Genomic DNA, 144,179 nt, shown 5'->3' on the forward strand with positions numbered 1-144,179 from the left:
GTTTTTTGGCCCCTGTCCTGGGCTCACCCCCCCTGGTGTTTTTCCGTTCCCTCGGTTGATTTAAAGCTTTTATTTTTGTGCGCGAGCCGGGCTCGCACGGTGCGGCTGCCGGCAGGCACGGGTTTTCGCCGGCCAGCCAGTTTCGGTTTCGCCGCGTGCGCCGGCATTTTGCAGAGGCGGTCGGGCGCGTGAAACATCAGTTTTAAAAAGCGCGCGGTGGCGGGTTTTTTTTCGTTGCGTCTTTCTTTTGCTGGCTCCAGAAATTACCCAGGCAGAATGGGTGCTTCTCTGTCTGCTTCCCAGAAAGGAGTGTTTTACAGTTGTGTTGCATTGATAGAAGCTAATAAAGTTAAGTTCTCTAAGGATTGTTTAAAAAAGCTGGTCCGATGGCTTTTCCTGCACTACCCGACGGTGTCCCCGCCGATGGTCCACAGCTCCCGATTTTGGGAGCTGGCGGAAAAGAAACTGTTACAATTAGGTAACGCCGGGGAAAAAAACACACAGAAATTAGCCTTTTTAATTTTGCAATTAAAGATGGCAGCGACGAAAAAGGGAGTGCAGAAAAGCTCTCAGGAACCCCAGCTAGCCCCGGTTTCCCTTCAACCCAATCCCAGCCCCTCTGCCCCGAGAAAGGGAATTTTGAGGAAAGCAGCAACTCAGAGAGTTGTCAGCCCAGACTCTCCGAAAAATTCCCAGCCCCCGAGCCCCAGTAGCCTGGGACAGACTGCTGGGGACCCCTTGGAAAGCTCTGGCCAAGCTGACCGAGGACCTTTCCTTCCCCCTGCTTCCCCGAATTGCAAACCCAAGGTTCAGTTTAATTTAAATGCGTCACACTGGCCACAAAATGGCGGCAGTGACCCACCTAATGGTGTCCACTCCTCCACATGGCCGCCACCCTTCCCCCATGCCCTGAACCCCTTTCTTCCCTCCAACCCCTTCCTTCCCTCAGCTCCTCCCTCCGCCCCTCCCATAGCCCCTCCCCGGACCCCTCCCTCCTCCCCAAAGGTCCCGCCCACTCACCCTGCCCCTCGACACGCCCCTGAGGTGGGGCCAAGTCCCTCTCCCCGCCCTGGAAGGACGCCATCTTGCCAGCAATTTTCCCACGCCCTCTCTTCTGGTTCCCACGGTTGGGAACCAGAAGAAATGAGCGAGGGTGAACCGGAGGTCACTCTTTCTGCTGTGCCTGTCACCTACCGCAGAACACGTGGTGGTGACACACCAAAACCCAATTGGCATGCTTTTTCCAAAAGCATCATTCGGGATTTATGCAAGGCGCACAAGGAATATGGCAGGGAGAGTCCCTACTTCCGTGGCCTCCTCACTGCTGATCTCACAGGTGTCCATGTTGTTCCAGCAGACCTCCGGCAGCTTTTCTCTTGCCTGATGAATGGCACAGAGTTTAAGCTCTGGGACGCAGCATTTAAACAGGCCCTGCGAGAAGAAATGCCTCAGTTGCCCTTTCCAGCCATCGATGAAGAGGGCAATCCCCTCTCTCTTGAGTTGCTTGCTGGTGAAGGTTCCTATGTTTCCCCTGAGTCCCAGGCAGCTCTAATACCCTCGGCAGTCCTTTCAATTATAAAAAATATAGCCTGCAAGGCTTTCTTTTGTTTGCAGCCAGACGCACCATCACCACCCTATACCACCATTAGGCAAGGATCTTCTGAATCTTTTGTTGCCTTTGTAGAGCGGCTCACCAGAGCAGTGGAAGTTCAAGTTCAAACAGAAAGTGCACGGGAAGGTATTATAGGGGAGCTTGTTTTCGTTAATGCTAACGACCTGTGTAAACAGGCAATTTTGAGTCTTCCCCTAGATCCGCCCCGCACTCTCCAGTCAATGCTCCAGGTGTGCCAGATGAAGGTGCCCTTCCTTGCCCAGAGGAACCCACCAACACCCTCCCAGGCAACCTTTCCACCCAAGGCTGTGCGTGCTGCAGAATCATCCCAACAGCCTCGACATCGTCCGCCTCAGCGGCGACCCTCCTTCGGCAATTGCCCTGGTCGCTGCTTCTTCTGTAAGGACGAAGGACACTGGACTGCCAACTGCCCTAAGAAACCTTCACTACAGCGGACTCAAAATACACCCCCAGGAACACCGGTGCCTTCCCAGGCACAGCAAAAAAACTGAAAGGGGAGCACGAGTCCACCCAGCGCGACGACCCCAATCGGGTGGACCGGGCAGGGAACTGCAAAGGGGGTCAATTGGATGGACATTCTACACCAGACTCAAGAACACCTGAACATGATATAGCAAAACCTATTCTCACTACCTCTTCCTTTTTTGAACCCTACAGGTTGCATCTCACCAGACCATTGTACCTGACGGATAGGGACTTCCATTTTGTGACCATAGACCCAAAGAAGTTACATCAGTGGCCAATGACCGGCGAAGGTAAGTTCATCGTCGTCGGTGATTGCAAATACACTCCGCAGGAGATTGAGGTAGTCCCGGGGACACTTCACAACAACCCCAGGGCCCTCATTCTCTGGCTGCGCTGCACTCATCCGCCCACATTTTTACCCGAGGGCCAGGTCATCGCACAAGCAATTCCTTACGGTGACCCAGAACATCTTACATTTACTGTAAATGCTGTACATCACATTTCCACCCGTAAACCCTTAGTGCGATGTACGCTCACTGTGGGAGATGAGTCAATAGATAAAGATCTGCTTTTTCACACAGAGGCAGATGTGACGATTATTCCGACCGCGGAATGGCCGTCACATTGGGCTCTAGAGGACGTGGACGGACAGATCCAAGGTGTAGGAGGGTTCCAATCCGCAAAACAGTCAAAAAACGTGGTAAAAATTACGGGGCCAAAAGGACAATTGGCTGCCATCCGTCCTTTTGTTTTAGATTACAAGGAACCCCTGCTTGGAAGAGACCTCATGGCTCAGTGGGGGGTCACAATTGAAATTCCCGACCCCTCGCAAAATTTTCAGGCAGCGGCTGCTGAGAAGCGCCCGACCCTCAAACTGAATTGAACGACAGATAAACCAGTCTGGGTTGAGCAGTGGCCGCTAACAAAAGAGAAATTACAGGCGCTTGAGGAGCTCGTGGAGGAGCAATTAACTAAAGGTCACATCGTGGAGACCAATTCTCCCTGGAACTCGCCCGTTTTTGTCATTCGAAAGAGTGACAAAAAACGATGGCGCCTCCTCCACGACCTCCGCCAAATTAACGAAGTAATTGAAGATATGGGGTCTCTCCAACCTGGTATGCCTTCCCCAACCGTGCTGCCACAAAATTGGAATCTGGCTGTAATTGAAATAAAAGATTGCTTTTTCCAAATTCCTCTACACCCGGATGATGCCCCGCGTTTCGCCTTCTCGGTTCCTTCCATCAACCGAGTGGCCCCAAGGAAGAGGTACCACTGGAGAGTTCTCCCGCAAGGGTTGAAAGCCTCCCCAGTGATGTCTCAGCAGTACGTCTCTTCCTTGCTGTCCCCTGTGCGCGCAGCCACGGAGGGGGTTGTCATCCACCACTATATGGATGACATCCTCGTTTGCGCGCCGACCGAAGATGAACTTACGCAAGCGCTTGACCTTGTAACCAATTCGTTAGTTGCTGCAGGGTTCAAGCTGCAAAAAGATAAGATCCAAAGGATGCCACCCTGGAAGTACCTGGGCCTGGAGATTGGTAAGAGGACCATTGTGCCTCAAAAATTGGAAATTCGGACAAATGTCCGTACCCTTGCGGACGCCCATCAACTTTGCGGTGCCTTGAATTGGGTAAGGCCCTGGCTAGGTCTGACCACCGAGGATCTAGCCCCTCTTTTCAATTTATTGAAAGGGGGAGGGGAGCTCAGTTCTCCTAGGGTGCTTACCGCAGAGGCAAAAGCAGCTTTGGAGAAGGTCCAGCAGGCAATGACATCGCGACAGGCACACAGATGCGATCCCGAGCTTCCCTTTCGGTTCATCATTCTGGGTAAGCTGCCACATCTACATGGGATCATTTTTCAATGGGACACGGGTGCAAAAACATCAGCACACAACACCAAGGGCCAAGGTAGAAAGGACCCTCTTCTTATTATAGAGTGGGTCTTTCTCAGCCACCATTGGCCCAAAAGAATGACACAGCCACAAGAGCTTATGGCTGAGCTCGTCCGCAAAGCAAGAATGCGGATGAAAGATTTGGCAGGATGTGACTTTGAATGTATTCACATGCCAATTAGATTGTCAACAGGCCAAATGACCAAACCCATGTTGGAACACCTGCTTCAGGAAAATGAAGCACTTCAATTCGCTCTAGATTCCTTTACGGGCCAAATTTCAATTCATCGGCCGGCCCACAAACTATTTAATTCGGACGTAACATTTAAATTGTCTTTAAAGAGTGTCCAGAGCAGGAGACCTCTCGATGCGATGACAGTTTTTACTGACGCGTCCGGGAGTTCTCACAAGTCAGTGATGACTTGGGAGGACCCTGAAACTCGGCAGTGGGAGGCAGATATTAAAGTAGTTGAGGGTTCACCTCAAATAGCCGAGTTGGCCGCTGTCGTCAGAGCACTTGAGAGATTCTCTGGACCTCTCAATATTGTAACCGACTCCGCATACGTAGCGGGGGTGGTATCTAGAGCAGATCAGGCAATTTTACAAGAGGTGTCCAACACAGCTCTGTATGAGCAGCTCTCGAAATTGGTCAAACTTGTCTCCCACCGAGAGCAACCGTTTTATGTGATGCATACCAGGTCGCACACGGAATTGCCTGGGTTTATTGCTGAGGGTAACAGGAGGGCTGACGCTCTTGCTGCCCCTGTAGCGATAGCCCCATTGCCTGACGTTTTTGAGCAGGCCAAGCTCAGTCATCAGCTGTTCCATCAGAACGCGCCTAGCTTAGCTAGACGTTTTAACCTCACACGTCAACAAGCTAAGGTGATTGTTGGCTCGTGTCCTTCATGCCAGTCCCGCGCTGTGCCTACCCTGCATGCCGGAGTCAACCCTCACGGGTTGGAGAGCTGTGAACTCTGGCAGACAGATGTCACCCACATTCCATCATTTGGGAGACTGAAGTACGTTCACGTCTCTGTCGATACCTTCTCTGGCGCTGTCTATGCTTCTGCGCACGCAGGTGAGAGGGCCCAACATGTTATCCAACACTTTGTTCAGGCCTTCTCATTCATGGGCATCCCTAAGGGGATCAAAACAGACAACGGCCCTGCGTACAAATCCAAGGAATTTGCTGGCTTCCTGCAGCAATGGGGAGTGGAGCACAAGACAGGCATCCCCCACTCCCCCACAGGCCAAGCAATCGTAGAGAGGACCCACCAAGAGATCAAGAGGGTCCTTAAACAACAGCAACAGGTATTAAAGGTGGAACCGCCGGCAATCAGATTGGCCCGAGCCCTTTATGTCATCAATTTTCTAAATTGTTCCTTTGAAAATCCCAATCCGCCCATTACCATACACTTTGGGTGCAACAAGGAGTGGCAGTTCGATCCTAAGCCCGGTGCTGGTGAGATGGCCTGAGTCAGGGAAGGTGGAGGGTCCATTTGACCTGGTGACGTGGGGGCGTGGGTACGCCTGTGTCCTCACGCCTACCGGGATCAAATGGATACCTGCCAAATGGGTAAAACCATTCATTAAAAGGAAGAGGGAGCGTGACGACAGCGTCCCGCAGGTGGCTTCGGCGGCATTCCGCCGTCGAAGGCGAGTCTCCTCCAGACCCTCTCTTCCCATCCTGTGGGAATGGGACCATGACCTGTCCTTTACCTATTTCTGTGACCCAAATTAATAATTTTTGGCCCCCCAGTTTTGTTTTTCAGACCCGGACCCAAGATGCTAAGCCTCCCGACCGTGCTCTTTCTGACCAAGCTGCTAACATTCACCCAAGCTTGGACCGTCCCACAGTCGCGAGCCAACGTGTGGGCTCTGCTCGCAGAATCTATGGGACAGGATCACATCTGTCTCAATCAAGCATCAGCCTCAGACCCGATGTCCACATGCCTCATGGGGATTCCCTTTAGACAGTGGGAAATGCCTGAAAGACTTCTCCATTGTGCCCACTGCATCAGTAAGACCTCCCAATTTAATCCTTTTATTGGCTGGAAGAATTTTGTGCTTTCCCTGCCAGATATGCAGGAGGAACCCCGAGAGCTGCGGCTCCTCGGAGCAACTACAGCTCCCGCCTGCATTCGTATTACCAATTCAGCCGACACTTTAGACAACCGCACCAAGCACGCTTTTAAATCTAAAGTGCTAGACAGAGCCCACTCGTGGTGCAAGAAGTTGGCCAAGGGAGTTCTTCCCCCTCAAATTCACAACCACCCCAAAAAGTTACCCGAGGGAGTCTTTCTGATCTGCAGAGATCGGGCTTGGGCAGGTATCCCCTCTCGTCTTTCTGGAGGTCCGTGCACCCTAGGAAAGGTAGGGCTGTTCACACCCAACAAGATGCAAATTACGGATTGGAAAGAAAAACAAAAGAAACAAAGTGGTGCACATGGATTGGCAGTTTCCAAAAGAGACCTTAGAAAATTAGACCCGGATTGCGATTCGGAAATTATTCATTGGAACAAAACTAAAGAGGTCGCAATCACAAATTTTGCCCCATGGGTCTCCTTTGCTAAGGCCGTGGGGGAATTGGGACATTTAAAATGTTGGGTGGCGAAACAAGCAAATTTAACCTCCAGCACCCTATTCAACCTCCTGGAGGACGAAGAAATAATGAGGCAAGCTTCCCTCCAAAATCTGGCAGCCATAGACTACATCATACTTCTCCACGATCACACGTATGAGGAGTTTGAGGGTCTATGTTGTTTTAATCTGTCGACTCGGGCTGAGAGCACTCGAAAAATCATTGTACAGATGCAAAATATGATCAGTGACATCAAAAGAGAGACAGGTGATTGGATGAGCAACATTTTTAAAGGTTGGGGTTTATCTGGATGGGCCGGGTCCATTTTAAAAACATGTCTGTTGATTTTGTTTATTATTTTAATTGTTTGTCTTGCTTTCGGACTAATCAGGAGATCGTTAATTAAGTTAGTTTTAAGTTCCACATCTACCCCCTCTCCGGCTGCTGCTAGGGTCACCAAGGCCACGGCTCCTTAAGACGAGTTGAAGGAGCTTGAAAAGGAGCTTGAAGAAGAAAGTGACGGTGAAAGTCTCGCAGACGATTAGTGGCCAGCTCAACAACCTCGATTCGCCAAATGTTACCTGGACTCTGAGCATCTGCCGGACCCCCCTCACTTCTGTTCTTTTAGTAAAAAGAAAACGGGGAGATGTGGCAGTGTGTTAATTTAATCGGTGATGCTTTGTATACTTTTGTACTTGTTGGGTTCCCTGTACCCCACCCCTCGATTGTTCCTTTGTTTAACTCACATGACTCCTGCACCTGTCATGCGGCACACGGTTAGCTGCCTGTCATTTCTCCCGCCTTTGTAAATTCCTCCTATTTTTCCCCTGATTAGTCCAAGTGATGTTCTATTACATCTGTATCCCCTGGCAACCTGCCCCGGTTGGCTGGCAGTGGCTGGCCACCCCCTTTGTCCCCCCTCCGAATCCTTCGGACAAAAACCCCCCGCACCCCTCTCCCCCCGAGCAGTTTCGGGCTGAGGAGGTGTTTGCAATAAACCCTCTGTTCGTCTGAAATTGTTTCCTCCTTTCTTTCCACTGCCTGTTGAATCTCCATCGCTCGCATAAGCCTCTACCAGGCAAAAAACCCACAGGAGTCAGTACTGCTTGCGTTGCTCGCAGACTGACCCCCTACCACTCTGTCGCTGTGTCTGGGCCAGCGGCGACAGAGCCCGTTGGCTCTCTGTGAGCACACCGACGGATGTGACGATAGTGCCCACCAAGGACTGGCCGTCACATTGGGCCTTGGAAAACGTGGCTGGACACATCAGACGTGTAGGGGGACTCCAATTGGCGAAACAATCCAAGACTGTGGTGCAAATTAAGGGGCCGAAAGGACAACTGGCAAGTCTGCGTCCTTTCGTTTTAGATTATGAGGAACCTTTGCTTGGAAGAGACCTCATGGCCCAATGGGGGGTCACAATTGACATTCCTGACCCCTCGCAAAATTTTTGGGCTGCGGCCACTGAGAAGCGCCCTACCCAAAGGCTGAATTGGAAGACTGATACACCAGTCTGGGTAGAACAGTGGCCACTCACCACCGAAAAATTAAAGGCGCTTCAGGAACTCATAGAGGAGCAGTTGAAAAAAGGACACATAGAGGAGACTATCTCTCCTTGGAATTCCCCAGTCTTCATCATCCGCAAGGCTGACAAGACTCGGTGGCGGCTCCTCCACGACCTCCGCCAAATTAACAATGTCATAGAAGATATGGGGTCTCTCCAGCCTGGGATGCCTTCCCCAACCATGCTCCCTCGAAATTGGCAATTGGCTGTAATAGACATTAAGGATTGCTTTTTTCAAATTCCTTTGCACCCTGATGATGCCCCTTGTTTTGCTTTCTCGGTACCTTCCATCAACCGAGAGGCCCCAAGGAAGCGATATCACTGGAAGGTGCTTCCCCAGGGAATGAAAAACTTGCCAGTGATTTGTCAACAATACATCGCTTCTTTGCTGTCCCCTGTCCACGCAGCCACGGAGGGAGTGATCGTCCATCATTATATTGATGACATACTCATTTGCACCCCAACTGATGATCTGCTGGCCTACGTGCCTGACCTCACAACGAATTTGTTGGTTGCTGCAGGTTTTGAGTTGCAGGACAGCAAGATTCAGAAGATGCCACCTTAGAAGTACCTGGGCCTGGAAATCAGTAGGCAGTCCATTGTACCCCAAAAATTGGACATCAAAACCAAAGTCAGGACTCTTGCAGATGTCCATCAATTGTGTGGTGCACTGAACTGGGTAAGGCCTTGGTTAGGTCTGACTACCGAGGACCTAGCTCCTCTTTTCAATTTATTGAAAGGGAGAGAGGAGCTTAGTTCGCCTAGGACACTTACCCTGGAGGCAAAGGCAGCCCTGGTGAAGGTACAGGAGGCAATGTCAACACGACAGGCAAGCAGGTGTGACCCTGGTCTCCCATTCAATTTTATCATCATGGGAAAGCTGCCACACCTGCATGGTGTGATTTTCCAGTGGGACTCATCACACAAGTCACCGAGACAAGGTAGGAAGAGCCAAGGCAGAGGAGACCCTCTTTTTATCATAGAGTGGGTCTTTCTCAGTCACCACCGGCTCAAGAGAATGACACGGCCACAAGAATTGATGGCTGAGGTAATCCGCAAAGCGAGAACAGGGATCAAAGAATTGGCCGGATGCGATTTCGCATGCATTCACATGCCAATTGGCTTGCAAACAGGCCAAATCACGAAACCAATGTTGGAGCACCTGCTTCAGGAGAATGAAGTGCTTCAATTCGCCCTGGACTCCTTTACGGGCCAAATTTCAGTTCATCGGCCAGCCCACAAATTGTTTAATTTGAATGTAGAGTTTACATCTGCCTTGAAAGGTGTCCGCAGTAAAAAACCTCTAGAGGCTCTGAGAGTTTTTACAGACACGTCCGGGTAGTCTCACAAGTCAGTCTTGACTTGGGAAGATCCCCAAACTCAGCAGTGGGAGACAGATATAGAAGAGGTGATGGGATCGCCTCAAATTGCTGAGTTGACCGCAGTCGTCAGAGCTTTCGAAAGGTTCCCCGGACCATTCAGTTTAGTCACCGACTCTGTGTATGTTGCGGGGGTGGTTTCTAGGGCAGATCAGGCTGTTCTACAAGAGGTGTCCAACACAGCTCTTTTTGAGTTGCTCTCCAAGCTAGGGAAGCTTGTCTCCCACTGAGAGCATCCATTTTATGTGATGCATACACGATCGCACACCGATTTGCTAGGGTATATTGCTGAAGGGAACAGGAGGGCAGATGCTGTCGCTGCTCCTGCAGCAATTGCCCCACTGCCGAAGATTTTCGAGCAGGCGAAGCTCAGCCACCAATTGTTTCATTAAAATGCGCCAGGCCTTGTTCGGCGTTTTCACCTCACGCACCAGCAGGCAAGGGCCATTGTGGCTTCGTGCCCATCTTGCCAATCACACACAGTTCCCACACTGCACGCAGGAGTCAATCCTCGAGGCCTAAAGAGCCGCAAGGTTTGGCAAATGGACGTCACACATATCCCACAGTTTGGCAGACAAAAGTACGTGCATGTTTCTGTCCATACCTTCTCAGGTGCAGTCTTTGCCTCCGCCCACACAGGAGAGAAAGCACAAGATGTAACCAAACACCTCATACAGGCGTTCTCTTTCATGGGCATCCCCAAGAGCCTGAAAACGGATAATGGCCCAGCATACAAATCCAAGGAATTCTGTGACTTTCCGCAGCAATGGGGAGTGGAACATTAACCTGGCATCCCCCACTCCCCCACTGGCCAAGCAATCGTAGAAAGGACCCACCAGGAGATCAAAAGGGTCCTTGCTCAGCAGCAACAGTTTCTAAAGATCGAACCTCCTTCAATTAGACTGGCCAGGGCTTTATATACCATCAATTTCTTAAATTGCACCTTTGAAGTTTTGAACCCACCAATCGTGAAACACTTTGGATCAAACTCCGATTTCGACCTCAAGGAAAAGCTGCCAGTTTTGCTAAGGTCACCAGAGTCAGGCCAGGTGGAGGGCCCATACGACCTTGTGACGTGGGGGCGTGGGTACGCCTGTGTCTCTACGCCCACAGGTTTGAGGTGGGTGCCTGCAAAATGGGCGAGACCATTTGTTAAGAAACAGTCAGAAAGAAATAATGTGCCACAGGTTGCATTAGCAGCACTTCACCGCAAGAAAAAGAAATTGAACTGGTTGACTCTCCCAATTCTGTGGAAATGGGAGGACCCCCTGCCCTTCTCATATTATTTGTATTAAAGCTAATCGTATTTCATTTTAAGTCTGTTTTTCAGTTTGTGAGGATCCAGTCCAGCTCCTGACCTTCACCATCATAGCCAGCTCCCTAGTCCTGTTGACTGGTTCAGTGGACTTTTGCAGAGCTGGGGACATTCGGGCTGGGTTGGGTCAATTATAAAAACTTGTCTGTTAATTTTATTCATTATTATAGTTGCCTTAATTATCTTAGGTTTAGTTAGATACATGTTAAGCAGATTGATTTTGAGTGCTACATCTACCCCCCATCCGTCTGTGAATCAAGTCAGCCTCCCTGAAGATCCAGAGGAGATCAAAATGATGGACCTCCGAGATGTTGATGGGCAAGAATATCCACCCTACGAGCAGTGGCTGACCACAGAGAGAGGATTCGATGAACTGTACCCAGAGTCGGAATATCTGCCGCCTCCGCACCAATTCTCATTATTTTAATAAAAACAAAAGGGGGAGATGTGGTGGTGTGGAATTAAGTTCATAATAAGTTTATTGGGTTTGTGCAGGTTGATTGTACAATGGTATGTTCCTTGTACCCCATTTTTCCCCTGTTGGTATTATCCTGCAATTCCCCAGAGTCATGTAGCTATTCAGTTATTTGTCAATCTTTTCTCATAGTCTGTGTAAACCCCTCCCTGTTGTCCCGGATTGGTTTTGGTTATGTCACCCCATGTTCGTACCACCTCTTTATTGAAACCCATCGGTTGCAACCTCCTTACCACACCCCATTTCACTGCTGTATAAAACGGCAGGTCAGAAGAGCCTCGGGGGCAGTTTGAGCATCCAACAGGTGGTAAGGAGGTCCCGTGGGACCCCCAAATAAATCTGTCATTTTTACCGGACTGGCTCCTCCCTTCTTCTTCTCCATCGTTGTCAGCATTCTCCACCGCCTCACACAGCCTCTCAGGACAAGAACTCACAGGGACCAGCAGGCTTGCGTGACTTGCCTAGCTGTACCCTTTAGCCTGCTGGGGTGTCTGAGCTAGCCAGGGCAGGCAGAGAGACTGGGTTCTCTTAAAGGCACCGCGACAGACATTCCTAGCTATTGTTTTAATTTCTCTAAGTTACCTATATACTTGTTGAAGGCTGAACTATGGAACATTATTCCTCAGGGTTTTCCAATTCCTGTCCTGTATTGAATAACATTATCTTCTCAAAAAGAAATTCCCCTCGAATCTCTATTTTCCTGAATAACATAACTTTCATTTTCTGAGGAACCTCTAGTTTTTTGTCTTCCTCCTCATTTTCCTTTATTGTCCAAACAGCTCCTTTAACACTTTGATCACTTGGATCACTCTAATACTTAATGACTGATCACCTAAAGGGTAAGAATTTACAATGCAACACTAAAAAGACTATTTACTGCTTTTACAACTTTGCAGGATGGACTGACTCTTACCTTGGATATTGCATAGAACACTTTTTGTGTGTGCACATCTGGATTCTTTCTCCTGTCTGAATCCTTTAACACTTATTTTGTTCCAAATTTTCTTGCACAGTTGTGTGTTTTAAGTGCATCCCAATTTTGCAACCTCTTGAAAAAGTGTATTTACATATCCAGAAACAATTCTACTTCTCTTAGAACTACACCAAATAAAGGGACTTACCTTGAATAACATGAGAGTTATCCTTCAGAAATAAGTTATACAAATACTTTGGAATAAAAGCAGATATACAGGCATATGCCAGAGCTGAAAGAATTAGAAAAACAGATGCAATGACAGAGGCAGAATTTAATTACACCTAAAAAAGTTCATTATTAACCAGATAATAAGCATAAATGCTTAAATTAATCTATACATAAAAATGATTGCAGGCACAGTAGGTATAATAGGAGTCATTGTTCTAAGAAACTAATTTTCCCACACAGAGACCTTTGTCTAAGGTTTGGAAAGACAGGTATCTGTCAGGGAAAAATGGAGTTTCCCTTGGAATGAAGAATGTAAAACCCCCTCCCTCCAAATTATTACAACTTTGCAATTAGGAGCTTTCAGGCAAAAATATGGGAATAGGAATAACAGTTCTTTACTAGGAATATTAAAAATGCAAATGCAGTAATATATAAAAAAAACCCAAAACAAACAAACAAACAAAAAAAACCCAAAAAAACAAAACCTAAAAACTAAAAGCTAAAAACAGAAAAAAAAAAAAAAAAAAAAAAACCAAGGAAAAATACAAAAGTCCCAGAGAACCCTGATGGAGTCAGCAATACGACCTGACACCCTGTTGGCCAGGGTGTTGGAAGCAGTCCAAATAAGTCCTCCTGGAGTGACAGATGTGGTTCTGTTGGAGTAGAGATGATCCTGTAGTGGCGGTGAGATGAATCTGGTCTTCCTCTGAGAATCCAGTGGAAAAGAGGATGCTCTGCTGTTCTGAACTTCAGGTTTTATCCTGATGGAAAGGCTTTGGCTCCTCCCACTGGGTTGAGCATCTCACAATGGAATGATTCAATTTTATCAGTCATATGGTGAGCCTTAATAGCTCATTAACAGCAGATATCCCCCTGGAGGGAGGGTGGGTAGTGGAAGAGATAAGGAACATTGCTCCCCTGGTTTTAACAGCTGGCCCATTAACAGAAGGCATCCACCCTCCTCCCCCCTGGAGTTACAAGAGATAAAGGAAAAAAAAAATCTCCCCAACTGGTTTCAACAGATGAAATGGAATACACATTTTTTGGTTACATAACCCAAGACAACCTTATATAAAGAAAGCCAAGTACGAGACAATAAAATCTTGGACTACACCTGTTATGAACAAATCACATTCTAAGAAGATAAAGTTCATATATCTAAAGGAGATCTGAAACTTTCAGGCATTTAAAACTACCATCAGCTTTTCTGAACAAAGCTGGTCTGACAGTTTAACACTTAGGTTACCAAATAATACATTTACCTCAAGCAAGGCTGAACCACAGCTTCACTGAATAATACAAGTGCCACAGCAGCATTTCTTCCTTTTTCTTTTCAAGATTATTTGTGCTTTTTATATATCATTATTGCATTTTGCAATAAGCAGTACTTGAACCACTGCTTGAAGAGCAGTACACCACATGCAGTTTTCAAAACCCCAACCATTTCTTTTGACCTGCGGCAACAAGAGCTTTAAAATTTCTTTGTAGATATAGAAACTTTCCATCTCTAAGTGGTTTCACACGTGTCTGCACATAGATACAGATGAGAGACTGTGCTTTTCTTCACTCACTGCAGAAAAAGGTGCTCACTTTCATTGTTAAAATTCAAGTACAGAAACAGTGCACAGAGTCAAGACCTAAAGAGAGAATAGACATGAAGAAACAGCACAAAGAGCTCATTTATTTTAATGCACAAGATAAAGACATTAATTTATAATGAAAATTTGCACACCACACTAGATACTGGTTCTGCATTATCAGGCCTTCACATGTAATGGTGAGAACAACTGTGAAATCTATGCATGAAAACAACAAGGATTTCAAACTGTTCAGCTATAATGCCAAATTGATTATTCTCCCAAGGCATCCAAGAAATGCCAATTACCATCCTAAGAACTCTAACTTTTGCAGTATTATCTTGGAGCTTAGTAGCAAGCAACAGACTTTTCTTTTTAAAATAAAGTGAGTGAAACTTATGAAGACTGAATATATAACAAAGAGTGGAGCAATTTTTTATTACAAATTAAATACGTTACTAGGATTTAAATTTGCAATAAGCCCCAGATTCATTCTTCAAAGGAAACAGAGAGGAAAGCACCCCAAAAAAGGCTTATATTGTGGGGGTGAAAAGCAGGACGTATTTTTAAGTCAATCAAAGCTTTCCATTCAATTATCTGCCCTTGCCAACTAGACAAACTCACCTTGCCAGTACACCAAATTAGGATGGGAAACAACCCAGGCCTTCAATACATGTCTGAACTTCGCATAACCCTCTGGTGATGACAGCAGGTCATCATACTGATGGCAATGAGGAATATCAACTTCAATCTGCACCACAGCCAAGCATATAAAGAGAAATTGGGATGAGTGGGGCAGCACTACAGCAATCTTGCAACACTAGAGGTGGAAGTCAGCCAAAATATGTAGGTCAGACCACCATCATACTTGATCTGCTTCCTCCATCACTCTCACAACCAAAACTGACAGGGAACCTAACAGACCTGTCAAAGTTTAAAAATAGAGATTTTTTTTCTCCTCTTCTGCACTCAAGGGTTCTAGCCCTTGAAAAAGGCAGAAAACAGATGAGTTACAGCTTTTTTACTTCTGGATGCCTTTTGGGTGGTAATATTGCTTTGCTCTAAAAGGTAACCAAATCAGAATTCTTGATGTTGCAACCAATTTGATGGAAAATATTTCTTCACCCAGCTGAAAGGAACAGCTGTTTGTAATGTCTTTTTATGTCTGGTAAGGGAACATTTGAGAACATTCTCTTCTTGGAGAACCAAATTGCTCAAACCCCCATTTCTGTGAAGTATAGCTCACATTACAGGACCTCAAGGTACTCAGCATTATCTGCTACAAGGTCCAACAGGCACAACAAGCATTTGGTAAACCCAGGATTTTTAAACAATAAATCATTAATATTGTTCACTGCACTGCTGCTGCTACAGAAACAGTGATTATAAAGTAAAAAAAAGGATTTCAGCTTCCCCATGTTGTAAGTTGAGTTAAAGTACTTGTGTCGATCTGTTTTGCAAGATTCTTGCTACAGTGTAAGGCTAGAGGGCAAGGGGAACCATGTTGTTATCCACCACATGTGCTGCAACAGGCAAGCAATGGGTGGGAAAGATCTTCAAGTGAATATTTGGTAACACCCTAAGTCTTACTTGTCTGTCTGTAGGAATCGGTCTGTCTTTATCAATGGCATAATATTTTGCTTCTATGGCACCCTAAATGTGGAAGAAAAATATTTGAATTTAGAAAGCCCTCGCCAACGTAAGTGCATATGACAATGTTCATGGTGATATGCAGAAGTTGACTTTTTGTTAAGAACTTTAATTAGCAGAAGAAGATTCTGACAGCTTAATTTTAACAAAACCATCTTTATTCTGTTATTAACTCAAGACATAAAGACCTTTCTATAGATCTCTTCAGCATGATCTTCAGTGATTTTCAGTTGTTTACGCAGAAAGCTATGTACTTTGTAGCTTCCTATTTTCAAGTCAAGAGATGCTATCGGTTTAAATACAGTGCTTACCTCAGGCCATGGCAAGTGGCTTGCAGCACCACCTCTAAAAGCACTGAATACAGCTGCCTGTTAATTGATACTGCCGATACAGATGACTTAAGTAGCCTGTCCTTGCATAAATCTCAAGGCAGGAATATTAAAAAGTCCATGTTAATGTTACAGGACAGAAAAACACCCATATTGTACAGATGGCAAGTTGCTGAAGCATGAGAATTGACTCATTTCCTAAGACTCAGGCTACAAGCCTGACCAGCAGTTTTTCTTCACCTTTACATCTTTTTTGTTGATTATATTATATAGCACTCAGAAGATCACATCTTAAGCTGAATCTCCTGAATAACTTAGGATGTGTGATGTGTTATCTCTAAGAATCTTTATGGTCTGCTACTGCAGGATTGCAAGTAAGGTAAATCGAAAAGCTGGGTAGTCCAGCAACTTTGTGAGGAGCCCTCATTTCTGGGACATTCCATTGTCCAGTAGGACTGTATTTGATTGATTGATTCTCCATTCTTTCTGAGAAGTGTATTGATTGGTAGGTGAGAAAAATACATTTCATGTGTTTTCTCCTGTTTTTGTCCAACTACTGTTAACTGGAGCAGAAGGATTGTCAACTGCATTTGCCAAAATGTTAAAAATCAAAACAAAAAACCCCTGTTAACTACCAAATGTCTTGGTATTATTTTCCACTGAAAATAATAATTGAAATTAAAGTCAGTCAAATTTACACATGCTTTCTGAACTCAAATAGCCTCACAGAAAAGAAGCAAGTTTGTTAGAACATCTTCTTTATTTGCACAATTTCATGACTCATTTTCTTTGAAATTCCATTAACCTACCTGCCAAATCTTTAAACCCATATAAGCTTTCTTGTCAAGCCCATTCCTAACCCACTCCATCCCCAGTCAGTACTGGAACTTCTTGCCCTTACCTCAACACCCAACAAGGCAGCCCAGGTTATGCCTCTCAGAAGGGGAGGGATGTCAACCCTGTCTTCTTTCCAAATTTGTTTTTTCTTGTGTAGGTAAGCCTTCAAAGAGAAGAGATTAACTGCAAAAAAATGTTATCATGTAACTGAAACAATTCAAACCCCAAACCTGGGCCAGTCTTTCCCCAAATGAAAAAGCCTAAATAGTGAATACAAGTTTCAAAAAAAGTGAATTTAATTCCTAACTAGAAGGCCTGGATGAAGGACTACTGTTTGATGTTAAAATATCCGCTCTTTTTCATAAATGCATTCATGTGCTTTGGAATATACTGGATAGATCTACTAATCCAAAATTTTACTATGATTTTTTTCTTCATTATGTCTTTCTTTTCATACTATGTATTCATCTTGGTTTTATTAAACATTTCTAGTTTATCCTTGATAATGTGCATCAGCTCTCTCATTCTTAAACAAGAATCCATCTCTCTGCATATATGGAAATTAGGGGCTGCTATTCGTTTACCCAGTATAAACCTCACATTTATAACATGGCACTGCCATGTTTTCAAATACTTTACTTCTTGGAAATGCAGAAATGTTACAGGCATATTTATACCTATAATAGCTTAGTCTGTTATGAAATAAAAGATGTAAAATTATTTTCATCAGTAAATAACCAGTATTAGCAGCAGCTCTATTTCCATGTATATACTTTAAAATCTACTTCTATATTCATCAGTGCTGAGAATAAATTGTTCTATTTTTATTTTCAATCTTCTTAAACTTATGAAGGGTTTTTATCTTCCCCCTTTACTGCTGTGGTCTCTTGTATCTCTGCTTCCTTTTACAATTACTTGGTCTTTCAAAGTCTTCCAATTAACACACCAAATCCAATTATTCAGCATCCCAAGGACTCCATACCTTCAACAGCCTGTCAAACAGGACAATTCTATTTAGCTGGTACTCTGCGTCCCTCTCCCGGATGATCAGAGGAAGAGTAGCAGCTGCAGAGAGTTCATTGCTACTGTTGGAATGAGGTAAAGCTGGCTGGCTGGAAAACAAAAAAAGGATAGTAATAGTGAACAGCAAATCACTAATCACTAAGAAAAACAAATCACTGAAAATAATTAATACCACATAAAGCATTTCTAAGTCAGAAACAAGAATAAATGGATAATTTTGAATATTCAGCACAAACATATGATTCCAGGACAGAGGCTAAGATCCTCAGTTTGGTGTCAGGGCCTTAAGTGCAGCATGCTTATCAGCTCTTGACTTTCAGAGCCAAAGACATGTTAGTTTTGCTTTTGGGAGGCAGTTGTGTCTAGCTGTGCAGTGTGCCATTCAAATAAAAATAATAACTCAAAATTCAGGGCATTACAGATGTACAAATTTACACACATACTCATCTTCAAGCAATGGATAAAATGCTTCTCCACTGTCGCTGTTTGTTTACCACACTGATATGACCACATAGACACTTGGAAACTTGAGAGAAAGATGAGCAGGGGCAGAAAGCCCTGATTTGTTTATTTCATCCTATTATATACTTTTAGAAAGGTGACCATGGATTGGAGGGTGGAATTCCCACCTCTCAACCACATTGGTCAAAAGGACTGTCAACCAACACTCTCCTCTCCTCAAGAAGAATGCAAAAACAATGACAGTATTTACAAAAGCAATCTTTTGTTTACATGAGCAGAGCATGAGAAGTGAGAACTTCTACTTTAATATGAACCCTCAGAAAACTCGGAAAACTCATGGTGACACTCCACCAACATCCTTCAGTCTCTGAAAGGAGGAAGAAAAATAATTTGTTATCAGAATGCTGCTCAGAATTCAAGTGGAAATCTTAGTGGAATACAAAAACTATTAAATAGCAATTAATTTGCCAAATTTAGTAACTTGCCTTGAGAACCCAGCATTAGCTCAGTCCCTCACCAGCAATGAAGCATACAGCCTTCAACACTACAACCTTTTGCTAAAAAAGGCTTTTGGAGCTGATGGAAGTTCTCCTGCTTAAAGATATCCATAAACCTATTTCCACACAAAAAGTAGTTTATATGCACCGTGAATTAATAGATCAACAGTATTACATAGTTCTTCTTTGTTTCCTCATTTTTCTACGCAGACTTCCTATCCAAGTAGCTGCAAAGCAACTGCACAACTTGCTTTTATGATTCTAATCAGTTCAAGAGTTATGCAAACCTGAATTCCTTTTAGGAAATACACTCAGCAAAGGTGACAGACAAACATGCCTGGATTTTTGACTGAAGTTTTCAGAGATCTTATGGTGCATGAAAAATGTTTAATGCCATGTTCCTTGCAGTGCCCTGTTTTGCAGTTCAGCCCTTAACTTGCAGGCACATGGCACACAGCCTGTTCCTCTTGGGGGTGACAGAAGAGTTCATTCTCAGTTTATTCAGTACTGCTCCTGTTTTGATTATAAGCACCATGTTTTGCTCTATAAAAGGCGTTTGAAAAATTGTGAAAGTTCAAAAACTTATTTCAACTTACACTGCAAGGTTCAGGCTTGTATGTTCCACAAAATGAAACTTCAGTATATAATTATTTCCTGCTGTATTTCTAGACGTAGGCAGCAATATCCAAAATTACAAATCAAAATGTTTAAAAAAAGCCTTAAAATACTGCCCTCTAATGCGAACAGTAGAAGCTGCAGCGTGCATTATGTTTAAAATAGATGCTGCATATTTTTAACCTCCCTCCTGCTTCACAAGCCCCCCAATCAACTGAAGAAAATAACCCAGTTCTTTGTCAGCCTTGATGCGTTTGTGTGAAGCAGTGCAAAGTTCTACTGAAGGAATGTGTTTACACAGTGTTTGAAACACTACCTCCAATATTAAGGTGGCAGTGAAACCAGGGCCTCTATTAATTACATGGAAGCTGGACAGAGCAACACAGAGCACAACCAATATGGGGAAATCATACGTTCTCCCCTTTATACCCTGAAATGGCTGGTTATATACAGTTTCAGATATTTTACAGTTACAGGTGTTTCCTAATTGGTATGCAGTGTGAAAAAGAATGCAAACAATCTCAGTTTAAGGTAGCTACCATAATTTCACTATAACTATCCTATCTAACATATACACACACCTTAATCTAAATTTTAACTGCGCCACAGGTTTATCTACTTCTACACAGGCCCGAACCTGGGGCCCAGTTTGGGATAGCTCAAATCTCATTCCAAAATACCTCATGTCCATGTTCTCTAAGAAATTCTGTTGCAATTCTCCCTTTTTCTTTTTGAGCTATCCAAACTGATTCTAAGGCACGGCTGGTTAATTTTTGCATACACTGTAACAAACAAGGCACAACAATTAAGATAACTATAATAACAATGAAAATCACAACACCAAAATGGATCAAATCTTTGATCTATCCACTGAGAGCCCATGATCGAAGCCATTTGTCAAGCGGAGTGTCAACAACTACAAGTTTTTTCATGTTGCTTTTCAGCTGTGACAGCTGTTTGTAAATTGATTGAGAATGGTCTGACAAATTCATGCAGCACATGCCTTCAAACTCTTCACATCCATGCCCTTGAGCCAAAAGGAGAAAGACAACTGCGGCTCTGTTTTGAAGAACTGCATGATGGATGTCATTAACATCCTTGGCAAGCTCACTTAGTATATTAGATGTTATATTAATTTGTTTTGTTTTCCAACAGGATAAGTTTTTCAACTGTGTGAGAGCTTGCACTGAAGCAACTCCTGGGGCAAGGAATGATGCCAATATTACAGCTGCAGGTTTCCACAACTCTACCCCATCTTTACAATTGGGGCTTAGTTGAGACACACTGCGTTTGGCTCGTCGAGTCTTCTGAGACAACCCCAAAACTTGATGAATGCTGGGAGCAAACAATGTCAATTTGCCAAAATAACATGGACCTGCTACAGCTTCTTGGGGAATTGCAGACTAGGCTCTATCTCCACAAATGAGAAAGATCCCTGGTGGCAATTTTCTTGCAGCACCTTTCAAAGGTGTCACAGACTCAGTCCAATTGTTACAGTACTCAATATAATTATAATACACTGGGGACCTGGGAGACAGCCAAGTGTTGCCATTTTTCAGTTGCCTTTTGTCCACAATCAGCAAACTTGAATTCATAACAAAGTGTCCAAAAATTAAACAGCAGTTTCCTGGCACAGAACCCAAAAGGTCGAGTTCTTGGGGCTCAGTATTAGCAACTCCAAGATTTTGTGCAATGGCGACAGTTTGGGTTTCCAAAACACTCTTTGGATCAGTTTTGACTTGAGACCAAGTTCTGAACTCTGTCATGGAGTCTACTGGGACTCCAATCAAACAAGTCTGAAAAGGATTTGAAGGTGTAGTTAAGGACAAACAAAATTAATCTTGTCTAGTTTGATTGGCCCAAGTGACCCATATATTTTGTCTTGGGTTGATCTCAAGCAGTCCTGATCCTATTTCTACTAAAACACTAGTTAAAACAAGCATTCCAATTCCCAACATTCTACTCATCTTTTTGGTTATCTCTTTCAGTTCTACTACTACAAAAAAAAAACCCAAAAAACCAATGACTGGTTATTACTTAACTCTAAATACTAAAACCAACTTTTCACTAAAATCAGTTTTATAACTATAACTATATAACTATTTTTCTGATTTAAAAAGTCAATTTTCAGTAGCCTCAGGGTTGTCACAAGGTGCTCCAGGTACATCGCTGCTGTCAACGCAGTTATCATTGTTAGCTGTTATCTGTGACTGAGGACATGCACGGGTAAATTGGCTCGGCACCCAAACAGGTCCTGCTTCTCCTGTAGAAACACACATATAACCACGACCATTAAACAGCACAGGACTCAGTCCCTGCCATTCACCCGTTTGCATGTTCTTGTGATAAACATAAAATCCTGGAATCGCCTGTGGTCTTCCCTCTTTCACTGCATGGTGATGTATCACAACTGCAGGCTCTTCTCTTCCTTCTGATAAACACAAATAGTTTAAAGTGAACAATACCTTAGATAATCGACTAGCTACAGCAGTGTCATGGGTTAGCACTGGCCAGATGTTAATGCACCCATGAATATGTTTTTTTTTCCCTAACAGCTACTGTGGGATGTGATCAGGAACAGAGCAGAGCAGGCTTAAATCTTGAAAACAAAAAAAAACCACCAAAACTTTATTACATTACATAAGAACAGGGACAGAAATACTCTTAAACACACACAGAGACAGAAATAAAAACTTCTTAGAACATTTCTTCTCCCAGTTTCTACCTCCCCACCCATCACTCTTCACAGACCAACCTTTGGGTTTTAAATCAAACAATCACCACTCAAAAACAAACTAATCTTCAATTCAGCAAGGGAGAGAGGAGTCTCTCTGGCACCACAGACTGTTCTCCAGAACACACAGGTCTACTCCTTATGTGTTCCCATGTCACCCGTGGCACCGCCCGGAGAAGTCTGCCAGGGTGACTCTCTCTTTTTCCTATGTCCAGCGCTCTCACCGCTGTCTCATAGGCTAAAACTACATACAGGGCTTTTTAAGGATACTTGCATGCTGAGCTCTCCCCCTTTTTACCCAGGGGCCGGGGTTCCAGGGGCAGGTCTGCCCTGAGGGCAGAGGGCGCCACCTCACCCTCCCCCTCTTTTCTCTGCTCGCTCTACTCTTCAAGTGCCAGTCACTGTAGCAAAAGCAGAGCAGCTGCATCCACCCAAAAATGCAGTTTATGTTCAAAAGAGACTTAAGTTCAGTCCATGGCTGACATTATGCAAGAGAAGTCTAGCTCAGAAGGCTACTCCTCTCATTCTTCCATCGGGTTCCTTCCAATCATGCTTTATCATCTCGGTCCCAGGCCGCTTCCCTCTCTCCGAAACCACCAGTCATGAGAATCAATGTCTAAGAAAAGTTTCTTTCTGCCAAGCAAGGGTTAACAGCTTCTATCTCCCAGCAGGGTGCAGACACAGACACTCCCAGGCTCGGCAACTCCCACGTGGCTCCGGCTTACCTGAGCCCGACCACGTGTTTTCCCCTCCCCCACCCAGCCTCATGGCTGGGCAGGGGAAGGAGACCTGAGACGTCTCTCTGCTGAAACCGGGATCCAAAAAAGAGGCCGAACCCCCTAGACTCCTGCTTTTAACTCTTTGTGTCCTCAGAGGCGTGTCCAAACCTCCGAGTGACCAATCCAGGTGCCAGCAGAAAAGCTGATTACTGATTGGACTGCCCACATCCCCCTGGAAAAAATTCACCTCCCCCGCAACCACGACAAGCAGTTTCATCATTCTCTTTTTGCTTTGCTAAATATTCTTTCAGGGTACAACTGGCTCTTCCTATAATAGCTTGACCCATGGGAGAGTGAGGGATTCTAGTGGTATGTTTGAGTCTCCACTTCTGCATAAATTTAGCAATTCGCTGACCGACATAGGCTGGACCATTGTCGGTCCTAATTTCCACTGGCACATCCATCACTGCAAAACAGACAGGTGTCTTTTAACATGCAAGGCCTTTTCTCCTGATTGTGCTGTGGCCCAAAAAAATTTAGAATAGGTATCAACAGTGACATGGACATATTTCAGTCTCCCAAATTCTGGAACATGAGTTACATCCATCTGCCACAATTCTAAAGCTTTCATCCCCTGTCACCATGAGATCTTCCTAGTTTGCTGAGCGTTCATACTAAAGTAGAAGGGTGCACCTTCTTATGCTCATTAATGCAAACAGATCATGTTTTGTAAATATTGCCATTATTATGAATTCCTTCTCCAAGAGAAGGGAGGGTTGAATGACAGTTTCCTTGACCAGTGTGGGTGAGAGGTGGGAATGCCCACTCTCCAATCCATGGTCACCTTGCAAGAAGTATAAAATATGAAGTAATAAACAAGGCGGGGATTTTCTGCCCTGCTGCTCTGATCAACCCAAACTCCGGCTCCGAGTGTGTCTTTCTGGCTAGGCTCACAGAGACAATTCCCCTTGGGTTTTTGCCCAGGCCAAGGCCAGGCCCATGATGACTACATTGAGGGCAGGCATGAACAATCCCTTGTGCATCATGCATGGAAATCTGAAATTGTCGATGCAGGGCCCTAGCACTTTATGGAATATTTCGTGACGGTTGCGAGCCCTTAAAAATTTGTTTTGTGGAGGGACATGGGCAACACAACTGACTGCTGTGTCTGCTTGTGCATTGCTTTCTCCTAAAGCACTGTTGCATTGATGGCTGCTAATGTACATGACACAAAAAGCATGCTGAGGCTGTTTCAGTACACTTTGAAATTGCAAAAACAGTTCTACAAGGCGTTGATTCTGGGTTTTCCTGATGAGTGCATCTTCAATTCTTTGCACAACTCCAACTACATATAAAGAGTCTGAAACTACATTGAGTGGTTCTTTGTTCCAGGTCTGCAAAGCCCAACACGCTGCTCTCAGTTCAAGGGTTTGCATACTGTCTCCTGCTTCATTCTTAATTAAATGTTGCATCCATTCTCCTTGCTGTTTCCAAACACACAGCTTTTTTTGTTTTTCGACCGGCATCAGTAAAAACTGTTCTTCCTTCAACTGGTTTCAAGGAGCACAAAGGTCTCTAGCCACTGGTAACGCGTGACTAGAGTCCACATCAGACCTTTTGGTTGCTGGTTGTGAACCACACCAGTGAAACCCAACAACACTTCTTGCATTGCAACAGAATGTCTCAGCTTCCACTCTAAATCTTCATTTTTCACAGGAACACTGATATCTGCTGGCTGCTTTCCATCTATCTCTACAATTCTGTCTCTGCCCTTTTTTATCAATGCAGCAAGGGCATCTGTTCTGGTCATGACACGGCTCTTTGGTTGCATAGGTAAAAACACCCATTCCAGTAAACTTGCTGTTGAACCAAACTTAGATCGGTGTTCCCCCTTTTTCCTTTGCCATTGAAAAACAATGGCAAGGTACAGGCATCGGCGTTGGAAAGGAAGAATGACAGTGGAAGATATTCCACATGGCGAGCCCTCCAACTATGATGAAGCTTTTCTGACACCTGAACCAAAGCTCTTTTCTGTTCAGGGGTGCAATCTCAGGGGCTGTTGGCATCACCACCATGAAGCCATGGCAAAAATGGTTGTAAGTCATCATTGGTGATTCCTACAATGGTACAAACCCATTGCAGGTCCCCAAAAAGTCATTGAGCATCATGCAAGGTGGAAATGTTGGTGTGTAGAGTGATTTTCTGTGGGCGAATCTGCGCATCTGTGATCAGCCAACCTAAATATTTCCAAGAGGCTGATAGTTGTATTTTTTCTGGAGCTACACTCAGTCCACGATGTTTCAATTGTGAAATCAACCAGCTTAAATCTGTTTCTGCCAATGGCTGTTTGGTGGCAATAAGAATGTCATCTACATAATGATAAATCATTGCATTGGAAAAATGCTGGCGAATTGCTTGCAAGGCCCAATCAACAAACAATTGACACATGGTGGGCGAGTTTCTGCCCCCCTGGGGCAATACGGTCCATTCATATAATTTTGCTGGGGCTGCTCTGTTGACAGATGGCACGGTGAAGGCAAAGCATTGAGTGTCTTGTGGATGAAGCGGGATGGCAAAGAAGCAGTCTTTCAAATCAATGACATTGATGTTCCACCCTCGAGGTATCATAGTTGGTGCTGGCAGGCCAGGCTGCAAAGCACCCATTGCCTGCATTTGTTCATTGACCTTTCGGAGATCTTGTAACAGTCTCCATTTTCCTGATCTCTTTGGGATAACAAAAATTGGCGTGTTCCACAGACTCACAGAGGGCCGAATGTGTCCAGCTTCAAGTTACTCTTGTACTAGTTGTTTAGTAATTTGCAGCCTTTCTTCTGTCATTGGCCACTGCTCAGCCCAAACAGGGGTTTCAGTCAACCAGGTAATCTTCAGAATGGGTGGCTGCTCTGCAGTGGCCATCAAAGAAAATGCTGGTCAGTGGGTAAAACTGTGCCATGTTGCGAAAGCACATCTCTGCCTAGCAGTCCTTCCAGCTCTGGGCAAAGGCATAATGTAGGGTTGAGTCATGATGACTTGATTGTTGTGGCAGTGTGTTAATTTAATCGGTTAGGCTTTCTATACTTTTGTACTTGTTGGGTTCCCTGTACCCCACCCCTCGATTGTTCCTTTGTTTAACTCACATGACTCCTGCACCTGTCATGCGGCACACGGTTAGCTGCCTGTCATTTCTCCCGCCTTTGTAAATCCCTCCTATTTTCCCCTGATTGGTCCAAGTGATGTTCTATTACACCCATATCCCCTGGCAACCTGCCCCGGTTGGCTGGCAGTGGCTGGCCACCCCCTTTGCCCCCCCTCCGAATCCTTCGGACAAAAACCCCCCTGCACCCCTCTCCCCCTGAACAGTTTCGGGCTGAGGAGGTGTTTGCAATAAACCCTCTGTTCGTCTGGAATTGTTTCCTCCTTTCTTTCCACTGCCTGTCGAATCTCCATCGCTCGCATAAGCCTCTGCCAGGCAAAGAACCCACAGGGTCAGTGCTGCCTGTGTTGCTCGCAGACTGACCCCCCTACGACGTCTGTCGCTGTGTCTGGGCCAGCAGCGACAGAACCCGTTGGCTCTCTGTGAGCACACCGACAGATTGTCTTCAAAGATGATGCTGAAAGGATCTTTGCTTATTGAAAGAACTCTCATTCCACTCCCTCCCACAATGTGGGTGCAAGGAGATTGCAGAGGCCAATCAGATGGCAAGTACATTTGATTGACAATGGAAATGTCTGCGCCAGTTTCAAGCAGTACCATCAGGGTGATGCTGTGGGAACTGTAATTGCACTGTTCAGCGTGGGTGATCTTTCAGGTCTATTGTGAAAAAGACATCATGGCCCGTTGACCGAAAGCTTCCATTGTTGTAATTTAGATTTTGGGGGGGGGGGGGGGTCCCCGGGGAGGGTTCCCCGGAGCCCCCTGGGTCCTAGGGTCGTGGGTGTCTGCAGGCAGGCAAGGAGACTCTTTACGGCTGGTGAGGTGCTGATGAGATGAGGATTTATTCAGAGTCCTACCCCGGGAAGGCAGCATGGTTACTGAGGGAGAGGGGGAAGGGAAGGGAAGGGTAGAAGGGGAAGGGGAGAGAGGGAAGGGGAGCCTCCGGAGACCTCCCGGGCAAAGAGAGCGAGCCCACCTCCCCCTGCACTCTTAACAGGGAGATTCAAAGTGGGTAAGATTCTTCAGCCAATGGGGTTACAGACACACGATACTGCAGGGAGGGTACAGACTTGGGATAAACCATACACTTTCTAGGGGTGAGCCAGAGCATACCATTTCCATAAAATGCAATTCCACATTCCGTCTTTTCTTTTCAGTTGGTTCTTTTGGTCGTTGACGATGTGGTAAAATGTTTTCAAATGCTATAATTCGAGTGATTCTGTTTCCTTTCAGAATTGTCACTGGTGGTTGTAAAGCATAAGCCATATTTTTCACTTGTGCAGTGTAATCTGTGTCAATGACTCCTGGAATCACAATTACACCTTGTCTGCTTGTAGAAGATCTTCCAAGCAACAAACCTCCAACTAAAGAAATTGTGCTGTACATAGGACCATACACATTGGTGGGAATCAGGGTCACTTCTTTATCTTGCAAGGTGACTTCCTCTGCAATTGTAACATCCACACCATGGCCTCCCCACGTGGTGGGCTTGTTTTTAACTAGGAAACCACTCTCGGTGTCTTCTGGGTCAAGGCACTGATTTGTATCCTGGTGTGCTGCCTTGGCGTGCTGCCTTTGAAGATTCCCTGCTTCCAACAAACTTCAGAGGCATGGGTGTCTAGGTTGCATTTGTGACACCATACAGTCTTTTGACAGGCCTGTCTGAATAGGCCTGTATCACCACACCGAAAACAAACAATGCTGGGTGTTGGTTTTCTGTTTTTTCTGGGATGGTTGATGTTGCCTCCTGTCAACGCAGCTGCAATGATGTGTTCCTGGTGCTGCATTGTGTTTTGCATGGCCACTGTGAACGCTGCTGTTTGTTCAGCTCTGGTAGCTCTTACTAGCATTTCATCAACTGCACAACCTTGAGGGAGAGAAGCTAAAAGGGTTCTGGTATGTGAGTTGGCATTTTCAAAGGCGAGGGTGATGCCTTAGGTGTTGGGTTTTTACAGATGTTCTTGTACTTCTGTAGGTAAATCTTGTGTATCCTTTAAAGCAGCTGACAGCCTGTCAATAACTTGCCCATATGGTTCCATGGCCCCTTGTTTAATGTTAGCATATGATGCAGGCTTTTTCTTGTCTGGAACTAAAAGTAAAGCTTTGTGGGCCAGTGCTTGAGACATCTGATGGATTTCAATTGGAAAAGTGAGCTGAACATTGGTTGTAGCATATGGTCCTTGTCCTGTCAGCATATCTGGCTGGAGCCCATAAAATGGATCTCCCAGCACTTGATGTTTATTTGCTTCTTCAGTTGCTAAATGTTTCCACTCTCTTTCAAAAATAAGAAACTGTGAGGGTGTTAACAGTAGAGATGCAATGCTGGAACAGTCTGCTGGGCAAAGTACATCAGCTGTGAAGATGTACAGGATTATGTTTCTGGCAGCTTCTGATCTGACCCCATAAGTAGTAACTGTTTGCTTAGCTGAACTTAACACTTTCCATTTGTGGGGCTCCTATGGAGCCTGATCCTGTTCTATAATGACTGGGCAGGAAAAAGTGTTGACTACTTTGAAATCTCCCTGTAACATTGCATCTTTTAGAAAGCCTGCCCAGCACCTCTGAATTGGATTTTGTTGGGCGGCTGGCAGGGCCATCTGCTGTGCAGCAGATGGAAATGATGGGTCAGAGTGAAAAGAAGACAAAGCTGCAAGATTTTGCAGTTTTTGTGGAGAAATTTGGGATGCCGCAGATGTTTGCCTTTTCAAGTTGACTTTGGCAAGTTGACAGCTCAGCAGGCTTGGCTATTATTTGTTGCAATTCATCTGAACGCTTTAATTTTCTCTGCGGCTGAGGCACGTGGTGAGAATCGGATTCAGAACCCTCACCGTCTGTGTCCGAGTCAGGGAGGGGGCACCAGGCTGCCGTGATTTTCTGTGGGTGGGCAGCTGGCTGCACCATTGCTGGCTGCGGCATGGCAGCTCTGGGCCGGACCGCATCAGGAGTTCCGGAAGCGGCGGTGGAAGTCGGCATGTTTGTTTTGGTGGTTTGAGTCATGTGCGCCTGTGCCATCTCTCTGCCTTCTGGTGAGGACTGAGACGGCTCTGCCCCGCTCACGTCACCGCCCTGAACACCACCCAGCTGTTTAGTCTCTTGTTCCGGCCCTGCTCTGCTGCCGGCCTCACCTGTCTCCTCATCTTTCACCATGCCCCCAGAGTCTGGTGACTGCTGCGCTTCCTGTTTGCTCTCAGTCTCTCCGATCACTGGCGGGGGAACTTTCGGTGTTTGGCCCGCGTGGTTCGTTACTGAGTCTACCACATCCTGCAGCGTGGAGCAAACTGGGGCTGCATTTCCCTTAACTGAATGTTTGGAACTAATACCGAATAACCTCGCAATCTGAGATGATCACTGCAGTTCATTTGGTTCAACAGCCACCCCTTCTAGGGCTTGGATTGCTGCCTGGGCTGCTTTTCACTTGGCCAAGAACACTTGCAAGGTATTTGCAACCTTCTTCCAAACTGCGCCTAGCTCTGTAGCTAGCTTACAATCTTTCCTCGCGAAATGGCTAGATCCCATAGCATTTCACCTATTTCTTTCCATTCTGCTTCACTAAAAAGAAGAGATGGTTGGCCTAATTTTCCTTTCTTTCTTGCCTATAGGGCTAATTGTTCTAAGTCAGTTTCTTTTATTTTTTCACCTCTTTTAGAGACAATACTTGCGAGAAGCTGCATTGCCGCGTGGAATTCCTTTTCCATTTTTTACCTTCATTTCCTTTGTTTCACACCACGGCCGCTTACCTCTCCTTTCCAGTGCGTGCCGCTGTTTCTCTCCAGATGAAAGCAGATAGGTCATGCTTCCACCTCCCAGCTCTGTGAGCTCGCCACAGCTCTGTGTCCGGTTAGGAGAACTCGATCCAAACTTTGTTCACTGTCCAGAAACAAGCACAGAGACTTCTCACCACATTTAAGCAAAAATTCAAAACCGTCTTGAAGCAAAAACTATTTAAACAAAAAAAAAAAAAATCAAAACCTAGCATTTATTCAAAAAAACCACTGCATTTAAGCAAAAAACCAAACCACATTTAAGCAAAAAAACCGCATTTAAACAAAAAAAAGAGTCTCCGTCGGGTGCTGTATTGACTGCATGGCATGAAACCTGCTATCAAGGGAATATACAATCACCTTAAGTTATTCAGACAGCTTTTTCTGTGAAATGGCACATTTCAGATTTTCTATGACTTTGCTTTGCACATAAAGAAAGAGTTATGAGCTATGGGATTAACATCCCCTTTTATTCTTTGATCTCGCAGAGACCAGGCCTTTCATTTACTGTGAAAAGCAAAAATAAAATATTATTATCATATGAAAGGCAGGTCCCATCATGACAAAAGACCTCAAACGAAAGTCTGACCTTTTCTTTTGCAGTCTAAGAATACAAATGTATCCAATATAGAGTGTACATGAATTTTCCATTATTATGTTATTTTTACAGTAGGCCACATGAAACTGATTTTCAGAATTTAACCTAGTATTCTCAGTATCACTTAGGGTTAGATTACATTTTTGAAATTAACTCCTCATCTTCAAGATAGACAGTATGGTGGAAAATATTTGTCTCTCATAATTGAAAAGCACCTGCATTCACCTATGGGCAAAGAAATAAGCAACTCCTCAAAAATCTCACACTAATTTTGATATCAAAACACTTAAAATCTATTTCCACCATTTTTCTTTTAAAAGACACTGCATTTTGGCTATACACATACTTCATCTGTTTTTTAAACACAGAAACAGTAAGTTGATATATATATACGGACTCATAATTATGCTATTAAGATCAGACCATAGGATTAAAACATAAAATTGCAACATGTGCAGCAGTAAGATAAAAGTAGCAATCACTAAAATGCTGTTACAGAGTTCTAAGTCATAAAACAAAGTATTTTGAAAAAAGTAATTAGCTGATCTGAGTAACTGCTGCTGCATTCACTACTGCTGCTCTGTGAAAGAGAATTCAGAATGTGAGAATTTGCTACGTAACATATGAAATTAAATTATAAATATCCCTCTGAAGCACAGTGAGAAATTATTACTAAAACTGAGTTCTATTGGAAAGTGTGCAGAATTTAGGGACTCCCATTTCAGTATTTTCCACTTCACCAGCATCTGTGCAATTTCAGAAAGCAATAGGTAGGTGACAGATACAAGGCATTCAAATAATGCCTTAAACTGGATAAGAGGGGAAGTGACAATTTCCTTGTGTTCAAGAATGCCATTTTCAGTGTTTTTCACATGTACAGGTCTTTAAACTATGTATGTTCTCTTGCAATCACTAGTGTTCTCCATCCATCCATCCTCCCTCCTTTTCCTTGAAGTGCTTCTCCATCCTACTTGGGAAGTGTGCAGACAGGTGGCTTGGAGCGAATGATTTCCTTGTTTACAAGTTCTTTCTCCAAGTCTCCTCCAGCCAAACACCAGAGATAATAAACTTCTTCAAGTGATCTTTCTGCTAGGTAATCATTATCTTCATCTGTTGGAAGAAATGACAAAAATAAATCACTACCTTTTAGGTAGTTTCTATTTCTTTCTACAACTCTAAACACATACTGTTGAAAAAAAAATATTCTGCTTGAAAGGTTATAACCTTAATGTGAAGTTAGAGGAAAAGTGACCTTTCCTTTGCAAGTGCTCTTTAAGGAGATTTAAGGAAAGAAGACATTAAAAAAGCAGCTATTTTGGCAGTTTGCCATGAACCCCTCACATGAATACACTGTGTGGACTTTTGCTTCCTGTGTGTTTTTAAACAAAACAAAACAGTGTTTTGTACATAGCACTAAGACATAAAATAAGAAGCGATTCCTACTGAGTAGTTATAATCTCTCTTCCCTTCAGATACCACACTCATTCTAACAAGGCAAAAAAATCTTTGTCTAGATGAGATTTTCTAACATCTCCATAAGACTAAAATTATTCGGGATTTAAGAGCAATAACATTTTCAACATACTGCAGTTTAAAACTTAGAAGTTTAATCTTTTAGTCCAGATGTGACCTCTTTCACAATGACTTTGTTTTCCAGTACTTCCAAAAATCATCTTAATTACCAATAAGTGGAAAAAAATGACCTCATAAATGCACATGTCCTGCTTTTGCAACATGGACTTGAATACTAATGTCATTTTTTCCCGAGGCTGAAGAATAAAATTAAGATTTGACTCCTTTGGCTTGCACACATCCCTCAAAACATTTTTGTCCATGTCTCCCTCTATTAAACAACTTATTGCATTAATCTAGTGTTGTAACATTCAACAGTCTCTGTGAATAATTTGTTGGAGAGAAAACGCAATAACACTATTTTCCTTCCCCCCCAAATGACATTTATCCTACTACCTGCTTTTACCTTTACATAATTGACTTATGTCTTCAGGTAGTGTTAAATTGGCACACCTTGGAGAAGATGAGAACAGACCAGCAGGTTTGTGGAAGGGAGGATATAGTGAGGATACTTCACTGAACAACCTGTCATGGAGCAATTCCTCTGGAGTTGGCCTTAAATTAAAAGAGGATAAAACAATTAGAGCAAAGTGCTCCCATAAATGTTGCATTTTGGCAAAAAAAAAGTCCCCAGTAACGAATATAAGCAAGTTATTTAAAATTATATTGGATTTCAGGAATTTTAATAGGAAAAAAGGTCTACCAACATTTTTCAATTCATGCAGCACAGTAAACTAGTCTGTTTACAGCCCAAATTCAGACATGTAATTCTTCTCTATTAAACGCTGAAAAGCACAAAAATGAGAATTTCTTATAGGTAGCCCAAATTCAAAAAAAAAAAGGTTCAGCAACAGTTCTTCTAATTTCATAGTAACCCACAGAGTTTACCAGGCCCTTGGACTGAATACTTGCCTCTTAGAAGGCTGCAACATAAGGCATTTCTTCAGTAGAGCTATGATATTTTCAGAAAGGTCCTGGAACATAAGAAAAATATGGAGGAGCTCTGTTTATTGCTGTCTTAATTCAGCAAGTCACTTGGCTCATACTTAACTTTTAACATACAGGCTATTCCTTTAAGGGCAATAAAATTTCACACCTACACTCATGAGGTTGGCTGTGTGAGACCAAAATTATGGGGAAGTAGTTCTTCTCACCTCCCAATCCTACATTTGATTTAGTGGAAAAAATCTGAAAAATTTGCAATGTATGTAGCCTTTTACATATTTTTTAATTTAGATATTCTGTACCCTGCCGGAAGCAATACTGTACCTGGCAACTTCATTCTGCTAACAATCAGAACTCTTTCATAAAATGACCCAAAATATACAGATGCTAAAATTCAGTGATCATTTTTGTGGGTAAGGAAAAGTTGAACTATATAAACCTACACTATCAGAATGTGTAAAGTGGACCAGATAGAAGGCCTAATTTCTGGAAGAAAAATACTTAATCACCAAAACTTTACAGAAAATTTATAGCTTATTAAACTACTCAGAAAGCATTAACATTTACTGAGACTAACAGCAGTTTTAAGAAAGAATATTATCAGTGCTGGCTATTTGAAAGGATCTTAGATATGTAGTCTGGACTTCAAAATTTTTCATCATACTGCAATACAGTACGTGATCAAATGAATTAAAAGATAAATATGCAAAATACCATGTGGCAATAATAAAATATTCTGGGTAAGACACCATGGAAGAGCAAATGAGTTTCACAAACCTTAATAATATCAAGGAAACCATGTTCTTCAGCCAATACAGTTACAATATCATCTACACAGCCTTTGAAAAACAAACAGAACAATAAAAAGTTAAAGATTATTAATAAAGTGATACCAATTAAACATGATATCAGATAAATGTCCACTCAGATAAAAAGCACTTAATTTTGGCTTTTTACTGACACTTGCCATATCACTTGAAAGTGAATTATCAAAATCAGATATGAAAATTATTGTAACCTATGCAGACAGAAGCCTAGGAAAGTTAAGTAGCATCTAAGGTAACAGTGAATATCTATTTACAGTCCTAGTCCAGAGTTTCAGTCTCTGCCATATAAAGTAAAACAGTCTTTCAACTTATAAATAAGGACATATAAATAAGTTTAGGACAAAATTCCACAACTCCCTCCCCCACCACCGGGTTCGGGAGGAATTTCCTCAGAGGAAAAGTGGAAAAAACTTGTTTATTGAGAAACAACGAAAAAAAACCACTCCCCAACACAAGGAAAACAGTCCGAGATGACAAGAAATGTTTTCACCAGTCCAAGAGAGGGTGAGCAGTCTCTGCTGGGGAGGGTGCCAAAGCTTCTTTCAGGTGCAGACTCCGGGGGGTGTTCCCTTGATGTTCCCGAAATCAGGGCCCGAAGCAGGTCCGATGTCTTCAGGGAAGGGAGGAAGGAAAGAAGGGGAAACACAAAAGCAGAAAAATGGCAAAAAAAATCAAGCAAAAAGCAGAAAGCAAAGAGCAAAGCCAGCAAAGCAGCCTAAAGCTAGCAGCAAGCAAGCCAAAAGCAAGCAGCCGGGGGAGGGGCTCAGCTATAGACAAAACAAACTGGGCACATGGGAACAGGAAAAAAAAAAACCCACGATTTGGGATACAAAGCATGAAAATGTCCTGTCACCCCAGGACATTCCACCCCTTATCCCATATCGTGAACATGTTACTGAACACAAAAAAACCAACTTTCTTCTCACTTGCTCAAACCTTCCACACTTACACATTTCCTTCCATCTTACTTGCTCAGACCTTTGACACTTTCATGTTTCCTTCTGTCTCATATCTGTATGATCTAACGTACAGACAATGGTGGTAATGCTCAGCGAACAATGATATCATCCCACAATCAGATCTCCCTGAGGTACACAACGGGTTGTCCCATCTTTCTGCATTATCCACCAGGTATAACCTGGTCCTTGAGCAAAGACAATCCCACGAATGGGTTTGCCTGTACTCAAGGCAGGATTAATCCATACTGTCTTCCCCAACAAACCTCTGACATGGGCCACTGGGACTTTATCTCCATCTACTATATTAAGGGGCTCAGACTGGGCAGGACCTGCTCGGTTGGTGGAAACTCGAGTGTTAACTAACCAGGTGGCTCTTGCTAAATGCTGCTCCCAGTTCTTGAAAGACCCCCCACCCAGTGCTTTCAAAGTGGTTTTTAACAATCCATTGTACCTCTCCACTTTACCTGCAGCTGGTGCATGGTAGGGGATGTGGTACACCCACTCGATGCCATGTGCCCTAGCCCAGTTGTTAATAAGATTATTTTTAAAATGAGTCCCATTGTCTGACTCAATCCTCTCAGGAGTACCATGCCTCCAAAGGACCTGCTTTTCAAGGCCCAGGATGGTGTTGCGGGCTGTAGCATGAGACACGGGGTAGGTTTCCAACCATCCCGTAGTGGCTTCTACCATGGTTAGTACATGGCGCTTGCCTTGGCGGGTTTGAGGCAGCGTGATGTAATCAATCTGCCAAGCCTCCCCATACTTGTACTTGGACCACCGCCCCCCATACCAGAGGGGCTTCACCCGCTTAGCCTGTTTAATGGCAGCACATGTCTCACAGTCATGAATAACCTGAGAAATGCTGTCCATGGTTAGATCCACCCCTCGGTCTCGTGCCCACTTATAGGTGGCATGTCTACCCTGGTGGCCTGAGGCATCATGGGCCCATCGTGCTAGGAACAGCTCTCCTTTGTGCTCCCAGTCAAGATCTATCTTCAACTCCCCTATCTTTGCAGCCTGATCTACCTGCTGATTGTTCTGCTGCTCCTCATTAGCTCTGCTTCTAGGGACATGGTGAGACTTCACAGGTAGTTTCTCTAACCGGGTAGCGATGTCTTTCCATTCTTCAGCAGCCCAAATTGGTTTTCCTCTGAGCTGCCAGTTCGCCTCCTTCCATCTCTTCAGCCATCCCCACAGAGCATTGGCTACCATCCAGGAATCAGTATAAAGGTAAAGTTTTGGCCACTTCTCTGCTTCAGCAATGTCCAGGGCCAACTGAACAGCTTTGAGCTCCGCGAGTTGACTCGATCCACCTTCTCCTTCGATAGCTTGTGCGACTTGTCGTGTGGGGCTCCATACGGCTGCTTTCCACTTCCGGTTCATCCCCACAAGGCGACAGGAACCATCAGTAAAAAGAGCGTAGCGTGTGTCTTCTGCCGGCAGTTGGTTATATGGTGGAGCTTCTTCAGCACGGGTCACTTGCTCTTCTCCCTCTTCACCAGTGAGACTGAAGCTTTCACCTTCAGGCCAATTGGTAATTACCTCCAGAATCCCAGGACGATTTAGTTTCCCAATTTGGGCGTGCTGTGTAATGAGGGCAATCCACTTGCTCTATGTAGCATTGGTAGCATGGTGGGTGGAGGGAACCTTTCCTCTAAACATCCACCCCAGCACGGGTAGTCGAGGTGCCAGGAAGAGTTGTGGCTCGGTACCAATCACTTCTGAAGCAGCTTGGACTCCTTCATATGCGGCCAACATTTCTTTCTCTGTTGGGGTGTAGTTGGCTTCAGACCCTCTGTAGCTCCGACTCCAGAATCCCAGTGGTCGGCCTCGGGTCTCACCAGGCACCTTCTGCCAAAGGCTCCAGGACAGGCCATGGTTCCCGGCTGCAGAGTAGAGCACGTTCTTCACCTCTGGTCCTGTCCTGACTGGGCCAAGGGATACCGCATGAGCAATCTCCTGCTTGATCTGGGCAAAGGCTTGCTGCTGTTCAGGGCCCCAATAGAAATCATTCTTCTTACGGGTAACCAAGTAAAGAGGGCTCACAATCTGACTGTATTCAGGAATGTGCATCCTCCAGAAACCTATAGCACCTAAGAAAGCTTGTGTTTCCTTCTTGTTGGTTGGTGGGGACATAGCTGTGATTTTGTTGATGACATCAGAAGGAATCTGGCGCCGTCCATCTTGCCACTTCACTCCCAGGAACTGGATCTCCCGAGCAGGTCCCTTTACTTTTCTTAATGGCAAAGCCAGCTTCCAGGAGAATCTGGATGATCTTCTCTCCTTTCTCAAACACTTCTGCTGCTGTGTTTCCCCACACAATGATATCATCAATGTATTGTAAATGTTCTGGAGCCTCACCCTTTTCTAGCGTAGTCTGGATCAGTCCATGACAGATGGTAGGACTGTGCTTCCACCCCTGGGGCAGTCGGTTCCAGGTGTACTGCACGCCCCTCCAGGTGAAAGCAAACTGAGGCCTGCATTCTGCAGCCAGAGGAATGGAGAAAAACGCATTAGCGATGTCGATTGTGGCGTACCACTTTGCTGCCTTGGACTCCAGCTCGTACTGGAGTTCCAGCATGTCCGGCACAGCGGCACTCAGCGGTGGAGTCACTTCATTCAAAGCACGGTAATCCACAGTCAATCTCCATTCTCCTTCAGATTTACGCACAGGCCAGATGGGACTGTTGAAGGGTGAGTGGGTTTTGCTGACCACCCCTTGGCTCTCCAGCTCTCGGATCATCTTGTGGATGGGGATCACAGCATCTCGATTTGTTTGATACTGCTGGCGATGCACTGTCGAGGTGGCAACAGGTACTCGTTGCTCTTCTACCTTCAGGAGTCCTACTGCAGATGGGTTCTCTGACAGTCCAGGCAAGGTGTTCAATTTCTTAATGCCCTCTGCCTCCACGGCAGCTATTCCAAAAGCCCATCTGAGCCCCTTAGGGTCTTTGTAATAGCCATTCCTGAGATAGTCTATGCCCAGAATACTCGGAGCCTCTGGGCCAGTCACAATCGGATGTTCGTGCCACTCCTTCCCGGTCAGGCTCACCTTGGCTTCCAACAGGGTCAATTCTTGTGATCCCCCTGTCACCCCGGCAATAGAAATAGGTTCTGTTCCCTCATGTTCTGATGGCATTAGGGTACACTGAGAACCGGTGTCAACCAAAGCTTTATATTTCTGTGGCTCTGATGTGCCAGGCCATAGAACCCATACTGTCCAAAAAACTAGGTTTTCCCTAACCTCTACCTGGCTAGAGGCAGGGCCCCTCTAAGCCTGGTTATCCTTCTTTCCTGAGACATATGTCTTGGAGGTTCCTTCAAGGGGATCGGACAAGTCATCGTCATCATTATGCCTGACAGTTCGAGTACGGGCAACTGGAGCTGCTTCCCTTTTCCTACCTTCCTTCAATTCACGCACCCGTTGTGCCAGAGCAGCAGTAGGCTTCCCATCCCATCTCCTCATGTTTTCTCCAGACTCACGTAGGAAGAACCACAACTCAGCTCGTGGGGTGTACCTTCTCTCCCCAAGAGAGGAATGTCTGCGTTGGATACTAGGGCCTCTAATTTGTACAGCTGAGATTTGGAGGAGGTCCTCCTTAATCTCTTCCCTGAGTTTCTTACGACTTTCCTCTATTTTATCTTCTAATTTCTGCAGTCGTGTTTCCACAGCTGCAATTCTGGCATGAGTCGGGCCATGTACAGCATCTGCATATGCCCGAAGCTTCTTTGCCATATCAAGCACAGTCTCATATATCTCATCCCGCTTCATTATTGCTAGAGCAGAAGCGTATTAAGGTGGCCCAAGGCGCACAACTTTCCTCCACATTACAGGTGTGCACGGTATGAAGTCTGGATTCCTAGTTGTTATATCATCTGAAAAAATGATCTCTACCACTGCCATCTCCCTCAGGCATTGGATCCCCTGTTCTATGGTCTTCCACCGTGTCTGCTGAATATAAAGGTCATCTGCACACAGGTATCTTTGTGCTACGCTGTCCAGGACCCGTTCCCAGAGGCTGTGAGGGCTAGCCCTCCTCATCATGCCTTGGTCGATGACAGGATCATGTGACAGGGATCCTAAATGCCTCGCTTCAGTGCCATCCAGAATGGTAGCCTCCCCTGCCGCATCCCAAAGGCGGACTAGCCAACTAACTATAGACTCATCGGGCTGTCGCCTATAATCCTTCCTTAGGCCTCGAAGGTCCTTCAGGGAGAAGGAATCAATATTGGCTCCGGAATCTATGCCACTTGCTGTGGTCTCTGATTTTGGTGATGGTCCTTCTCTTGGATCATCATCATCCTCCACCCTTCGGTCAGTCTTGCTTTTACACTTTCCACCTTTTGTATTTGCAGCAACAGCCATTGGTTGGGGCTTACTCTCTGGTTTAACTACTGGCCTGGAGCCTGGGATGTTTGCTGCAGCCTGAGTGACTGGGACAGTAACTAATTTATCTCCCTGCTCCCTTTCCTCTATCTGCTGCCCTACAGTATCTAGCAGGGTGCGATAAGCATGTGCCAGGGCCCAGCTCACTGCAATGATCCTTTCCTCCTTAGTGTTACCATGGCACCTCTCTTTCAGATACTTTACCACCTCAGCTGGGTTCTGAATTTGTTCAGATGGAAAGTCCCAGACTACAGGATCAGAAAACTCCTTTAAAATTTGGCCCATATCCTCCCATTTCCCACGCCACTCAGAATTCTTCACCCTTGGTTTTACTCCTAAATCAGGAGTCTCACCAGCCCCTCTAGAAATCTCAGCCTTCATCTTATATAAACTGCAGACAGTATAAAGAAAGCTTACTAAATTAAATGCCAGAAAGATGGTATCCTTGGCAGTCAGGGAGGACCAAACATTTTCTAATAGAGATGTAAACAATTCGGAGGAGAAGAAGGAGAGCAAAGGCTGAAAAGCTTCCTCCCCTGCTTCTCCCCTAACAAACTGAGTACACAACCACAACCATGAACCATCCATTCCTGGAAACGATAGCAACATTTTTATAAACCTCTTGCAAATCATCACAACCAAGCCCAGCCCGATAAATATTCTGGTTAGCGCCCCACGGTTACAAAAGCTACGCATTAGGGACAATACCGGAGCTATTGCTGGATAAGAGAATAAACCTAACGACCAAAAAGGTATTAAAACTTCAAAGAACCCTAATGACCAGAAATAAAGGCAGGCTTTCACTCCAAATGACATTATACCTTCAAAAAGAGACATACCAATATGCCCACAAAACAACAGAAACCAAAATATTATTAGAATAAAGTCTTTTCCACTTTGTATGATCGCCCCCCCCGTACGGGCCACCAAAAAATGTTTGTCCTAGTTTAGGACAAATTTAGGGGAAAATTCCCACAACTCCCTCCCCCACCACCGGGTTCGGGAGGAATTTCCTCAGAGGAAAAGTGGAAAAAACTTGTTTATTGAGAAACAATGAAAAAACACTCCCCAACACAAGAAAAACAGTCCGAGATGACAACAAATGTGTTCACCAGTCCAAGAGAGGGTGAGCAGTCTCTGCTGGGGAGGGTGCCAAAGCTTCTTTCAGGTGCAGACTCCAGGGGGTTTTCCCTTGATGTTCCCGAATCAGGGCCCGAAGCAGGTCCGATGTCTTCAGGGGAGGGAGGAAGGAAAGAAGGGGAAACAGAAAAGCAGAAAAATGGCAAAAAGCAAGCAAAAAGCAGAAAGCAAGAGAGCAAAGCCAGCAAAGCAGCCTAAAGCTAGCAGCAAGCCAAAAGCAAGCAGCCGGGGGAGGGGCTCAGCTATAGACAAAACAAACTGGGAACATGGGAACAGGAAAAAAAAACAAACAAACAAAAAAACAAACCCACGATTTGGGATACAAAGCATGAAAATGTCCTGTCACCCCAGGACACTCCCTGTCTATGGAAAATGTTGCCAGATCATTCTGTCTTCTGCCATTTCCATTGGTAGAGTTGTCCAAGAGACATCTAGTAATCCTGTTTTTGGTTTTCTGATTTTTTTTTAAACTTCTAATTATTTTGGTATCATGACTATCCCTAAGATGACTGTTTTTTTCCCATGGGATATTCCAGCCCTTCACCACACGTAATTGGCAGACTCACTAGCAAATTATTTGTTTGTGCAAATGTCACTAAATGAAGAGTCATCTCCAAGACTGAACTGTTCAGGAGTTACTCTGGTAACTTCTTTTTAGCCTTATAATTTCAGTACTTCCTAACAATCAGTAGTCAAGTCCGCTATCTCTTTTATAGTTCTGGTGTAAATTTCCACTTTCAGCAGCTGAATTAATAACTTCCCATATGGTAGCATATCGAATGCTTCAGTGAAGTCCAGTGGATTACATTTTCTGTGTTTTTTTTTTTTGTGTAGGAAAGGAATCACCTTATCAGATAAGATGAAATATGCTAGCTGTCTGAAACATGTTTATAAGTTTGGCTGAAGAGCTAAAGGGACTATACTACCATCTGTGAGATTATGACCTACTGATTTGGGAAAATTCTTTCTGATTTTTGGATAAGAACTGTGCTCAAGTAGAATATTTTGCATTTTCATTGTTGCTATTGCCTAAACATTACATGTAATCTGCTTTTACTACGTTGTTGAAATTTTACCCTTACTAATATTGGTTATCTCCTTGAGTTGATTTTCATGGAGTTTTAAAATTTGGATATCTACTGGCAATATGATAGTAACTATTAGCTGAATGGAGGAAAAATATGCAAAATTTTTAGAACGGCTTCCTTTAGTTTACTGTGCAGTGAGAAAAAGTCTTTATTATTATTACTTGAACTATAAAATAACTACTAAAAACCACTTGGCTCCAATCTCATGGTTTAGCTTCTCTGATACCCTTTCTAAAAATTAGATTTGCAGTGTAGCTTTTCATTCACCTGATTGAGTCATCATACCACACAATTTACTGCTTAAGTGTTTATTAAGGGGCACAGTCTTCGCTTTCAGCCTTTTAACAGAGCATTTTAACAGGGAATATCAGTCTGTTAAGTCTCAGTAACAGAGAAAACTTCCACTGAAAAATTAAAAGAACTTATTTCCACTATGTATCTGGAAATCTTATTAGCTGCCTGCAATTATCAGCTTAGCAATAAATCAAATATCATACTACCTATTCTTTGAAAAACAGGGGCTTTTTTATGAGTCTGAACAAATTTATGTCCATGTAATGTAATGCAAATAAAGGAAATACTGCAAGTATATTGATCCTTTCTTCAACAACAACAACAAATAAAAAAAACAGGGAACATCCTATCACACTTCAAATGAACAAAATAAAAATTCCTGTAAATTAATGGCCACCAGGTAAATTATCTCTTACAGCAACAAACTCACAAACTGAATTCAAACCTGTGACTAGAAACAATTTTCAGTCTGTCCTGGTTTAGGACAAATTAGGGGAAAATCCCCACAACTCCCTCCCCCACCACCGGGTTCGGGAGGAATTTCCTCAGAGGAAAAGTGGAAAAAACTTGTTTATTAAGAAACAACAAAAAACCACTCCCCAACACAAGAAAAACAGTCCGAGATGACAACAAATGTTTTCACCAGTCCTAGAGAGGGTGAGCAGTCTCTGCTGGGGAGGGTGCCAAAGCTTCTCTCAGGTGCAGACTCCAGGGGGTTTTCCCTTGACGTTCCTGAATCAGGGCCCGAAGCAGGTCCGATGTCTTCAAGGGAAGGGGAGGAAGGAAAGAAGGGGAAAAACAAAAGCAGAAAAATGGCAAAAAGCAAGCAAAAAAAGCAGAAAGCAAGAGAGCAAAGCCAGCAAAGCGAGCCTAAGTTAGCAGCAAGCAAGCCAAAAGCAAGCAGCTGGGGGAGGGGCTCGGCTATAGACAAAAACTGAGAACATGGGAACAGAAACATACGATTGGGATACAAAGCATGAAAATGTCCTGTCACCCCAGGACACAGTCACAAATAAAATAATGCTTTGCTAATGCCATTGTGATACTGCTAATGTGCAAAACCCAACAATGATTTTCTGAAGAAGAAGGGAATCGTTTGCTATATTGTTGAAAATTACTCTGGATAAATTAGATATCAGTGATTATGTCTCTTGTTTTGTTTTTTTTTTTATCCATGATGAAGTGATATAGTGTTTTTCAAGCTGCCAAATCCCTTGTCAGATTTTCCAAAAACTTTCCATTTCTTTTTGAGTTACATTCTCAGTTTCATGGGAAAACAGTAATGGTTTGCCCAGAGAACTAAAACTGGATGCAATAGATTTATTCATGCAAAAACAGCCCTTAACTCTGTGTGTGCATCAGCTTCAGCAAAGGGAACATTGAAACTCCTTGTACACATGTTAAGTGTGAAAACCTATTTGGCTTTTGCAGAAGGTTCTCCCTACACCCACCTCTTGAGATTCAGAAGCTGACAGCTGTTTTGGTTTCTTGACCAAGTGTTTGGTTGAGATACAATCAGTAAAGAATATTATTCTTTATCATTTATTCCTAGTGGTAGTTTGCTAAATACAAAAGCACATGCACTTGTCCATATGACTAAATGCTAAAATAGTTAAATATTGAACCACAGAGAATCATTAAACATAAGCAGATGTAATATTTAGTGGTAGACCTGCATATTTCAGGCTGGCAGGTATCTTCTTGTGCGTATGTGTATGTATGTATGTTATGGGGAGGCAAATTGTGCTTCTCTGGACAGGTTCCTTGCGTACATCTGGCTTATTAAAATATCTTTATATGGTTACATGATTTATTTGGAAAGCATGGTTGAAACTAGTAAGTTTACAACTATGTGAATAATTCTTACCAGTTTCTGGATGGAGACAGTAAGCTTTGGAACTTAAACTAGACAATATTGCTGATCTGTGCTTACTTACAGGATATGTTTGTTTATTTTTAAGATTATTACATTCAGACAGCCTTCTATTTACTTATGCTATTTTGGTATTTTTGATGAGAGTCAAGAGAAATAAACCCAGGGTCTCTATGGATTATAGTTATGTACTGTTTTATACATGCTGGAAAGCCATAAGCCTTTGGGCTGAGATAAGTGCATAATAAACATGTATTTTATGAAATAATACCTTTAACACATGTTGCATTAAAAAAAAGAGGGGGAAGACAGTTCATCTCTGTCTGCCATAAGAGACTTCTATCAAAAATAAATTTAAAAGACCTACAGTTGCTCTCCCAGGTTTTGAAAAGAGATTATTTTACTTGACATTTCCATAAGGTATCAAGGAGCACTTTTGAGTCTGTTCAGTGAGCCTAATGGAACTGTGAGATCCAAATGCTAACAATCTGGCACTCATAGGGGAAAAAAGGAGATGTCAATAGGAACATGGAAAGGATGCTTTGTGCTTAAGACTTCATTTTGCTGTCAGTGATTGCCATTGATAAAACATTAGTTATTGCTGTATTTTGTGTTTGCAAAGGAGTAATGAAATTCAGTATTCCTGTACTATTATTTGGCAAGCATTTGATCAGTAGCCATTACTTCTTAACAGAGTGGCTGAAAAGATGGCCCACAGTTTCTTCCACTTTGAAATACCCACTGCTTCAGGTGCCAGCTCTGGATTTGCAAGTCTAACTTTCTCAGCTTTCCTCAGTATGTTAGAAAGCAGAAAGCCATGCCATTGTCACTGAGCAATAATTGATTACTGTTCCCTTTCTGATATCTGGATACTATGAACAAAATATCCTGTAGTAGCAATGTAATTATATATGGCACATAATAGCTTGCATGGTCACATATATAACTGCATCATTACAGCTGTAAGGGTGTTATTTTGCCTGGCTCCAATAAGGGTTAAAAAATATGTTGAATTTTATGTTATCAGGCATCTTAGCTACAATTCTTAAAAAAAGGTAGCTCAATTTTGTTTTTTGGAGCTTAGTTCCCCCTACAGATTCAGGTAAACCTCAGCACAGCTGTTTAAATAGAGATTTTCCTTTAAAGTACTTCTTTAGAAACACAACTTCTCCTCAAGGTGCTGGCTTAAATATTGCAGGAAAAAAACCAAGTCTTTCTGACCTTATTTGCTTTTGATATTTTATTTAACCTTTGGCAATAATATTTGCTCTATTTCTCTCCTGTCCCTCCCCTTTTGTTTTGAAATACTTTTAAGAAATACTAAGTTTTCAGGCAGATTTCCTGCCCTGTGGATAGATTTCTAATGAGTAACTCAAAAGATGATCTTTTCCTGAAAGGAAGGTGAAATTTTACTCTTCTGAATAAAAGTTTTCTTCAGATCACATAGCATGCCCTCCAACACTGTCAAAATAGAACCATAAAAAGTCATCCAAACTGTCCAAAAAATGAAGTTTGACATTTTATTGCCAAAAGAGAAAATACCGTACCAAAGCTGAGGATATTTTGTCTTTTGACTAATAGGCTTTTCTGAAATAATTCCCAGTTCCAAGTAGATGAATGTACTTTTCCTGTCTCACTCTTCTTCTCCTCTATGGAATGAGTTTCTAGGTCATACTACAGTATTTACAACAAATTCGGAATTAACAATTTAGTACTACAGTATTTACAACAAATTTCTGCACCTTCTTGGTGAGGAGATTTGCCATGAGAGTGCAGAGCAGCCTGGATAGGAGTGCGGCTGGCAACTTCCACAGGGCACAGTTACATATACATGAGCAAAAGATAATATTTTACCTGTATAGTTTTACTTCTAGATTTTAATTTGATATGCTTTCTAGTGGCCTGTCAGTATTTTCCCAGGGAAAGATGATAGTTTTTGCAGATATGTGTCTATTATTTGGAAAAACATACTTCTGTCAGCAAGAGTTTTAAGGCTGAGTGAATATTTCTTCACTGACAATGTTAGTTTTTGTGTGTCAGTTTCCAAAGTAGGCAGCTACACAGGTAATCCTAATGCAAAGGAGTATCCACACAGATCCACCCTCAGCTATAGCTCACACAGCTCTCTCCTACCAACAGATTACATTTGATGTAATTCTTTCTTAATTTTAGTGAATGTCAAGATTTTCCTTATTTTTTCTTTCATATTTGAAGTGACTCTGTGGTCTTATTGTTTGGTTCATCTGGATGTACAATTTTTCTGTTCGTTTGGGTTAGCAATCAAAATGCATGTCTTAAAAAAACAGAATTTGAGATGTGTACAAAAGCTATGGCCAGATGGTGTTGAGAAATCCAGAACTGTACACATCACCACTGCAACTGCATTCTGTGGATTTTTGGCAAGGTGATTTCAGAGTGGAAGACACTTTGAGCTTCAATCTAGGTTTTACAATTTGTGTATTTCTTCTGAAAGTGCCCTTTGATTGATGCACAGAAAATAGACACCATAACCTCTTTGTTTCTATTTGTTTCTTTATAGACTCCCTTTTCTCTTAAAGTAATTTTCACTGTTTTTATTATTTACCTCAGTGTTCTCCTGTCATCTTGATTCCTGACACTGCAGTTCTGCATGATTGAGCTCTGGAGCTTTATGCATGAGAATAACTGGAAACCACATTTTCCCAGGATATTGTTCCTACAGAAATATACATACCTATTCCATCCTCCTTTACTGTCGATCATCTTGCACCTTTTTTCATTTTCTTCTCCCCCCCCAGTAATTGCCAATTTTGATTTGGTTCCTTTCATGGGAAGGGAAAGGAGGAGGATCTCACTGGCCTTATATAAACATCTGTGCAGGAAAGCAGCAAAAAACTCTCCACATTTGTGTAGCTATCTATACCCCATTTCCCCTGATGTCAGCACTCTATCTTAGAAAGTTATTTCAGCTATACTGGTGAAGAGCAACTTGATTGCTTGATTGCCAGTATAATTACCTGCTGGACTAATATGTGCCTAAACTCATTAACTCCAGTTGGAAAATGTTATATATATAGACTATAGGTGTCAGATGTTTCAACATTTGGTGGTTGTGTTTAAAGCAGAAAAACCCCCACAACGCTACAGATTAAGACATATTCAAATGGCTGCCAAAATGCTTCATATGAATGACTGCTAGGTAGTGGTAGAAAATGTTGACAATATTTAGGAGTCAGAATTCAGAGAAGCTGGTTTAGCTCCTCATGCACTGTTTACATCCATGCAAGATGGATACTTCCTCCAAAACTTTTGGTTTGTCTGGGCCAAGGAAGCAGCAGGCCAAGACTGAGTAGTGATAGCCCCAGCAAGTATTTGCACATCAGCCCTGCACTGATGGCTCTGCTAGGAAGACCTGGATGAGGACAGCTGACCCCTCTTCCCCAGCAGTACCCTACTAGAAGGACCCCAGCTTTCAGCATCCAACCATTGCCTTTGTGATTGCATCATTTTCTTCCTCACTGAGTTTTAATCCCTTAGGACTGGAGAAACTTCACACTGTGTGCAGGCACGGGCTCAGTTTAAAAAGTCCATTCATTCCACGTTGTAATAACCTGCTCATGCCCTTGATGCTTCCAGTGAATGGAGAATTGGGACATTCAGTGACTAGTGAGGATGAAAGGAAATACTTCGCCTCGGCTGTGGAAGTACCAGCATCTGTTATATTTTTTTTAGCTGTTATCTTTGGCTGGGGACCTATAACCGATCTCATGGCTGAGACAGGGAACCATATGCAGAGAGAAACAAATTTTAACCCTCTCCTTGCCCATAGCTCATGAGTGCTCACTGCATGTGTTAATATGAGAGACATTAACACTTCCTTATCAAGAAATGTCACCCAAGCAAAGGATTTATTACTAAATACAGTATTTCTGGTGATGACCAGGAAGAGATGTTTTCTTTGTGTCCACACACAGCAGCAGTATGACCAAAAGATCTTATCCAAATTATTTGAGTGTCTGACATAAGGTATGGGTAGCTACACCTGCTTCTTTCCAGCTCTGGCTGTGGTTTCACCCAATGTTTTATCTACTCTGAGGACATTTATATCAATAGTATCCAATGACTAAACCTAGTTAAAGGAAATTTGGGTGAAAGGGGGATTTGTTAGTTTTGATGCTACATTGGTGGTTTAGGAGGTGGCCGAACCATTCAAAGTTGCTAAATTGGTAGTCCAAATGTTCTAGAAATAATAAAGTAAATGGTTTCCCAGAAGCCACTAAATTATTATAGTATTATGTTGATGTTGCAAATAATTTCTGAAATATGTGACTGTCCAATGGACTACAGAATTCAAAAATGAAAGCAAACAGTCAGGATTCTTTCCAGTCAGAGAGATCCAGAAGAATGTTTTATGGTGTACTCCCCCATGTTTATCATAAATGTTTATCATTTTCCCACACTATGTAAGCAAAAAAATGAAATCTACTCACCTTCAAATCACTTCACAGTTGTCAGTCGAGGAGTTTTCTTTAGCTTTAGCTTCTTAATATATAGCTGAAGCTAACACCCAGCTGTACCATAAGAGCTTCAAGAACTGATTTGGAACAAAAATGACAGGAGGGGGCAAAACCCAGAACAAAAACAAACCCTAAAGCTCTTTACAAGGCAAACCTAATTATCATTGATAGGTTGTTGTTTTTTTTTTCTACTGTAGTTTAAGATGAGCATTGCATGCTATTTTGAGGTGACTCCATACCACTCTGTCTTAAATGGTCAGGGAAAAAAAACGCCAAAGGCAAGCCAAAGAAAATATTAGTTTTGAAACTATGAACTGATATCCACAGTGAAGTAACTCCTTTGGCAACCACCTGCAGTTGTGCGTATCTTGTTCATGCTTACAGTGAATAGGGTAAGAAAAGATTTTTGGTAATTTGAATGAGAAGCAATGATATGAAACACACTGTAAGGAGGTTCCATGTGCAGTGGATTAAAAAGTAAACTTGTTATATTTCCAGTATCATGACTGACACATTCTTTGCCTTGACAGTCTAATCTCTGTTTGTACAAATGCCAGATAACTGGTTCTTGAAGGTTTGTAGCCCTTTGCTACCACTCACAGCTTCAAAAAAACTTCTAATGCTGTTAGATAAAGTTGTTTTATTTGGAGGATAATACTAGAAGTTCTCAATACACTTTCCCTTCATGTAGCTCTGGAAAATATCAATAAAATATTAAACATTATACAGCCTATGAAACTACTGTTAAATAAAGCATTACCCTATGCATCATACTATTATTTTTTGTTAATTCTTATGGGAAAATGTGCTTTCCAGGTGTGTCCTTAATAAAGCAATTGAGCACACTATGTGGCATGCCAAATTGCTTTTTGATGATCAAGCAGCATTTAGGAAATAAATTAGGCAGTTTCAAGTGGTACAAAAGAATCTTTCTCTCGACACTCCTAGTGTAATGTTAGAGTAGTAAATAGATGTGCCTGCCTTTCACATAGGCTGTCCATAGCCAGTTTCTGCTCACAAGACACTAACCACAGGGGAAAATGTTTTTTTAAACTTACATTTCAGTATCAGCCATATATGAAATTTAGCATCTCAAAAAAAAGATTTCTTCAAATGCTATAGGTATTGAGGATTCAGGAGGAGGAAATATGCAGAATCTGAAGAAAAACAAAGTATCAACCATGAAAATAGGCTAAGTAGCTAGTTTCTGCTTCTCCATTTCATTTTGCACAGGCAGAGGAAATAAGGTGTTCTGCTTAATGTTGCCAAGGTTTCCTCTTTGAAGATCCTTTCAAAAGAGTTTGATTCTTTGCTGAACTTTTGAGTTGGAGTTTCCCAGCTTTTTCCTCATTTCTTGCCTTCCATCCTCCCTGCTCAAGAGAAGTTGAAGAAATTAAATCTGTTTTCTCCAAAACTTAATTCAAGGTTTTCAAGACTGATTTTTTTCAAGGATGCATTAAGGTAGGACACATTTAGCTTTGGCTAAAATGATTGATTCAGCTGCCAACCAAGCTCCTGAGGAGGGTGATCTTTTGAGAAGGTATTGTACATAAATAATGAAAGCAGAACTAGCAAACATTTTCTCTGCTGACACCCCAGCAGTCTGGTAGAGAAGACAAACGGCTGTATTGAAGCCCAGACAAGTCAGGGGCAAGATAGAGACAGAGTCTCTGGATAGAAAGAATATTGTCTAATTCCTCCTAATGGCTATTTTTAAATGGCAGGAAATTTTAATGTGCTTTTGTAATTCAGCAAGGGAAAGAGGCTGCTGTGTAGAGGTATCAGTGACAACATGTTATTGCAAATCCTTTCTGTCCTTTCCATTTTAAATGACTTTTATAAATGGGTCTATGTAATTAAAAAGATTCCCTGAGGAATTGAGAATGAAGGCTCAGGTTGAGCCTAAAAAGGTACTGAACACCATTTGAAATCAATCACAGTTAGGTATGTACATTTTCTTGAATTCTCAATGGTGCCCCATCCTGATTAGTCCAAAAATTGTGTCAAGGGAGCAGACAAGGGTTTAATTTCAGCTTATATTAAAGTTAAATGAATAACATAACTACTATTTTCAGCTATGTTTGTTCCCTTTGTTCTCTCTGCTAATACACAGCTCAGCTAAGCCTTAGGATTAAATAAGTGATCCATAGTAGTAATTAAGAGATTTATAAATCATTCTGTATGATCAAGCCATTCATAGCTTTCCTGACATATACAGGAAGGCAAGTGCAGTTGCCAGAAATGTATTACAAGTGTAATGAAAGCAAATAGCCCAAAATGCTGAGAAATCAAACAAAGGGTTATTAAAAAAAAACTTCATTCGTGTTTCCAAAAAAAGTAATTATTGGCACAGTTCCTTGTAGTGGTGTGTTAATGAGTTCTTTATATTTTCTAAATTTTTCTAAGTTCTTTGTTAGATGGTTTGTTCCTTGAATCCCCGTTTTGCCTTCCTGATAGCTGCCCCTGGAACCCCCGAGTAACTGTTAGGTGTCAATGCTTTCCCCTCTCCTTCCTGGAGCCTGCCTGTCATCTTGGAGCCCTGCCTCAGAGCTGGAAAGTTCTGAGGGCCTTCGAGTGATAGGTTAGGTTCAGGGAAAATGCCCTCCTCTCCCTTATGTGTTGTCCTGGTTTGTATCAGTCACCTTCCTAGCCTCTCCTGTATTGAACCCAACTGGTTGTACCCTTCTCACCACCCTCTGTACTGCCCCCCAATAAAGGGGGCTCCCCAAAAGCCAAAATTGGCTCTGTCTGAGCAGTCTTTGGATGGTAGGGAGGCTCCTCCTGACCCGCTCAATAAACCCCTTGGATTTACTCGACCAGCTCCTCCCTTCATTCTCTGCCACTGTCTGCCCGTCGCCACCTGTGCCCTCGACGTTTCATCGGTGCCAAGACCCACATAATTGGCTTGGCTTGCGCTGCTTGTCAGCTGTACCTGCTGCTTGCCGTGGTTACATTCTTTCAACCTCTCATTATTTTATAGCACTTCATCTTCACAGTAATTTTCTTTCTAAAATGTCAATAAACCCTTAACCCTTGAACCAAACCTCATTCCCCTCCACGAATCTTTTTCTGCAACTATTTTCTGTTCATGTTGTTGTTACTTTTGATCACTGAAGTCTTTTCAGTTCTGCATTGAGTTTTTGCTGGGTTTCCTTTTATCTTTCACAGGAAAGATGACCTGTGACACAAGGACATTTGATAACAGTACTGAAGTGCTGCGCCTCAGCTGCTGCAACTGACCTCTCTAGGACTTTCTGCCCTCTGGATCTCTCAGGGTTAGTGTTTCCCTGAGATTCTCCTTGGGGTTGCTGGCCCACAAGGTAATAAGGGTTCCCCCAAGGTTGCTGTTCCCTGGGAGTTTCCTCTGGGTTGCTGTTCCCAGAGGTAATAAGGTTTTCAGCCTTCTCTTTGCCCTAAGTGTTTCACACCAGAGGTAGAGACGACAAGCTGAGTCCGCCGGTGCACATTTCCAAGGTTGTTTATTCTTCATTATCTCAGTCCTTTTTCAACTCTGTTAGGCCTCCCTGGCAGGGTACCTTATCTTAGTTCTTTCTCAGCTTTGCAAGGCATCTCCGCAGAGCAGGACACGCGGCAGACTGGGCGGATCAGAGAGCCCCGTACCTTATGTACAGTACCCCTGACCCAACCACTGTCTGAGACGTATTTTTTATTTACAAAATTTTACCAATACCTACTACCTATACTAACATGTCAGTTCTACTCTAAGCCAATCTCTAAAACCCAACTCAGCACAAGATGGGGGACGAGAGCAAGAACTAGGAGGACAGGGGCCACTCCCCAATTCCTCCATCTTGTCTCTTCAGCCCCATATGCTAAGAATCCTAATTTCTATATTTATATTCTATAATAAACCATCCACTACTTATTTTAAATTCTTTGGATTTGTGATTCTTCCTGCATGTGAGTGTTCACTCCCATGGGCAGGAATCAGAGTCAGTGTCCTCCTGGGATCTGTGTGGGTCTAACTGACCCCACTGAACAGATCCCAGACCCCCCTGTCCGGTCTCCAAACCTTCCAGGGTGGCCAGAGGGATGTTCTAGACTCCAACATGGATCATTGTTAAATCAGTCTCTATATACTCAAAGTGTTTATATATCAGAGATGTATTTAAGGAAACACTTAGAATGCACTGAAATAAACAGGAATCCTAGCATTTATTTCAAGCTGTTGCAGGCTTCATCTCACATTTCCCTAACAGACTGTCTACTTGATTTTTTTTAGTGCTCAGTAGAAATGAGAAATGATCATTCAGTTCTGCTTACTTCTACATTCCATGCAGTTACTTTGATTTAAATTCTGAAGCTGGGTTAGATGTAGAATAAACCTGAAACAGTCTGAAAATTATAACAGTTTATCTTTTTTTTAAAATGCAGATATGTGAATTAATAACCAAAAATAAAACTAGATTTGAACTCATAGATTAAAACTAATTTCCTGTGTTGTTTTTAGAGTATGTGAAATTGCTCTGATAACACAGCTGAGAAGCTCATTAAATATGTTTGGTCATGTAAAAATGAACCTCTTTGTCCAGATGGGAAAGGCAACACCAGGGAAGTTGACCCTTATTATAGGTAAGTAATTCTACCTTTTGTTAAAATGAATGCATGCAAAGCAACATTTCTCCATATGAGTGTCTTCCTGTTTGCCTAATTAGAGAGATTGTCACTAATGATGGTAATGACTGTCAACACACAAATTGTATGGACAGGTTTATGGCACCATGATGGGAATTGCCTGTTTACAATCAAATATTTTCAATAAGTAATTTTTACATGGGTGAAATCCTGTTGCTATAAATGCTGACAGGTATATAGCAGTGCAAAAATTAGTTAGTGAGGGGGACATTATGATTTTATTATTTTTTACATTAGTTATGACATATATATTTATATTTTTATATTACATATAATATTACAATCTTAGTGTCACTCTAGCATTCAGGTGAGTTGTACTAACACACTTCTCTATTTTTGGTTTGAATTATTAATACAGTCCCTGTACAATACAAGCTGCGCGCTAAATAATTGCACTCTTTCATGGGTGACTTTCAGTTTTCAGCATCAAATTTGGAAAGAAAATTTCTTAATTTGATCTTTTCTGGGTTTTGAGTATGTACTTTGTGCATTGCACAATATGGCATTCAATTGCAATCACATAAGGATACATTTCTACAAGAGCTTTTAACATGGTAATCTCAGTATGTTTCAGAGTTGGTAATTGAATAAACATAAGGAATTCTTTATTCTGCTTCAAAGCTTCTGAACATTTTGGATCTATGTTTTGAGCTGCAAATATCATGGAAACAAGTTCTGCAATGGTACTTATTATTGTGAGATTCTAATTGTTGTCAGGCTGGAGACAGTATGAGAATTGTATTTTGGCATTTTTCCATCTGACTCTGCTAAAACGAAAAATCCAGAAATGCACAGAAATCAAAATTAATCTGACGAATTCACAGGTTTTGATATATTTTGAGTCCTCGCTGGAAGGTGTGGTAGAGGGAAGGCCTCTTGCTTCAGTTACTTACAGCCATCCTGATGAATTTCTAATGGAGACCAGCTATGACCTACAGAATATTCCCTCCATAACCACTGATCTCTACACAGGTTGGAAGGAAGCTCCAGGATAAAGAGCACTGGCTTTAAAGTAATTAAAAATTTTTATAACTTAATCCAATAGGTCTCCAAATTTACAGTATTACCAGCTAGCAGTGTGCTGCATTGGCAAAGACAGTTATCACCCTCTTCTGAACTTCACAGAACAGTTAAATGTTTTTTGAAACAAAAGAGTTAACTGTCCTTTGAGAGCACATACATTAGGATTTTCTTTTAAGCACTGTTGCAATATCCGAAACTGCTCAGATATTGAGAAAAGGACATTGCCCAAATAACATTGAGGTGAATTTTTCTAAAGCTTTGGGTGGTCTTTGGATTCATTAGTGTGCTGCATTCCAAAATTCCTGGCAAATTTCTTCCAGAACTCTTTGTGTCATTCAGTACTTTCAATGCATCTATATACTTTGATGGCTCCATTAAAAATTACTGTCACTGAGGAAAGAAACAATACTTGTGAGCCCTACAATTAAAATTGTACTAAATAATTGAATGTTTAATACTTGATTTAAAAAAAAAAAAAGTTTACAAGTTTGAGTGAATATTGCTGAATGAGATAGTCTCAGAAATAAATAGCTTATGAGGAATAGAAAATTGGAACAACCATACCATAGCAACCACACTGGTATACATTTCTGATTTGTTAACTACTCTTTGGCCAGCTTTGATAACAGCAGTGGAGAATTACAGTAAAAGCTTTGCCAAAGACCCTAAAACTACAATTTGTGTCAAGTAATTTTTGTGTGTTAATGGTGTTTTCTTATTTTTTTCCTAAATGTTTTTTTCCTAAAAAGGAAAGAAAAAAAAAGAAAACTCACCCCTGTGCTTATTAAAATCTTAGTTTCCTCTGCTTCAGGAAGGTGACAGGCAGCAAACCACTTCTAAATCAAGCTGCAAGCCAGTACTGCAAAAAACAGAGTTTATTGGTACCAGACATTTGTAAATAAGTAATTGACACTCATGCTATAACAATAAGCAATTCCAAAAAAACCCAGGGAGCTGCCAGAACAAACAAATTTGCAGTGAGCTCTATCCAGTGTTATATCCATCAGGGTGTCATGGGTTGGCACTGGCCAGATGTTAATGCACCCATGAATATATGTTTTTTCTCTAATAACTACTGTGGGATGTGATCAGGAACAGAGCAGAGCAGGCTTAAATCTTGAAAACAAAAAAACCCTAAAACTTTATTACATTACATAAGAACAGAGACAGAAAAACTCTTAAACACACACAGAGACAGAAATAAAAACTTCTCAGAACATCTCCCAGTTTCTACCCCACACACATTACTCTTTACAGACCAAACCTTTGGGTTTTAGATCAAACAATCACCACTCAAAAAAAAAAAAACAATCTTCAATTCAGCAAGGGAGAGAAGAGTCTCTCTCACACCACAGACTGTTCCTCAGAAAACACGGGTCCACCTCTTATGTGTTTCTATGTCACCCGTGGCACCGCCCGGAGAAGTCTGCCAGGGTGACTCTCTCTTTTTCCTATGTCCAGCGCTCTCACCGCTGTCCATAGTCTAAAGCTGCATACAAGGCTCTGTTAAGGATACTTGCATGCCGAGCTCTCCCCCTTTTTACCCAGGGGCCGAGGTTCTGAGAGCAGGTCTCCCCTGAGGGCAGAGGGCGCTACCACACCCTCCCCCTCTCTTCTCTGCTCGCTCCACTCTTCAAGTGCCAGTCACTGTAGCAAAAGCAGGGGCAGCTGTATCTACCCAAAATGCAGTTTATGTTCAAAAGAGACTTAAGTTCAGTCTATGGCTGACATTATGCAAGAAAAGTCTAGCTCAGAAGGCTACTCTTTTCATTCTTTGCCCATCAGGTTCCTTCTAATCGTGCTTTATCATCTCGGTCTCAGGCTGTTTTTCTTTCTCTTCTGAAACCACTAGCCATGAGAATCAATGTCTGGGAAAAAAGTTTCCTTCTGCCAAACAAAGGTTAACAGTTTCTAGCTCTCGGCAGGGTGCAGGCTCAGGCACTCCCAGGCTCGGCAACTCCCACGTGGCTGAGCACCTTCTCCCGGAGTTTGGGGGGGGAGGGAGGTGAGCACACACGGAAGGCACTTCTACAGTTTTCTACCCCTCCATCCTGGCTGGGGCAGCTCAGTTCCAGAGTCCTGTCTACTCTCTTCTCCCCCTTGGGGCTCCGGCTTACCTGAGCCCGACCACGTGTTTCCCCTCCCCCACCCAGCCTCGTGGCTGGGCAGGGGAAGGAGGCCTGAGACGTCTCTCCGCTTAAACTAGAATCTAAAAGAGGCCGAACCCCCCTGGAGTCCTGCTTTTAACTCTTTGTGTCCTCAGAAGCGTGTCTAAACTTCCGAGTGACCAATCTAGGTGCCAGCAGAAAAGCTGATCACTGATTGGCCTACTCACCTCCCCCTAGAAAAATTGACCTCCCCCCGCAACCACGACACAGGGTCAGTCCCATCAGTGGTGGTCAAAATAACAGCTCTGAGACCAGCTGGAGTTCTCTGTAAAGAGCAATCTCCTGCTTTTGCCTCTTCTGTCCTTTTGAACAGACTTTCAGTGGGATCCCTAGGCACAGGCAGGCTCTGAGCTATAGCAGCATTATCCAAACATTGTGCCTGAGTCCAAAGCCTCTAGAACTACTGGGATTTGGATACACAGAAGACCAAGGTGAGAGGCACACTATTTCCAGGGGAAATAGGCTCAACACGTCAGCTTTTGAGGGACCTGAGTCACTAAAACATGCCTCCTCTCTTTGGGTCAGTATTGTGGGGTTGTGGTTCAGGAGCAAAGACAGAGCATTTGCCCTTCCCCTGCTCTTAATTATTGTGTGGAATACCATTAATGTTCACAGTGTTTGCAATAGCATCTAACTACATTTTGAGGTAGCTTGTCCCCTGTACCCACCATTTCAAGCTTTGGGCTGGTTCCCACCCTTGCCACTCTCAGCTTTTTACGGTGCTTTCCCCTTACCGTCTTGCATTTTTTTTGCCACAAGAAGGGCTGTGTAAAGCTGGCAGAGCCATGAGAGGGCTGCAGCTGACATCTGAGGCTTCTCAGTAACTCATAGAAGCCATGTAAAGTTGAACCTAAACAAATGGTAAGAATAGATACGGGGTCTGTGTTGTACTGTAAACACTTTTTGGTAGTGGCAAGCATGTGAAAAACTGTATTAGCTGATAAGGCACTTGAGCTGAAAGTCTATCTCAGTGAAACACTAGGATTTAAATGAGGGAGAACAGACCATGAAGCTAACTCTGTTTCTTCACTCCTGTGTAATGCAGCAAAAGCAATATCATACCTCAGACTGGTGAGCATGGTAAGAAACCATAACTTTATTATTACTGTGATTTAGAAACAAAATTAATGATTCCTTTCTGTACACTGTGCCCAGAACAAGAGAGAAATCCAAAACAACTGCTTTCCCTTTATCAGAGACTACAGGTAAGGTTGCTTGGGTGAGGAGGAAGTGTTTGTTTTTTCTCCCTCACTGTGGGCAGTTATTTTCAGAACATGTGACTGACAATCCAAAGAACAAGGTTTCTTTATTTTTTAGAAACATGGTCTTGATATTACATAATTTTCTTAGCAAATAAGTTTTTGAAAGTTAGAGGATAGATCTTTAAACTCCTAAAAGCCTGAGCTTAGACACTGTTATATGAGTTCCTCCTGGTTTTGACTTCCAGGACCTCTTTCTTAAATGGCTTTCCTAGAAGGAAAGCAAACTGGAAGGGATGAAAAATACAAATTGTCTTTGATAGCAGTTACTTTTGCTAGTGGGGGTGATGATGCAGAGCTCTAAAGTGAAAGCAGAGAGATCTGGTGGCAAGCAATAGTTTAGGTATGTCTCTTCTCAGCCTCTGCCCAAGATCTTTTATGGTGTTTGGTGAGGGCTTTTTTGCTGTTGCTGAGACAATGAGCTGGAAAGTCAGAATATGCAGAAGATGGCTTAAATGTCAGTGAATTCTGGCTTAGGTGTCAGATGCTGGATGTATTGTTGTCAGATGCTGTTGAAAGTGTTGTTATAGAAGCAGATAAATCTATTTAATCATTTTCATTTAAAAACTGTTTAAAATCATAAATACCAAGGTTGCAAACAGGTTGCAAACAACACGAGACAAAGCAAATAGTACAGTAACAGATACACATCTACATTTATACTGTAAATCAAATATACATAGTTATAGAGTAGAAATCCATTATTTTTAGAAAAGTTAATAAGTACTTCCAAAGGGATGTTGCATTGCTGAGGCTATTCTAGGCTAATAGGAAAATGATTTGAATTTTTCAGCAATAACATCTTGTATACTTCTGCCATGACAGCAGATTTCTGAAACGTTACTGAACCAAACTAATTCTTAATTCCTGTGATGAGGGACACAGTGAGTGAGAGCAATTATCCCCAAATTTAGCTGTTCTTTTATTGTCAGACTGATGTATATTTCCACAAAACACTGAGTGACTGTCTTCTAAACAACCAAAGTTCAGTCTTACAAAACTGCTTGCATGCTACTCCGTTCAGCTATGTGGCTCAGTATTTGTGGTGTGCAAGGAACTGCCTGTGCCTATTGTTTTTGTTCCCAGATTAAATCTCTGAAGGCTTTGGCAGTCTCTGTTGAAGTCACTGGGCTCTGAAAATGCTCACAACATTATTATGTTGATGTTAAAAGTGTTGGAATTTTCAAAGGCCTACCAACCAAATATTGCAAATGACAGTAGCTAAACCTTTTCATTAAATACAATCACTCATGTGACTTGGAGACCATTCCATCCCTCAAATGTACATGAGTTGGAGCAAAGTTTATCCAGAAACAACTAACAGGGATATCAAGACCATTGCTCAGTAACCACAGCCATTATTTTGCAATATTTATTGTGCTCTGCAGGAGGTTTCCTGGGATCAAAACTTGGCTGGTTTTATTAACAGTATTCGCAGTTATGTCATATGGATTGTTTCAAGTTATTAGAGCTGAATGCTGTAAGTGGTCATTTCAGGATTGCTAGTTATAGATTTTGCAGGAGTGCATTTGCATGCTATAGCCTCTAACAAAATGCTGTGTAATTTGAATACCACCTTTATCCGTCATGAGTCCCTCTGGTATGTATCACTATCCAGGAAATGTCTGGATACCTTTCCTACTTAACCTGGTTGATTTTTACATTACACAACCTGGTGCATTATTTTCAAAGGGTATTCTTGAGTGTTTAGGTGCAAACTGACCCAAGAGAAGCATACAGGTAGTTGTCACTTCAACCAGTTTTGTAGAAATGATGTATGGGGATTTTAAGATGACCTTCATGTTTTTTACCAAAACTCAGCCTACACACAGACACAAGTACAATCAGATGTTTTTACTTGCATAGCTAAGATATATGATTTTTTTTTCAAGTGATTTGCATGTCTTTCTGCAAAGAACTATTTTTAAACAGCAGGTAAGGAAAAGAATATAGGCAAAATATTTGGGGAGGAATGTGAAAGGAAATTTAATATATTATACATTTTTCTACATTAAAGTCAACAGGCTGCAAATATATTTTGCTACAAAGCTTTGTGTAAGAAATATCTGTATAAGAAAATACATCTCATTGAACATTTCCTGTAAATAAATTATCCCAAATAACTGTGTTTTGCAAGAGCAAAATGGTGAGTAGGCCAATAAGAAGAGCTGAAAAATGCTGGGACCCCATTTCTGCAACCCCCCTGCTCATGTTGGGAATAATTTTCTTTTATATGTAGTGAAAATGAGAGCACTTGAGTTCTTCTTTTGAGTATGTGCTGTGTCAGTGTAAATAAAACTAGAAAAATTGTTTCTTGGACTTTTTTAGTATCTTGAAATTTCTGAGCCTTATTCCTGTTCCAGTGACATGGGAAAATGCTGGAGTTAGAAGAGTTGTTTCCAGTAGGGAAAGAGGTGTGTGAAATGCTCTTTTGCTTTAGACTCTAATGAAAAATAAGGGCAATGAAGCTGAGGTCTGTGTTCTAGTTAGGAAGGCTGAGTCAAGTGGTGTAGCTAAGCTAAAGCTTTAAAGCATCCCATTGGAGGAAAAATGTGTCAGGTAATGGTGATGGTCTTCAAATTTAAACTACATACTGGCCTACCCATGTTGTGCAGAACTGAATAAACAGAAAAGTCTGTTGTATTATAGAACATGAAAATTGGTAATTATAAATGGGTAATTACAATTTAGCAGTAGGTCAATTATAGAATCAGACTTCTTTAAAGTAATATCAGTCTCTTTACCAAAGTTTATACAAAGGAATATTTGCAAATAAGTAAATTTTTAAAAGTTTGAAAAGACCTGGGAGACAAGTCAAGGGACAGAGGCTGTCCCTTTTTTTTTAACCAGTACACCAACAATGTAGGGTTGGCAGCTGTTTCCACAGTCTATATATTTCTATCATTCCTGGCAGAACACTCCAGAGTGAGAGGACATCAGTTTCAGGCTGAATACATGCTGGAGTCTGGTATGCTGTGACATCACATGATGTTTAACAAGTCATTTGTGGTCATGCCCTCTTCTTACATCCTCTTCTGTAGGAGACAAGGTGCTCACAAGACCCAACTCCTCTTCCTTTGCTGTCTCGAGAATAAATCCATTATATTGCTGCAGAGTACCATAAAATGTAAAAATTTGAGTTTGTAGCAGTATGCTTGAAACACCTCAACAAATGCTGAGGTGTTATATATATATTATAACGGCAACAGAGAAACAACTTCAAAGCTCTTCATGTTAAGCACTTCAGCACTCTGCTATTTCTTTTGGAAATGTCTATAATGCAAGAATGCTTAGGCAAGGAAAGTATATTTAAGACTAATGAGGAACTGCCTGTATAGTATATAATTCTGGATTCAGCATGCACACATATTTGCTTCATCTGTTCAACCCAACGTATCTTAGCAGTAAACGGAGGCAAATATAAGTGATCAAGTGCCTCACTATGACATTGAACTACATAAGGCATTTCAATTTACCCATGTATAGGAAACAAAACCCTGTTTAAATGCCTCCTCTTAGATAAACTGCTGCTCTCTTGAAATTTTGAGATGGACACTTTTCACCTTCTTCATAAGGGCCTGCAAAACACAGCACTCTTGTCCTGCAGGAGTGCTTCCTTGCTGAAGTGTCAGCCCTGAATAACGAGGGCATGTGGACATTCACAGTAACTTTATTTCCATTTCTCACACCTGCAAGGTGGCCAATAATGTGTTGACAGATGAGTCTTCCTGGTATGCACTGCTTCCTATAGAAGTACAATGTATACAGTTTCTGTAGAAAATCCTCACCATGCTGAAGACCCACTGTAGCCCTAACACTGAACCCCTGAAACATCATGGGACAACACAGCAAGGCAAGTGACATTCATTTCCACTCTACTTGTTTGCATACTAGCATTTTCCACAAACTGTAGAATTATTTACAGGAGAACTGCGCGGTAGGTGAACTCCAGCTACACTTGTGTTTACCACCAGCTCAAAAAGAAATGTATTTGGTGTGACTTATACTCTGTTACTTTAGCCATTCCACTTTCATTTGCAGTCTCCTTTTTCCACCATGCCATAATGCATTAAACACATAAAGCCACAGTCACTTACTACTATCTTCCCAATTCTCATTCAGATCTTCTGGCACACATGAAGTCTTGATTTAGAAGAGGAGGTCGCATCTTTCCATACTTTACAAGACAAACCCTTGGCACAGTCACATCGTTGGAAAATCTCCAGTCCATGGGACCCTTTCTTGTGCTGTTTGGTGCACACCTCTCCCTGATGCAACACAGGCTTGCAAATTTTGGTCCAGAAATGGCGAGCACAGCAGTGTCCCTCAATACAGTCTGATGATCGTAGGCAGGGGCCACCTTTGTGTCCTAAAAAGAGCAACCACATTATTTTATCTCATGGGAAAATGTGGAAGTACAGATTCAGTACAGACTTATGCAAATGAAACTGAGAAAAAGGAGAAATGATATTTCTACCTGTGGCTATTTGAAGGATGTAAACACAAGAGAAGATATTAATTAGGAAGGTTCAAGGAGGTAATGCACAAGACTTGCCATGAGACTTAGTGAGGAGAAATTCTGCTACAGGATTGTAAGCAGAATTACAAGTGTTCAGTTACATGGCTGTTACAAGAGAAGGATGTCTGCAATCTTGCACAACTGATAAAATGATTGTCAGTCCACATCTGATACAGAGAAGAAAGCAGATGCTGTTTCAATCACAGGAACTGTCAGTTGACATTACATCACTTTCTGAGTCATGCTGTGAACTCTCACAATAGACATTAATTTTCTGTGAAATTACTGCCTATTTCTGGTTTCCACTGCTCTATCTTAACAGCACTAACATGATTCATGACATGAAGGAACAAAGAAGTCCAGTCCAAATGTGACCTTACCTTTTACGTGTGACAGCTTAGAGTGGGACCTCCCCAGGTTGTGCCATCCCAAATCCTTGCTTGGATAATGACCATTCTTCTTGTTGCGTGGCCCTTCTAGAGCAGGGATGTGTGGAGTAAGGATGCTTTCAGTTACCGGTATACAAATACCTGCAAGGAAAAGACAGCCACTCAAAGATTTGAATAAGAGGAAAAACAGCTGAGAGACATGCACTGACCAGGTCAGGACAATGAAAGCACTGGGGTTAGGCCTCAATGATGCTCAGCTCTAATCACACATTCACCTCTGGATCCTGGCACTTAGCCTCACCACAGCTCTGCTACACTCACTGTCAGTGTCTCTCTCACTCTGGCTTTATGGTCTGAGCCCCTGGAGAGCTCCTAACAGCCATCTCTCTCCAGTCTCCATGGGAATGCAAACAGTATGGTTATAACCCTCCCCAGGGAGAGTAGATTCAGGATTCATTAAGTCTCTGTTGCGTCCTTAAAATATGACTTCTGTGCAGTTTTCCAGCGAATCAAACCACACTGAATGTAGAGCTGTGATTTTAGGCAGCAGCATTTTTGTGTTTCTCCACCACAAACTATAAGACTGGTAGTACCTGAGCCCTAAACATAGAAATACTATTAGAGATAATTAGGCAGAGCGGAATGAAGTAGACAATAAAGTTTTCTTGGCTTAGAAAAAGAACTGCTACCACCCAGGAAAAAATACTGTTGATGGGCACACTCATAGAAACAGATGATGTCAAAAGGCTGATTTTCTGCAGAACAGCCCAGAGCTGGCAGCTGTACTGTTGTTGCAGCGATTCCTGGGGCAGCACATCCCGTCCCGGTGGCAGCGCTTCTTCTTCCTCTAGCACATCATGCACACAGACATGGCCTGGTGAGGGCTGTGGCAGTACCGCCCAACTTCGCGTTCCTTGTCAATAGTGCAAGGATAGGCCTGATGGGGAAGAGAAAGGTTTACAGTGAGGCACTCCTTTGCACAAGGAATGGATGCACCCCATCAAAAAAAAAAAACCAACAACAACAAAAAAAATCAAACAAAAAAACCCCACACCCACAGAAAAACAAAAACAAAAACACAAAACAAACAAAAAACAGGAAAACAAACTACCACTGAAACCTCCAAAATAAAACAATAGCTGAGGTAACAATTCACAGGGCTAGGAGATGCAACCAGGGATACTCTACTGCAGCCACACAGCAATCTTCAAGCTCACACAACGACTGGTCGTTGCTTAAAAAATAAGAGATAGAACCTGCTTGCTAATGGTTTCATCTTTCCTTACCTCAAAAGTACATGGGCACAAGAGATTTCATATTTTCATGGATTCAGGGATCTGATTCATAGGCAAGAGCTTAAAACTCCACAATGGACAATCAACACAGATGAAAGCCAGTAAAAATACTGAAACACACCCTCCAATAGGTAACATTTAATTTTAAACTCAGACAAGGCATTTTTACTTTGAGAGTTGTCAGACACACTGGTTTATTATCAGTAAGCTCAGTGTTGTCACAGTGAGTATCTGCATCACACTCATTCAAATATCTGTAACTGCACCACTCATCCCTGGCCCACACCAGTGGGGCTCCTTGAAAGTGAACAAACATCACTGGTCAGCATTTCACTTTGATAACCTTTCATTCACTTACAGTCTTAGTATATTCCTTAAACTTGCCACCTGCTAAACAACACCCTATGATATGCAGCATGGAATATATTATAGAGCACAAAATATCTTGCACATATAATTCTCTGCAAGGGGATACAATTCTTCTATATTTATCAAAACCAGCATTACCTTACAGGAAAACAGACTTTAAAAAAAAAGTGAAAGCACTGCATTCTCCCATAAAGATAAAGAAAACTTTGTTCCTACAAAAGGAAAACAAAGAATTCTTAAAAGAGACAAAATAACATACACTGCTACATTTGAGGATGCTTTTTACTGACTCCCACACAGCTACAACTATGCTATCTGTTTGAATCTAATTTTACTGCCTATTAAATTAATTACAGATTTTTTTTCCATTCCTCAAAATTATTCTTGAGGAATTTGTTTAAATAAAAAAAGATGACAATAAATTTTGTGCACTTTCTGGAAAATTATGTTTACACTTACTCAACTAATTTTCTCCAGTATCTCAAATAAATCAAACTATTGCTTTTCAAAACAACTTTGCAATTAGTTGTTCACCCCAAACAAAAAGCTTAACTGACTAATTTCCAGTGTAGAATGATTAGTTTTCGGTAATCATATTTGAAATCAAGACTTACATTGCTCTCAGAAAAGAAAAACTTTAAGGCCTTTGAGAATTCACTTTGAAAATTGTTTCTTTAGATGGAGAAACTCTTATCTATCTTCATGCCATTCTGTTGAGAATCACATAAGAAACAAGAGGTCTTCTAAGAAAACCAAATTTCTCTCATGTCAGTAGTGGGAGGGGAAACAAGGCCATTTCTCATGTGACTTCATGAAATGTTTTCTTTGTCAAAGTTTACTTTACAGTACCAAAAGTGCTGGCTGGATATTTCCCAAGTGCTGTTGCCTCATTACTTCTGCCCTCCAAATATGTGCCTTTGAGAATTTTTCCAGGGTGCAGCTGTTTGGAGTAATCCAAAGTATGTGGAAGTCTTTTAGCCTTAAGAATGAACATTTCCTCAAGAGAATGAAATCAAAGAAGGCCAGATCTTTTAAGACAGAAGTACCAATAAGAGACAAATAGAAATACCTTTTTGGTACTCTTAAGGCATAAGCAGATTCTACTTATTCTAGCAAAGTGGAGCTAAAGTGCTCTTTCCTTAATCTCATCATTCCTGTCCCTCATTTTTCCAAAAATAATAAATAAAACTGACTTAAAATTATTATATAGTAACCATAAAAGTAAGACTTTCCTGATTTAAATGATACCTAAAGATCTTAGAATGCAAAAAAAAAAAAAAAAAAAGGCAATTTGGCAATTTTATATAGACCTTTGCCTGGTTATGCTGAGTTTGGAAAATACTAACTCAATTAGCTGGAGGAAATGCAAACAAAAAACAGATGGACTGGCTAAAACCTGGAGATGAAGGATGAAGGCATTTAAGACCCTTGTCTGTCATCAAGACCTTCATAACCGCATCTTTTTTCCAATATGGGCATGTGGCATACACCTGCAACTTGTCAGCAAGAAGCCTACTTGCAGTTTTATTTTGGTTCCTCAAATAGCTTCTTAAAAAAAGAGTTCCCTGATCTCGAATGGTGCTAATGAATGCTCTTGTATACCATATCTAGTGATTGTTTTATTTTTGGCTTTAAAGCTGAGTGACATGGAAAAGATATTTTAAGATATGCATCTAATTGTCTAATTGTCAGCTCTAAGCTCTGTCCTTGAGAATGGTAAAAGTAACAAAAGACAACTTCAAAAACTGAACCCATTCTTTCTTCCCAATATAGAGCCCATTTCTAAATAAAAATGATACTTTTGAATTATAATAGGCCAAAACTGACCTACCTAAGGCAAATGACTGCAGCACATCAAAAAATAAGTCTGTTACATGTAGCTTAGACAATAACTAGCAAGTCCACTCAAAAGACCAGCTACCAGCCAGCCATAAAAGAAACTCTCTTGCAAATGCCTGCTGCCATAAACTATTTTGATCTGCCAAAATCACTAACCACTGATAGCCTGGTGTCACGATCCAAGCAGGAATCGTGATAGGTTCGTGTGATCTCAGAGTGCAAAAAGTACTCGAGGGGACAAGAGTTTAATCATACAACAAATGCACCTTTATTGAGTGCCAACAACACTTGCGAGAGGGAATGAGAAAGGAAAAATAGGATACAGAGCGAGGAAAGGGGGGCAGGGGGATATAGCTACCAACGGCAGAGACGTCCTCGTGGCGTGGCGTCCGGCCAATGGATCCGTCTTCTGTCCGTGGGGAGATCTCAAAGTGTGAGTCACAGGGGGGAAGCTTTATAGTCATTTCAGAAGCGGGGGGCACCTGGCCAAGGCGGGCAGAAGCGGGAGGGAGCACCCGAAAGTCATTGTGAGGAGCCCCGTTGCTCTGGGAACCAGGTGCAACCGTTTAGATCGAGCAGGTCTGGGACAAGCAGGTCTGGGCCTGGTTACAGGTAAGCACAGGCTGTCCAGCCATCCATTGTCTTCGTACAAGTTCCCATGGGAGCCAGCTCCGGTCCAGTAGTCACACCTGCAGTTCAGTGCTTGGTACACACACACAGAGCGTGGGTTAGGCCCGAGCCCCTTGCACACAGTCCCTTCCTTGACAGAGGACCTTGACGAAGGTCGTGAGGCAAAACCAGGGACCCTCGGGCCCCGACTCTCACACCTGGCTATCAATCACAGGGACAAAAATGAAAAAAAAAAAAGCCTATATAGCCTTGTGTCTGTTTCCAAGTCACTAGACATTCATTAGAATAGGCATAATTCCTGCTCTCAGCAGAGTAATTGCTATTGCTGTGTAGCATTCATTATAGAAACATACAAATAAAAAAAAAATATTGTGTACTTAGCCTTGGCTAGCAGGAGGAAAATACATCCACAGTTATTCCTTTGTTGTCAGTTGAGTCAGTCTAGGTACACTTCTTTAAAATACAGGGTAAAGAAAACATACTTGTAAAAATGTGTATGTTAACTATAATCTATACATAAGTCAAGGTTTTCAAAATCTCCTACACCACACTGCCTGGAAAAGAGTCTTTATGTTCAGAGAATTGTAGAGAAGATCTCCTATATACAACACAAAGACACAGATCAGTCCCAGGTGGAGAGGGAAGAAGCAAGCTGTAAACCAGCTCTACTTCCCCAGCAATGATAACTAATTCTATTCTATTCTACATAATCCCTTCACGTTCTTCCACTATATATATATCATTTTCTAGTTGTAAATCTCCATCCACTAAACACAGCTCTGTTATCATGGGAAACCAGATGAAACTAAGATAAAATATGTAGCACTCCCTGAAGCTGCATTTAAACAATCTTATTTTTTTATCCCAGTTACAGGCAATCAAGTCACCCATAGCACGACATAAATTAGATTTGCCTGTGATAATGAGTCACATTTTCAGAATGTGTTGTCTGATTAAGAGCGTTGTTTGCTGACATGCTTTTTCCTCAGCCATTCCAATTAGTTTTGTATCCTTGTATAAAAGGTACTGTTGAGTACTTGTCCAAAACTGTACAACAAAGGGATTTTTGCAGTGTTGGAGGATTCAGGCTAGATGTTGAAATGGGTGTTGCTTGTTGTCTAGGTTTGGAAAGACAGGTATCTGTCAGGGAAAACTGGAGTCTCCCTTGGAACGGAGAATGTAAAAACCCCCTCCCTCCAAATTATTACAATTTTGCAATTAGGAGCTTTCAGGCAAAAAAAAAAAAAGGGAATAGGAATAACAGTTCTTTACTTGGAATATTAAAAAATACAAATGCAGTAATACAAAAAAACAAACAAGCAAACAAACAAAAGTCTTAGAAAACCCTGACGGAGTCAGGAATACGACCTGACACCCTGTTGTCAGGGTGTTGGAAGCAGTCCAAATAAGTCCTCCTGGAGTGACAGATGTGGTTCTGTTGGAGTAGACATGATCCTGTAGTGGCAGTGAGATGAGTCCAGTCTTCTGAGAATCCAGTGGAAAAGAGGATCTGGGGTCCCTGTGTCCCTATTTTATCTGGGTAGGGAATGGTTGGCTCCTCCCCACTGGGTGGTGCATCTCACAGTGGGAGGATGTAATGTGTCATGTCACTGGTGAGCCTTAATGGCCCATTTGCAGCAGATATCCCCCAGAGGGAGAGACAAAGTCGATGAAAGAGATAAACAGTGCCCTAGATGGTCTCTTATCAGAAGGCATCCACCCTCTTCCCCCCCTAGAGTTACAAGAGATAAAGAACAATCTCCCAAACAGTTTCAACAGATGAAAATAGAATACACATTTTTTGGTTACATTTTTCAACCCAAGACACTTGTGCTGTGCCAAAATGTCACCGGTATTGCCACCAAGACTAACCTTTACCAGTCAGGTCACAAAAAGAGATGTTAAACTTTTCTCTTGGAGACAGAGAATATTCCTTCCCTTCTGCATTTATATTCAAAGTTTCATGAATGCATCATAGAAATACTCAAGGAAAACTATGCCGAGGATAGAGGAGAAAAGTTGGAGATTTTTATGAACAAGTCCTTCCAAGCACTGAAGATCTTCCTTTTTTTATTAAATTCCCAGCAAGTCTGCGTAAGGAACTGACTGTCTACATTTTGTGACTGAATGAGTAATGTCATTCTCATGATTTGACAATCATGCAGCAGTGAGATTTATGTTTACCTTTGTCTTCCCCTTTTGACAGAGGGGGGTCTTAGCCCCTTTCCTCAGTGCAATGACACTTTCTTGATATTTTTGCTGGAGTCATTTGCTATCACACATATTTTATAGGCACCACAGAGTTTCACTGCAAGCTGTAGCAATATTAAGTGGTGAGAATGTTGTGCTAAGAAGTCAAACAGTTTGAGTGTCTCTGTCTGGCACTATAAAATGTAATGGAGAAGCACTCCAGGGGGAGAGTAAGACAGATGCTGTAATGTGCTGAAGGGTGAGGAGACTGATGGCAAACATACTTTGCTGGGCTTTGGGAGATAAGGTCTTGAATTTCATCATGGCCTCCAGCAAATATTTGAAGACAATATTCCCAGCCAGTGTCTTAGTCACCAAGCTCTCATCTGTTCATATTATGATGTCTCATTTGTTTTTATGCTGAAGTACCCCACACTGTACTAGCTAACCAGGTCCATGAAAGGCAAGAAGAGTCACTGGCATTTTTACCTAGGCTGTCATCACTTATCCAGCACAAGCAGTCGAGACTGCTGGCTTCAGACCCACCTTCAACGCTGAGAGGAGCTGTGCCTAAATAGGTGTTTTGATGGAACAGATATCAGTAGTGATTCCCCCAGAAGCAATTCACTTTTTTTTTTTTAAACACATCATAAAGTCCAAGTGCAGAGTCAGTCCTGACAGAAAATCATGGCTACTACCACTCCCAGCAGAAGAAACAGCATGGAGGTTGTCCATCAACCTTTCACTGCAGATGCCAAGCAGCACTCCATAAGACAGATGAAGTTTCACGTACTACAGAATGACAGTACCACTGCACTTACTGTTCTGCACACTCTACCAGATTTGGTCCATACAATCATCCCCTGATGACAGTGGGAACTGAGCGGGTGAAGAGGAGAAAAGCCACAACCATTTGTACAGCCAGAAAGTGAGAGCTCTCCAGAGCTACCAGGTCAGTTCTTCATCATCCTCTCTCACTTGGCAAAGAGGCAGTATCTATATTGCAAAGGTGAGACAAGGGACTCAAGGAAATGCACACATACATTATCCCAGGAACGCCCTTGCTTCCTAGGTACCCATATGTTAGAAAACAAATTTAGGCTCTTACTCAGTCTTGTACATACTATTCCTATTTATTAATATCCTGTGCAAATACCTGTGCCACTAGGCTGTGCTACCACATACTACAGACTACTTCTGCTGTCAAAAACTCTTCTATATCACATCTACACCATCTTTTATATTCATACAATGTCTGTGAGACAGGTTACCACAAATGAATTGGTACTGCAACTCAGTTTATTACTCACTTGTTACTTAAGGAAAAAAGGTTATTTTCCCTATTTCAATTCATCATACTTCTGTAAATTTAAAAATAATGACTGTGAGGGAGGTGGAAGTTGACCTCTCTATAGCCAATATGATGACTAGATGATCAAAATTGTCCTGAACTATAGGCAAGAGGACAGTTTCCAACCTCCACTTGAGAGATGAACAAAAGAGCTTTTTTGCCTTTAGTCTTGGGCATATTGCATAATATTCCAAAGCCATCAGGCACAATGAAGCAACCAACTGGCTCAATCATGGTGAGAGTCTCTCCTTCCCATCCTGCTTTGGACAGGACAGAATTATCTTTCAGAGCAAGGACTTGATCCCCATGGAACAAACATATGAAATAGCCACAGGGGTGCCATGTTTTTCTTTTCTCTTTCTCTGAAGAATTAGTAATCCAAATTAAAAGCATGCTAATAAATTAGGAAATACAAACATATGCTTTAACCAAATAGCCTGCTGTCAAGACTAACTACAAAGAATGCAAGTCATTGTTTGGCTCCCCAGTTGGGCCTGATTCTGAGTTGAGATCTCAATTTTGTTTTGGCTTTTAACAGATCAGCACTGGCGGGACAGTTGTATGCAACATATGGCCTATAGAGTCAAATTAATACATCACATGTGGGATTCGTCTCACTTGCCTCTTTGGAGACAGTGAAGATCCTTCCTATGAAGTCTGAGAGAAATCTTTACATGATCTCACAGGATACAAACCTTAGTAACAATGGAAATAAAAGCTCTTTATTCAGCATCACATGAATGCGATAAAGCAGAATGCAGGGGGTAAGAGGTAAAGCTTTTTAATAACCAACAAACAAAGCAAACTCAGCTCTTTGTGGGTTGTCTCTTTCTCTGCAAGGCAACTAAACTACTTACTGATAGCTTCTCAGGTATATCCAGAAAAATCCACCTTTGACAGACTTCAGCCTAACTTTCTCCTAGCTGCTAAGCAGACATGTAGGTTAAGATGTAGATGAGAAATGACCATTATTTACTACTATTTTATTATTAATCCCAAACAAGAAAAGAGTTTATCAACAGCCATCCAGAGTGATGTAGTTTTCCCACAGCACTGCTGATGTTTTTTCTATTCTTAGCTTAACATAGGCATAGATGATAGCGAGGGATCTTACTGTGTGCAAGCACAAAGCCATGGTTAATTAATCCCACAGAGGAAATCATGCTGTGCTCTCAGACAGCTCCAGACATGGATCCTGTCTCAGACTGAGAAACCAGAAACTCTCAGCTCTCAGTGACTGCTGTGGCACAGATCCTTCCTAAAACAAAAACTTACAGTAGTTGCAATTAAACAGATTTACTTCTTTCAGTTGCCATAGCAATTTTAATGATTCAATTTTTCTTACCAAACCTCCTTCTTGTTAAAATAATGTAACTCTCACCCATTTCTCTGCCAGACCTAAAGAGAAAAGTGCCATCTTCAGCGTCTAGATTAAGTACAAGCGCTTTCTTCTAAAGATAATTTATTTTTAACTCTTCAATTTAACACAAATCTGCTGTTACATGAGGTCTGATTCACAGAGTGCTACATCATGGATACATATACTGCAGCTTCCAAAGATCATTCCTTCAAACTATGTGGATAATGGTCCCAGAAGCCTGCATTATTAAACAATAAATATTCATGTTTCAAAGGAATTCTCAATCCACTGCTAGACCACCAGGGAAAGAACGTTTCTACAACCTGCAGTAGTCCAGCTCTCATGATTTGCTAGAGCCAAAGAAAACTCAGATCTTAACAACCAGAAAACAAACCTCACTGAGGTCCCTCTGAACCAACAGGCAAGAATCACAGGGGTCTTCTCATAAGTTTTCCATGTCCAAACAATAATGCCGTGGAAAACAACATCCTGTTCTGCAAGCACTAGGTAGTTGTTCAGGGAGCTGTGCTCAGGGGGAGTGTGTAGCTGCATCTGGTGGAAAGAGAGTCAAACACTTTGAAATAAACAGGAGAGCTGTGTTGCCCTATTTCACACAGCACTAGTCAGTGTGAGCACTGATTCTCCCAGTGCAGAGAGAAAAAAACCTGTAAATACTCTTCCTGAATAAGATCTCACTCCCATTGTGACCCTACGGGTCTCTCAGCCCATTTAATGAATTTCAACAAGCATTTTAGGTCTAGACTATCTAGATCATTCCAACCTGTTATTCCACAACTTATAAATCTACACTTTCTCTTACAGAAGTTTCCTTACCTACATTTTGTGTCCTACTGGAAAAAGGTGGTGTCTGTTTAAAGCTGGCCTTGGCTTCAGAAGGACATATGGAGGAAGGTAATCTGAAAGACCGCAAGTAGATCAGCAAAATTTCTGGGAGGATACTATTATCTCAGTTAATTCTGCCTTAATTTAGTGCATTTTACATGTGTCATTAAAGTATAAACCCAAATGTTTAATGCACTTAGGATAATCCACCTTAAAATTTTATTCAACTTAATTCACTTTCAATTCCTCATCTAGCTAAAACCAGAAATGAGTTACATTTCCAAGTAACTTAAAGGGCAGCACAGTATGCTCAAAGTATGCACAGATGTACATTGTTTATCACAGAACAGCATCAAATTTGCTCCAGAATACAGCATATACATTATTGTCCCTGAGGCAGCAATAGCTACAAGTCTTCCTATTCTATCCCATCTTTAAGACAAATTATCGCCCTTAGGTCAATATTGGCATCACTCTGCTGAATCCTTTCTTCTCAAAGGAAGCAAACTATGTTTCCTGCCTCATGCACAGTGTACATACAGAGGTGCTCAGGTTTTCCCTGTCCACCTCATATTGTGACCATGATATTTCATAGCAATGTTTCCTCCTCAACATTAGGAGAGATCACAAGCCACCTACTCTTCTTGATTCTGAAGGTGGATTCCTGCTCTGTAGAACTGGGACCTTACAGAAGACATGAATTAAGAAGATACAAAAATTTGGGGAACATTCTGTTTGACCCCAAATCTTACAGAGTCTGTTTCAATGTGTCTGATTCATATTGTCTGGTGAAATACCACCAGCAGCATCACAACAGAGCATCAAAACAACGTTAGGTACTCTTTGAAGTCAACAGTGTAGTTCTTAATCAATGTGACAGGAAGCCTCCAGGTCTTGATTTTACGTCATTTTCAAATGCATCACCAAAGGCTGCTCAAAGAATGAAGGTTTGTTAACATGTGCTTTGTTCTATGTCCAGTCTTTTCAGCAGACTGTTCTTGCCCTTTTTTCTCTGCCTTTTCCCCACCCCTTTTCTGATGGTTTTGCTTTTTAGTTTTGTCTCTGATTGGCTATTTATCATCCATTTCAGCATGAGACTCTTCTGGCTTTTTAATCAATGTGTTTACTGCAATGGATGAGCAGTTGGAATACTAAGAATACTATCCAGATGAAAACAGCTAGCAGACCCTATGGCTCCTAAAGTACCAGGCATTAAACCAGAGGAAAATACTCAGATGATGTGGTTGGGTGTAGAATAACACTGCTGGAAACTGGCAGCAAGTTACTGTTCAACACCTGGGTCTGCACATCTACAAATCATGGCACACTGTCAAAGTAGAGCTTTTATTGTGAGCATGTATACAGAGAAGAAAAATAAGATGACAGCTTTACCTTCTGTAGTATTCCTGCTAATCGAGTAAACTGCCTTTGCTTTCAAACATTCACTAATTCTAGAAAAACAAGGGGGAAAACCTGTCTTATTGAAGTTAGTGGAAAAACTCTCCTTTGTCTGCTATACTGCCTGGAGAGAGAATTCATTCAGCTTATAAACATTTGTGCAGCATCTGCAATCCTCACCCTGGAAATGGCTCTTTAGTATTCCTTACAGAATATACTTTACATTGCAGAATACAAAGCATTTAAGACACCATTTTTCAAAATGCACTTTCTCTGGTTCTCATATTTAAAAGGACAGCCCTGAAAACATGAGTTTGTGGCAGCTGGAGAGACAGCCAGATGCCATATGTCTGAGAAGGATGAACTGCAGTCTCCACCTCAGCAGACTGCTGACCACGATCTAACATCATTACCAAATGTCAGCATTATTGTCTCCTTCTCTGATGATCATTTATGTGAGAGCACCTGGCTCAGATGCCTCTTTCAAGCCCCAGTTCTTTCTCTATGTGCCAGAAATTATCATTGTCAAGTGATATTCCAAACACCTTCCCTCTTTTCCTGTTCTACATGAGCCCCTCTGCAATGTGATGGCTGCGACTGCTCCATTGCGGGGGGAACTGAAAATGCCAAAACATCTACAGACAATTGAAGTCAGACATCAAAAATCCATCATTCCAGCTTTAATGTCAAAACAACCAACCAAACTGGGGGCACCTGCACCAGCTCCCACTTTCCAGTCTCTTGTACCGCAGATGATTCAGAGGCATTGCCACAGAAGTCCATGAGTTTTAAGGAAAAAGAAGGAAACAAAGTTAATATTTATTCAGTTTTTGCAATTGGTCTGCATGAGTGAGACTGAGAAACAGGACAAGTCAATAATGTAGCTTGGGGCTTTCCTTTTCATAGCAACAGGAAGAATTAGAGTATGAGAGTGCAGCTCCTCATCCTGACTCATTCTAGGAGCAGTTGTGCTTGGATGAGGAGCCAGCAGTGCTTATGCAGTGGGACTACCTGCAAAAAACCAGCTGTCCTGGGAAAACACCTGGTCACAGCCCCTGAGAGCACAGGCAACCTCTGTGAAGTGCTTAGGCTCATACTTCTGCTCAGCTGACTCCTCAGTAAGAGTAAAATGAAAAATTGTAATACTAGGCTATTAAGACAAATTATCACAGTTTACTCAAAGGCCAAAGATGACAAAGGGAAAGGATGCCCAAAAGCTTCATTAAAAATGCCATTGTACTCTTATTATATGATTAAGTTGGAATTGCCTACCAAACTTCAGCCTGTGGTAAATAATGTAGTAATCAATGTTTCAACACTATTCACCCTTTTCCCCCCTTTTCTTTTAAAATGCTCCTGGTTAATTTTGCACAAACAAGAAAACAGGAACAGCACAGCAAGGCAAGAATTGCTTGTGAGTAAAACCAGATGAAGACTAACATATTTACATAGTGTAATGACTTCACTGTTAATTCAAACAAGCCCAGACCCCAATTCTCAGAAGACAGAGTGAGCACCTGCAGTCCAGAAGGCAAGAACATGATGGCTTCAAGACTACATTTATGTCTGCAGTCCCCGAGATAGGAGAGACTGCTCTTAGTTTCAGTCTGCAATAATCACTGGGGGACCATCTTTCATTCCAGACACTATACTACAACTCTACCCTCTTTTCAATCTTATGGGCCCCTTTCCATTTTCAAGCAAGACTTCCTTCGGTGCTAGGGACCATAACAAGAGAGACAGAACAGTAGGATTTCAGAAAATATCTAATTTGTAGGGGAAAAACACCCACACCTAATCTGAGAGAAATGAAAGAAAAAAGAGAGGGGAAAAAAGAAAGAAGAATAATCCTACACAATTTCTGAATCAAGCCAAAACAGACATTGTCCTATTCTAGTCATTGTCAGCAAGCAATTACTTAGAATTCTGGCATTTAACATAGAATTAGCTCTAAATCTGTTCTCCACCCTCAAAATAAACTGTTCTGCTGCTGAGATATGCATTTATCCTCTTCCCTGCTACCTTTTATCCTGTCTTCTGAACTTTTGCTTTCAAGTACTCTCTTCTTGTCTGAAAACAATATTCTTTATGTGGAGTTATAGAATCTCTTTTGTTCCTAGATGCCTTGTATGTTGGTCAACAAAAAGGCATTAAAAGGTTTAATCCCCTGTGTTTGGCACTACATCAGACTGAGAGCAATTTCTTTGTAACAACCTTTAGAATAAATAAGCATTTAAGGAAGAGTGCTTTTTCCTTATACTGGTCACCCACACTTTATAGTGGGTAGCCCTTTCGTTTATCCCATTACTATATTTACACTTCTACAACTAAGCCAGATGCAGCAACCTGATACTACTTTTTAGTTCTCGCAACTTTATTGTAGTGAAAACTTCCATGAATATCTGATTCTTGTTAGGAAAGGCAAAGAAGCAGGAACCATGATAATATTGCACCACCTTCTTGACAACTTCTATTTTGCATGAGCTGCATTCCCCGGGGTACTGCATGCTTCATTACCATGCATTTTTCACATTTATATGCCCTGGATTGCAAACATAGAGTAATCCTATATCTGAACTCCTCTTGTTGGCATCATAACCTCGCCCAGAGGCAGCATCTAGGTGCTATGCTTTCTTAAAATTGTACATGATCAGTTCTTTACCTGCTAGATAGTCTACACAGCAAAACCAACAAGGACAGAAAAGATTTCAAGTGTTTTACTTCATTGGGTTTTGTCTGTCTTTTTTCTTTCTCCTTTCTTTTAAGCAGATGGATCCAAGGTAGTGGGGTATAAATAGCTTGCTGTGCAAAAGCCACCTAAGAAGTACACAGTACAGAAATAATTCATTTAACTGGATCATTATTTATTTTTTTCTTAATTTGTACCCTTCTTTTCAGGTGTGCTAAATATAAGCAATAGTGACTGTAACAATTATCTCCTTTACATAGAGACACAAACACAAATCAAGGTGGCCACATTTACCTGCCAAGTAGGAAAAAATGTATCCTACTTTTGAGTGATACCCATAGAAGCATATTTTAGACAAATAACTTGATTTTTTCAAGTATATACAGACAAACTTAGTCTATTTAACAACTGGCAAAAATCTTTTAGAGCATGGCTATGTGCAGAGTTCTCCTTAAACTTCATGCTGAAACCAAACATTGACCATGGCTATGTGATTATGACAAAAGATTTCCTTCCTACTTTTTGCTACAGTGTTTGCTGGAAGATACAGAGATATAACTTATTGTTTCCCTATACTTAACATGACACTAAGGGAAAAAAAATAATTTTAATTAGACACATAAAAATATTTATAACTAAGTCTTGGGTAGTTCAATTAGCAGTAGTGAAGTTATTCAGATGCTTGATGTTATTTACATGTTTATATTTCTGATAATATATGCACATTTGTAGTTTACTGTACACAAAGTGTGATTCACCTATTGGGAAACAGATTATTTTCCTACATGACAAGGAGGCAGAAAAAGACTAGACTGACATGAATTAAAAGTACTGCACCACAGAAAAGTAATGAATACTAGGTGGTTTTCCTTAGTCACGAGAAGGGTATTTCCCAAGTCAAGCAATTCCCTTTCTGTTTCCTGCTCTTCTAAATCTCCAGGAGACAGGACTGCTCAGAATACACTGGAATTAAAAAAAGACAGCACACTTCCCTTTGGGCCATTTCTTTAGCTCTGATGAGCACTTGGCCCTAAGGATCTCTCTCCACCTGCACTAAACCAACTCTTACATCAGTGGTGGTTACACACCTGCTCTGCTGAAAGAGTTGCAAAACCCACTAGGCAGCTTTTTGCATACCCAAGTGACTACATTCACCTGACTGTTTGCATGTTTTGTGAAAAAACACGGGGGAAAAAAAAACCAAAACAGAACAGAAAATGACCCCTTTTCCACAGGCCTCTCATTCTCAAAACAGGCACAATTTCCATTGTTTTAAGAAGTTTCTCCTAAGTAGGAAAATCAGTCCATAAAGCAACTAAGTACCACTGTTTAAAAGTTAGTGTTTTCTAAATCTAGTGGATTTTCCTTGAAACCAACTCAAAGGTTCATATGAGATGGGAACAACCAGCACTTTGCCTACTCAGAGGATCTCTCTAAACTGAGGCACTAGGGCACAGCCTTGCTGCTACTTTCTGCCTGAAAACCCATCATTGATCATTTTGGTGCACTGTTCTCATTTTAATCAAAAGAACCTCCCTTAAGCATGTCACTTCAGGACCCAGCCTGAAGGCAAGTCAGTGCTTAACTTAAAGGGTTAACAGCCAGGAGATAATATATTTTAGAGAGGTAAACTGTCAGTATAAATAAATGATCGGTCAAAATTCTTGGTTTGAGGGTGTCAGGCTATCTTCAGCTGCAACAATAGGGTATATTAATTACTCAATACTTATCTTAACATTTAGATAGCACATAGCGTACTTATAAAGATTTAATCTAATGTAAGTATATTTGTCCAGGTTTATTCAATAAAAGATTTTTTCCTCAGTCAAAGCAATGCAATCAGGCTGAAGCCTACAGGCAGACTGTGTGAAAGAGCATGAGCATGGATATAGAGAAGTCCCTCAGTAAAACATGTCATAAGTGTACTGTCCATCAGTTAGGCTTGTGTATACTCCAGAATATCTCTTGAACATAAAATACAACTACATTGCTATTTTGATGTTTTTCTAACACATTCTGAGAGAACATAATCATTCTTCTATAAAACATCCCTTTTCAAATATTTTCTTATTTTTCTCTATCTTGTATTAACAACTTACCATGCTTGATCATGAGACCTGAAAAAAAAGGAAGAACATCCTAGAGGAGTTAGTTCATTTTTCTTTAAACAGACGACAAAGTTGGTCTACACACACACCCTTCCAATCACTGACCTATTCCTCTGCTGTAGTTTTAAGTCTTCATTATAAAACCTAAAGTGAAGTGAAGGGAGATGGAAGCCACTGACAAATATCAGCATTAGCAGCAGTGAAACAATTTGTCATACCATTAAGACCCAGCCATTTGTAGAGTGATGGCCAGTAGAGAGTGCATGCTAAGAGCAAAATAAAAATGCCTGGATCCTCCCCAGCACCTCTTTCAGCTATTTTATACAAACATTTGCTGACTTTCTTTCCTCATTTCTTTTCAGTGTCAGCTGCTTTTTACTCATGGCTAAGCCAGTTGTTTACAATACACCAAAAATCAAAGTTAATGATCTTAGAGTCTTCAAGTCAAAGTACATCTGGTCTGGGAACAAGACACTGTCTTAGGCCCAACTTCCATGTAAATACACACACATCTAAGTGGAAAAACACCCTGTGTGTAACAGATTTGCTGAGGAACGTGCAGTAGTACCCTTATTATTCCTATCGAGTGTAACTCAAGAAAGACTTTTGAGAAGTTCAAAAGAAAAGCAGCAAGCCATGGTTTAAACGACACTCCATTAGGCAGAACTCTGCTCGTGACTCTCCCAGATCACTGTTTTTATTAGCAAGCAACATGAATAACAGTAAAGCTATTTGTACAGCGCTGACCAGGCTGGGTGCAGGCACCCATCCTGCCAGAGAGCTTTTAGATGTTGAATCAGCACTGCTGTTATCTGCTCTGTGAGAAAAAAACCTGATGTAAACAAATGGAAATTCTGTGTATGGCCAACAAAGGGGCTTTCCCAGCCAAAATCAGAATGAAGTTTAAAGTTATTTGGTAAATCAAAAGGCTAAAAGGCCATGATCTTGTAATCCCATGGTTTCACTGAGCTTCACAATATGAGCTTCACTCATTACAGACTTAGCTCCTGAGAAAATATTTGAAGAGCTGGTCATCAATACACGACAGAAGAAAAATTATGAAATGTAAATTTTCTGCTAGTTGGAAGCATTCACTTTCAGTTATTTTAAAGCAACTTGGCCACACTTTTGAAAAGAGAGATAGAAATGCTTTGTTTTGATCACAGAAAAGCTAAGACAATGTCTATCATTTTTTTCTGAAACACCACATCCACTCATCTATGTACTGAGTAATGTCATGGTCTAACGCTGTCCACCAAAATCCATTTGGTACATCTGAAATAACACTATTACAAAGCTTAAATAATCTGATTCGCAGACAAAACTAGTCCCTGAATATATGTCATTAGAGCAGTACTTCATTCAGAAAAAGCAGCTATAGAGCACTCCATAAATCTGCTTCCTCTGTGCAAAACCTCAGTTACAGTTTCAGTTAAGATTCCAATCCAGTACTATAGAACAAACACATCTGAGAATAACCCAGATCAAAGGCTTGATCCTAAGTCTTTCTCCATTGGTAATTATGGCTGAGGCAGTATTTCCATTTAGGCTGCCTCATACAGCCACCAAACCTACTCCAGAAAATGACTTTAAGTAGCTACAAAGTGTCCCACACACATGACCCCATTCATTCTGATGGGATTGCTGATTGAAGGGTTTGTCTCCCAAGCATGAACACAGCAAAGAAACACGGCTAATAACACCTCATCTCCCCAAAGGTGCAAGAAGTAGGTAAAGTCACCCTTAATTTTCTGCCATTCAATTAACAGCCGAACCTTATTTGCAAAAGTCAAGAAATAACACGCCTCAAAAAGTATGTGTCATGGATTAGCACTGGCCAGATGTTAATGCACCCATGAGTGTATGTTTTTCCTAATGAGCTACTGTGAGATGTGGTCAAGAACAGAGCAGAGCAGGCCTAAAACTTGAAAACAGAGAACAAAACTTTATTACATTACATAGGAACAGAAATAGAAAGGAAAACTCTAAACACACACACAAAACAGAAATGAAACCTTTTCAAAACATTTCTTCTCCTCTCCCAATTTCTACCCCCTACACGTTACCCTCCACAGACCAAACCCTTGGGTTTTAAATCAAACAATCACCACTCAAAAAAACTAATCTTCAATTCAGCAAGGGAGAGAGGAGTCTCTCTCGCACTACAGACTGCTCCTCAGAAAACACAGGTCTACTCCTTATGTGTTTCCATGTCACCCATGGCACCGCCCGGAGAAAGTTGCCGTGGTGACACTCTCTTTTCCATGTCCAGTGCTCTCACCGCTGTCCATGGGCTAAAGCTGCTATAGGGCTCTTTTAAGGATGCTTGCATGCCGAGCTCTCTCCATTTTTCCCCTGGGGCTGAGGGTTCCAAGAGCAGGTCTCCCCTGAGGGCAGAGGGCGCCACCACACCCTCTCTTCTCTGTTCGCTCCACTCTTAAAGTGCCAGTCACTGTAGCAAAAGCAGAGGCAACTGCATCTACTTAAATGCAGTTTATGTTCAAAAGAGACTTGAGTTCAGTCTATGGCTAACATTATGCAAGAAAAGTCTAGCTCAGAAGCCACTCTTCTTCAATTCCCTGCCCATAGGGTTCTTTCTAATCGTGCGTTATCATCTCGGTACCAGGCTGTTTTTCTTTCTCTTCTGAAACCACTAGCCATGAGAATCAATGTCTGGGAAAAAAGTTTCCTTCTGCCAAGAAAGGGTTAATAGTTCCTGGCTCCCGGCAGGGCTGCAGCCTCAGGCACTCCCAGACTCGGCAACTCTCACACGCGGCTGGGCATCTTCTCCCGGGGGGGGACATGGAAGGCACCTCTACAGTTTTCTACCCCTCCATCCTGGATGGGGCCAGCTCAGCTCTAGTCTTGTTCACTCTCTTCCCCCCCCGGGGCCCCAGCTTACTTCAGCCTGGCCACGTGGTTCCTCTCAGCCCAGCCACTTGGCTCCCCTCCCCCACCTAGCCTAGTAACTGGGCAGGGGAGAGGAGATGTTTCCCTGCTGAAACCGAAACCCAAAAGAGACAGACTTTCTGAGAGTCCTTGCTTTTAACTCCTTGTGTCCTCGGAGGCATGTGTAACCCCTCAGTGGCCACTAAAAATGCTAACATTCAAACTTGACCACTGATTGGTTTGACCACAGCCTCTTGAAAAAACTCACTTCCCCTCAAACTAGGACACTATGCTATCTCAAAAATTTTTTACTGAAGAGTTTGCAAGAAGCAGGACTATTGAAAGGCTACTAACAGTCTGATATGGTTTCTTAGAGAAGAATCACCAAGCAACACAAGCAGGAAAAAACTTATTTAAAAAAAAAAAAAGCTGTTTTTTTAGAAGGGTCTTGGGAACAAGATATTAGCAAAAAGAAAAACAGCAAGAAGAAGTGCTAAGAAGTAGATATATAGGTACAACTTAGAGGCTGGTCTGCACCCAAAACCAGGACTGGTAAGTAGCGTGAGCAGGGCAGGCTATCACAGGTTCTATGTGAATGCTGATGTGTTCAGGATTCCAAGGGAGGGAGACATACACAGGCTTCCATGCTTGAAAAATGTACTGCCTACATGCACATGCTAACACCTATAAGAAAAGCAGTGATGAGTTCATTTTAAACATTCCTTCACTTACCTAGATATATGTCACATGACTATATAGCAGAGATATAACATGGGACCATGTTGGTATATGGCAAATGATAACAAATTATAACTACTTAATTTGCAAGTATCATTATAACCATGTTATATCTGCTTATAATTTTTTCTAGTGAGGGGCAGTGGAGACACCTTGGTTAGAGATGAGACCTGCATTGTTTTAAGCAAAGCAGAAATAGGAATTCAGTGCAAATGCCAAAAAAGTTTAAATCTAGCTCTATAGTGGATTTACAAAGAGATGAATGAAATCCAAAGCCTTTTAGGATATGTCAATAAATCAAATTGAAAACAGCTATTCCAACAAGCAATCTGTATGTACTTACAGATTGGTATACCTGCCGTGGAAGAATTTGATTTAGCTATCCTAGTTAGGAAACTCTTAATTTAAGTTTTATTTGCTTCTCCCTTTTGAAAACAGCATACTATTTTCCTCTTTTTCTTTTATGGGCCACCAAATAACATGTGACCAAATGTACCTATTTAGTGAAAATGGGCTCCATTAGTATGTAATCTTATACTTGCATTGTTTTTTTCTGAAGGAAAATAATGGGGAACAGGTGGTGATGCTTAGCATCAGGCTCCTGTTTCTAGAATTACAATCTACTGGGAGCCACCAGCAATCTCTGAAAGCTGTCATAAGTGCTCGGAACTAGTAAGATCCAGAACACACTCAATACATTAAAGCTTCTTTCTGAAAATTTAAGTAGGTGTGGCAGGAGAAAACTGGCTGAATGGTGCAGGGATTCTAATGTGTCCCTGCAAAGGGTCGTGATTTCCTTCTGCATCCCACAGTAAGTAACTCAAGCTGGCTTCCATTTCCACAGCAGAAATTAGACATTTAAAAAATTCAAATAGGTACCATATGCACTATAAACCTTTCTGGTTTAGGATACAGATGCAGACTCATTCCAATTGTTGGAAAATATGGGATTTAAATTCTGCTAGAAGAACTTCAAACAGCTGTTCCTTTGCACTTACTTATTCTTTTCTCAGTGCCACAAAAATAGCGGTGCCAATAAATATCTCCTTGATGTTGTTTGAAAACCTACTGGAGTCACACAACATAAATAGTTTTACCCAGTGAGTCACAAAACCGCACATCAAATGAACACTTCTTTGTTTTATCAATCCCATCCTTACCTTACCAAATAGGAAGTGGTTTAAAAATAATTTGATATAACTGAGTTTTCCAATGAGTTTTCGTGATAAACAAGACAGAAAAACCAGCTAACAGATCTATCTATACAAACAGACAAGCATTATAGCTATGTTTTAAAATGTGTCTCTGAAGCTGAGGGGTAGAACAAAGATAACACATTTGTAGGGCACTTTCAACTGACATACAACTTTATAAAAACAGACATTGAAGACTGACATTCCTAACTACTGCTAGATGTCAGATATGCCAAGATGCACACTTATACAAGGAAAGAATTGATGCAGGTTTGTTTTGTGCCATTGTGGTTTAATATGATAGGAATTAAAAGAATATAAAGTTATTTGCAGGGCCAGATTTGCTGTTGGTAGAAATTTGTAATTTCCCACTAATTTCCACTGGAAGATGACAAGTAGTACCAAGGAATCAGATTGTACTTAACAATTCAGATTTCTTGCACAGTTATATGAGATCAATGTTACATTTATTATTACTGTGGTTATTTTTGGAGGGACACCTTAGTCAAAGCAGTCTCTTCAAGCTGAAATTAGTTTATGCTTCAGCAATGCTTCTTTAACCAAAGAAACGCTAGCTTTCTGCTACAAATGTCTTAAGTCTTTCCACCTGAAATCAGGTTGCTGAAGTAAGGGATAATGTTAAATTGTGCCATCAGACCCATCTAAAATCAGCTGTTTTCTGAATTTCTTCAACACAGTAAATATTTCCCCTCATTTATCACACCTATTAACCAGAATCCAGACAGTATTCTTCTCTAGCATGTGCATAAACAGCAAAGTTCTTGACCAAAAGGCAATCACAAAATTATTACGATTGGTAATGAGTGAACCAGAAAAAGTGCACAGCCTTATCCCAGGAAAGGTTTAATGTCCAAGAGATAGAATAATTCTCATCCCATTTGTGAACTGACTAAATTTAAACTTTGGAAAACAATACACATGAAAGCATGTTATGCCATTTTTAAAGCAACTTGTTTTATAATAATTTTACTTTATTTCCGAACTCCAACTTTACCTTACAAAACTATTTAGAAAAGGAAATTTGCTATGCTTTGAGCATTAAATAGGACTGAATAATTAATGTTAAAATCATTAATAATTTTGTTTTCAAAAAAAAAAAAAAGGAATATTTTCCCCTAACAAGAACTGAAGGTTTTGGGTCTTTATCAGTACTTCTTGAACTTCTTTTATGGTGTTTTCCCTTTTCCTGACTAGAGATCGCAAAATCAATTCTAATAACAACACAGTATTGGTAAACCACCCACCAGAAAATAAATTATAAACTTCCTGCTTAATATACATACAATTAATGGTCTTAGTATATATGCACATATGTACTTTTATATATGTCATATAAAAAATATGAAATTAGCATATGCTATTACAGTAGGAAAATTATAGATATTGTCTTTACTACATCACCCCTAAAATTATGTCCTTGTATTTTGTAAGTATTTTAAAGGTAGAAATGCTTTAGTTATGTTAAAATCTTTTTCTGACTGATCACTTGCTAAATCAATTTAAGCACAAATTCACCTTAGCCTGAAGCACATACTGGATTTAGCTCTTCTAAGTATCACAAACTTACTATTATTGTATTGTTGAAATTTCCTTTCAATTCAGACGACTTGCACAGGTGGGAAAAAATCAGTGCAACTCAGGAAAAATTATCTTTTCCAAGTTATAATAGCTTGCAGTGATTTTTCTTTTCAGAAAAGAACCCTTGGATTTCAAATTCACATGGTTGCTTGAAGAGGCAGCTGAGTTATAACACTGCATTTTGACAGGATAACCAGCCCTTAAGTCCTTATACTACTTTTCCTCCCTCCATCCTCAGTAAGATACTACTACCACTAAAGAAAGCTCCATGGAAGAAGTGAATTCTTTTCCTTTAAAAAATAAAAATAAAAAAAAATCAGCAATGATTAATTTACCAAGAAATTTCAATATCAGAGCAAAAGATAAACATGGAACTATGTGTCTGACCTTCCTAAAAGACTAATTTTTGTTTGCCTTTCAGATATAATGATTTTATTATCTTTCTTCAAAGAACAGAAATCTACATTTTCAAAACAAAGTGTTGAAAGATGAATCTGTCCTGAATCGTTCTGAACTAGCTGGTGGACGATCCATACACATTAACCATTTATAATTCATAAGGGATAATGTTCATGGCACCATCATATCAACAATTTGCTGACAAACAAACTGTTTAATTTTTGCCCAGACTGCATTTCCCCATAAGCAGAACATCAGTACCTTGTGGCAGCACACTTTGCAGACAAACTGCATGGTATCACATATGACACAGTTGCTCACCCTTCTCAGTTTGTAGAATCTGGATCCAATTTTCAAATGAAAGATCACTTTGCTGAACATTTATTTTTCCTGTGGAATTACTGTTTGGTGAATAGGCTGCTTTCAGCCTTGGGGGTTATTTATTTAGATTTTCATTCTCTTCAAAATGTTGGTGGAAAATGTTTGTCTGCTGGAGGGGTACCATATGCTCTGATCTGAAGATTGACTGACTCCTGCATAAAAAGTGAGTGAGCAAGTAGAAACACAGACAGAAGATTGAATGATCATTAAGTATCTAAATGAACTGGGAATTACAGTCACAGTTTGAAAGGTCTGTCAGATTAATTGAGTTCCAGTCTAATTCAGAGTCCTGGGAACCTAAATTTCTATACACTCAAGAGTTTTATATAATATCAGAAAGAGATGGCTGAGAGAGCATGAAAGCTGAGAAGGATACAAAATGAATGCAGCATTGCCTGCTGATTCAAGAGCAAATGCAGGTTCCCAAAACAAATAATCTTCTTTTCTGCAACAAATTATGATATTGTTCTGCTTAGAATCTGTACCAATTGTGAAAACGGCAGCTTTTTTTTCACAGTGAACAATTAAAAAGAAAAAAACAGATTCTTTCTATTCCAAGAATGTTTATGTTAGATATGCATCTTAAAAAATAAAAAAAATTCCTAGGCAAGTTTAGAAAAACTACTGTTTAAAGGCATATTGATTTAAGCAGTCATATTCAGCCTGTGTACTTCCTATTAAACTTTATGACATTTAATTTCTTCTGTGTTTCTCTTCTCTAAAAATACTCCCCATTGTGTAAATATTTGGATTGGTCATCTATGTTATCATCTTCCAAACGTTTTTAGTTCCTTAAAATATCATATATTTGTTTCAAAGAAGAGCATTTTACATGATGGGGAAATTCAGATGGCATACACTGACAGGTTTTTGGAACCAATGCCATAGAAATTTTGCATAACTGATGACTGAGCTAACCAAATATTATGCTTGAAGTCCAACCAACAAAAGCATTTGTGGCCCTTGTAAATACTATTTCACACAGCCATTGAAAATGCTCTGCTCCGATAGCTAATACACCATATGCACAAAAACAGCAGAATGAGCAAATACACACCATTACCTGGGAATTTTTTTCACCAGCAAAAAAGGTGTCAGATTTTAGCAAGCAGACAAGTTCAGGATTCCAAGTTCCTTCCCACATCTGCTTTAGAGAAGGGAGCAAACTGGACTTGTTCACATCTACCAAAATTCATGTACTGCATTGTTGCGGTTTGGATTTGGGGGGGTCCCCAGGGAGGGTTCCCCGGGAGCCCCCCGGGCCCTAGGTTCATTGGTATTTGCATGCAGACAGGCAAGGAGACTCCAGACGGCTGGTGAGGTGCTGATGAGATGAGCATTTATTTGGAGTTAGACCCTGGGAAGGCAGCGTGGTCAATGAGGGAGGGGGGGAAGGAAGGGAAGAGGGAAGGGGAGAGAGGGAAGGGGAGAGAGGGAAGGGGAGAGGGAAGGGGAGAGGAGCAGAGTCTCCAGAGGCCTCCAGGGCAAAGAGAGAGAGCCCTCTCCGTTTGCACCCTTAACAGGCAGATTCAGAGTGGGCGCAGGTTGATCTTCAGGCCAATGGGGTTACAGAGACACGATACTGCAGGGGAGGTTACAGGCTTGGGATAAACCATACACTTTCCAGGGGTGAGCCAGAGCATACCATTTCAATAAAATGCAATTCCACACTGCATTAGCCATAAATGCATCAAGTATCTTCACATCAATCAACTGGTTGCAAGATGTCACACCTTGCTCTCAAGCACAGTGGAGAGGCAGCAGCTCTGCCAAGTTTTTTACTGAACCTGGATGGTTGGAATCCAAGTTTGAATTCCAAAGTACTTAAATGTGTGTTAACTATGGCTTTTAACTCTTCTGGAGTTTGCAGGTGGAAGAGAAAGAAGATCAAAGGAGGGTTTAAAAAATGTAATTTTTAATACTATCAATACTCATTAAGTCAGAGATGGTGACCAGAGACTGCTGCAAGGGGAAAACAACAGAAGGAACACAATATTTTGTGAACTTCAACTTTTGCCTGATGGAGAAAAGGATCTGGTGAAAGCAGGGAAAGACATGCACACAAACACACACATACCAGCACTTATAACATTGTGAATTCTATTTAGGCTCCTAAAATCTCTGGTCAAATTGACTTCAAAGATAAAACAGGAGATTACTGGAGTTTGACTGTAATCCTGAGTTGCTCTTTGTCCTCAGCTTTTTGTATCTATTTGTTGACAAAGCCAACCAACCCTGTACTTCCCTAGCATCAGAGTAGTTTCCATCAAAACTGTAACAACTTTGGAAACATTGGACTTTTCAAAAATTTGAAGATACTCAGTCCTGTGTATAATGATAATTTGCAAGGGAATGATTTACTCATTAGCAAAATTCTTGAGGAAATTAGAAAGAAAAGCAAAAAGACCCATCCCTCTCCCCCTCCAAACCCACAAATCTTCATTCTGAATGACTTGAAAATCTTACCCTTTTTGGAAAGTATTTACTTCTGTAGCTCATTAAATTTTAGCAAAAATCATTGAAAAGTCTCCCCTGACTTGTGTATCATACATACTTTGTAAATCTGTTCTAAGCCTCTTTGCCTCTTTCTTCTTTTTTCCATTTCCTTTTCATTGTAGTCATGTTTTCCATTTGCTGCAGCAACCTCTGGACTTCTTGAACTATTTTGAATGTTGAATAAATGTGGATAACAAAGCCACACTGGCATTCATGGGAGTGTTAACACTGATGTCCATGGGCACTGGAAAGGATATGAAAATCAGTGCCCACTGTCATAGACCCAAGGATTGGGTTCAGCTCAGTAGTTAAGTTTTTGCATAATATTTGTATATGCACATCCTAACACAAGTACACAAAGCACAAATACTCACATTAAACCAGATATGCTTAAGTTTCCTGATAAATTGAGGCAACAAGCTGGGCTACTTATGATACTGATTTAAAAAAAAAAAAAAAAAAAAAAAAAGTTGATTAAAAATGATTAACTGTGTAAGTACATAAAAGTTGCTATAACCTATCAGAGAAAAGTGGCCAGGCCAGCATCCACCTAGATGCAAATACTCAGAGGAATAAGATTATAGGCAAGCACAGGACTTCTCCCAGTTGCATTCTCCCAGCTTCAGCCAACACTCACTTCATCTGAGGCTGGAAGTTCAGTACCTACCAGTTCAATCTCTCATCTCTGTGTCTGTCTCCTCTCCATCTGAGCAGTTCTTACATATGGCTCCCACAGTGTCATGTGGCAATTAGCTCCACAACATGAAAAAGTAGTTCCTGGCTGTCTGATAATTTCACACTGTCTGCTCTTGGCTCTTCTACAGCAAACACTGAGCAATTGCATCCCACTCACCTTCTTCTGACTCTTCACTACTTTATTTCTCTCTGTCCTGTTCTCCTATGGGCATCCCTTTTCCAAACTGGGTCTTTGCATTCTATTTACCTTCTCCTGTGTTTAAGCAGTTCTGGTGTTACGATCATCCCTGCTGTCCTCCTTCTCCATTTGATCCTGACTGTTTTTATATCTTTTAACAGTTATCAGCACCATGAGATTAGAACCAGTTAAAAATGCCCTCTGGGTTTTTTTTCACTTCCTGAAATTCCACTTGGATTTTATTTTTAATATGCTTTTAGTATTTAATTTTTGCCTCTCTGTTGCTGCTTTACCGTGAAAGATTGACTCTAAATTGCAGGTTATCACTCTGTGTGCCAAATTGTCATCACATTATGCCATATATATTGTTTTACACTATTAGAAATGGAATTTTACCCATGGGATTTATATCTCAGATGGTCAGTATACTGGCATTTACTGCAACTTTTTGTGGTCCACTTCAGTTTTTACTGTTGTGAATAAATTTTTGTAAAACTTTCTGTGCCCATTTTCCAGAACATTTGCCAATAAGTTGAACAGCATCAGTCCTGAAAGGTTTAGGTGAAGCTTTGCTCATAGCTTCCCTGTATAGTGAAATGTGACAGTTTAATCCTGCTTATTTTTGATCAATTATCAGTTATTCTAATCTGTTATGAAGTGAGTTATACCTTGGTAATTCAGTTTCTTTAAAGCTTTTGTACTTGACCTATGGCTCCATTGGCACAAGTATTTGAAGAGCAAAGATGGGCTAATTTGATTTTGATCTATCATTAGTCTGGTAAAAAAATGTTAAATCTTTTTGAAAGATTAACTTTGATATTGTACTTGCAAATACGATTAAGGCTGCATATTGAGAGAGTGTTTTCTGAGGTAGGCTGGGAGGAAGAAAGAAGCCTCAGCCTCACACATGTTGTCAGGACAGAAGAGCATGAGATTTTGTTCTGAAAAATATTGAGGTGAAACATACCCTTAAAATGAACTTTAGAAGAAGCAAATGTTCACAAAATGTCCTCTCGTAGCTACTCTTTAAATTGATTTCCTGACAATAGGGTCATTTAGGGCAAAAGGGGAACAAAAGTAAAATCGGTGATCATTTTACTAGCAAATGGTCAAAGCATACAAGAACAAACACTTCCAGTGAAGTCAAGAGCATCAGGAGCAGCTGAGCTCCCTGTACTGCAGGGACAGAGATGGGCCTTGTACCACTGACAGGGCATGAACTTTGTCCATGGCTGCTCTTGTCTGCTCAGACTGTTCAGCAATGTGGATCACCCTGCCTGAATTTCACCCCTGCGCCACCTCAGCATCCTTCAAGCACTCCAGCTGCTGTCTCAGAAACTGACCTGCCCTTTGATCAAGGGGTAAAATTCAAAGGGCTACAATGCAAAAGTAAAACAACAACCCCACAAAAAAACTGAAACAAAAAAATCCATTCACACATACACACAAACGCACAAACTTTACAACTTCAGAACCAAATACTGACCAGCTGACAGAAGGAGCACTGGAGGTCAAACTAAGGAAAGAGAGAAAATCAAGTCCAGAAACTGTCAGTCTGTGTTGTGCAATCTGTTTTCACAGAATCAGCTAAATGCGAACTTGTGAATTTCTCTTCAGCTTTTGCTCCTACCAATCCTATATCCACGGTATCTGGGAAATGACTTAAACATGACTCTGGAGAACAGCATGGGACCGGTGCTTCCAAAAGGCCAAAGTCAATATGTTCACATATCAGAGACATGTCGGGGTAGCCATCCCAGCTGCACAACACATGATGTGTCAACTGCTTTACGTAGGGTGGGTCAGGAAGAGGCTCATTAAAGACAAGCACTACAGCTCTCCTTGCAACATCTCTGCATCCTTGTCTAGTTTTACAGAAAAAAAAAAAAAAAGAAAGAAAGAAAGAAAGAAAGAAAGAAAGAAAGAAAGAAAGAAAGAAAGAAAGAAAGAAAGAAAGAAAGAAAGAAAGAAAGAAAGAAAGAAAGAAAGAAAGAAAGAAAGAAAGAAAGAAAGAAAGAAAGAAAGAAAGAAAGAAAGAAAGAAAGAAAGAAAGAAAGAAAGAAAGAAAGAAAAGAAAAAGATGCTGGTTTAAGAAAAAAGTTACTCTGGATGAAGATTGTAACCCAGAGAGAAGTGCCAGCTTAACTGTGTCTGCTACATTAGATACGATCTGTAACTGATCTTTTATATAATTATTTCATCATTGGGGGAACAGCATGAATTATTCTGATTTAACTTTTCTGTAATAATAATTATAACAAATTATTCTGATGAGCAAACTTGGACTACCTTATATAGGTGATGATAGGGAAGAGAAGTCCTTGTCCCTGAGCATGCCTTGCACTGAGTCTCAGACAGACGACTTCCTCTGAATTTCTCTTGTGCATAGAAAAGACCAAAACCCCACTCCCTAAATGCATGCAGAACCCACTTCTCACTGAAAACATTCAGGGAGTTTGGTACATAAATACATTTCAGACTCATCCTATCGGTAAACAGGGCCAAAGCTTTGATATGGCTTTCTGTGCAGAAGTGTGTGACACTTCTTGGATAAGAAGGGCAATAAAGCAGCACATTTTGCAGAGCAAAGAGCTGAAGTGTAGCATTTCTGGGCAGCATGAACTTGCATCTATGGCCAAATTTCTTTGGTGCATCTGCTGGGAAACAGTGCTGGAGGGGAATGAGTTACATCACTTTTGTTTGGGTACTGAATTGTCACCACCATTATGGATTCTACCCTCACTGTATCTGAAAGCTGTTCCAAACAAATTAAGATATCCTCACATGGCTGTTAAAGAAAGTAATGTGTTTTCTCTCATTTTAGCTATCTGTCTTGGTTTGGAAAGACAGGTATCTGTCAGGGAAAAAACTGAAGTTTCCCTTAGAATGAAAAATGTAAAACTCCCTCCCTACAAATTATTACAAGTTTGCAATTAGGAACTTTCAGGCAAAAGATATGGCAACAGGAGTAACAATTCTTTACTAGGAATATTAAAAAAATTCAAATGCAGTAATACAAAAAAAAAAAAAACCAAGTAAGCAAACAAACAAAAGTCCTAGAAAACCCTGACGGAGTCAGGAATACGACCTGACACCCTGTTGTCAGGGTGTTGGAAGCAGTCCAAATAAGTCCTCCCAGAGTGACAGATGTGGTTCTGTTGGAGTAGAGATGATGACAGATGTGGTTCTGTTGGAGTAGAGATGATCCTGTAGTGGCAGTGAGATGAGTCCAGTCTTCCTCTGAGAATCCAGTGGAAAAGAGGATGCTTGGTGTTCCTACAGCTCAGTTTTTATCTTGGTAGGAACTGCTGGCTCCCCCCCGCCCCACTGGGTAGTGCATCTCACAATGGGATGATGCAATGTGTCATGTCATTGGTGAGCCTTAATGGCCCATTAACAGAAGATATTCCCCCCTGGAGGAAGGACAGTGGTGGAAGAGATAAAAAACACTGCTCCACCTGGTTTTAACAGCTGGCCTATTATCAGAAAGCATCTGCCCCCCTCCCCCCTGGAGTTACAAGAGATAAAGGAAAAAAACCCCCACATCTCCCCAACTGGTTTCAACAGAAGAAATAGAATACACTTTTTTTTTGGTTACATAACCCAAGAAAACATCCTTGACCCTTCTGCCCCTTTAACAGTAAAACAGACTTCAATCCCACCCCACTTAAAAGTGACAAGGGCACCCCAGATCTGGAACTCACACTCCACTATCACACCTTTTTATACAATGTCTCCATTGACTTCTAGTCATCTAAAACCTTTAAAACAGAGTTAAGGCAGTGCTATCCTACTCACCTGTGTGTGCCTATCGGAAGAGGGGTTTGTGGGTAACTCTCCAAGATGAGAGCCTGACAGTGGATACCCTCTCCATTGTCAAATGGCATCTTGGCTAACCAGGACTGTCTGTGGCACAAGCTTGTTCAGAAAAATCAGAGATTTTCAGAGTGCTAATCCCTCTTACACAGACAATCTACAGCCCATTTGCTGTTCTGTTTTGGCTTTATTTTTTAACAGGGCCTTAAAACATATTTTTCCTTAAAATTACAATGTTCTTTTCTGCCCTCTTTGTTTATGGGGCTTTGTGCACACGTAAACAGTTTAAGAGTTCCCTTCACACCTGCAGTGCACATGTGTGCCTGAAATAAAGATTCCCTTCTCTGATCTTCACTGATAACTTGAGAGGATAGTGCTAAGAAAGGCATCATCCTTGTAACTGTAATGGACAAAACCAAACTCAAGTCCCAAATTCACAGCAGTGACAGTGAGGCCAGCATGTCTGAAGAACGAGAGATCCTCAAAGTTAGAGCAGAGAGGCTAAGAGGAGGGCAAGCAGACCTGCACCTCCTTTCCAGGTGGCAAATCCTGCTCAAAGACACAAGCACACCTCCTGTACTATCTCAAGGTTTTGCTGCATCTTTTACTGATCTTCCTGGGCTCTATGTTGCTTATTTGAAAAATCATGCCAAAAATGCTTCCCAGTTAGCATAATCTGAGCAATGCTGAAGCTGTGCTGCTACTCAAAACCCTCTTGCTCAGGAAATGCCCCCCATGGATGGGGGTGGACCAACACGCAATGGATTGCAGTGCCGTGACTTCTCAGCTGCCTCATGCTGTTATAGCTCTACATGTGCTGACATCACTGACCAGCCCCAGCAGAGGAAAACCCTAAGCCAGTCTAACCACAGAACAGTTTGGGACTGGAAGGACTTTCCCACCCTCTTGCAGCTTAAGCATTGGTACAAAGTCTGAGAGAAATTTTTCTCCGCAGAGAAAACCTTAATCTTCTGGTTAGACAACATCACACATTGCAATTTGATACTTAATAAACTGTCATGAAGCTATAATACAAGTATTCACTTGGTCACTCATCCTTTTAGCAACAAAAAACAATTGGGACTGAAGTTCAGTGGCAATTTGTTGCAGCTGCTGTGGCCAGGACCCCCTCAGAAAGTAATTTCCAGAGTATTCTTCTTGTTAAAAAGCCATTTTCCTGGCGAGGAGTGGGATGTCTGGAAGATAGCAATGAGGACAAATCCAAGCACAGAACTTTACAAGCATTCCTAAAGAGCATTTTTAAAACTCTGTATTTATTTAAACAATTACAAAAACATTGTATGCAGCTAAGCATACAATTTAGTACTACCACCAAACTGTAAGTAGACTTTTAAGCCCAGGCAGTTTTCCTCTTTACCTGTAAGATGACACAAGACAGCATCAACATTTGGCTCTACATGGAGAAAGTGTGGAGAGTGGATGTCAACCTCCTGTTTTCATGGTCCTTCCTTGGTTCCCAAAATTTCCATTCCTCAATTCTGACCTACACCCACTCTCTCACCCTACCACAGGAATTGGTTATGAATAATATACAAATGGAAGTTTAGTTTTGTTGGGAGTAACAGCAATTGGTTTGAAGGAACAACTTTCAGTCTTGCTGGGCAACCCCATACTGTTCAGCTCACACGGAGTGGTTGGTTATGTGGGATTGCATTTTATGGAAATGGTTTGCTCTGGCTCACCCTTGGAAAATGTATGGTTTATCCCAAGTCTGTACCCTCCCTGCAGTATCCTGTATCTGTAACCTCATTGGCTGGAGAATGTTACCGCGCCCCTTTGAACCTCTGTGATAAGAATGCTAATGCAGAAGGCTCTGCCCCTCTTGCCCCTCTACCCCTGGAGGCCTCCTGATGCTCCCTTTCCCTCTCCTCCCTTCCCCCCCTTTCCCTTCCCCTCTCCCTCAGTGAATAAACCCTCACCTCATCAGCATCCCACCAGCATCTGAGTCTCCTTGCCTGCCAGCGCGGGAACACCACGACCCCAAAAGACCCCGGGGGTCTCCGGGGGGCACTCCCCGGGGACCCCCCATAAATTTAAACAACAACAGGTTATGTGAGCCAGATGATGTCATTATTGCTACCTGAGTGGATGATAAACTGAAATTTAAGAATGGCAGGTCTGGCAAAATGTGACCATTAATATGTCCTGTCTTCTATCCCTCCTCAAGAATGACAGGGAGATGATGTTTGAAAAAGAAAGAAAGGAAGCACACACCCAGTACTCCTATCAAAGGGAGAGTAAAATCTCAGCTCAGTCCCTGTGTGGGCAACCTAAAACCCCAGAAGATAGAGACAAGCACAAACTTTTATTTTTTGAGGTAGAAAACAGCATCCGCTGTCCACAACAAACTGGGTAGGAGGTCTCTGCACTCTCATTTTCAAGCCAAAAGAAAAGAAACAAAGATATATGGCAAGTACACTGCAGCATGTACTAATCCTGACAGGTCAGACCACAGCAGAATGTCCAGTTTAGTATCTTTTCATACTATCAAGAAGAGGTGCAGCATTTTCTGTAGTAACATATAGCAAAAAACCCCCAAAACAAACCAAATTCAGGAAGCTACCTTGCTCCATGCAAAATGAAAAGATCTTCCCCCATCAGATGCACTACTTTCCCTGATGCTGTTCCAGTTAAGAATGAGATTCCAAGAAAAAGTTTCCTGCTGCAACATCAGTGTATTGTGTTCACAGTTCCTTTAAGAGATCTCCACTGTAGTTATTTCAGATTGCAGAGATGAGATCATGCTGACAGCAAGTCACTGCTTTACTCAAGGCAAGCTGCCAAAACACATAGAACTGAACCCTGTCCTCTCATTCACTGGACTGATAAATATGCTTTTAAAAGCATGCACAGCCTGGTTCACACTTACATGATGCACAGAGAATGAGGCAGAGGGCTTGCAGAGTGAAGCAACAGCTCATTCCCAAGCATCTGCAGAGTAGTCTGCCTTTGCTTACTACTAAAAATGCTAAACCAGTGCCATTTGCACTACACATGTGCAACATGCATGTCTCAAAGATTCATTACTATGCATATGAAAATTCAATCATATCAAAGCTTAGGTTTAAGAAAGTCCCAAGGGGCTCAACCGTGTGCTTATGAGCTTTGAGGGGGGAAAACCCAAAAAGTTTTAAGCTTTTTTTTTTTTTTTTTGGTAGCACTGCTCTGCTCTTTCCATTAGTAAGAACAAAATAGCTGTTTATATCCATTTATTTTCATAACTCAAGTTCTGTTTGTGTGAACACAAATATATAAATCTTAGATGGATTTAAGACCAATCCCAAAAGAACTGTAACCAAGATGAACAAAACTCATTATTTTATTTGAAGATTGCTGTGATTTAGTATTATGCTGTCCTTTAGTATGAACATATGTATCCTTTTAAGCCATCTCGCTCTCTCTCTAACACTACTTTCTGTAGCCCATTCCAGAGCAAAGGATTCTGTTGCAGTGTGCTTTTGCTTTAGGTTCTTGGTTAGCCTTCTGTTTTATGTGTGAGTTAGCAATCATAAGGGGTTTGCTTGAAATTATGGTTATGTTTTAGGATTTGCTGTATGTCTTCCCTAAGCATATGCTCCCCCATTCCCTAAAATGGTGCCTGTCTTTATTTGTATCAGCTTGTATTATATTTTGACTCATACCCTAATTGCTATTCATTTGGTTATATGTCAATCCCTTTCACTTATTAGCTAGCCACTCCTCAGAGACTCTCCTACTGGCCCCCAGGTGCCTATCTTCTCCCTAACCTCCCCCTTTCCCAAATGTCAATCCCCTGTGTTCCTATCCCTCTCCCCAGAACCTTCCCTATCAGTCTTTAGTTACTTTGTTATAAATGCCAATCCAATAGTCCAATTAAAATATAATTTAGTTTATTAAAAGATCAAATTACAGAATTTTGGTAAAAACTGTGAAAAATGTGAAACCCTCAGCAGAGTTATGTTGACGATTGACCCGGGGAATCGTCAAGGGTGAACTGGGACTCAGATTCCGGCACACTGCCATCCCCCCAAAGTTCACAAATTTGCCTTGTTGGGGGCTCAGGTTTTATACACTTTCTTTTACCCCTGGCACAAGATTTCCCCACGGTCTCTTTGTTCCCGGGACCGTTTATTCGAATTCATGGCCATCTCCAGTTGGCTGAAAAGATTTCCCTCTGGTACTGCGAGGTGTCAATTTCGGGCTTCCTGTGAGTGAATGGAAACTGAAGTTTATGAATGGAAGGGCGTTCTTCTCCAGGGATCCGGGTGATGATGGGGCTCTGATGGCTCTGCCGCCCACTGGAGGAGAACTGATTTCTTATCTTAATGTGTCCTTCTTTCAGATGCCAATCTCCTCATCTCCAGTTCCTGGCACCTTATTGTATCCCCCTAAATAGTAGTTACTGGGTGGTGCTGCCTGGGAATTCTAATTCCATGTCTGGCTGGAATTTAAGTTACAATTTATTTTATATTTTACCAAACCATGATTTTATTATGTTACTATCCCCAAAAAACACGAATTAACCTGCTACATTTATTACAACTCGATGTCCTATTTGTCCCTGTGTATCATTCCCCTCCCGTTTCCCCCTGATAAGTTTGTAAGATGTAAACCCTGCCTTGGACCCCTCCCTAGCTGTGCCCTCATGGGTTGTCTGTTCTGCACCACCCCCTCATAAAACCCACTGTTTGACCCCTGCTCAGGGTCTTGAGCATCTAGTACACCTTCAATAAACCACCTCAGCTTCACCCCAAGACCTATCTTGCCTCTGTGTCATCTCTGCGGTCTGAGAAGCAACAGCTGAGAGGATCAGAGTTCCGGGGGGAAGTGTCGCTCCTTGAGGTGCTGCGTGCTCGGGGACCTCCTCCCAGAACCACGGACCGCAATAGGATTCTGCAATTAGCTTGGAAGTACCATAAATCATCTATTTCCACACTTCATTACAATTTGAAAATTATTTGATGTTCATTACAATTTCTGTTAGAATAAATTTGACCTTCAACCAAAGAGGGAAAAAGTTACACTGAAGAATAGTGATGGTTTGGGGACACACACTGCCAATGCACATCCTATACTTGGTGAAAAAAAAAAAGAGATAAAGTTCATGGTCTCTAATGAAAATAAAAACTTTTGCAGACAAAATTAATTTTAAAAGAGTAGCAAAGCAAACCTTCTGATCTTGGCTTTTGTATTGGCCTTTCACATCCATGGATACGAAGCTCATAGTGGCTTCCTATAAGTTTCAACCTAAAAGTACCAGAAACACTGCCTAGAACACAGCAGTAAAAGACAAAGTTTTCAAAAGAATTATCTTCAGTTCACTAAACAAAAAAAAAATATAAAATTCTTAATACACTTGGAATTTTACTGGTGCAGGAAAAACAGAATGGTGGCTTCTAGCTTTCTCCACCATGTCTGTGGTGTCACACAAACTTCAGCTCCTTAAATCCATCATAAACATTTCATGACTGCAGTGCCAAAACCAACACAAAGCTCTGCAGCACCAGAATAGGACATGGTGACAAGCCCCATGGCAATGATGGGACAAGCAAGGGCTGCTGGCTCCAGGTGTGTCCCACCACACCCTGATTCCTGCCAGCCACAACCAGTGCGTGCACGCAGGCGGTAGAATGAACTTGGTAGGGACCTTGGCAAGCACAGGTAGGAGGGGAAGCTCTCTGCTTTGAAGGTGTTCTCCAAATTAACATTTTTGCATATATATAAAACTTGTTTGGACATACTTAAAAAATAAGCAGATTCTCAGATTCTCATTCCCGAGATTTGGTGGTAAAGTGTCTTTTGCCCTCTGAAACACCTTGTGCCAGAAGAAGAGTCAAGAGTCGCCAGTTCAGGTTTTCCAAGGTTGTTTATTCTTTCTTATCTCATAGTTCTTTCTGTGCTCTGCCAAGGTTCCTACTGTGGCAGAGAACTCGTGGCGACTCCCCCCTGGTTGGGCAGTCTCAATCCTTTTATACCATTCCTCCGGCCCAACCATGGTCCATAACGTATTCTCTATTTACAACTAATTGCCAATACCTATCACCTATGCTAACCATGTCATCTCTACTCTAAACCAATCTCTTGTGACCCAGCACTGCAGAAGATGGAGGGCAAGAACAAGATGGAAGAAGAACAGGTCCATGCCCTGGTTCCCTCATCTTGGCTCTTCAGCCTCCATTCTAAGAAACCCCAAATTCTACTTTTTCACCCTGTGATAAACTAACTACTACTCATTTCACACTCTTGAGACTTATAATTCCTCCTGGACTCTGTGCCAAGGTTTCCAAACCCCCTGTACATACTCCAAACCTCCTTCTCGGGTCCCAGACCCCTCTGCTGAGGTCCCAGACCCTCCAGGGTGATCAGAGAGATGCCCTGGACTCTGACAGAAGATATACAAAACCTGGAGAGGAAAGCCATGCTGGAAAACCAAACAGAAGCAGAAGCTTCATGGGGCTCCTCCTCTGCAGAGCTAAATTCCTCCTGAATGACATTTCCAGGGTGAGGCATTTGAAAGTACAAGTGTAAAAGGACCAAAGGCTCTATTGACAAGCCAGGAGAGATGAGGTGCTTGCAAGATACATCCAGTGTTGAGATAATTAAGATCAAAATTAAACTTGTGCTATATCTGCATCTGCAAAGCAGCAGTTAAACATAATGAGTTAATCAGACTCACTTTTCCAAGGGGAAAATATGATCATGCTTCATCATCTCCTGTGTTGTCATTAAGCTCTGACAGACTTTCCATACAGAAACTGACTCTTCCTAAGTACTTGCACACCCAGCAGCACATCAGAGTTCTAGAAATTTTCTAAGCATTGTTGCAAAGCTAATAGAAAATATTTGTAGTAAAGCTACTTCAAAGGAGCTTTTGCTCTATATTATGACATCAGTTAATAATAACAATTTGAAGGGGACACTAAGCATGACCCAGGAAGGAGATAATACTCTGCACTCCATTTTTATTGCAATTAAGAGAGAAGCCAGTAGGTTATTTAGCAAGACTGCTGCCAGTAAACCAGTATGTTACCCAGATTTCTAACACCAAACAGCAAGAGCAAAGAATTAATTCTCTGGTGGCCTCTGCAGATTTAGCAATTCTGTATTTTTTTAAATTAAAAAAAAAAAGGCAGCTATTGCTGGATGCAATTTCTAGTTATTTTAATTAATTTATTTTTAATCCCATGAAGAAATAATTTTTACTGTCTTGGTTGCTAGCTGTTTAAGATATTGTGATTAAATTTTTGGTGTCTTTTGTACATTTTATTGTAACATTGTCAGGGCACTGCATTCAATTACTACATCTCATGCTGTTTTACTTGCTACAAAGCATCATCCAAACATTTTCTAGCAAGTCCTTGTGGGTAACTATGTCCTGTCCAAGAAACACAAGTATGTCCATGCGTTAATAGGAATGAGATCAGTAGCAAATTAGAATCAATTTGAATAAATGCCTCTTTGGTTTGGCTTCTGTGGTCTCAAACCTCTTAGCTCAAGCTGCAATAGAATTAAAAAAAAATAAACACATCTTTAACATTAAACCGAGTGCATTTGGAATACTAAGGCTTATCTGAAAGCTCTCTGCTGTGCCTCTGCAGTGCTAAAACTTGTCCCAGCTTTTCACTCCTCTCTCCCTTTTCCAGATCTCATTTTCTCTTAGTCAGTCACACAGATGTGCCAGTTCCCTCTGCTGGATGTCCCAGTTCTTCCCTTCCTTGCTACTGCTCCCATCATGTTCATGGGGAAGGGACAGTCTCGATGGGAAGCACAAACCCAAACAGCTATGCAGCAGCAAAGGGACAAAGGGAATGAGCTACACATCTTGCTGGGGAATGAACTGAAACAACAGCTTGTGGCCAGGAGGTGGGAAGGGGAGAAAATAATAGCACCCATAGACTAAAGAGGGAAAACAGCTGGAAATAAAGCTTGGTAGGTCACAGCCTACCAGATCATTAAAAGTGGATGAGTGTGAAGGCGTGCAAACCCCAGCATTGACAGAGGGGACACGTCTCAAAGGAGAGAGGGGACTAAAACCCAGAGGCAAGAAGTCTAAAAGGTGGTGAAGTGAATTAAACTACAAAGTCATCAATCAGGAATCTGTGGAATGGCTATGCTTTTCAAGCACTGTACAATATTTTGTATTTTTCCTTTCAGGTTGCATCTCTACGGTTGAGCTAGAGCACTCCCACATACATGGGAGACCTTGCCCACAGTGGAAGCTATAGCTAACACAGAGAAAAATTAATCTATCTTCACTGTCAGTTATGACCCTGTTCACTGTATCATTTTACCTGGAGAGGGTATATATCCAGAACACTTTCACAGACATGTCACGGTACTGAGGTGTTGGATGTCCCTAGAAGCATTTCTCTAAATCAAGTTTGGAAAGGAAATAAATAGCTGACAGTATATAATCCTGATCCCCCCCAATGTAACCTAGATTAGCATGCACTGCACAGTACTATTTTTCAGCATATTTTTCCCTTGTGCAAATGCTGTAGATACTTTCTGATTCTCTGTGAAATTTGGGAAACATTAACAGTTCACAGAAAAGGAAAAGCTGCAGTGACAGTAAAGAACAGTGAAGAGAATGAAATCTCACCAATTTAGCACATCAGTGCTTCTCATTCTCTGCTGATCCAAGGCAGCAAAGAGAATAAGAACAGAAAATAAATAATATTCCTCAGAAAGACATAAAAATGTTAAGTCTTACTGAAATCCACATTTGCCCTGCCGGTCTCTCTTCAAGCTGGATCAGCCTGCTTTGCTCATGTGAGTATTTTCATTAATTTAAACTGGAACTTTGCCTGACAAAAGTGCTGGATCTTCCCGTTCTGGGCAGAAGCACTGTAACTATTAGCTGAAAAACATCAACACTCCAGATAAGCCATGAACTATTGTATCAGTTGATTTATTGCTGATTAAACACTCCCAAGTTGCTCCTAGTCTTGAGAATTAACATAATTGAAAAGCAAATAGGTTGTAGGCTGATGGTCCTTTCATCAGTTTTGGTGATTTCCACCACTTGTATGTGCAGAGCTGAAAACACAGCTCAGAGCCCTCACAACAGCAAAATTCTATTAATTTTTCTTTAACTTGCCTATCCTTGGTCCTTACTAAAACTATTTCCTAGTTGTAAACAAGACACTCAACTCACCATCTAATGTTGCCAAGATATAAAAGACTCTTTATCACTGCGGGGCCCGACCAGAGTGAGACTCGGGACACAGTTCTGGGTTCAGCAGAGCAGGGCAGGAAGACAACTTTATTTACAAAACCCCACTCTCATACCTTTCCTATGAGGCCTGTGGATTGGAGGATGGAATTCCACCTCTCAATCCACATTTGTCAAGCCAACTGTCAATCACCTTTCTCCTCCCACCTAGAAATATGTAAACAATGAAAGACAGTTAGCAAAACATGGCCAGTGTTTACATTAACGAGCGCGAGAAACTGCACTTTTCTCCTTCAACATGAACGCTCGGCAAACCAGGAAAAAACCTCATGGCAACAACTCTTACTTTTGAGACATTACAAATTCCACTAATTCAACAGAATGTTCTAGAAAGAAAAGCATAGGCCTGCTCTTTTGCAAGTGGCATGGTAAACTTCAGTGCAAAGTCCCATAATCTAAACAAATTAAGCACTAACCTAATAAGAGAGTACTTTAAAAAAGATTATGAATATGTCATGTCTTAATTGGTAGATATGCATGACACCGCTGTTAAAAAACTCAGCGGTTTACCAGCCCAAAGTATCACCAAAGAGAAAACATTTTCACAGAAGATACTCCTTTTTCTCTTTTCTTCCCTTGTTTTCTTTTCTTTTTTCTTTACTTTTTTCTTTTCTTTTTTTTCTTTCCTCTCTTTTCTTCTCCCCTCTTTTCTTTTCCTCTCTTTCATTTTCTCTTCCTTGTCTTTTCCCTTCTTTTCTTCTTTTTATAGCAATTCTAAGTTAACTGTGTTGCTTCACACAGATGGCCAAAAGTAGCATCTAGAATTATTGGGAGCAAATCTGTGTCATTTTCACATACATCTGTGTGAGGCCATGCAGGATCTGGGGACAGAATCTCAGGGACAGAGGGTAAATTCAGTGTCGACAGCCCTTGATCAGAGGTCAGGCTTCACTCCCTGGGAGTCACAGCTACCAAGTCTCCGGGGGTCTTTGCTTATGCTACAAACATGAAATCTTAACATGCATGATGTATCCTCTACTACTACGGATACTTACAATGCTGTGCCTTGCTTGAAGTGTGCCTTGTGAGTTCATGCCAGTAAACTAGAAGCATCCAGAAATCCCAGTCCAGGCTGGCAAGTTAGGGGCAAATCTTGCAAATACAACTGGTGGGCAGCACAAATTACTTTTCAGGGACTGGGTGAATTATAATCAATTATTCTCAACATTGCACTGAGTATACAGTGAAGCGCTGAGGATGTACACAGGGAAAGGTGGCAAGACTTCCCCAAAAGGCAAAGGCTGGGCAGCACAGACTCACAAAACTCACAAGACTGATAACGCTCAGTGGGAAGATTGGACCTGTATTTTGACATTTTGCAAATATGTTGGAAACAAAAGAAAATCCAAGGAGAAGGGAAAAGAAGGTACATTGGGCACCTCTGTCTCCTCAAGGTGATTCAACATAGTAACTTAATAGTCATTAGTAAAATGTGAACTAGAGAAGAGCACAGCACTTTATTAATATGAAACTTCATCACAGCACCACTTGCTAAACTTTGCTTAGAGGTAAGGAGAGGCAACCAAATTCTGGGTAAATTATAAAGCGGTTGAGTGGCTAGGGAAAGAAAGCTTGGAGGAGTTTAAAAACAAATTTCTCACACACAAAAAATCAAAACTACCACTACTGTTACTATGCCAGCACACAAAACCAAATTATAACATTCAATGATTAAGAAGCTGATGTGAAACACTTTAGCAAATTCAGGGGATTACTTGAATTTTCAGCTTCTCTGCTGCTATAAGGAAAATTTAAGCAAATACAGACCCTTCAGGCATTGAGTATTTTGCCTTTTTAGTGGTGAATGTTGGCAGCTCTCTTGCTGCTACACTGTTGCTTATGAAAAGCAGCTGTATTTAGAGATACTAATAATACCCAATAAAATCTATATTTTCTGAAGAAGTCTACCTCTTTCAACATCATAACATGCAACATTCATACCATCCAAGTTAAGACTTGAAAGGGAAGGACAGGACTGATGGCTTAAAATGCTGCTTTAGACTTTAGCACAAAGATAGTCGAATGAAGATTATTTTCTATCAGACTTCCAAGTTTACAGGCAGGGTAGAGAGGAAAAAAGACTGCACAAGCAAGTCAGGGTTGTTTTTTTGTTTTCCCTTAACCTTTTTTTTTTTTTTTTCTATAACCTTTTCTATCTTCTTTACATACTCTCATAACCAAACAAAACTTCCACAACCACTGGAGCATGTTCTGGACAAGGAACCTAGAATTTGTTTTCTGTCTTATTAAACAAGTGACTGTACCTTAAACTATAGCACAGGGATAGCATGCTTTTTTATTCTCACCAAGGATCAAGGTACCAGAGATCAACTTGCAAGGTGTGATTTCTAAAACCAAGTTTGTTACACTGCTGTGAATTTTTACTTCATGTTCAAATTTTCCTCACCTATTCAAATTAAACTCATTTACTGTCTTGAGAGTTAACAAGAAATTTCATTTACTTCTTGCAGCCTTTTGAAGGAGTCAAACAAAGAAATGCTGAAGATGATAGCTTTTTAGATTGCTCTTTCTTCCATCAGTTATTAACCCTACAAAGAAAGTGAATGGTTTAAACCTCCCACTTGCACAGTTCTTAACACCTATTATGAGATCATATTGTCTCAGGCAAGCCCAATGAAGTAAATTAATTAATTTAGCACATTAAAGCTCTGAAAACAATGTGAGGGGGAGGACTAGCAATTATTTACATACAGCACACAGATGGACAGAGACTCGAGCAATGAAGCGATGTCCTACCTCTCCTTGCCGGTGAGAGTGCTTGGGAGGTTTTCCCATCTCCTCTAGCATTTTGCCCTTCTTACTGCTAGCAAGCATCAGTCCCTGGTGGATGCCTGCAGATCTGTTGGTTGCCTGAGTTGGAGCCTCCCCCATCAGGGTGGACTTGATGGAGTTCACCTTGGAGCTGGAGCTGTCTAGCTGGGAGCTCTCCACGATCAGGACCGTGGCTAGTAAGAGGAGACAGCAAGAGCACTTATTCCACATCAGCACGATCATCTCCCCGCCCCCAAAAGGATTATCTTTTTTCTCCTTTTTATTTTTTTTCTTTTTTTTTCTTTTTTTTTTTTTGGCAATGAAAACAGAAGGGCGGGGAAGTTTTAAAAATATCTCCCGAAGGTGTTAAGGAAGCAATGGATTTCAAAGCCACTCAATGAACTGCTGTTCTGAGACACGGGAGAAAAATATTTTTGAAAAAGAATCCCCTAGGGGAAAAAAAAAAAAAAAAAAAGTGTCAAGTCTAAAGGGTCTAAAGGCAGTGAGCAACTATCCGGTCTGTGATATCTTTTTCCTCTAGATCCCCGAGAAGTCCAGGCAGTTCTCTAGAAACTGAGTGAGACCAATAAGCTGCGAGGAAACTGCACCCGGGCAGCTCCCCGCCAGCGCAGGCACCGGCACGTTTGCTAGAGTTTGAGACGAAGAGCGAGCGAGTTACTTCCCCCCACTCCTCCTTCTCTTGCTGCTCAAGCCAGCAGAGAGGAAACTCAAACCAGATCCAATCCAAGCAGCACCGGCAAAATCTGGGCTTAGTTTACTTTCACTCTCTCTCCCCCCTCTTTACTTTTTATTCCCCTCCTCCTTTTTCTGTCTTTCGCCTTAGCCTCTGCAGTCAGCAGGAGTGAAAGCGCCCGGTCTCCTCCTACTCTTCCTCCTCCTCTCCTCCTCCTGCAGCCCGGCCGGTGTGGGGCGAGGCGTTCTGGGCATCTGGCGGCGGGAGCGCCGAGACCCGCGAGGTAGGCAGAGCCCCCATCGGGCTTCCTGCGCTGCTACCCCTCGCACTCGGTGATCTCCAAGTCACTCGCTGGCCCCTCCCGCAACCCGCACTCCCCATCCCCGGGGGGGGGGGGGACACGCGACGCAGAGACTTCCGTCCCCTCCGTCCCCCCTTCCCCCCAGCCTGGTGGGTTCCCCCTCTGTCCGGCGGGGTGAGCTCGGGCCGGGTGTCCCCCGCTCCCGGCTCCGGCTCCTGCCGTGCCCAGCCCCGCTCGGGGGTTCAGCCCCACCCTACTCCCTCCCCGACATCGGGCTGCCGCACTGGGACGAGTGTCGAGGTGCTCCAGCTCTCCGAAACTCTCGGACGCACAAAGCCCGTCATTCCTGCAGAGCTGGGAGGGCGTGGGGCCGGCAAGAGAATCCTGCCGAACCTACTGCCTGAGCCAGCGATATCCGCCGCCCAAGGTAAGGACACGTCCAGCCGAGAAGGCTGCGCTGCACTCTCCCACACCTGACCCTTTCTCAGTGCCACAGTGCCACCATCAACCCAAGACACTTTCTTCGCATCCACCTTCTCCATTTCCTTGGCATGAGCACACATCCAATTGTAATAAACCCCCGAGTACTATGAACTACACCCACACCATCCAATGCATCACCTCGCTGCAGCACCAAAACAGTGCATTTCAGAAACAGGAAGGTATACAGGGACACAGAGAAAAAAATTAGCAGAACTGTACAGCTCTTAACTTTTCCCTGCAAAAGATATAGAATGAAGCAGAGAACATCACCATGAGGCACTTGGTTACTGCCATGGAGCAGCTACAAGCCCTTGCCCTTCCCCTGGACATGTGAAAGTGGGGTGGAGGGAAGAAAAGATGGTGAGGGGAACAGTGTTCTTGCTGTCCCACGTGTTCCTGTATGAATATTACCTAGTCTGGGAACAGTGGAGAGAATTTCATGCTTTTCCCCTCTTCTGGAGGGTCTCTCCTCTAATCAATCAATCATTTCCTCTTACTCTAGCCCTTTACATGGCAGAAGGTGGGGAACAAGAAATGTGCACTTTGAAAATTCATTTATTCTAAATTAACTGCTGTGCAAACAGCAGTTGCCAAGGCAAGAAAAACCAGAAAGGAGCCAGGCACCATTCGGGCCTCTGGTGCTGCTGCTCCCTTACAGGGCACAGCAGCCCTCCTGGGGACTTGGGAGCTCTATGCAGGAATGCCCCAGGAACCACACCACCTTGGATAAGGTTTTTCAAATGTTGTCTAGCTAGCGTCATGTGACTGCTAGCAATGTGTCCTAACCTCATGGGTTGTATCATATTAAACAGAGCATCTTGTGAAGAATGGAATCATTTGTGTCTTTATCCACAGCTCAAACCTCAGAATTGTTTGAGAGAATTTAAATCCATCTCCTGGGGAAGTTTTTGGGTTTTTTATCTTCCTTATCAAATGATCTCTTACTTTAGGGGATTACTACTATTGTTTTTAAAGGAACAACTGAAATGACATGTCAGGGCCAAGACTGAGTTTTAAACTCTTCTACAGAGTATGGCACTTGCTCTGACTCAGGCTTCAGATGAGTTCATGTTTACTAGGTTTGAAACTGGAAGAAATTTTATTTGACTTAATTTCAAAAACTTAGGTGTAGAATTGATTTTTCTTTGTACTCAGCTTGGCAAAGAGCAAAGAATGAAAAAAAAAAACAACCCAAGTTTCTCTTCTTCACAGCATTTCCTTTTTTTCTATCTTTGTGCAGCTTCAAATAAACTAAAATTACCTTTCTGACTTCATTCTCAGTAATGCTTGAAGACATTTTTAAGGAAATGTTTCTGAAAAATCAGAAAGCAATTTGCAATTTCACAGGAAAGATATATAAGCCAGTCTTTTTTGATTGTTTTTGACCTGGCTTTTGACACCCAGCCCTCATGGTGCTTCAGCCCTCCCAAACCCAAAAGCAAACAGCTATCTGTGCCCACAGGAAAAGCTCTAATAGGTAATGTCATGGAAAATACTCATCTCACCTGTGTTTCTCTTACCCTGGAAGGAACACAAATTTTTCAGTCAGTGGTAGAGTATTATCCACCAGAGTTTCTTGGAATAAGGGAAGATTACAAAGAGAACAAAATAATTTGATGAGACATGCAAAGAGAATTCATGGCAATAAAAACACAATACAATGACCTCATGCAAATATACAGCTCTTCTTGAAATAAATGGACATGGGTGGTATTAAAAGAGACACACAGCACCTAAAGAATCAGATAGTAAGTAGACTCTGTCTAAATTATTTAAATATATGTCTATTAATACCTTATTAAAAATTTTACTTGTTATACATATTTTACTTTGCACATTACAAGTTGTTAGATGTAAATTGCAAAGTCCTCGTCATTTAGAAATTTGAAGCAAACTGGGAAGGAATGAACAAAGCTTTTCAGCTATCTCAGAAGAGGTGCTCCAAACTAATTTTGTCCATCAGTTTAGATTCAGTGAAGTATGAAGTTCATCAGTCAATTGTATTCAACTAAGTTTCCAGGCATTAATTTAAATTTAGTGGAAATAGAAATGGGTAACTCACCAACAGGGAAAGATTTATCTTGTGACTCACTGCTCTGAAGGAAAGATATTTTGCAGCATCTCTGTGAAAATGGAAAGAGATTTTATTTTATTAACCTGACAGCCATTTCCCTCCAGAGGAAGCAACAACCCACTTCACTGCAGGGCAGCTGCTGCCAGACCAACAGGATGCTCAAGAACACAGAAAGCAGAAGTAAATGGGCAGGACACTAAATCTGTGTTGGGGAGGAGCTTTTATTTTTCTCCCCTTACCAAAAGATTGATACATAGGTATACTTGTAGAGAAAAAAGCTATTTGGTAGTTCGATGGGGAGTTTTTGTTTTGTTTTTTTCCCCCCCACTTTTAACTAGCATTCAGCCCATGCCTTTTCTACCTCAAACTGGTAAAATACAGACTTCCAAACTGACATGTAAATTTCAGGTGCTCGTCACTGCAGCAGCCTTGATGTATCTCTGCTGCAGTGCCTCTTGGAACACGGTCCCGACCTGCCAAGGCTAGCTCAGGTACCACGGCAAGCAGCAGGTATGGCTGACAAGCAGCGCAAGCCAAGCCAATTATGTGGGTCTTGGCACCGATGAAACGTCGAGGGCACAGGTGGCGACGGGCAGACAGTGGCAGAGAATGAAGGGAGGAGCTGGTCGAGTAAATCCAAGGGGTTTATTGAGCGGGTCAGGAGGAGCCTCCCCACCATCCAAGGACTTCTCAGACCGAGCCAATCTTGGCTTTTGGGGAGCCCCCTTTATTGGGGGGTGGTACAGAGGGTGGTGAGAAGGGTACAACCAATTGGGTTCAGTATAGGAAAGGTTAGCAAGGTGACATACAAATGAGGACCACACATAAGGGAGAGGAGGAGATTTTCCCTGAACCTAGCCTATCACTCAAATCCCCTCATAGAACTTTCCAGCTCTGAGGCAGGGCTCCGAGATGACAGGCAGGCTCCAGGGAGGAGAGGGGAAAGGATTGACACCTAACAGTTACTAGGGGAATTCCAGAGGCAGCTATCAGGAAGGCAAAACGGGGGTACAAGGAACAAACCATCTTACAAAGAACTTAGAAAAACTTAGAAAATATAAAGAACTCATTAGCACGCCACTACATACCTCAGTCTGTACACAGACTTATTTCACAATATCCAGTTAAGTAAGACAGTATGGAAGCAAAAATATCAAGAAGCATCTCTGCTTTTCACATATATGTCTGTGCCACTGCAACTTAGGTTTTGAGAAATATCAAGAACTTCTGAAACATTAAAATGCCATGGGGCACATTGTATTTCTCCATGGGACTCCTCTACTAGAGAACCAGCCACAAAAAAAACGTGGCCAAATGCACAGAGTGCACTAAGCAGAGGTTGTCACACTACAGATCATGCAGAAACACAGTTTACCTCTGAGTTCTCTGCTAAGTTTGGATGCCTATTCTCGAGAAGCTAAGGCCCACATACTTTGTATGTGGTTAGTCAAACCACCTCGAGCAATTCAGTATTTTGTGCCCAAAAGGACACTTTGCAAGTAACCATACAGAATAATGGAAGCAGCACTACCCCAAAAAATCCAGAGTCAATGGCAAATCTTACATCACATGTGGGAAGGTCATGAGAAATCTCTCATCAAGTACCATCCTGCAGGGAATCTGCTCCTCACCATTGCATATATAACCACAAATCTTCCGGGATCCTCCAGAGGTGGGACTTATCCCTCGCCTCAGGGTATGTTCCACATTAACTACTGTTTCTTCCTGAAGAATTCCAGTAGGCAGAAGGAGAGAAAGGCTGAGCTGGTTACAACCCAGGCGCAGCATCTTGACAGCCAAGAGGGCCAGGCTCATTAAACGCCAGTGAGACCTTCAGTGCAAACACTGAGAACTGCATCAACGGGCCACAAGTGGTCAGTTCTTTCATGATAAAAACCACATTTGCTTCAATACAGAAATGTGCATCTATATATCTTTGGAGCTAAACTAGCATGCTTTCTGTAAGAAACATAGGGTTTTTCATTTGTCTCACTTGCACCCATGGAGAGGAGACACACCACAGAGATTCTCTTAATTTCTAAATCAGATATTCATACCCTGAAAAAATGTTGGAAGATTAAATGGTTCAAACACATATTTCTATTTCACAAATGCTTTGGTGTTTCTTTTAATTAAACTTGTTGTTTATAAACTTAATGAGGAAATTGAGTGGCCTTAAGCAAACAAAGGTTTTGTAGAATTTTTCCAGTTATACAATTTATTCTTGACCAAAAAAAAGGCATAAAATTTATTTAAATTTGGGGTATTTTCATTCAAGAAAAATCAATATTTTTATTCCTTTTCTATGGTCTCTTTGTTTTTCTTTGCCAGGGAGTTCCATTAAGTTAATTGTAGGCCTTTTTTCTTTTTTTTTTTTCCTTGGGAGGAGAATAGGATTTGGTGGGGGGAGAGTCCCCACCAAAAAGAAAAGCAACCTTTTGTCCTCTTGCTTCCCCCTCCTTTGACTCTGAAAGTTTTAAAAGACAAAATATTTAGAAAGGGAAGAATCTAGCAGAAGTCAAGACCAAAACAAGAAATGAAGGAACACAAGAAACGAATAAACCTAATTTAAAGACAAAAGAGAAATAGGATGTAATGAGGAGGTAATATATGTATATATGAGGAGGTAATAGGATGTCGGAGTCCATGTTTCCATGGATCCTCCACAGAGAATGAAAAGTACAGAGACAGAATTAAAGCCTTTAGAAAAATTAGAATATATAAAAGCTTTAGATACATAAAGTAGAAATCTAACCCTGAGCCTTAAGTCTTACATGCCCTAAGTCCTAGTTCAGTGTAGAAGGACACAGCTTCAGGCCTAGTGATAGAGTACAGACATAACAAAAATAGAGTAGGGTACTGTTTATAATTTTTAGTATGAGTTTTATGTACAACAAGGTAGAACCTTATGCTAGTAAGATAGTTTTACGTTAATAGATATGCTATGTGCGTAGGTTCTGATACTGTTTTTCGTAGTTTTACGAACTTTAAAATTGTACCTAGATTGGTTAGTGTGTAGATAAAAAATATGAATATGCATTTTGCAATTTGGGATAAAAAGCCTCAGGGTTGGAGGTGGAGGCATCGATTGATTGATCAATTCGATCCATCGATCCAACCTCCATTCTCTGCAACCTGAGGAACGATCCTTGACAGGGAGCCGAGACGGGATTTTAAGGTATTATACATCGCGGTCCCCGCTCCAAGGGACCTGGGCCCCGGGGTTCCCCCTTTTCCCCTGCAGCACTTGCTACTGGAGCGCTGGTCGGGACAGCCGGGGGCTCAGCGTGGGGAGGGACCCCGGGGCCCCACTGCCCTCACGTTCCCCCGGACGGGAACCCTGCACGGCTCGGGCCCTCCAACTGCCCTCGGGAACCCTGCGCGGCTCGGGCCCCCACTGCCCTCGCGATCCCCCGGACGGGAGCTCTGTGCGGTTCGGGATTTCCCGTTGCGTCCGCGTCCCTGTGGCTGAGGGCTCTGTGTGGGTTCGGAATTTCGGGGTCCCTTTTGTTGCCATGATCCCTGCGGCTGAGATCCCTGTCTGAAAATTGTGATTGATTCCTCTCTGTTAGTGTGATCCCAGCGATTGAAAATGCTGACAGTAATAAGAGGTTGCTTTACCCTGAGGCTGTAAATGATATGCTTTGCCTATAGTCTTATTAGAGCTTCGATTGTTAGGAATTCTGTGCTTTGTTCGCTGTTTCATTAGAGTTGTGTGTGTTAAGATTTCTATGCTTTGGTTATTGTCTTGTTTAGACTTTGTTTGCCTAGGTTTATAATTGACTGTAGAATAAGGCCGCTCTCAGAACTCTTATCCCTTCAGATATGTGCTTTTGTATAAATAAACTACTTTATTTAGATACTAAGATGTAGTAAGATCTTTAGAGACTTTATACCCGTACCCAGCCTAGGCAATAGGATATAACTAACTTTACCTGACCTCCTCCAAAGGGGCAAAATTACACATTGTAGATGTAAAGTATTATGGGCCTGATTACAGTCCTGTGTATTTTCCAGCATCTGTATTTTAAGACATGACTTTAGTTGAACCCTTTTTGATTTCACCAGCTTTAGTCAAGTCTCATGTCCTATGTTTTTCTCTCCCTTAAACAAACAAAATTACCTGTTCTTCAAATTAAATCTGTTTTTAATTCTATATAAAGCATTTAGGAATACTTGTCATACGAAAGACATTCTATTACACAGAGGTGTATTGTTTTTTATTATTTTTTAGGTTTTACTGCTGCACTGAATTTCCATTGCCCCTCACATAAACTCTAATAATTTGGATACGGCCAAATCTCTCCTACTGTTGCTCCTGGGGCCTACTCTTTTATTTAATTTCTGACTAAAAAATTCAATCAGGACCATCAAACAATAAGTAGTTTTTTCTAAGGCTACAGCTCAACATTTTTTTAAGTACATTTAAGGATCTCCTCCTTTCCCCTCTGTCCTCCTTCTCTCCTTGAGGATGACTTTTAGTTTCATTGATTTCTTTTTTTCACCATTTTTATATTTAGCTCACAACCAAACCCTCTCAAGAGAAAAGGCTTAGCATAGCAGTAGAATGGCAAGAGTGTGCAGACACTGGTGGTGGGATGGGGACCAAGAGCCACAGGATGCCCTCACTCCAGTACTTCTGTTGCCATGAGGTTTTTTTCCTGGTGTGCTGAGCGTTCGTGTTGAAGGAGAGACGGGCAGTCTCTCACGCTCGTGAATGTAAACACTGGCCATGTTTTGCTAACTCTTTCATTGTTTACATATTTCTAGTTGGGAGGAGAAAGGTGATTGACAGTTGGCTTGACCAGTGTGGTGAGGACGTGGGAATTCCATCCTCCAATCCATGGGCATCATAGGAAATGTATAAAAGTGGTTTTGTAAATAAACTCCGGGGCTTCCTGCTTCCTGCCCTGCTCTGCTCTGAACCCAGAACTGTCTCCTGAGTCTCTCTCTTACTGGTCAGGCCCAGCGGTGATACACTTCCATCAAATGTGTCATGGCCTGGGACTGTGGCCCCAGCAAAGCACTTGAAGGTTCAGCTGGGGCCTGAAGCCATGACATGGGTGTCCAGAAATCCACAGTAATGCAGCCCATGGCCACCACAACCTCCTTCTCCACAGGTAACATTTTTGTATTACCATCAGGGAAACACCTCATTAGAGCTTATGCCACGTTGCACTGAAGTCCATTGGTGGGACTCCTGCCCCAGGACCTGTCTCCCTGCTCCTCCTCCTCTTTCCCTCTTGACAGATGGTGTGTGAAAGCCGCAGCCATAACCCTGTGAGCCAACAGTGCCGTGGAGACTGCTGCAGGTGCTGGGACAGATGGCCAGAGGAGTAAAACTCCTCCTCCTCCTCTGCCAAGTCTACGCAGTGGGACAGGCTGTCGGTGCTCTGCAGGGTGGCGCAGGGAGGTGCTGGTTGGCTGGCATTCCCAGCACAAAGCGCAGGCCAGCCAGCACTTGCTGGGCTGCTGCCACAACAGCCCTGGCAGGGGCTTGATGCCGGCTGTGGAGCATCCCCCCGCTGATGTCGTGCCTGGCCACATTATGCAGTCCCATCTCACCTCTTCCTCTCCAAAGGTTCCCCTCGCCCCAAAACTGTCAGCAAGCACAGCCACTGGTGTAATTGCCGCCTGACCCGGCTGAGTCACGACAGGTGGCTCCAGCTGCAGCCCGAGCAGGAGGCACAACCACAGCCTGGAGAGGGGCAGGCTCACAGCATGCAACCCCGAGCACGGAAACAGAAGGAGAAATATCACATCCTTTGATTTCTGTATTTTTGGGTCTAATTCCTAACACCATGCTCTTCATGAGCAAGAAGGCAAATGATGCAATAAAACTGTTTTAAAATCCTTATTTATATTTTTTCTCCTGCTGCTATTTTTTGAAAAAGATGAGTACTGAATGTTACAGTTATTCCTCATAAATAACTCCTTTTCCTGATTAAAACAGTCCAGGATGGTGTCAGAGTTAATTCACAACAAAGTGTGCTGTGACTAGCTTGATTGCTCACAGTCCAAGATTTCAATCAGCCTCTCTGACCACAATTAACCCTTTGGAGTGGGAATAACCAACTTCTTGGAAAGATGACAAAGCAAAGGGAAGCACTCCCAGCCCATCAAACTTAATAATCATTTATAAACATTGCTTCAAAAGACAATGCAATAATAGATCATCTTAAATTATTTTAATCCATTTCATCATTTTCACCAAAACACCTTCATCATGTCAGTGAACTAAACACCACCTGACCACACTCCTAAAGCCGCATGTATTTTAGCACTGAGTAGACAAAGAAGTTTTTCCGAAAGGAAAGTTTCAGCAAAACACAATAAAGGTGCTGGTTCTACCCCTGGGGGGCTACAAGCTAAACCCCCCAACCTCCCTGACAGGAGCTGACGGGGGCCAGCCACATGTGCAGAGCAAGAGGAGCAGCAATGGCCAGGCAGTATTTCCCCGTGTTCGTGCCGTGTGTGTGAGCAGGAATGCTGCTGGCTCCACCAGAGCTTTCCCCAGCACCAGGAGCTGTGGGGAGGATGGATGTGAGTGTAATAAATGACATGAAATAATTCGTGTTTATTGAGTATATAAAATGTAATTTAAGAAATGTTCTGTAAAATAAAATGAGAAAGCCTGTCGGGCTTGAGACAAACAGATTTTAGGATGAACAACTGCCTCTGCCAGGAATTCAGGATGAACAATAATCCTGCTGGGAACCCAGGAAATACAAAATTAACAACAGAAAAGAAGGTGGACCCAGAGACAGATGGGCCCTCTTGGGCAGTGGAACTGTGAACGATCCAGCTATCAGGAACGATATGGATCTCGCTGCACTATCGGGGAAAACACCTCTCCATTCACGATTCCACCTCCCCATTCATGATTCCGAGAAACTGAATTAATATTCATTTTCCCTGGGAAGACCCATTCAGCAGACCGGAAGGCAGAACAAAACTCCTATGAATATGAAGAAAAAGACGGAGGACAAAGAACGGTGGAGAAATACTCTGCCCCCAGCAAAACAAACTGTATATAAGGAGACCCCTAAAAGACTGGCTTTGTGAACGGGGGGAGTTACGGTGCACTAGAGGCCGTAGCTAAGGTTCACCCAGTGCCGATCCCAGGACTTGACACTGACTTTCCGATTGCTGGCTTATCCTAAATTTTGTTTCAATAATTCTTTATAATTAATAAAGGTATTTATTAATTTGGAATTGGCTGAATGTTTATAACAGTGAGCTACACTGGGAATGCTCAGCACGTAGTTTTCCAGAGGATCACAACTCACAAACCAAAACATGAATCCATGGTAGCTCAGTAAGATGGCTGGCTTGATATGGAAATAGCTGAAATTTCAGCCTCTCTCCCTCCCCCAGCTGCATATGTTGAAGAGTTGTTAAAACAAGAAAAATATCTATAATTAGCAAGCTTACATACACCCATTTTCTTTGCAATATTTTGAGCTAAATTAAGCCAAGTTACTCAAACTTTCCAGAGAAAAATAACCGTAAGGAAAATTCCTTTCTCTGGAATGAAAGCACTAGAAAATTATGAGGTTGAAAAGGGTTAGAATGGAAACCATTGTGCAACCTTAGCTATAATAAGGACTGAAAAAACTGATTGTCGTTTATTACATTTCTGTAATGTTGTCTGATAAACAGATTTCATATTGTCTTCAGCAGTCACAGCTGAAGACTGTATAAAAGACCAAATGTAAAAATATCTTCATTCATATGCTTTCACTTTCAAACTGTCTTGGGTTATGTAACCAAAAAAATGTGTATTCTATTTCATCTGTTGAAACCAGTTGGGGAGATGGTTTTGGTTTTTTGGGTTTGTTTGTTTTTCCTTTATCTCTTGTAACTCCAGGGGGGAGGAGGTGGGCAGATGCCTTCTGATATTAGACCATCTGTTAAAAACAGGTGAGGCAGTGTCTCTTATCTCTTCCACCACTGTCCTTCCTCCAGGGGGAATATCTTCTGTTAATGGGCCATTAAAGCTCACCAGTGACATGACACATTGTATCATCCCATTGTGAGATGCTCTACCCAGTGGGGGGGGGGAAGCCAGCCATTCCTACCAAGATAAAAACTGAGCTGTAGGAACACCAAGCATCCTCTTTTCCACTGGATTCTCAGAGGAAGACTGGACTGATCTCACCACCACTACAGGATCATCTCTACTCCAACAGAACCACATCTGTCATCATCTCTGCTCCTACAGAACCACATCTTTCACTCCAGGAGGACTTATTTGGACTGCTTCCAACACCCTGACAACAGGGTGTCAGGTCGTATTCCTGACTCCGTCAGGGTTTTCTAGGACTTTTGTTTGTTTGCTTACTCTTTTTTTTTTTTGTATTACTGCATTTGAATTTTTTTAATATTCCTAGTAAAGAATTGTTACTCCTGTTCCTAAAAGTTCCTAATTGCAAACTTGTAATAATTTGGAGGGAGGGGGTTTTTACATTCTCCATTCCAAGGAAAACTCCAGTTCTTTCCCTGACAGATACCTGTCTTTCCAAACCAAGATACAAACCTACCTTAAATAAATGGGTTTGGACCTAGGATGGTGTATCTAGAGGCTGTAATAAATATCCCACTCTTGAGGTAACAGCAGATCCTCTGCTCTGTAAATAATTGAGGTTGCTTCCTTCTCTGTATGACTGTTCAATTCACACCCTTTTTTAAAAAACAAAAACAAAAACAAAAACAAAAACAAAACAGGATAAAGAGATAAATATTTTAAAATAAGCTTCTTTAAACATCCCCCTCTCTCCCCCTCCACCCTCCCCCTCACCAGCTTTTGTAGCACAAGTATATTGCTTTAGAATCAGGAGATAATATGACAGGGCAAAAAATCCTTGTCCACAATATAAGAATTTATGCTGAAAGGTTAGTTCATTAAATAGACTCAAAATCTGTCCTAATAATAGGTTAATACAACTGTATTTGATTTTTCTGCTTGTATAGCAGTGAAAAAAGAGCCTCAAGATAGCACTAGAGATACATCTCTTTGATCTATCCATCATTGAAAGTGGACAGCAATAAAATAAGGAGTTCAGTCCATATTGTTTTAAAAGACATTGTCTATATAGCTGCTAAATAAAGTAGGAACAAAATTCAGGATTATGGTACATTTTTCTCCCCAAAATCTTTGAAGCAGGTAAAATCAGGATAGCCATTTTGTAAACTATGCAGGCTTCAATCCTGACTTAATGCACAGGTGATGGAGAGCAACTGTGAAGCTCAGTGGTTACAGGTCAGAACAACGTTCTGCAGTTTCCCTCTTGACAGTGTATACTTATACTCAGCTCCCTGGTTCTAGTTATTTCCCCATTTTTTCTCCCAGTGTAAGAAAAATAAAGGTGAGAAGGGGAAGAAAAGGGAGGCTCTCTCTTTGGTGTGCAGCCCGGTTTGCTAGTGAGAAGGGAGCTTGCTTCACTGCTCAAAGCACAAATAATCCTGAGAGCATCTAAGTTTACTCCCATTCTGGCATTTGGTAACCCAACCTCACTCTGGCCTTTGGTAATTCAAAGACAATGACTATGTAAACCTCAGCCTTAGCTTCCTTCCCAAGGCTTGGCTTCTATCACTGTGCTCCAGAGCCTGCTCTGTTCCAGAGTTTTCTAGCTGAAAGAGTTAACTGAAGCTTTTTTCCAGCCTTACTCAGCGTAACTTTTCTGGGTCTTAGAAGTTAGTACTTGAACCTCAGCTGGTTCAGCAGGACTCAGAAACCCCTGCTAAATGAATTCCTGGTTTAAGTGCACTGACACTGAGGGAGGTAGAAGAGGAACAAAACTGGTCCTTTGCCTTATTTGCTGTTATCCACAATAGGCAGCTCTATTTTTCTACATAACGTATCAGAATACTGAATATATTAGCTGCCAAGAAATGCAGAACAAACAGACTTAATTTTTTTCCCTGTATTTCCATCACATGACCTTTGCTTTTTATGTGTTAGGAGCAAGCTGCAACTTTATTTACATGTATAATCTAGATGAAATGCAAGTTTGTGTGTAGAAAGCTGTGTGGACTTTGGTCTTTGAATTTGACTTTCCTTTTTTGTTCAGAGCATAACATAATGAATTAATGGAAACATGGAAATGTTAGGTTTTAGATGATTCTCATTTCAAGTTTCTGATTCTTTCAGCCCAGACGTGATCCTTTATTCTTCCCTAGAGGTTTGAAGGATTAGTTCATAGTCTAAAATATAAACTTGTGTCCTGATACAGAAGGTACTAAGATCACTCATATTGCCCAGTTCAATAATAATAGTTTTGGAATCCCCATGAAAAGATTGACTGCAACAAAAGGTGCTACCAGCCATCTCAGTTTTGTATATAGTATCAATAGAGAAAAAATTAATTATTAAAACAGTGTAATTCAAATTGTTAGGAAGAGAGCAAAACCTTATAGGGAAATGGAGTAAATACTATGAGAATCAACATGAAAAATAAGCCAGATAATAATTGAGGTACGACTTATAGGGGGTGAGAAGAGTTTAAATAGAATCACAGGTTTGTGCTGAACAATCCCAATTCTCTCATCCTTTCCTCATAGGAGAGGTGCTCCATCCTTCTGATCAACTTGGTGACCCCTCGTTTGGACTTGATCCAACAGGGCCATGTCCTTATGTCCTTCCTGTGGTGGGAACCCCAGACATGGATACAGCACTGCAGGTGGTGTCCCCCAAGGTTTCAAACCTGCAGCTGAATACATTGACTCTGGTTTTCTTCACGTCTGATCAACTTTGGACGTTTAAATTATATTTTCCAAGTCTCCAATTTTTTACTTCTATGTATGTGCCTAGACTTGGCTCTAATGGCTAGTGAGAAAGAATGTCTCACTTCTACCTGTCCTGGTTTAGGGCAAATTTTGGAGAAAATCTCCAAAGGGGCCCTCTCTCCCTACCCCAGAAAGCAAACCCACGTGGCCTCTCCCCCAACTGGTTCGGGAAAGACTTCCTCTGAGAGAAGTGGAAAAAAAACCTTTTTATTGATAGGTAGAGCACTCCCCAGCACAATAAATTGAACAATACTAGATGACAAATTCAGAAAAAGTCTCTCCTGTAGGTGGTCGCTCTGTTCTCAGTCCCTCTGGTGCTGGGAAAAGCTGCTGCGCAGGGTAGGCCCTGGTGGGTCTCAGGTGCAAGCCCCCAGTGCTCCCCCGAGTCTCCAGTCCAGGGCAGGTTCGAGCAGTTCCAGGAAAAGCAGAGAAAAACAGTCCAGCGAAGCTTTTCTGCCTCAGCTAGCTAAACTAATGAAGAAGGAAAGAAAAAAAAATCTCTCCATGCCTGCCGCTGCTGTATGTGCTGCAGACAACACTCCAGGCCAGAATGTGGAGGAGGGAGTACAGTCTCTGAAAACAAACTGTGCGCTTCTCCTCCCCAACTCCCCTCTGCTCCCAGATCCAATCTTAAAGGCACAGAATGCAATATCTAGCACAAACCCAACAGACGATTGGGAATACAAACATCATAACGTCACCCTAGGACACTACCCCATACTTTATGTCTAGGCTATGAAATCTTCCCAATTTTACATACCAAATGAAAAACAATATGGTACTGATACATGCTAAATCTTAGTCTTCCTTGGTTAGGAATTCTTCATAAAATAACAGTAAGTAGCCCACAACATTGAAACAAGGGGAATGATGAATAAAAAAAAAAAAGTGCTAACTTCTACTTATAGCTCTTATTAAAGCAACACATCAATTCTGACATAAATATTTAAATTCTATATAGCTTTACTGAAAAATGCTTTTATATCCATGCCTCCATACATCACAAGAACACTACTGTGATAAAACCATAATACTTTATCTAAAACTGAACAGGAGAAGGTTCTTCACAGGGATTCTGAGCATAATCAAAGAAAAAATAATTCAGGTTTACTGATATATCTGTTTTAATATTTGTTTAACATTCATATGGTTTTATTATGTGAGTTTTTTGTTATCTCTATCTCCACCAGTTTACAGATGATCATCAACTCAGTATCTCTGGGGCAGGAGCAGGGAGGTGCTATGTGGAAATAACACCCTTCCAAATTGCATGGTATTATTTATTAGTTAATTGCTAAGAGACTGCTCTTTTCATTTGCTACCACACACAACCCACATGGTCAGCAACAAACCATCAAAGCAGTCCAGATGGTTACTTCCAGAGTTAGGTATCTTTCAGAAAGGGATGTAAAATATCTAACCAACCAAAGGAGCAAAACTCTAAGGTACTTTTGAGGGGACACCATTTACAACTCAAGAGCAACAGTGATATTAACTGATGCCTTGAGGCTGAAACAGAGGCTAGACAGAGTGAAAGGAACAAAATGAGTGTTTATTCAAGCCCATGCCCTTGCGTCTCCAGACCCACAGAAGTGGCCCAGCCCGAATATTTCCAAGATGGAGACGAAAAGGGGCTTGTCCCCAGATCTTACCCCTTTTACAAGTTTCCATTCATTTGCATATAGCAATGCACCGTCCAATCAATAACCCCGAATCTCCGAACACCATCATCTCGGCTTGCCCTTCTCTTCTAGGTTATTTGTGCTCGGGCCTGGAGCTTGGAGACAATGTCCTTGAACAAGACTGCCCTACCCCCGTCATCCCGTGAAGATCCTAGCACCACTCAGTGCTATCAGACAAAACAGAAAAACCCAGCCCTAAGGCATCAGTTTCCCCCCTTTTAGAGGCTTGACAAGGCCTCTACCTTGTCGAGTCTCTACCTAAATAGCAACAAGTATCTAGCGAAAAATAAATATCTAACAGTAAGAGTATCTAATAAAAATTATGTCTTACACAGCCAGAAATGTAAAGAAAACAGTAATTAAACATAGAAAAGAATTCATTTACAACGTATTATCATTTGCATCAGTCTTTGTTGTCGCAATTGTCTCGGGGCAGAAGCCTTCTTAATTCTGGAGTAGTGGATCCATGGTCCTTGGCCAGCGACTTTTACTGAGGTGAAGGTGGTCAGCAGGACTTGAAATGGTCCTTTCCATTTGGCTTGTAAAGGATCACTGTCCCACCACTTAACATAGACCCAATCTCCAGGTTGGAAAGGATGTACAGGTGTATCCAATCCTATGGGCCTAGATAACACGACGTAGGTTTGAAGCTTCTGCAAAGTAGAACTTAGAGCTATTAAATATCTTTGTAAATCAAGTTTCCCTTTCATATGAATCTCACCTGGGATATGTGGGATTTGATAGGGTCTCCCATACAATATTTCATAGAGACTGATGTTATCCCTTCACCTGGGTTGGATGCAAATTCTTAGTAAGGCTATAGGCAGTGCTTGGACCCATGTCATAGATGTCTCTTGACAAATTTTACTAATTTGTGTCTTAAGAGTCCCATTCAAATGTTCAACTTTACCACTCGCTTGGGGTCTATATGATGTGTGCAAGTCCCAAGTAATTCCCAAGATTTGGCTGATCTCTTTAATCACCTTTGCAACGAAGTGTGGTCCCCTATCTGATGACATTCCCAAGGGAACCCCGAACCTCGGAATTATATGGTTAAGCAAGACTTTTGATACTTCCCTAGCCGTGTTGGTGCGACAGGGGTAAGCTTCCGGCCATCCACTGAAAGTATCCACTAGTACCAGCAAGTATCGGTATCCCTCTTTACGTGGTAACTCCGCAAAATCTATTTGCCAGTAATCCCCAGGAAGATCCCCTGCCTTTGTTACTCCTAACACCACTCTTTTCCTCGTGTCAGGATTGTTTTTACAACAAATTTCACATTTACTCACTACTGATTGTGCAATGTCAGCCATTCCCTTCCCTATCACTACCTTTTTTAAATGTTTTAGAAGATTCTCAACTCCAAAATGTGTGTTTTCATGTTCTCTCTGGGCTAGTTCCCGAAGGATCAAGGATGATACTACAACCTGATTTGCTGGTGTAACAGCCCATCCACTCTCTGTGATCTTAGCCTTAAGGAACTTAATTAGTTTATGATCAGCTTGATCATATTTTGGGGTAAACTCAGATAAATCAATTTCTTTTTGTGGAATTACTGCTAGGATACCTTTCTCTGCAATTCCTCTTGCCACTTTATCAGCAAAGCAATTTCCTAATTCTGGAGCAGTTTTCCCTTTTTGGTGACCTTTACAGTGCATAATAGCTACTCCTGTGGGTTTTTTAATACTCCCTAAAAGAGAAAGTATTTGTTGAGCATGTTTAACTGGATTGCCTTGAGCGTTCAGAAGTCTTCTCTCCTTCCGGATGGCTCCGTGGGCATGGACAACACTGAACGCATACCTAGAATCAGTCCAAATATTTACCTTCATTCCTTCACTCAGGTCTAAGGCCCTTGTCAGCGCGATCAATTCAGCTTTCTGCAATGATACATCTGCTGGCAGGGCCTTGGCCTCAGTCACCTTGTCCTGTGTGGTCACAGCATAGCCAGTCATTCTTTTACCATTTTTCACAAAGCTACTCCCATCTGTGAAGAGTTCCCAATCTGGATCTTCTAGGGGCCTGTCCTTCAGATCTGGTCGACTAGAATGGACTTCTTCAATTGTTTGTAAGCAGTCATGTTCAGGCATACCGTCAATTAAAGTGGGAGACAAAAACATAGCCGGGTTAACGACAGAAGTGGTTTTCAAAGTAACGTCATTCTGCTCTAGCAGCAGTGCTTGATACTTAAGCATCCAGCTGCCAGATAACCAATGTACCCCCTTTTGCTCAAGTACAGCTTCTACAGCGTGGGGTACATACACCACAATGTGTTGCCCAAGGGTGAACTTTTGGGCTTCTTGAATCAGGATGACAGTGGCTGCCACAGCCTTCAGGCACCCTGGCCAGCCTTGGGCAACATGGTCTAGTTGTTTAGAGAAGTAGGCCACAGCCCTCCGTTGGTTCCCGAGGCGCTGTGCTAGTACCCCCAAAGCCATGTTCAGTCTTTCATATGTCAACAGTTCGAAAGGTTTAGTTAAGTCTGGCAGACCCAGCGCCGGAGCTGACATCAGAGAGTGCTTCAGCTGTTAAAAAGCTGATCTGCTTTTTTCAGTCCATATGATAATCCCTCTCTCAGCATCCTTTAAGGCTTCATATAAGGGTTTTATCAGCAGCCCATAGTTTGCTATCCACAGCCAACACCAACCTACCATTCCCAGGAAGGCTTGCATTTCCCTTGTAGTGTGGGGGGCTCTGGGAGTCGACAGATGGCTTCTTTCCGTTTTTTGCTGAGCTGTCGATGTCCATGAAAAATCTCAAGTCCCAAATAAACTACTGTTTCCTTAACAATCTGTGGTTTGTCTTTTGAAACTCTATACCCACTCAGTCCTAAGAAATTTAACAAACTTACAGTAAGTTGTATACAGTCCTCTCTGGTTCCGGCTGCGATCAAGATGTTGTCTACGTACTGTAGAATAACTGCTTTTGGCTCCTGTCTTTTCCAGTCCTCTAATTCCTTTGCTAGCTGATTTCCAAATAGAGTCGGTGAGCACTTAAAACCCTGTGGTAGCACTGACCAGGTAAGTTGACTTTTTCCTCCCTGAGGGTTTTCCCACTCAAAAGCAAAAAGCTCTTGGCTGTTTTTATGCACAGGAATGCAAAAAAAGGCATCCTTCAGGTCCACCACAGTAAACCACCCTAACTCGTCTGTCAGCGTAGTCAAAAGGGTATAGGGATTGGCTACTCCTGGGTGTATGTCCTCTGTAATCTTATTAATCACTCTTAGATCTTGTACTAATCGGTAACTCTTACCATCAGCTTTCCTAATAGCTAAAATGGGAGTGTTAAATTTAGACTCACATTGCTCTAATAAACCATGTTCTAAGAATTTTTCAATTATAGGCATTAGTCCTTTACGGCTCTCTAATTTCAAAGGGTATTGCTTTTGCCTTACTGGTGTAGCTCCCGGTTTGAGTGTAACGATCACTGATTCTGCCCGTTTGGATCTTCCTGGGATATCACCAGCCCACACTATTGGATTTACCTCCTTCCCAACTTCAGCAGGGATTTCATTATGTCTTTCCTGCATGAAAAGTGCAGCAACTTGAACAAGTTTGGATTCAGGGATTATAACTTGTACACCCTTTCCCTTTTCAAACTTAATTTCTACTTCCAATGTTTCTAGTAAGTCCCTCCCCATCAATGGTCTAGGGGAGGTAGGCATATAGAGGAATTGGTGGTTTACCAAATGCTTTCCCAATTCAAAGTCTAAAGGTTCAAAGAAAGGCCATGTTTCGTTTACCCCGGTTGCTCCGATAACCTGTACAGTATCGTGACTCAGTTTCCCTTTTAAAGTATTTAACGCAGAGTAGGCCGCTCCAGTATCTACCAGAAACTCAATATCTTCATTCCCCAGCTTAGCTATAACCGAGGGCTCTGCTGGGGGGGTAACCCTCGGTCCCCATCACTCAGATCCTGAGCCGCTTGAGGTTTGTACTACTGGGAGTTGGGGGACTGAGGATTTTCCTTTCAACACTGGGCAGTCCTTTTTCCAGTGCCCCAAATTCTTACAATATGCACACTGGTCTTTCTCTGTAGGGGGAGCTTTCTTGGATGGCTTTTCCTGAGCTGCCTTCTTACCAGGTTGGAATTGGCCTCTCTCATTTGGACCTCTATCTCGAAACGCTTTCCAGGCCACTTCTAGAAGTTTATCTAGATCTCGAACTCCCTCTATCTTTTGCAGTTTTCTTCTTATATCATTTGTAGCTTGACCCATAAACAGCAAAACCAGATGTGCTTTCCCATCACCTGATTCAGGGTCTAGATCAGTATATTTGATGGCAGTTTCTCTTAACCTGTTTAAAAAATCAGTAGGTGATTCATCATAATTTTGCCTCACTTCATAAAGTTTTGACCAATTTATAGCTTTAGGGACACCATGCTTCAACCCATATACCACAAGGTTTTGGTATCGTTTTAACCTCTCCATCTGTCCTGGTACATTCGGATCCCACTCTGGATTTTCAAGCGGAAATATCTGAGTGACAGTACCTTGAAGCAGTCCACTAGCTATGCCCCCTTCCACGAAAGTAGTAATTGCCTTATTAACCATTCGTTTCTCAGTAGGATCAAGTAATGTGTCTAACATAGCATTCAAATCAACCCAATCAGGATTTTGGGAGTTGACAGCTCGCTCTACTAGTTGTGCTACTTTATCTGGGTTCTCCTTATACTTCCCCACAGTGGTTTTCCACTGTTCTAACTCTATGAGGGAGTATGGGACCTTCACATATACTGGCCCTTGATTACCGACAGCTTGTCTCAGCGGAGCTTGCAGAACTGGCTGTCTTTCCTTTTTCCTAGTACGTCGGGCAATTGGGCTCCGCTCTCTAATCGCTCTTCTTGCTATCTTTCCCCTCCTTCACCTATTTGGGGCAGTGTGAAAAAGGCATATTTTATGTGTGGCTCTACGCAGATATTTACTATATGTAATCTGATAGATAGAAAAGTTATACTATGTAAACATTAGAATAATGTAGTGAATGTAGTTTTGTAATTAACAATAAGTCATAGTACAATCGAAGCTGTGTATGTGTGTTATATTTTTTTTGCTCAAGAAGAAAAATTCCTCAGCACAGAGATAACATTCACAGAGGCCCCTAAACCTTCTAGTGAAGAAGAATTTATGGCCTCTTATCCACAGAACCTAACTTTCTCAAGGACGTATGCTCTCATGCGTTCTTTTAATTAACAGAAAGCTTTTGTGACAAGAAACAGCTGCAAATTACTCGTTTTACGTAAGATATGAATAGTCATCAACTGAAGGCTTAAAAAAGAAGACTTCTCTTTGTTCTGAGCCCTTCTCCCTCTAGCCTTTGTCTGGAAGGGGGGGGGGGGGTCTTGGGTGGCCCGGGCTACCTTCTTTGCTTTTATTGTCTCATTATTTGTCCTGTCTCTGAAAACTTTTTAAACTTTTATTATTGTATTAAAATTTTTGTAACCATTTTTATTCTTTATTAAATTTTCATAAATTTCAAAAAGAGAGTGTTTGGCGTTTATCACAGGCAGCACTGATCTCATCAGTTTCGTCCTCAGTTTCTTCCCCCTCAGAGCTGTCAGACTCGGTTGTAACCAGTTGCCCAGCTCGGCTAGTCCCAATTCTAGAAAGCGTCACACAAGACTTGCTACGGCAAACCCTCTGTGCTGCGTGTCTGCTCTCCTTGAAGGTATCTTCCCCGGAGGCAGCTCCTTGGCCTTCGGGGTTGCTATGGTAACTCACAGGCCTGAGGACGGGGGAGGCACCCCTCCCCCTTCGGGAAGTTCCCTCCCTGCTCTCTCCGTGAAAGGCTCTATCCCTCTGCCTGCGTTCCCTGGGCGGCTGCACAGCCCCACAGTCTCTCCCCCTCTTCCCTGCCCCTTGGGGCGGCGAAGGAGGTGGCGACAGGGACGGTGCCCGTCGCTGCCGGTCCGCGCCTTCCTCCCTCTTCACCGTCCGGGGCCTGACCCGAGCCGCCCGCCCCCCCGCCGCCCCCCCGCCGCCCCCCCTCGCGACGGTGGCTGAGGGGACGTCGGGGAAGGGGCCGCCCCCGGGCTCGAGCCTGCTGCAAGCGCGGCTGGGACCGGCCCTGCCCTCATGGCCGGTGCAATCAGATTGGTCTCTGCCTCATCTGGGTTCCTATACATGTTGTTAATGGTCAGTTTTTTCTTTTTACCCTCCAAGACCAATATATTTTCTTTCTTATCACCCAAGTCCTGTTCGCAAGACAACACCATAAAGAGCCGAGCATATTTTAACTCCTCAAAAGCCCTGTCCCAGCGCAGGCAGGACATCAAATCTGATATCAGTTTTGAATCTGCACTCCCAAATCTAGGCCATGTCTTTCCATTATCTAATTGATACGTTGGCCACATCCTCTCCGACAGCCTAATAAGCTTAGGCATGGGAAGACCCGATTCCTCCCCGACCAAATACACCCAATTTTTCATTATCAATCCCAGAGGGCTCTCTCTTGGGATGATATCATTATTCCCTTCGTCAGAGAACACACTGCCCATTCTGATATTCACAACAAAGAACAAAACAAATATTTCTAGTACCCTCCTTTATTCACTCACGTGCCTCTGTTTCAAAGGTTCTTGGCTCCGGCACTTCTGGACCTCTGCTGGCAGGGTGAAGGTCGGGGGGGGGGGGGGGGGGTGCTGCCTTCTTTCGATCCACAGAAGATTTCCCAGACGCCTCCCCTTTCTCCTGCCTGGCTCGCCAAAAGATGATGCCTTGAGGCTGAAACAGAGGCTAGACAGAGTGAAAGGAACAAAATGAGTGTTTATTCAAGCCCATGCCCTTGCGTCTCCAGACCCACAGAAGTGGCCCAGCCCGAATATTTCCAAGATGGAGACGAAAAGGGGCTTGTCCCCAGATCTTACCCCTTTTACAAGTTTCCATTCATTTGCATATAGCAATGCACCGTCCAATCAATAACCCCGAATCTCCGAACACCATCATCTCGGCTTGCCCTTCTCTTCTAGGTTATTTGTGCTCGGGCCTGGAGCTTGGAGACAATGTCCTTGAACAAGACTGCCCTACCCCCGTCACCCCGTGAAGATCCTAGCACCACTCAGTGCTATCAGACAAAACAGAAAAATCCAGCCCTAAGGCATCAAACTGTAAGGCAAGATCTCAGCATGCATCTGGATAGTGGAGCTCTGCTGCTTCAATGAAAGCCACTGTCTGTTACCATACATTCATTATCAAGGACAGAAAAATCTCTCCCAAAAATAATAATTAAAAATAATCAAGATGATTAAAAGCTTAATCACATGTAATGTCTCTCTGACTTTATTACCTCTCAGTTCCTAAACACTGAATTTACAGGTGACTAGCTAATCACAGCAGCCTCTGATAGCTTTTTTCATTCTCCAGCAATATCAGCCCAGTCTTGACTTGGAGGTTGTATTATTTTTTGATTGCACTGATTAAAATGAGAAGATACTTAATCTACTCTAGTTCTAATTCTTCATATGACCTTAGGAAATAGGACCATATTTTCAATACTATATTTAAAAATAGCTCTAGAAAACATACATTCCTAAAGCCCCAGTGCTTTTCTCAAGGTGGAAAAGATGTGTAATGCTTTCAGAAAACAAGTACAGTAGCTGGGGATGTGGTACAGCAAACTTGGTTAAAGTCAGTTAAACTCTGAAGTTCAGAAAATTTTGTTTCAAAATGCTCCTGGGAGCAGCTCCCCATCAAAACTGGCATGTATGTCTCTACATCTTTTAAAGCCTCTAGGAACTGTTGAGCAGACCTCCCATCAGCCTGTCAGATTCTCAACTTCCCAAGACCAATGAAACTATCTCAGTTTTGCAAAACTTGTAAAGCAAGAACGTATGCAACCTGCTTTTTCAAAACACACATGCTGAAAATACAGATATGGACTGTACTGACATTTCTCCATTACAGCTTAAAATAACATCCTGTGTGATGCCTATATGCTGAGCTGTTAGCTCAGTTTTGGATTTTCTAAACACTGGGTTTGCTTTCAAAGAAAAACACTTCAGTTTCTGTACAATACATGAGAGCACACTGGCTCTTCAGCTGGGAAACAAAGTTAAGAATGTGTGGGCTTTGGCTTCAAAATTAACCATCCTTTAGTAATCTAGTATACTAAACTGTTTCTTATTAATGTATCATGCAAATACTCTCCAGTCCTCCCACAAGTCTGACACTTGCCCAACATATCAATAGCAAATGTTCTGTGAAATGCAACTTTTCTGACATAGGCCACCCTGACTTTCAGTGTGATCTCAGACCACCATCCAAATCTTCATGGCAGATGCAGAATGGAGTTCTTTAGTAAGGGAAACAATATAGAAAAAAAAAGTTTTGTTGCTTTTATACATCAAATTTATTTTCTTCAGCAAAGAGGCTGCTTTTTTTTTTGTCTTTTTTTCTTCATTATGGCCGAACAGCATCAGGTTTGCTGTGTTCTCAGAGTCAGAATGTAAGGTAATGTCAGATGGTTGGTATCAGCCCTTCATTAGTGTAACTAGCTGATTTTACATACAATTTTGAAGTGCCTCAGCTTAACCCCAGCTGTTTTCTGTCTTAATGCAGATGAGATAGAGAATATACTCAGGGACTTTTGTTACATGACAAATATGCTCTGCAGAGGCTCTGCCACCACTGCCCCATCTCCCAGAGCAGATCTTTATTTGATGTTGCTGTTGCCAAGTCACCTGCCAGCTTCACATCCCTTTTCCAGGTGGCAGATATGACAAGATGAGTACAGGGCAATGTCTCATTAACCAACGAGAGCTATTTGTGAGCAGGCTGGCTGGTGCTGGCTGCAGCAGAAAGCAGGTGAACCTGTCCTGCTAGCCAAGAGGCTTTGTGGTTTACCCCAACAGTTGCCCTACCTCGGTTGCTACAAGCACCAGTGTGACCCTTGTTTCAAAGCCACCAGCCTAGCCTGCAGTCCAGGGGTCATTACTGTTGCCTTCGATATGAGGCAATGGCGACCTGGTTTCAAAGAGTCAGCACGGCAACTCGACTCCTCGAGTCACTCGGTCCATTAACACGCTTACACCAATGTGGTGGACGGCAAATGGCGGTTTATTGTATTACACATGGGGTTAAATAGTCTAAAGGGTCTTCTACTATGTCAGTGGGAGGGCAAAGGATCTAAAGGTCAGTGGTTGGTGGGAAGCTAATGGGGCTAGGAGGGGCCACCACCGAAGGGACGGGGGGGAGGGTCCTTATCTTCCCGTGACATCACGTGATCTTCCGAGCGCCTGTCCCTAGCTATCACCCACACATCTCACCCCTCCTTTTCACAAAAAAAAATGAGGTAGTTAGAGGCATTGGAGAAAAGGGGTACAAGGTAGTAACTTGATAAAAAAAAGAAGGGGTTTGGAAAACTTGAGTAAATTCTGCGAAGCTGACTAGGCAGAACTTTGCAACTGGCAGTGTTCACAGTTTGGTTTACAACAATTGTTGCTGTCCTACAAATAGAATGTTGGCCCGTTCTAGGCGTGTTTGAATAAATGTGACCAGCTTGTTTAACAGGCATGGTCCAATGGCGAGAGCTAAGAGTAACATTGCCAGTGGACCTATCAATGTGGAAATTAGGGTGGTGAGCCATGGCGACTGATTGAACCAGGACTCGAACCAGCCCTGTTGGGCTTCTCTGTCTTTCTTTCTCTGAGCCAGTCTATCTCGGAGTTCTGCCATGGAGTCTCTAACGACTCCTGTATGATCAGCATAAAAGCAACATTCTTCTTTCAAGGCGGCACACAAGCCTCCTTGTTGCATGAACAGGAGGTCCAGTCCCCGCCTGTTCTGCAGGACGACTTCTGAAAGTGAGGAAACCAATTTCTCCAGGAAGGAGATGGATTTCTCGATCCTCTGCAAGTCCTCGTCGATAGTCATTTGTAATTGAGAAAGTCCTTGGTGTTGGGTCACGAGGGCTGAGACACCTGTGGCCGTGCCGGCTGCTCCCAGGCCGAGCAGCATCGCGATGGTTACCCCTGTTATTATCTCTCGCTTGTGGAGCTGGCCCGGTTCCTCGGAAAGTTGACACACTTCCTCGTCTGAGCAGTACAAGACCCTAGGAACAATCAGAACTTGGATACAAAAATCATCAGAGTCATTGAATTTGGCTAGGGACACACAAGGACTCACCCCAGACCGTTGACAAACCCACATTCCAGATGCAGCTGGGATCACTCACTTATTGATCTTCTTGTCAGGTTTGACAACTTCGGTGCAAACATTTCTCTTCTGCTTGGCTAAAGTTGCACTGCTAAAGAATGTCGGACTGGCATCAGTGCTCTGTCTACGGTGATTTGGCATACTGTGGGGCTGTCTACAAAACCCTGTGGTAGCATGCGCCATTGGAAACGGAGGCTGGGTCGCTCGCCATTCGGGAACACAACAGAAAAGGCAAACCGTTCCTTGTCCTCAGGGTGCAGAGGTATTGAAAAGAAACAGTCTTTGATGTCTAGCACTGCACATGGCTGCCCTTGGGGAATGGCTGAGTTCATGGGCAGCAGTGTCTGAACAGGACCCATAGGTTTTGTTGTCTTGTTTACTTCTCTAAGGTCGTGGACGAGGCGATAGCCTTCTCCAGACCTTTTGGGGATTACGAACACGGGGGTATTCCATGGACTGGTTGAGGGTTCTATGTGACCCTTTTGCAGCTTACGGTCAACTAGTTCTAGCAAGGCTGCCATTCGAGGCTTTGACAAGGGCCACTGCTCAATCTATACAGGTTCTGACGATTTCCAGGTCAGTTTGATTGGCAGCGGTGGGTGCACGGCAGTGGCCCTTAGGATAAATTTGTGATCCTGACTTCTAGCATAGAGAGGATGTCTCTTCTTATCAAGGGTGGTGAATTTTGCAGGATGTAGGGGTAGATTGCCACTGTCTGTTCTGGTCCTTGTTCTGTGTGGAGTGTTATAGCCACCAACTGAGTGCTTCTCCATGCCCGGGTCTGCCCTCCCACTCCGTTCACGGGGGGTACTTCTTTAAATTGCCAATGTCGGGGCCAATATGCTTGAGGAAGTATAGAACAGTCCGACCCTGTGTCTCCCCAAAACTGAAGCCCTATGACGTGGGGGTCCCGACTGCCATAGAGGCGGCATGTCCCCCAAATCATTAGAGGCTCCTTCCCTATTTTCATGGCCAGGGCCACCCAGGGGTTCCGCTCTGGGGCGTCCCCTGCTGGCCCTGTTGCACAGGCATGGCTTGCTGTGGTGGTGGGCACGAGGGCGCCGCTGGCAGTGTTGTGAAGCTTTGCCATTGTGTTGCTGTGGGGGGTGCAAAACCGGCTGTCCCCTGTGGGGGCATGGGGTATGAGGGTTCCCCACCCCACTGGGGGTTGGCATAGATGGGCCGCCTTGCATTCGCAGCGGGAGGAGGCTGGGTGCGGCCCGCACGCCCCCTCCCTCTCCCGTTTCCCTGAGGCCGGGACCTGCAGTCTTTGGCAAGGTGCCCTCTCTTCCCACAGCCCCAGCAGGGCCCTCTCGCATGGGCTTGGTGCGGGGGCATCGCCGGGGATGGCTGTGCTGGCTGGGGACAGCTCATTGCAATGTGGCCTGCTTGGCCACACTTGAAACATGCTATGGCACTGGTTAGGGTGCGGACGGCTGCTTGGATAGGTGTCAATTGCTCCTCCTTTACTACATGTTTAATCGTGTCAGCCAGGCTGGCTCTGGCCGGCAAGGAGCGCAGAATGTCTTTAGTAACAGTTACATTGTTGCCGCAGGCAATCGGCTACTACTGGACCCTTCGCCTCTGAGGGCAGGGCAGATTGCTCTATGGCTGCTTGGAGGCGGTCCACAAACTGTGTGAAGCTCTCACTCTCGCCCTGTTTTATGGTGGCCCATGGGGGGGGCTTGGACACTACTCGAGAGGCAGCACGAATGGCCTCTCTGGCTGCCTGAGTGGTGGCTCTGACCTCCTCAGCCCGCATGCCTGTGGCTTGCTGCTGAGGGGTTATCAGGTCATCATGTTTACCTAATAACCTCGATAAACTGGAATTGTGCAGTGGCTGCCCTTCTCCAGAGGACTGAGCTAGGAAGTTTGCACAATTGTCTTTCCATTCTTGTTTGAAAACTATCAATCCCGCCCCATCAAATATCATGCGTCCTATCTGCTTGATATCGAAAGGCAGTAAATCATAATTACCAAAAAGGCCATCTAGCAGAGTGGAAACCATGGCAGAATGCATCTTTTTCTCTGAAATCGCTTTTACAATTGTTTGTATGTCTTTGGGATTTACTGGCGTGTGTATTTTTTGTTGGTTGTCCCCTATTCCAGTAACTCTCACTGGGAAGGCTTTCACTGTGGAAGCCGGTGTCTACTCAGCACAGGCTATTTTTATTTTTCCCCAGTCAGTGACCTGGGCTGGCTCATGTTGTAAACTCTTTTTGGAGTGGCTGAAAGCTTTATTAGGTTTCATTTTAAATCGTGTTGGTTCTGCTCTCTTTGTTTCTGAATCCCAATCACTGTCTGTCTGCTCTCCGGACCTGCTGCTGCCGGTACTGTCTGACAAGGAGTCAGAGGCACACTGCCAGCTCACTTTTGGGTTTGAGTGTCTTTCAGTGCGGCTCCGGCCCCGCCCTTCCTCTCGGGGGTGGCTCTGCTCCCGCCCCCTGGGCTTGCCCTGCCTCCTGCGAGGCGAGGTCTCTCCCCTAAATGCTGGCAGTGCTGAACGCAGCTCCCGACGGGACACGTGCTCTTCGCGCCCCTCCCGCACGTGCGTGCCTGCGGGAAACCGCGGCCCCGAGGCGCGCACGCGCTCCTTGCCGCTGTCCCGTGCATGCGGGTCTGCGGAAAACCACGGCTCCGAACCACGCGGGCGCTCTCCGCGGCTTTCCCGCGTGTGCACGTCCGCGGGGAACGGCGGCGCCTCCCCGAACGCGCTTTCCCCACCGCTTCCCGGCGCGCACGCGCCCGCGGAAGCCCACGGCGCCGGGCCGGGCGCGCTTTCGCCGCCGCTCTCCCGTGTGCACGCGCCCGCGGGAACTCGCGGCGCAGCTCCGAACATGCACTCCCTCCCCTCCTGCTGCGCGCATGCGCCAGCAGAAGCCTGCGGCTCTTTTCTGAGCACGCATTCCTCTCCCTCTTCCCCGGCTTTCCCCTGCGCATGCGCACTGGCGCACACCCACGGCTCCGGGCTCTCCCCACCACAAACGTTTAGACCCCGCTCTTCCCCGCTGCCGCCGGCGCCATTTTCAAACCCGTACGGTGGCGGTGCCGGCCGCGTGCTCTCCTGAGCCACGTGCTCGGCGTCTCTGGCTTCTTCGGCCAGTCCTTGCCAGAAAAATCGCACGCGCTGCCGCGCCTCGGGTACCGAACTACCAATCGACGGCAAGGGGACTGAGGAGGGACCTCCGGATGCCCGGGAAGGCTCCGCGGGCGGGGGGGAAGCCGACGGGCTCGGGGTGGGGGTCGGGGGGTTCCCTGAGGGCACCGGGGGCTTTGGGCTCGGGCTCCGGGAGGGGGGAAGCATGCTTGGCTCCCGTGGCTTCTCGCACTCGGATAAATCATTTTCAGACGCCGTTTGCGTGGTGGCCCCCACTCCCAGCTTAGGAGTGGCCAGCAAACACACACGGGCGGCACTCCAGGTCTCTTGTTCTTCCAGCGCTTTCCGTAAACTTTGCTTGACCCTCCCCCATGCTTTAAGGTGTTTCCCGCTCCCTGTGGATTCCGTATTTTCGGCCAGCGCGAGTGTACACCTCCCCCATACCTCTGAATGGAGGATTCCTACTGGGCGCTCTATCACCTCAAGCTCCAGTAATCTTGCCAAAGCAAGTTGTAAATCTCTGGGCTTGCACTCAATCCCCCACTGTCTGTGAATTACACTTACGACTTTTGCGATTGCCTCCATGAGTCTCGCTGGTCCGGGGACGTCTCCCCCGCCGAGGGTCAGTTCTTTTGGCCTGCCCCGGCCGCTGCTCCTGTCCAGGCGAAAAATCCCGACTCTCGAGCGTTTTTCTTGTTCCCGGGCTTTCGGCACCAGAATGTTGCCTTCGATATGAGGCAATGGCGACCTGGTTTCAAAGAGTCAGCACGGCAACTCGACTCCTCGAGTCACTCGGTCCATTAACACGCTTACGCCAATGTGGTGGACGGCAAATGGCGGTTTATTGTATTACACATGGGGTTAAATAGTCTAAAAGGTCTTCTACTATGTCAGTGGGAAGGCAAAGGATCTAAAGGTCAGTGGTTAGTAGGAAGCTAATAGGGCTAAGAGGGGCCACCACCGAAGGGACGGGGGAGAGGGTCCTTATCTTCCCGTGACATCACGTGATCTTCCGAGCGCCTGTCCCTAGCTATCACCCACACATCACAGGTTGTGGCCCAAACAAGAGGCCATTCAAAATGGCATATGAAGGGTATGAGAGGGTGTCTTGGGCTGAAAAATGTAACCAAAAATGTGTATTCTATTTTCATCTGTTGAAACTGGTTGGGAGATATTGTTCTTCTATCCTCTTGCACCCATTTTCCTCCGAGGGACATCACCTGTGAATGGGCCATTTAAGGACTCTCACATGACTGACAACATTCCATTGTGAGATGCTCCACTCAGTGGGAGGAGCCAAAGCCTTTCCACCAGCATAAAACCTGCAATCCCAAACTCTAATGCAGCTGGTTTTCTGTTGCATTTCCCTGGGAAATGGTTTCTCCCCCTCCCCCCAGAGACCCCTAGAGCCTGTAACCACATAGCCCTTCCTCCCCTTTCTGACTCTATTGGCTGTGTTCCAATTATCTCTCCTTAGCAGAAGCCTAGATAAGGCCCTCTTCTTCCACACTCGCTCTCTTTCCCCTCTGGAAACCACCTGGAATAAACATCTTGAACTGCATCTGAGGGTTAGAGCCTCTTTTGGAATCCTTTGCCCTGTCCCTGAAATATTCCTCGAAAGCCTTCTAGGATCTGAGCTAGCATAGGAAATCTGGGAGGCAGTAGGGGGGATATTTCAGTTGGCACCCAGTGTAGGTTCTTATGAATTATTAGAAACCCAGGTAGAAGCTGGAGACCTTTAATTTGGGTCTCGAAAGCTCTTTGGGACGTTCAACTACCCTATCACGCTTTCAGCTACTTTCTGTGGCTATAAGTGTTTAGGGAAGAGTCCGTAGCTTGCATAGCACCTGAACTGCAAGTGGACTCAAGACAGGAACTTTGGATGCTACTGGCACGGCACCACAGTCCCAAAAGAAAGGTAAATCCCCCCGTTTTGCGGTTACCCTGAGTATAACTTCCTAACTGGGGGGGAACAGTTTTTACCGTTGAGACTGTGGGAATCCGGCGGCGGGTGGCATTAGGACCCTGCTGCCTGGTTTGTGTCAAACACGTGTTTTTGGGTTTTTTGGGGTTTTTTCTGCCGAACCACAGCCCTGGCTGTGCAGGAATCACCCCAGCCAGCAGAGCCGCGTTTTTGGGGGTGAACACGGCACGGGAAGGATCCCAGAAGCAAGGCTAAGGTGACGGGACATCCCCCAGTGCCACCAGAGCTGGGAAAAAAGCAACACAAAAAAGCACTCCCCAGCCCCGCGGTTCCCCCCCACCTGTACTCACTGTAACACAGCGATATGAGACTGCCGTGCAGTTTTTCTGCATCTGAGGGTGGATATTGGACGAATAGCTTTCAAAAACATCAGAAATATGGGCTCACAGCTATCTGTTCACCAAAAGAGTGTATTAAAACAGCTTAAAAATGTTTTAATTAATGTTGGAATCTCAAAACAGCTGCTAAAAATATTTGTCTGCTGGCTCCAAACTGAACTACCAGAAACAGCCTTTCAAAATGTAGATTCTGTTTCATTTTGGAATGAAATTGGACAGTTATTGACTTTTAGAGTCCAAAATGGTGATAAGATAGCATCTCTATTTATTCCAATATTTTTAGAAGCTCGCAAGCAGATATTAGACTTACAAAAAACCAGTCAGCCACAGACAAATACTCCACATAACCCCTTTCCTGATTTCCCCAAACCTCTCATATACTGGTGTAGATATCGCACCATCCCCCCCGTACCCTTATACCACACTGGGTTTTTCTCAAGAACACAGTTCTGACTCCTCCAAGGGTGAAATGCCCTCCCAGGCCTCTGGCCATGTAGCAGGCTTCCTGGGACCTTCAGCACACATGCTGGAGAGCAATGGCAAATGCCATGTTCTTGCTCCTTCTTCCAATAATCCTTTCTTCTCCCCAATCCCTGCCCCTACTCCATATCTCTTGCCCAATCCCTTTGTGCCTTCAGCAGTCCCGTCTCACCCCTTCTCCCCCTGCATCCCCCCAAGCTGCTGCGGGAGCAGTGAAGGGGGCAGGCCCACCTCAACTCACAGCCCCGGCGGGGGAGGGGGGGGGCGATTTCCCCACGGCACTAGGACCGGAGCAGCCTCTCCCGGGGACCTAGGAAAGAGCAAGAGGGCTGCCTCTTGCCAGTCCCCAAGGGATTGCAGAGGCTGTACCTCCTATTTCCTCAGACACTGGGAGGCCAGCAGAATTTTTAAGACCTCAGAGAAATGTTGATGAAACCATTTTCTCTGTAGCTCCTGTCACATACCTTGCTAGGAGAAACACCACAAGTCTCAGGGTTGTAGTTTTCCTGAGATTCTCCCTGGGGTTGCTGGCCCCAAGGTAATAAGGGTCTCCCAAGGTTGCTGTTCCCTAGGAGTTTCCCCTGGGTTGCTGTTCCCAGGGGTAATAAGGTTTTCAGTCTTCTCTTTGCCCTAAGTGTTACACACCAGAGGTAGAGACAACAAACTGAGTCCGCCGGTGCACATTTCCAAGGCCGTTTATTCCTCATTATCTCAGTCCTTTTTCAGCTCTGCCAAACACTTCCCTGGCAGGGTACCTTATCTTAGTTCTTTCTCAGCTCTGCAAGGTGTCTCCGCAGAGCAGGCCACGCGGCGGACTGGGCGGATCAGAGAGCCCCGTACCTTATGTACGGTCCCCTTGACCCAACCACTGTCCGAGACGTATTTTTTATTTACAAAATTTTACCAATACCTATTACCTATACTAACATGTCAGTTCTACTCTAAACCAATCTCTAAAACCCAACTCAGCACAAGATGGGGGACGAGAACAAGAACAAGGAAGACAGGGGCCACTCCCCAATTCCTCCATCTTGTCTCTTCAGCCCCATATGCTAAGAATCCTAATTTCTATATTTATATTCTATAATAAACCATCCACTACTTATTTCAAATTCTTAGGATTTGTGATTCTTCCTGCATGTGAGTGTTCACTCCCATGGACAGGAATCAGAGTCAGTGTCCTCCTGGGACCTGTGTGGGTCTAACTGACCCCCCTGTCTTGATCCCAGACCCCCCTGTCCGGTCTCCAAACCCTCCAGGGTGGCCAGAGGGATGTTCTAGACTCCGACACACAAGGGCTTATCAGCCGTTATCATATCAGGATAAAAAGGAGATTTGTAAAATACAGCGAGAATTTGGCAGATCAAGTGAGATATTTAGGGCATGATTCGAGCCACTTTTAATTCCAATGAAATGGTGCCCAATGACATCAAAGACTTATTTAGTTGTGTGTTATCTTCCTCAGAGTATGATCTGTGGGAAAGCATGTGGAAAAGAGCTTTAAAAACATTATTATGTGAGGTTCAACAAACTCCTGGTGAAGCTAAAGACAAGGATGAACATGATATCACACATGATCACCTGTGTGGTGAAGGTGTCTGGCATTGTCCAGAAAAAAACAACTCGAGTGTTATCCAAGGCAATTTTAGATTAGATCTGTGCTGTTGCAGACAAAATGTTTTATCAGCTACCAAGAATGGAAGCGAAGGGCAGCTATGCTAATATTAAACAGTTTCCTTCAGAGACTTTCTTGCAGTCTGTGGACCGTCTGAGAACACAGGTGGAACGACAAATACAAGACCTGGTGGTGTAGGGAGAATTGATTAAGGAGATGGCTCAGAGGAATGCTAATGAGACCTGTAATAGAACTATTCTTAGCCTTCCCCTCGAACTGTCCTTTAGTCTGTCACAGATGATAGAAGCCTGTACAAAAAAGGCAGAATTGTTCTGTGCACCTGAAAGGAATCCAGGACTGGCACACCCACAGCCTACAGCAGCTGTGATACCAAATCCAAGGAGGCAACCAATGTCACCAGACCAGCTGCAGTGCATCATCTGCCTCCACTACAAGATACCGGGACACTTTGCCAGAACATGCCCTCAGAACCAGAAGCAGAAGAAATTCAACAAACTAAAAAACTGAATTTACGGTGAATACCCACTGTTGATACAATGGTGCGCAAAGATATAAATATAGTGGGACCCACACTGGCAAATGCCTCTCTCTTAAAAGAAAAGGGGGAGTACGGGTCACACAGTGGGGGGGTGCAGAAAAATGAAAATGTTAAATGTTCAACTCACAAGGTTTGGCAGCCTCAAGGCCGATTCAGGCTTGTGACTACCAAAGGTTTTCATTTCAGGTTGACTGATTGGAAAGTCATTACAGTGGACCTGTCAAACATCTCACGGGACCTGATGGTTTATCACATGGGACTGGACAGTGAGTATTTTGTTACTGGGGACACAGCACACACACCCTTGGAGATTGAGGTAGCTCCCATGACCATAAAAAGAAGGATAATAGGCCTCATGTTGTTGGCACATTGAATGCACCCACCCTTTTACCTGGTGGAGGGGCAAATCCTTGCCCAGGCCATTCCAGTTCAAGCAGAGATCACAGCAGAAGGAAAATCACCACAAGTCTACTGGGCAGAAGTGGTGGGAGAGGATAAACCCTCTATGGTATGCAACCTAGCCTGTGGGTCAAAGCGCCTCCAAGTGGCAGGAGTTCTGGACATGGGCGCAAACATCACAATACTGCTGCAGATCGTGTGGCCATCAAACTGGGAATTAAAACCTGTGGCTGACAAACTTCAGGGCATAGGAGGAATCACACTGGCAAAGATTTCAAAAAACATCGTGCAAATTGAGGGACCTGACGGAAAAGTGGCAAATGTCCGTCCATTCGTTGCAGACTATAAGACCCCCCTGTGGGGGAGAGACACCCTGTTGCAGTGGGGAGTCCAATTGGTCATTCCTAAGACACCCCAGGATTTTTTGCAAATAGCCACTGTGGAGGGCCCTACCCAAAAGTTAAAGCGGTTGGAGAATACCCCAAGGTGGGTAGCACAGTGACCTTTGAGTAAAGAGAAGCTCAAGGCACTTGAGGAGCTTGTGGAAGAGCAATTGGCTCAAGGACGCATAGAAGAGGACAACAAGCCCTTGGAATTCCCCAGTCTTTGTAATAAAGAAACCGGGGAAGGACAAGTGGAGGTTGCTTCATGATCTCCGAGAAATAAACAAGATTGTAGAGGACATGGGACCTCTCCAACCAGGGATGCCCACTCCAACAATGCTCCCTCGAGATTGGCAATTGGCTGCCCTAGACATCAAGGACTGTTTCTTCCAAATTCCATTGCACCCTGAAGATGCCCTATGGTTTGCATTCTCGGTTCCCACTGTTAATCGAGAAGCCTCAATGAAGCCTTATCACTGGACAGTGCTTCCTCAGGGCCTCAAGTCAAGTCCTTTCATATGCCAACAATACGTAGCCCTTATAGGAATGGATGCGGAGTTTGCCCAAGGTAGCTCAGGAACCCCAAGAATTAGAACTATTGGGTTCCTCCCATGCAAGATACTGCATACATTTTTCTGTCATCCTAAAACCTTCTAGCACTGACGAGTACCACCTTATAAGGCAATTCCGTGGGGAGTTTAGTGCAAAAAGGTGGTGTCATAATAAAAGCCACATTGCAGCAGACAACCCATCTCACTCGAGCCCCAGAAACCTCCCTAATGGATTGTTTTTGATTTGTGGAGATCGAGCATGGGCAGGAATTCCATCTTGGCTTTTAGGAGGGCCGTGTACCATAGGGCGATTGTCGGTATTGACACCCAACCAAACTTTAATTGGTGAATGGACTCACAAAAATAAATTGGCAAACAAAATTCAAAAGAGGAGCGCTGACAATTTGGACCCAAATTGTAATTCAGAAATTTTTCGTTGGGCAAAGTCAAAAAGGGTTGCTGTATCCCTGTTCCTTCCATGGGTAGCAGCAGCCAAAGCTCTAGGTGAATTGGGCCATCTAGAGTGCTGGGTGGTCAAACAGGCAAACTTAACATCCATCGCCATCAGCTCTCTCCTAAAAGACAGGGAAATTACCAGACAGGCCACGCTTCAAAACCGTGTTGCAAAAGATTTTCTTTTGTTACTGCATGGACATGAATGCCAGGAATTTGAAGGACTCTCTTGCATGAATCTGTCCTCAAAAGCTCCAAACATCCATGCTGCCCTCCGAAGCATAAACAACATGATCGAACAAGTGAAGCAAGAATCTGAAGACTGGATCAAGGAACTGTTCAAGGGCTGGGGATTCACAGGGTGGTGGACTTCTATAGTTAAAACAATTTTGTTACTTTTTGTTATTCTTTTCCTTGTAACAATAGCATTCGGGATCCTACACTGTTTGATTTTCAAGGCTGTTAACAGCCTCATACCTTCTACCTCACAAGTCAACCACATAGAGTAGGCAAACCTAAAGCAGTCTGATTTCCCTACCAATCATAAGTGGTGGGAAAACCCACATTCCATGTCAAAATGAACTTGATGGTTTTTCTTGGTATCTTTTTAAACAAAAAAAAAAAAAAGAGATGTTACATTCCCCTGTGGGAATGGTTTCTCCCCCCTCAGGGACCCCTAGAGCTTATACCATGTAGTTTGACCCTTCCTTCCCTCTCTGACCCCATTGGCAGTGTCCCAATTTGCTCCTTCCTGGCAAGATCTGAGAAAAGACCCTGTTCCTCTGTGCACGTGCTCTTTCCCTCTGGAGACCACCTGGAATAAACATCTTGATCTGCAGCTGAGGGTCAGAGCCTCTTTTGGGTCTTTTTTCCTGTCTATGAAATATTCCTCCAAAGCCTGAGAAGGCCTGAGCTAGCTTGGAACTTTGCAGAGATTAAAAAGGAGGATTTATTTTCAGGGGGGGTACATCTATCCTAGCCTGGGAGGGGGGTCAGCGGCATTCGAGAGACAGCAGCATCACCCCAGCTATGGGCTTCTCTGCAAAAGAGAAAACCCCCCATTTTTCTAAAATGCAGGGTGACGGCACAAATCGGGAGGAGGGGGTTGCATTCTGAGTGCTCAGAGCTCTTTTAATATGCTAATGGCTGCTCCGCATTTTCCTCTGGGGGGATGGAGCGGCTGTCTCGGCTGTCTCGCTATGGGGCTAGGACAGGGATAGCCCAGCCCCCTCCCAGGACCACAGCAGCAACCACGGGCTGCTATTTTTTGAGCCCTCATACCCACTGGGAATTTGTTCATAACAGAGTGACATGCCTGGACAGCACCCGACCCATTGAGTGAGGGGAAACAGGGAAGAACAATTGAGATACAGAACTCAAAACAGCTAAAAAAAAAACCCACCACCACACTGCATGTAAACACAATTGCATTAAGAGACGGAAGCTCAGAGCAAGACAGAGGGAATCGTTGGAGGTAAGGTAGCTCTAACCTTAAATAAGAGTTAAGCAATCCCAGAGATGTGTTTTGCAGTAGAAATGTGATGGAATAGAAGGAACACAATCAAGTCAGGATATTAACACTATTTCAAAGTGTACAGCTGCAGGAAGAATCAAATAGGTAAGTAAGGACAAAGCAAACCTGGGAATGTCTTAAGTAAGAAAGACTTCAGTGTGTACTCTTCATTCTGTGATCTCTGTTCTGACTTCCCTTTAGAAAAGAATGTATACATTTTATCCATATGTGATGGAACTATTTATTTAAGAGGGTAGCAGAGTGTGAACAATGGGAGTGGAAATGATTGAGCAGTAACAAAAGAAACATTTACCATACAGAGATCTTACTTCCAAATGGGCTGTGTGCTTTCTGTAAAACAGTAAAACCCAAAAAACAATCACAGAATTGTTAGGAAGGGATGTCTGGGTATCATCCAGTCTAACCCCTGCCAAGGCAGGGCCACCTAGAGCAGGGGACACAGGAACATGTCCAGATGGGTCTTGAATGTCTCCAGAGAGGGACTCCATGACTTCCCTGGGCAGCCTTTTCCAGTGCTCTGCCATCCTCAATGTAAAGGAGTTTGTCCTCACGTTGAGATGAAATCCCTTGCATTTTAGTTTATGGCTATTTCTTTGTCCTTTCACTGTGAACCACTGAAAAGAGTCTGGCACCATCCTCTTGGCACCTCTTTTGAGATATTTATAAGCATTGATGAGATCCCCTCTCAGCCTTCTCTTCTCTAGACCCCAAATCTGGGCCCCACGAAAGGCCCAGCTCCCACAGTCTCTCCTCATAAGAGAGATGCTCCAGGCCCCAAATCTCTTTGTGGCCCTCTGCTGGACCTGCTCCATGATCTCCTTGCTTCTCTTGTACTCAGGAGCCCAGAGCTGGACACAGCACTCCAGATGTGCCTCACCAGAACTGAGTAAAGGAGAAGGATCACCATCCTCAACCTGCTGGCCACTCTCTTCCTGATGCACCCCAGGATACCATCAGCCCTCCTGGCCACAAGGGCACTGCTGGTTCATTTGAAGTGAGAGATATGAGAGGTTTCTTTAAATGATGCTGCTTCCATGATGGTTTTCCTTGTCTCAGGTATTAAAAATGAGGCATCACTTGAAACCTAGGATGTTTCAGAGAGTAAAAACCAGTTTTTCTTGTTTCCCTCCCCATGGTGCTAGAGTGTGGGACTGAGGTTACTGAGTTTTGGGAAGTGATTGTAGGAAGGGAACATGTCGTGTACTGCTTTGTTTGGTTAAAATTATGGCTCAGGCATTTTACCTCCCGTTCCTCAAGGGATGAGCTCCCACAGTTGCGTACATCCCTACATAAGCTCTGGGCAAAATTGCTGGTATTGTGTCGCAATTTCTCAAATCATGGGACAAATACTCATTTTTGGTTTCTTTTCTGATATTTGAAAATACAGAGGCAGCTGCTGTCATGTTTTTCTGTTTGTGTGTTAAAACACCAGAAGTTTACCTAGGTGCAGGCTGGAGCATGCCATGTGGTGTCCCTGCTGGTATTCTTCCTTGCTGTGAGAAAAGATGTTTTGTTCTCCAGCTGTCTCCTGTTTCCCTCGCTACAAGAGCACTCAGCTTCCATCCTATACCTTGGAGCAGGATGTGGCTGAGGCCAAAACCACCAAGGGTGATTTTGCAGCTTGGAATTTCCCCATGGCTGTTATGTCCATCTTCTAAGTATAGCAGCAGAAAAACATTTTACATGAGGTTGCAGAGGTGTCAGAGTTAAATTCTTGCAATTCAAAAGGGAAAGCATTTTAAACAATATTAGAAGAAACCTGCACCATTTTTTCAAGCCTCCGTTTAAGTATGCTTCTTACTAAAAGAGGTTACATAATTCTTGGCCTCATTAGAAGCCTAGTCAAGCAATTTTTATTTAGCAGCCAAGTGAAAAAAAAATTAATATGCTTTCTGTTGGCAAATTATAGCACCCAGGTATGATCAGTTCTGGCAGTTCTAGTCTAACACACCTTAAGAAATGCATTTAAACCTTTTTTTGTGTCACTTTTTTTTTTCTGTACATGCAGCTATGAGTGGCAGCTGACAGCAAAGCATGTAATCAGGTGTAGTCAGAATTGCTACCAGGATGAGGAACCATCATCTCTTAAAGCTAGAGCTATGAATTTTCATCTTGAGTTTTTCCTAAGCAGTGCTTAACATCTTCACAACACTCC

General features: G+C 42.7%; 2 protein-coding genes across 4 annotated transcripts; both read right to left on the reverse strand.

Annotated features, from left to right (window-relative positions):
- Positions 1-32,882: 32,882 nt before the first annotated feature.
- Positions 32,883-41,390, reverse strand: LOC134565183 (uncharacterized). Of its 3 annotated transcripts, XM_063424645.1 has the most exons (4): positions 35,733-41,390; positions 34,238-34,530; positions 33,698-33,759; positions 32,883-32,949 (listed from the first exon to the last, which is right to left on the reverse strand). In XM_063424645.1, the coding sequence occupies exon 1, from the start codon at positions 39,928-39,930 to the stop codon at positions 38,500-38,502; it is 1,431 nt and encodes a 476-aa protein (XP_063280715.1). In that variant the 5' UTR covers positions 39,931-41,390; the 3' UTR covers positions 32,883-32,949; positions 33,698-33,759; positions 34,238-34,530; positions 35,733-38,499. The 3 variants fall into 2 exon arrangements, with proteins under 3 accessions (XP_063280715.1, XP_063280714.1, XP_063280716.1); XM_063424644.1 differs by having other exon boundaries at positions 34,238-41,390.
- Positions 41,391-56,903: 15,513 nt separating this feature from the next.
- Positions 56,904-104,855, reverse strand: LOC134565184 (dickkopf-related protein 2-like). Its single transcript, XM_063424647.1, is given in 4 exon segments — positions 56,904-61,459; positions 61,990-62,139; positions 62,785-62,935; positions 104,448-104,855. Coding segments are annotated over 4 exon segments (810 nt in total). The 5' UTR covers positions 104,706-104,855; the 3' UTR covers positions 56,904-61,208.
- Between the last annotated feature and the right edge of the window lie 39,324 nt (positions 104,856-144,179).

The sequence above is a fragment of the Prinia subflava genome (assembly GCF_021018805.1).
Source record: "Prinia subflava isolate CZ2003 ecotype Zambia chromosome W unlocalized genomic scaffold, Cam_Psub_1.2 scaffold_37_NEW, whole genome shotgun sequence".
Classification (NCBI taxonomy): domain Eukaryota; kingdom Metazoa; phylum Chordata; class Aves; order Passeriformes; family Cisticolidae; genus Prinia; species Prinia subflava.

Bases quoted from the DNA above. Each gene is read 5' to 3' on its own strand.
- LOC134565183 (XM_063424645.1), bottom strand. From the start codon at position 39,930: ATGTCTCTTTTTGAAGGTATAATGTCATTTGGAGTGAAAGCCTGCCTT.